Raw genomic sequence first — 116,243 nt, 5'->3', positions numbered from 1 at the left:
AAAGATGGAGTCCATCCTTAAAATCCATACCACACACCTATCTTGGACAAGGGTCTGGTATGGATTTTGGAGGGGCCACATTTTTTTTCGTATTTATGGTTTTAACATTTTAGACTGGGTGCCTCAAGATTTTGCATACTTTTAAAGGGTGCCGAGACTGAAAAGGTTGAGAAATGCTTGTATAAACAACAGAACTGTGTCAAAGAGATTTTTCCTTTTATAACATCCAAAAGATAACCAATATACAACAAAACGAACAAATACAAAAGATTTATTTACCATACATAAAACTATTCACATATATATCCTGTATACACACACACACACACACACACATGTTAAAGTGGTTGATGCAATCCTGTATATATCGCATGTTGTCTGTACAGATGCCTGTAATTTAAATCCATAAAAGTCACATGATGGTCAACATGTTTTGTAGATTCAGCCCTCTTCATCAGAACCAATTGTGAACAAAGGCTTAATGCTGTATAGGGGATTTTCCATCAGACATAACTTTTTAGTCTAATAGTTAAATATAAGGTATCATCCCACTAACAGTGCACAGTGGCCATGATTTAAAAACAAATATACACTTCTGGTGGTTACATATTATCCAACTGCTGTCAAAGCCTGTGCGAAGAACTTCCGGACTTCCAAGGAGATCCTAATAGTTGGTGGTATCCATAGGGTACACAGAGGTGCCTCGTGGCTTGGCCAGAATTTCCACTCCGTGTCGTGCATTCCCAAGGTGCAGGCGACTTGACCACCAGCACCATAGAAATGCATGATTCAAATCCTTCCCCCACCATTCATAAGAGGACATATGTCCTCCTCCATCCAGACCTGCACCACCTACTGCTGTTGCTGCTACATCCACACTGTGGTGATGATTATAAGGCTAGGTTCACACCTGCATTACACCGCATGACACCTGGGACACACGCCCCCGGGATCGCGCGGTCCTGCGTAATGCAGGCAGCGATTGCCACGCTGCCCCATTTATTTCAATGGGGTGACATCTGCACGGCATTCGCAGAAAAAGGGTACATGTTTTGCAATATACGTTGCGTGGCTGTTTTAGCCGCGATTGTGTTGTGGTTGGAAACTGCGCAATCTGCCCGGCACGACTGGGGTGCCATTAGAAAATATTGGCACCCACAGCGTGATCGGTTCACACCTTGGCGACTCCTGACCCCGTGGCAATGAGGGTGTGAACCTAGCCTCAGGTAGGTCTCTGATGTGAAGGAGGGACTCTGATATGAATATGACCTTTTTTTGTGGTCCCCCCTAAAATCTATACCAAACCCACATCTAGAATAAGGGTCTGGTATAAATTTTGAGGGAACCACATGTCATTATTTAAATTTTTTACATTTGTGACTGGGATGCCCCAAGATTTTGCATAATTTTTTAAGGGTATGAATGAAAAGTCCTCTCTGTTGTCCCTCTCCAGTCAAGTGTGGGGAAATCAAACATTTTATTTATTAGAATAGAAAAATTCTATAGCCTCTCTACAGTTTATAGCCCTGTCGATGGGACAGGAAGTAAGGGAAATCTTCCCGTGATTAAAGAAACCCTAATTATTTTCACCTGTTTCAAAAGTTAAAAAAAGTGTTTTAGTTGCAAATAAATGAAAATTCCCTGCTGCACAAGATTAATGTGAAGCTCTTGCCCAAAAAAAAAAAGAAAAGATTATGGTATCAATTTCACCTTTGTACTTACAATGTGTTACCTTCCATGCACTAAGCTGACCTGCCCTGCAGACAGCTGCCAAATTTCAAGGCAGGGTGCATTCTGTTCTGCTTTATCAGGTTGTATTGAAAGCTGAACTTCAGGTACAAACATGCCCATGTAAATATATTTCTTAATAGCCACAAAGGATATAAATCCACTTTGTGTACCAAAAACCTGTGCAAACCTATTATTACCATATAGAGCGAGCAGTGACATTATTATTGTGCTGCATATGACTTGACCAGCACAATGGGCGGGTCCCAGCAGGCCCCACCCATTAAATGCTGCCTGCAGAGGGAGAGGGTGCATACAAGACCAGTCACCCTGCACAAGGCGAGAGAGCAGCATTAACTGTTTTTTTATTACAGGAAGCTCCTGCACAGAGGAAACATTTCATTCTGGATTAGTGCTCAGATGTGAAAGAAATACACAAAGCTCACGTCTTTATTTAGATACTGTTTGATTTTTTTCAGGAATTCAGCTTTAGTGCCCATTTTGTAGCTCGAATGTCTAAGCGCTACTTCTTGTTTTTAATGGTCCCTGGTCACACCTGAGTGCTTTGACGCTTGTAGCAAAACATCTGTAGCTGAAAACAGTATATGAGCTTCTTTTGGAGCAGAGTCACGCATTTTTGCCCCAATACACCTGAATAGCAGCACCTGAGAAACGTGCAAAAAACACACAAATAAGTGTGTAATATGCATTTTTAAAGCTTTTTTGCTCAGTAACTATCTTTACTTTGGCTATATATATAAAAATAAAATGAAAAAAGGGCCTGAAAAAGCACCAAACGACATTTACCTCAAGTGTGACTGAGGCCTTAAAGATATGCTTTTCTTACTTTATTAATGAAAACGTTGTGAACTGATCCACGGTTGTCAAGAGGAACTTAAAAAATAAACTCTAAGCAACATTCTACAAATGTGCTCAAATTTTCAAACATATTTCATTCAATTTCTGATTCATATTTTTTAAAAAGGAGTATCTAAATGGGTATGACCAATATGGATCTGATTTCCAAAAATATTAGCATTATCTGGCACTGTTCATGATAGGGGAGAAAAGGGGAATCAGCAATTAAAGCATCAGCATTTTATTGTCAACATTTTGATGGAGCTAAGTCACCGAACCGTGCGACATGGGTTTCAACGGCCACAGCAGCCCTTTATTTAACCCTAGAGCAAATTAAATGTTACCGATCATAATAACCAAGAATAATGAACCAAGTAATAATAACAACCCAATGACTGTTGTTAAGCGAAAGGGGCCTTTCTCATAAGCTAGCCCAACTAACTAAATCCATCCCACATCCCCAGCTACACCCACCACCAGCTCGAGGACCATTTGGGTATAAAATTCATTTCAGTACAGCGCTGCATGACGGAATAAATGTCAGTTAAAGTACCGCAGCGCTGAATACTGAAAAATGGCCTGGATGGGAAGGGGGTTTAACACCGCGGATGTCAACTGGTTAACTATGCCTAACTTTCCCAAGGGATCGGGCCTTCATCCATGACTGACCTTACCAGGGAAGCACCATACCACCAGATGTAGTCCCTCCCTCCCATTTTTTGACTAGCTCAAAGACCCTGTAACTCGTCAAGCTGCCATGACAAACACATAGAAAATTCAAAACCACCTGTAATCTGAAATAAAGGAGGGTAGATGGCACAACTTGCTTCCTTCGTTAACTTTCCAGAAAGGACTCCCAGCAAGCCCTGCAGTTCCTTACTGCGAAGCTCCTCCCAGCCACTTAACTTTCTCCTCCAATCAGGTAAGACCTTCTAATTATTTGCAATCTTTTACCCTTTCACAGGGGAATTCCTCCCAACAGTCATGTAGCCCTTCTGCTTAATATCTCTGGGTCTGTCATTTTATACTTTGACATTCCAGGGTTTTGTGTTAACATGCATTGCGTTATGACAGCCCTTTCAAATGAACAGGCTAATAACACACCAGAACTGGTGAGAAAAAGGACATGTAGAATTTTTTTTTCAATGCATTGTACCACAAAGCACAGTCGATGGTGGTGCACTGCAATGCATGTACATCAGAAGTTCACTGGGTTAGTGCGTTGAGGCAAAAGTATAAATGGTCCCAAAACCAAAAATTTAATATATATCCGTTTACCAATCCTACCAGATGAGGTGGCTACATAGTTTTCTAGTTTTCTTTTTTTATGCTTCTTTTCCTTTATTTTCACATGCCCCATCTTGCCTGCAACACACTTCTTGTGCTAAGGTCACAACACTCACTCAAGGTACTGTATCAGTGGAGCAGTAGCATTAACACCCTAGGATAACAAGATGAAGTGGAAAAGAGCTGGCACTCGTAGGAATCCTCTTAACAGTGTCTCTTTATTGAAAAGGCAAAAAACCAGCTACAAAAATTGCAAACATGTTTCAGTCCACCAAGGGACCTAAATCATAGCAATAAAATCACAAAAATAAGAGCAAGAAATACAAATAGATAAGGGTACACCCACTGCCAAAACTCTTCTACATGTGTGTGCGTATACATGTGTTTGCAATAACAAATTAAGGCAATCCATCTGCCCTAGTTTAAAGCAAAGGGGCTTCAATCTCTCAAAGTTACGTCACCCTCTTTATAAGATTGCTTTAAACTGGTGCACAATGTATTGCGTTAATTTGTTATTTCTTGGTTTAGTGTTGAAGGGGTAACTCACCAGCTATATGCACACACATCTAGGAGGGTTTTGTCAGTGGTTATACCCTTTATGTATTTGTACTTATTTCTCTTATTTTTTTAATGCTATGATTAAGGTCCCTTGGTGGACTGAAACATGTAAGCAATTTGAGTGCTAGTGATTTGCTAGCAATTTAGCAAGAGTGCCAGCTCTTTTCCACTTCATTTTGTCGATTGAGTCCGGCAGAGACTTAAGGTGGCCATACACTCTACAACCATCGCAAGACCTTAGTCTTGCGATGGTTGTATAGGGATTAAAAAAACGTACGATCTGCCTATCTTGGACAGGCAGATCTCGCACTCTCGATCATCGCAAGCCCGCCCCCCTGAGGGGCGGGCTTCCGATGACCGCAATGCTGAACGGGCAGTGTGCGCGTGCGCACACCGGCCCGTTCGGCATTTGTCTTCCGAGCACCGTTCTAACCAGCCGAGAATCGTACGATTCCCGGCTGGTTTTCGAACATGCTGGTTCGACGGAAGACGTGCGACCGTACAGTAGAAACGGTCGCACGTCTCCGTTCACACTGCTCGATTCTCGTACGATCGCGGGATTTCCGGCTGTATTCGGCTGTATTCTTGCATTGCCTGCTAGGATAATAAGGATGTAAGGACTGCAGAACACTTTCCCCTTTCCTCTTTGGCACAGGATAGGAGGAAGGTGTTTTTAGATCACAGAGATAATGCTGAGAACAATGCTGATAACACAGTCAATGTCAAACAGATATAACAAAACTCTTTCAGTGGTATATTAAGCAGACCAATAGGGAGCAGATAAGAGAAGTTCACTGCTAAGTATTACATAAACTTTAAATACCCATAAATAGTTGACTGCTTCAGTCTATACTTTGACACCTATGCTGCTTAATCAACACTTTATTGTCACAGTTCAGGGCTTCAATCTGCAGGTTACATAGTTACATAGTATTTGAGGTTGAATAAAGACATTAGTCCATCAAGTCCAACCTATTAGGATCTCATTCTAGGAGTACCCGTACCCCTGTATATTACGGTCCCTTAAGAAATCGTCCAAAAGTTTCTTGAACAATTCCACATTATTTGCTGAAATCACCGCCTGTGGCAGTGAGTTCCAGACCCTAACTGATCTTACTGTGAAGAACCCCCTTCGCCCCTTGTGCTGGAATTTTTTTTCCACCAATTTTAGGTGATGGCCTCTAGTTTTTGTAACGGAGTTAATTTTAAACAGTTTATCGCTAATGTTGCTACCACCATTAAACATTTTGTACATGGAAATCATATCCCCCCTTAATCTCCTCACCTCTAATGTGAACATGTTTAAATTTAGTAGCCTCGTCTCGTAGCTCTGGTCCTCCATACCCCTAATTAGTTTGGTTGCCCTTCGCTGGACTTTTTCCAACTCAAGGACATCTTTTCTTAGTACTGGTGACCAGAACTGGACCGCGTACTCCAGATGAGGTCGAACCAATGATCTATAAAGTGGCAAAATTATAGACTTGTCCCTGCAATACATCCCCTTTTTAATACAGGACAAGACCCTGCTAGCTTTGTTTACAGCAGCCTGGCACTGCAAACTACCTTTCAGTTTGTGGTCTACAATGACCCCCAAATCCTTCTCCATTTCTGACTTCCCCAGCGGCATACCCATAATTGTATAACCCATTTGTTTATTTTTAATTCCAAAGTGCATTACTTTGCATTTATCGACATTAAACCTCATCTGCCACATTAATGCCCACTCCCCTATTTTATCCAGGTCCTCCTGTAATGTTATAGTGTCTAAGTCCGTGTCTATTACCCTCCCTATTTTGGTGTCATCCGCAAACACGGAAATATCGCTGTTAACACCCTCCCCGATGTCATTAATAAATAAGTTGAACAATATGGGACCCAGCACAGAACCCTGAGGCACACCGCTCATTACACTAGCCCAGTCTGAAAAGGTGCCATTTACAGATACCCTCTGGACACGTTCCCGTAGCCAGTTCTCTATCCACGTACACACCACCTCATCTATGCCCATAGCCCTCAGCTTGTGTAGCAAGCGTTTGTGTGGTACCGTATCAAAAGCCTTTGAGAAATCCAGATATACCACATCCACCGGCTTACCTCCGTCCATATCTCTACTTACCCCCTCATAAAAAGTTAGCAAGTTAGTTAGGCAGGAACGGTCTTTCCTGAACCCGTGCTGATTGTCATTAACTATCCCGTTTTCCTGAACAAATTCTACCAGATAATCCTTTATTATGCCCTCTAGCATTTTACAAACTACCGATGTTAGACAAACTACCGATGTTAGGTTGAGTCATTTCATGGACAGCAATCAAAACAACAGCTGATAATCTATTGTGACCAGAACAAATCTGTACACTGAGAACTTTACACCTGATAGGAAAGATCATTCCAGTTCAGGGGAACTGAGTTTAGATTAGCTGAGCATAAATAATAGAAGTGAACTGAGTTTTGGTGAGCTGGGTGTGAATGGTAGAAGAGAACTGAGTATAGGTTAGGAGAGTGTAAATGGTAGAAGTAAACTGAGTTTAGGTGAGCTGGGTGTAAATGGTAGAAGTGAACTGAGTATAGGTGAGCTGTAGGGTTGCCACCTGTCCAGGATTCACCCGGGCAGTTCGGGTTTTGAATGCTCGGGTTTCATGTGTGCGTAACGTCCAATAAAATGCAATTTATTATATAAAAAATGCGTACTCACAATGATGTAAACAGTACAGGCATTGGGTATTGCTGGATCATACCAGCAGGTATGATGGCAGCAAAGTGGCAGCAAAGTGATAAGAAAACTGTTCGTCCGGCTCAGCGTGGTGACATCAGGAGCTCTGCCCTACGTACGTTATGTCAAAACACGTGACTTTATTGTTTAGTTTTAGCTCTATGTTGTGTTGCTTGCGTTGATGAATGCAGGAATGTAAATGCATGAGCTAACCATTTTTGTCTAAACTGTGAAGCAGCATTATATATGCATCATGTGCATGATTTTTCCATATATGGCATTAGTGGAAATATGCTTTTAGAGACTTTTTGGTTGATAAATACGTTTTGCTGTGTAAAAATCACACGCACCTAGTGCGTGCGTGTGTTTAGGTTAGTAAATCACCCCCAAGATGTCAGACAGACAGGGGCAACCAAAATTAACATAGGGGCTACTGGCCCCCCACTGAAAATAGTCTCACCTGTAATATTTGCATATGAATGGGTGGCGCTATTTAGATATGAATAAGCCATTTTCCCCAAAAATTGTCTGCGCGTCTCTAAAGTGTTCGGGTTTCGCTTGAAGAAAAGGTGGCAACCCTAGTGAGCTGGGTGTAAATAGTGGAAGTGAACTGATTATAGGTTAGGAGAGAGTAAATGGTAGAGGTTAGGAGAGTGAACTGAGTTTAGGTGAGCTGGGTGTAAATGGTAGAAGTGAACTGAGTATAGGTGAGCTGGGTGTAAATAGTGGTATTTTATACAGGAAGGCTTAGAAGCAAAAACAGAATTTTTAGTCCTTTCTAATATTTTTTTTAGATATACATGTAAAAGAGATAAGCTTGACATAAACTATATTAAAACCTTGTATAGCCTTTCTTCTATGTATAGTTTGTAATAGTAAATGTACGTGAAGGCAGCTTCGGACCATGTCCTTCTGTGAAATATACCTACCTTAAAGTGTATCTAAACCCAAGAACAAAAATTTTATATATTACAGCTTACCAGTTCTTAGATGTGACGGCTGCATTTGTTTTCTTTTTTTACTGTAATTTTCACCTAGTGGTCCTGCCAATAGCACACTTCCTGTCCTAGGACAACAATGCTCAATCGAGCAGAAAAAAATTGCCGTCTGGAGACGGCAACCCGCAGATGCTGCAGTGCCGTCCGTCCGTTTTTCTACTACGGGCGGACGGCAAGAGGTTAAGGACCACTTATTAGAATTTGTTCGGGATAATGATATAGTAAACGACAACCAGCATGGATTTAGGAAAGACTGTTCCTGTCAGACTAACCTGCTAACCTTTTACGAAGAGGTAAGTAGAGATCTGGATGGAGGGAGGCCGGTCGATGTGGTATACTTGTACTTTGCTAAAGCATTTGATACAGTACCACATAAACATTTACTATACAAGCTGAGGTCTATGGGCATAGATGAATTAATGTGTACATGGATAGAGAACTGGCTACAGGAACAGGTACAAAGAATATCGATAAATGGCACCTTCTCGGATTGGGCTAGGGTCATAAGCGGTGGGCCGCAGGGGTCTGTGCTTGGCTCCATGCTGTTTAACCTATTCATTAACGATATTGGGGAGGGGGTAAACAGCCATGTTTCAGTGTTTGCTGGTGATAGCAAAATTAGGAGGGGAATAGTCACTGAATCAGACGCAATAACATTACAGGAGGACCTGGATAAAATAGGGGAGTGGGCAACTACATGGCAGATGAGGTTTAATGTAGATAAATGTAGAGTTGTGCACTTTGGGGTTAAAAACAAGAAAACAGATTACACACTAATGGGAGCACCCCTGGGGAAGTCTGAAAGGGAAACAGATCTGGGGGTCATTATAGACCACAAGCTGAATAATAGCTTGCAGTGTCAGGCTGCGGTAAACAAAGCAAGTAGGATCCTGTCCTGTATTAAGAGGGGAATGTTTTGTAGGGACAAGTCCGTAATTGTGCCACTTTATAGATCATTGGTTCAACCTCATCTAGAGTACGCGGTCCAGTTTTGGGCACCAGTGAACAGAGTGGATGTCCTTGAACTGGAAAGAGTCCAGAGGAGGGCAACCAAACTCATAAAGGGGATGGAGGACCTGAGCTATGTGAACAGGCTCCTAAAATTAAACATATTCTACTTGGAAGAACGGAGATAAAGGATGGACATGATTTTAATGTATAAAATGTTTACCGGGGATAGTAACATTAGCAACAAACTTTTTACAATTAACTCCATGACAAGGACGAGAGGCCAGAAAAAATTTCAGCACAAGGGGCGAAGGGGTTTCTTCTCAGTTAGATCAGTCAAGGTCTGGAACTCGCTGCCACATACTGTGATTTCGGCTGAGAGTGTGGAATCATTCAAGAGGCGATTGGACGATTTCCTCAGGGACCGTAATATACAGGGGTACAAGTACTCTTAAGATTGAGAACACACAGGGACCTAGACATACTACACACCATTAGGACCGTACACACATACACAAATAGGTTGGACTTGATGGACATATGTCTTTATTCACCCTAAGACAAGAAATGTGTCAGGACTACAGAAACTCTACCCCTTTCCTCTTATCCATTACATGAGGGGGAGGGGCATTTTGTAGTCAGGACTACTTTGCACCCTAGGCAAGACCAGCTACTTGCAACCCCCTACCTTAACATTTGTAAAAACAGATGGCACAAATTGCACTTTTTATTTTACTGTGTGCCATTCTAATAATAATATTATGACACCATTATATTAAAAAAACAGATGATTTCCAGTCCAAATACTGAATGATCTCTTATCATATAAGCAGTGGCGTAGCGTGGTTTGTCAGCGCCAGGGGCAAGGCAAGTATTGCACCCCCCTACCCCAACAATGTGTAACCGCCTCCCCTGCACCCTGACACTCTGCACTGCTAATATTTCCTGTACCCCAATAATATGTTATTATGTGTACCCCTCCCCTGCCCCCTGATACTCCGCACTTGTTACTTTGGTATAAATTATCATGGCAGATGCCTAAGATCCCTTGGCAGAATGTCTTTCCCTCAAGGGTTGTTTAAAAATGGTCAGTAAATAAGAACTGATAAGAGACTGATAGAGATTTTGTAAGTGGAAGGCCTCCACCAAAGGGTACACTTTTTAATATAATATTGGACGTGTTTTGAGGTTGATCTCCACCTCCTTCTCAGGAACATACAGTGGGGGAAATTTATCAAAACTGGAGCAGACAAATCCTGGAGCAGTTGTGCATGGCAACCAATCAGCTTCTCTCTTCAGTTTATTCAGTTATCCATCATAATATTGAATGTGATATGCTACAATGCTATGTATGAACTCACAATATCTACAACAATATAATACATTGACTGTGAGGTCACAATAATGTCTGACATCACATTACTTCCTGTGATATCAAAATAGTTTTTTTTAGCATAAAAAGTTTTTATGGGGGAGTCACTATAATACTACATTACTTTTTATGACAAAAAGATGAAATGGAAAAAAATCAAAACAACACACAATAAAATAACATTTTTGTTTGACCTGTTTGATTACTACCCTTTCAATCTGATTTCAGCAGAACTGATTTAAAGGAGAACTATGAGATGAGTGATTTCCACTCACCTCATAGTTCTAGCCGACCTGTGACAATGAGACTGTCACAGGTCGGCTCAGTAGATCGGGAGGTGAGCGAACACATACCGGGTTCGCTCACCTCTCGATCCTGTCACGGCTCTCTGCCGTGACAGGGGGAGGGGCTGGATTCCCCTCTCCCCGCTCCGATCTGCTAGTGCTGACTGGCGTGACTGGGGGAGGGGGCGGGTACAGCTGGCTATGCCTCTAGATAGGCAGAGCCAGCTGTCACTCACGCAGCTGGGCGGATCTCGACGTCCATGTCGGGATCCGCTCTGGCTGCGGCGTCTCAGTATACCGTGAGCTGTAGCTCGCGGTATACTGAGCTTAGGGTAACGGGAGGACGCTAGTTTGTGTCCTCCCGTTACCCTAAGGAGAACTATGGGGAAACACACTGACCCCATAGTTCTCCTTTAAAGTGAATACATTATACCAATTGCTCCAGTATTCAATGCTACATTTACACATGTGTGCACACCTTTACTTGAATATGGTTTCTTAAAAATAGAGTGATAGATAAAAAAAAATAGAGTGATGGTGGGGAGCGGCATGGGAACTGGAAATGGAGGCAAAGATGAAGAGGAATGGCTGGCAGGAATTAATGATGAAGCAGACAATGGTGGCTAAACATTGAAGGAAGGGAAGCCGATAAGGATCACGGAATGGAGACAAAGATGAAGAGGAATGAGGAGCAGGAACTGATGATGGAAGGGACAATGGGAGTTACTTGTTGGCTGGTTAGCAGGATGGAAACTGATGGGATAATGGCAAAATGTTGTACAGATATCATTCTCTGTACTTTGTAGAGTCTCAAACAGGACTCTGTTCTTGTACACATCCTTTCTATGTGATTATATACTGTAGGTGTAGTCAATGGGATACTGAGATGGCTTTGGGTGAAATGCAAAGGAGCTTCAGGTAGACATACATTTTGATAAAGATAAAATTGTTGTTTAAAGCGCATGAGAATAAAAATTAATTCTAAATACTTTTATTGATCTTTTCATCCCTTCCATGCTGGTCTATTCCTGAACAATACAACATGAAAGGTATTTCCTTCCCTGTACAGTTTATTGCATAGATATTGTTGTAACAAGATATTTAAAAACGTGCAGGGTAAGTAATGATTAGGACAGCTTTATCATCTGTTGTGCAATATGCCTGTAACTGGACTAAACTCCGATACACTCTACCTGTCCTCAGTGCTCATGCGATAGTTGGAATTATGCCAAGCTTCACTTGACACATAAATACAGCAGATCGTGGCTTGAAGACAGTACAGAAAGATTACTGTCGAGATGGCGGTGAATGTCGCAGCGACACTTCTCCTCGCTTCTGGGGTCACTCTCCTGATTTACCTCATTAAATGGTGGAGGAATGTAAAGAAGAAAGACTTGCCACCAGGGCCCACCCCTCTGCCACTTCTGGGGAATATAATGCAGATTAGTACCACTGAACTGCCACAGTCTCTGGTGAAGGTAAGAATAATTAAGCTGACTATTCTAAAACAATGTTTTGTATTAGAAGAAATCTTTGATAATGTCAGGAAATGGTACAAACTAGTCTGAAATATTTTCCAGCTTGTGAGTCACATTTATATAAAAATAATGGTGAAAACTCTAAGAATAAGCAAAAAACATTCCCATAGTTTAAGCAGGCCTCAAAAATGATGATCTTGGTGCTAGGCTGCTTCTCCAGGTTCCTGTGAAATCCCTTATCAGCACACCCCCTTAATGGCCAATGAGGACCCTAACTTATAAAATCAAGTTGCCAATAGGGAGACACAGAAAAGAAAGCAAGGGGGAAGGGGTGTGAGATGATACAACCTTGGTCTCAATTACCTGTGTATAATACACTTCCCTCGGTTTTGGGGTAAATTGGGTGACCAAAAAACAGTCTGCAATATAAGATTTATACTGCATGTTGCATACACATTAGGGGGATTTATTGGCCTCTTAATATACACACAATTCTAACTTATATTTAAAAACAATCTCTTTTTTTAAATAATTCTATATAACAAGAAAAAATTTTAATCACCTGATATATGAGATATCTTTTTGAAGTGTTTTCCTTAGCTCCCAATACAGGCAGTCCCTGGGTTACGAACAAGATAGGGACTGTAGGTTTGTTCTTAAGTTGATTTTGTATGTAAGTTGGAACAGGTACATTTTTTAAGTGTAACTCCAGCCAAAAATGTTTTGTTTTGTTTTGGATAGCATAGGGAAGGGTTTACCCACTGTAAAGTTTGTTTTGCTGTGTGTGGCCCTGTTCAGAAGATTTCACCTCACTTCCTGCCCCTGTGACAATTGGATTTTGAACATTTTGGGTTGTCCTGGAAACAAGGATTGGTGATTTTCCCATGATGACTATTACAGGAGTGAATTTCCCTTCCTAGGGGTAGATTTCCTTTCACTTTCTTTTGTCCCAAGGACAGGAAGTGAGATTAAATCTTTCTAATGAGGATACAGACAGCAGGAACAACCTTGCAGTGACCCGGATGAAGAGGCGGGCACCCCTCGGCTGCATGTCTAACAAGAGCCAACTTCCTGTAATGTACGTACAGTACAACAAACCAGACCCAAAAAAGCGGGCACTCCTCGTCGGCACGAGCGCGGTAGCATTACAACTACTGGAACGCTACGCGGTACAATTTGGCTGCAGTCTAGGACCCCCTGCCGTACAGTAATAGCCTCCGTTTGTAAGTAGTAGGAGCCTCCGGATGTATGTAACTCAGGGACTGCCTGTACATTAAATTAACCAGCAATGCATAATATTAGAAGTCACATATATCTAGATACATATTCCAACAATTTGAAAATAATTATGTATTGTGAATCCATATATATATTTGGCGGTATTCCAGTCAACAGTTCATGAATTTACTTGACCAATGTCCACTTCTTCAGAGGAATATTAAAGTGTTTGCAAAGGCAATTTTTTACGTTTTGGATGTAATGTGGAAGAGAAAGACCCTCTGTCAAGTTTCTATTATTGTCTTTGTCATCGCTGGGGAGCTTCACCTTCTCTATTTGTCCAGGTGACCATTGTCACTGTGAAAAAATCTAAATCTAGTGGAAATCTAAAAATGTTTGAGCTCACCAGCACAAGAGGTTGAGAAAAATCATTCAATGAGGAAACTCTTCAATATGGGAATTCCCTTTTCTTTGGAGAGATTTCCTCTAATTTTAAGTTAAGTTTACAGGACAGGGAGGTGGATCTCCCCAGTGGGATGCACAGAGCGAAAAATACTGTAACTTGATAAAGGATTTAACCTTTCCTTACTCTAAAAATAAAATAAAGTTTTGGCTTTACATACACTTTAAGGGATCTATTTATAAAAAAAAAAAAACCTTGTGAATGTTTTAATATTTGCAAAATGTTATTTTTACTTTTTAGGTTGTCTTTCGCAGGGCAAATCTAACATTCATTTTACCAATCCGTTTGTCAAAATTGAATGTAATTAGAATGTGATAACTATTATACATGTTATTGTATGTATTTCTCTGTTGAACATAAGCAGTACTGGGTGCAACATTAAATCATTAGATAAAATACACTAAGTCCATACAATCCTAAGAGAAATAGCAAAAGAACATTCAATCAGAAGAGAAAGTACATTAAGAACATTCAATTTTGCTCCATTCCCACAACAGTCACAGCTTTATATATCGGGCAAAAAATCCTAAAACTAATGAGTGAATACTGGTTAATTCACACAGAAAGGATGTATATGCAGTTTCATTGCTATGCATTTTTTTTTTTTATAAAGCGATCCATAGGAATGTAAATGCTGATCTCACTTGTGGTTACAGAGGAACTACCACATAATTATCTGTTTCCCAAAAGAAAGCTCAAGTTATGCTAGATATGTTCAATAAATGTTGTTAAATCCCTAATTAAACATGATAATGTTTTGTTCAGCAGTGTTTTCATTTACATTCTGCCTACTTGCCCATGTGCAGTGTATGCTACATTCAAGGCCTGACTCTGAAGATAACTGTAACAGTTTGCAGTGTTCTTATGTCAGCTCTGCACCAAACTCAAGCCCTCAAATGGATGATGTTATAGCTGGTCATGTGTGCAGAACCAGGGCAGCTGCATATCTAAATAGCACAGTGCTCCATAAACTTGTACACTCAGTTCGTTCCCTTCTAAACAGTAAAAGAGATGGAGCACACACAGCCAGTAATAAATCACAAAATTGGCTTCACAGGTGAAAAGGACTGAGATCCTGGCACATTATTGATGAAAGTGTAAGCAGGAAGATGTGTCGCCATGCCTTGCTCTTGGTGAAATGTCATCTTACCAATGGGCCAGTCTTGCCAATCAAGACATTTATTAGATATAAGAACATTAGGTCATATCCTTACAGTCCCAGCTCTTCTTGAACCTGTACGACTCTTTTTAAAAACACAAATCTCTATCAACAGCTAAGTGAAAAGTACGGACCTGTGTATACAGTATACCTGGCCAACAATCGAGCGGTCATGTTGACTGGCTACGATGCTGTGAAGGAGGCTCTGGTTGATCGCAGCGATGTGTTCAGTGAAAGAGGGGAAGCGGATCTAATAGAATTATTGTTTAAGAATTTCGGTAAGATACTAAAAACAAAATAATAATTCTCAATTATTTTCATATGTTTTCATTAGATACTAACTTGCTTTTTGTGTCTTGTAGATACACTTGTACCCTATGAACCAGCTACAATTATTTAGATGGATTTAAACTAGTACCAAGTTAAAACTAATAACTTTAATTACTAAAACTGTAATCATTGTAATGCCAAAGTCTTATTAAAGTCACACCCTAGTCAAACCTAAACATTTTAACATGGAAGCACTCATGTGAAACCAAATCTTCCTTTTTTGCTAGCAAGTTAATCATGATGCTGAACCACGTTTGCACCCATTCCACCTGATCGAATTGATTATTTATGTGTAGTAACACACTTACAGGAGAAGGAACACACTTACAGTGTTGTTAATGTGGGAGAAAGGGAGGTCATATGCACAGACACCAAGACACCACACATGCTGGTAAGACAGTAAAGAAGTAGCTAGCCAAGTGAGCATGTGTGAGTCAGTGTGAATCCAGCTTATCCAAAGTCTGATTATTATTGTTGGCATTGGCTGTATAGTACTTCCCTAACTAATAAATGCTTTAATAAATCACTCAATTGTATGGCTGTATGCAATAGGCGCACCTTACTACGCAAGCAGTATTTATCCATCTGATGAATGGCATTCTCATCAGTATCAGGAATGGGTCCCATATACCACATTTCCCATGAGGGTGTACCTCATACAAGGTAAATGACTTAGAAGCAATCTAGTCCTACCATCATCTGTCCAGTGCTACCACCACAACCTACTAAGTGAGATAGATTGGCTGGATTACTTAGAGATTTTTTAACAAGTTTAAAGAAGTCAAAACTTTCATTGATACAGGGATACGTTTAGTTTGTATATGGTGAGCCTATGGCATCTGGATCAATCTATACAGAAAGTAGAAAGTAAAGGTAGAAAACCTCTAACACATTAAATACACATGGGAGCATGTGCCCCAAAAGAGCAGTTATCTCTTTTACTTCCTGGAGCTGATAATTGAGGGAAGCTGATACATTTATACTCAATGGGCATGTACAGGAACCCCTGGGAGATGTGGGAAATTGAGTTAAAGGGGCCTGCGAGTGTATCTGAGCATAGTGAGTAAATGGGAACTTCACTAGGGAGCCAATTAATCCAAAACACTACATTTTGGAACTTGGATCAAAAAGAGGATCCAACCACAGGAGGTGAATCTGCTTGCTGTGTTTGTCGTTATGAACTCAGAACAGAGAATATGTTCACTTTACTGGGAGCTCTGCAATTAAATTATCCCACAGCAAACCCATGCAAAGACAGGGAGAACACACATGCTCCATGCTGATGCTTGTGGGATTCCTGATGAGGACAAGTATTTCTTACACTAGGTAATGCAATACAGAGGGAGTTATTGTTTAAAATGTTGAATGTTTAGTAGTCTTCAAGAGCAATATGTATAAACCCTTTCAACGTTTTTAGGGGTCATCATGAGCAATGGAGAAAGATGGAAGACAATGCGTCGCTTTTCCCTGATGACACTGAGAAATTTTGGGATGGGGAAGAGGAGCGTGGAGGAGAGAATCCAAGAGGAAGCTCGGTGTCTCCGAGAGAGATTTATGAAGAGCAAAGGCAGGTAGAGATAATGCTGAATTAGTACAAGAATGACCCTAAACACACTTTTTCATAGGAGTATCCATTCTTTTTATCTAAACTATTAATTTTCTTTAGGGCGGCAGTGAATATATCAGCTTTTTCTCAAAAACATAATCAAACATTATGGAAAGCCAAAGTACTTAACAATGTATATGACTAAAGCATTTCAAAAAGGAATTTCTTCTGTGCTAAAGTTCAGCTTTAAAGCTGAGCTCCAGCCTCAACTTCAAAATTGCACAATCGTACAGGGTCCTCTTCTTACCAAAATTGCTTACTCTGATTGCAATGCACACTAAGAGCTTCACACAATGAGCATTAGAAGCTTCAACAAGTTAGATAGTGTCCACCTAATTTCCTATCTGGAAGACATCCTGAATAATCAACAGTAGAAAGCAGGAATCACCGGCACTTCGAGCACCACCATTGTAATTTGGGCCGGGAACGCTGTAAGGAGTGCTGAGGGACCTACCATTTTCTATCCTGAATAATCAATTGTTTTTCTTCCCAAATATATTTTTCTTTGCCCGGCCCTTTTGTTCATTGGACGTCAGTTATTTCAATCATGGAGGCTTAGAGTCACATGTGGGTGAAGTCTGCATACAAATTCAGCTTCACTAAAAAAAATGGCCATCTTAGAAAAAGGATTTACCATGACAGAAGTGACCATGCAGCCTCTGAAGAGGGGGCAGGCCTAAAAAAAAAAAAAGTACACACACTCACACACACATAGAAAAAGCAGCAATAAAGTCTCTCAAAGCATGGTGTAACATCTCATTCATTAAACTAAGTCAAAATGCACTTTGCTAAGCTTAGCACATAAAACCCACTTAGTTTATGCCAGACTAATGTGTGATCACTTAGCATTTAGCCAAGATCCTCGCTCATCTAAAATGGTTTGTTGATTTCTGAATACTGATGTTTGGGATGAAAATTTTGATGGCTTCTGTTTGTGTAATCACAGATAAACCGATTAACCCCATTAATCTGCTAAGACTGGCTGTCTCCAATGTTATCTGCTCTATTGTATTTGGAGAAAGATTCGACTACGAAGATGAGAAATTCATGACCCTTATGACACTTCTGCAAGAATTTATTATCCTGGTGAACTCAGGATTAGGCCAGGTGAATACATTTATATGTATGTATGTATATATATATATTTATATATATATACATATACATACTGCATGATTGTATGTATGTGTGTGTGTGTGTGTATGTGTGTTTATTGTAATGCCATATTCTATAGATGCAGAAATAACATACAATCTTCATGCAGCTGGTGCATGTTTGTGTTGAAAATAAACTCAGTGCTGTGAAGTCTCAATGCTTTAGTGAACTCATGTAACCCTTTAACCTCCTTGGCGGTATTCCCGAGTGTAGCTCGGGGTTACTTCTCCATACCCTGAGCTACACTCGGGAATATCCCGTAGTATTTACTTACCTTGTCCCTCGAGCTGTGCGGTGTCCTCCGGCCGGCATCTGTCTTCCAGGTTCCATCCCTTGCGAGCGTACGCGTCGCACAGGGGCGGAACCGGCGGGAGATTAATAAAAAACTAAAAAAATTGCGCTGAAAAAATTACGAAAATCAAAAGAATCATACCGCCAGGGAGGTTAAAGCATAACAAAAAATTATTGCAGCTTACAAATCCTTAGATTTGGTGGCTGCATTCATTTTCTTTTTTCAGGATAAGAACATTTTCAGCAAGTACAGAAAATACTTGTTGATCTTGCAAGAAATTCAGTGTCATTGTCACTTCAAAAGAAAGCACAAACATCCCTTTCTTTTTTGTGTAAACTAATAATCCCACTAATGTAATGGAGATGAACAAAGGCAGGCATGTTCAGCCTGCATGACAACCATGGCTTCTAGCATAGATAGTTTTCAATAGAATAGGGAATAGTTAAGATCCTTTTTTTTGTTTCTCATTGGAAAGAGTCTCCTTCGCTTTCTATTCCAGGGACACAGCAGAAAGTAAGAGGATATTTCGCCAAAGTGAGGGAGTACCCCACTTAGACAGTTATCACTAGAAGAGTTGTCCCAATTGGAACATTCCCCCTCACTGCTGTGACAGTTCAAATATTTTACATTTCCCATAACTCTCTGTAGACAATGGTCATCAGGACCAGTACAGAGGGTTACTTTTTGGTTACTTTTAGTGAAAGGAAAACTGAATATGAGAGACTTGTTTTGGTGAAAATGAAATTGGTATGCAATGTTTACAACGAAAGGGAGATGAATTGCCCATGTTTTAACACCTTGATTTTTAAAAATATATTTCAGCTTTTTAATCTGTTCCCCACCATAATGAGCCATGTCCCTGGCCCCCACCAGAAAATGTTCCTGAATTTTGAAAAGATTAAAGAGTTTCAGAAAGATATGGTGAAAGCTCACAAGGAGACATTGGATGAGAACTGCCCACGTGACTTCATAGATTGCTTCCTCATGAAAATGGAAGAGGTGAGTTTGTTTTCAAAATTTGGCCTAGAATCTGATCTCTTTTCTAATGCATGGTTTGTAAGCAATGCAGAAGTGCCAAATGATACATAATGTAACATGGTTGTAAAAGGTATTCCTGGCCAGTACAGTAATTAATATGTGAGAGTTCTAGTAAAGGTGCATGATAAGTCCAGTGCTAAATGCCAGCTGTCCAAACTCCTGCGAGAAGTGGCGGTAGGGCTTTCTTTTAACTCTGATGGTGCACCAATATGCAGAAAACTGGCTATAAAAAAAAAGAACTAAAAAAAAATAAAAATAGATGTTTGCTGAATTTGTGTGAATTGTGATAGCTTTATGTCCCATTAGGCTGCTAAAATTATTCTGAATATTTTTCAGGAAAAGAATGACCCAAAAACAGAATTCCATTATGATAACTTATTAGGAACAATAAATGACCTTTTCTTTGCTGGGACGGAGACTACAAGTATAACACTGACATATGGCTTCCTGATACTACTCAAATACCCTGAGATACAAGGTAACTCCATCTCTATCTACCAGAACAATAAGCATGTTTGTCACTCTCTGATTAAGGGTATACTCCTGTCTAAATTGAAAATTAAACCTTGAGTTGCATACAGGGAGCATAACTGCCTACTGACTAAAGGTGGCCATAAACTTTACAACCATCGCAAGACCTTAGTCTTGCGATGGTTGTAAAGTGATTAAAAAAGCGTACGATCTGCCCATCTTGGACAGGCAGATCGTACTCTTGATCATCGAAAGCCCGGCCCCCCTGAGGGGCGGGTTTACGATGACTGCAATGAGGGGCGGGCTTAAGATGACTGCAAACGGGCTGTGTGCGCGTGCGCACACCGGCCCGTTCGGCAGTTGTCGAACCAGCAGGCCACTAACTCGCCGAGAATCGTACAATTCCCGGCGGGTTTTCTAGCCTGCTGGTTCGACGGAAGACTGCGACCGTACAGTAGAAACGGTCGCACGCCTTCCATACACTGCACGATTCTCGTACGTTCGCGGGATTTCCCGCGATTCTCGTACGAGAATCGTGCAGTGTATGGAAGGCGTGCAACCGTTTCTACTGTACGGTCGCAGTCTTCCGTCGAACCAGCAGCTTTAGGGCGTGTGTCAACAGGCTTTTGTGCACATGTGAGTGAATTCTGATTTCAAACTGATGCTAGCCCAAAGCCCGTAAAGACCCTAATCAGTTTTTTATCTATACATTGCTGCACTGCACCAGTCAACAACACTCCCTGCAATCTGGTGATACTGAAACACCTGATGATGTCGGAACACACTACTTGATAAAGCACATACAGAAAACCTGTGCAAAAAATTTTATTCCCATCACAGCCACCAAATAGTTTCAAACCTGTTTTGGAAATTTAAATGTGATTGACCGTCGGGTAACTATAGCAATAGCAGCTCATGTGTGGGATCCAATGGTGGGAAAGGGGCCCAACTAACGAAATTGTCAGATGTCTCCATTCCAGAAGAGCTGATGTCAGTTCCACAAGGTCATACTCTGGAATCATGCTGCTGCTGGTCACTGATCTCCTTTGTATCTCATTATCTGTGTATAGATATTTGCCTTCAGAGTTTCTGGTCATCCTGGCCAGCAGTTTGATTTTAACCCTCTATGCCTAATACAGTATTCCTGAGCCTTAAAAAAAGCTAAGCTAAAAGACATTCCAGGTCTGTGATGCAGCAAAGAAAAAAAATCACAGTTTAAAGAAGTTTGTTTAAGGCTTATAGAGTAATAGTGCATAGGAGCACTATCAATTATTCAATAATATAAAATTAAAAGAATATATTTTTTGTTTATTGACCACTAAACTACAATGTCCAGCACATGCTGACAGAGATTGTAAAAGGGATGAGAGTGCTAAGAGTTTACACCATAGCCCTTGGATTTTATACTCCGGCAAATATCAGTTGATGGTAAAAAATGTTGGTGAGCTACTGAGTAGACAGCTGAAGGATTAAGGTTAAAAGTTAATTCCCTACACAGCTGCTCTTTGGTAACCATTGCTGACAACAATTATCGCTAGAAGGGAAGAGCTCAGGTTCAGCCTGAACCTGGTCTAAACCTGAGATCCATCTAACATAAAAGCTACATGAGCCTCCCACCCAATCAGCTGCAGGTCAGGGCACAGCCACATGGCTATTTCAGGTAAATGCTATTTAACTAATATAGCCATTTAGCCATGTAAGGTCAGTTACGTTACTGCGTCCTGCCCCAATGTTTTACATGCAGCTGCAGGCAAGGAATCCCCAGAGCTCAGGTTTGGACCAGGTTCATTCCGAATCAGAGCTCATCCCTAATCCCTAGTAATGTATGGACTATATTCCTGCCACCTGTCCTTGATTTAGCCAGTTTATGGAAGGACACCATTGTCTAACTAATATTGCTAGGTGTCACCAAGAGAGGTCGCTAGCAAGGACCCATCAAAATCATTAATTCTAGTGCCCTCAGTGATTCGAGATGCTAGAAGCAAAGAGAGGACGTTACACAGAATAGACTCCTAGACGTATGCTCCAGCCCCTCCATGAAGCTGTGTGTGCTGGAGTGAATTGCAAAGAAGTCAGATTATGGTAAATTGAGGGAATTTTATGGCATTAGTAAAGTTCCTCTGTTTACTGGATAACATTAGTAGATCACTGAATGTTTTTCACCGAACCCTACTTGGCTGTCATTAAATTTTTTTATTTTTTTTAAACGTACTTTCCTTACAAACCACTGAAACCAACCACTCTGAATGAACTCCATCCTGCCACCCTTCCATCTAGAAAGATAACCTAGTCATCAAATAATGGAAGCCCCTGCACTGAGCAGTGGTGACAACGGGAGTCCTAACAAGGCAAGAGACTCAATATTTATCACTTTGGAAGGTTTAGACTCTTTTGAGCACATTACTCCCATCAAATCCTAAAGAAATGATCTTGGAAAGTATAGCCTTTCACTGAATGTCTTCACTTTTTACCTGGAACTGTTCCTTAATTAGAAAGCCCTCCTCTATCTTTCAGCATACACATAGTTGCAATAAAACTTTCTCAGAAAACACTGCCTGTAGAGTTGTCTAAAAAAAGCAATGCTCTACCCTATACTTGTGTGGTGGGGGAGCATAACCCCCATCGATACTGCTCTCAAATGTAGCAAAATTTGCTCAGTATGTAAAGAATATGCAGCCAGCAAGGACACCACGTTTAGAGGATATCACATTCCAAAGGTGCTCTTCTCAGAGTTTTAAGATGGTCCGAGGTGTCTCTGTGTTTTGTCTAGCTAGAGTATCTAGTATGTGATTTAATCAGGCCTAAGTCTCGTAGCAGATGGGGAGGAATCTTCCTGAGAAAGACAAGTCAGGAGGTACAATAGTTTCCAATCCTCATATGAGTTGATAATTGTAAATCTATTGTTGCAGTGCATACTATACATAGTTCATATACATATAGAGTGCACTGCAACAATAGATTTACAATTATACTCTGCTAACATGAATGGGTCAAATGATCCATAGTACAGGGCTACATATGGATCATTTAATCCATTCATGTTAGCAGAATATAATTGTAAATCTATAGTCTCCAGTGTATAAGCGGTGTGTACTCTATATATGTATTACATATAGGGTACTCACTGCTAATACAATGGAGACAATAGATGTGTAGATGTGCAATTTTCCCTGCTTAATAGTGAGTCCCCCCAGCCCCCCCTTACTGACTGTGCGGGAGAGCAGCGACGATGTCCTTCAGTGCCGGAGAGAAGCGGCGAGTCAGCGCTGGTCGGGTGGGAGGAGCTTCAGGTGGGGTCCTATAATTTAGCTGGCCCAGAGGTGCCTGCCAGCTAAATTAGGACCCTACCTGGAACTCCTCCCGCCGGACCAGAGCTGACTCGGCGGTGCTCTCCAGCACTGAAGGACATTGTCGGCGAAGAGGAGCATGGCGTCACTGCTGCTCCGGTGGGCGGAGCTCCAGGTGGAGTCCTTTGTGCAGTCGCCGGCCACCTACATTAGGACCCCACCTGGAGCTCTGCCCATAGCAGTGACGCAACGCTCCTCCGCTCAGCCTGCCCAGGGGACCCCCCCCACGGAAGGTAAAGTAGGACAAAAAAAACCAGCGCAAGCTTCGGCGCTAGGCATCGGGGGATTTTGACAAGTACAAGTACTTGTCAAAATGCCCTGTATCGGGCCCGATTCCGATGCTAGCATCGGTATCAGGACATCCCTAATAATTATTTTAAAAAATGGTCCAGTAAATGGGAATTCTGGGGGCGCTGCCTGATCCATACCACAGTTAATAGAGTACCAAGTTCGCACATCACTGAGCTCGGTCGCAGCATCGTCGCTGTTTTAGGTCAAAAGCGACTTTCAGGGTCTGATGACAAATTTCCCAACGAATCGCTATAGCTCAATTCTGCAAGTGATTCTAATTTACTATCGCTGTTCTCTACCTGGTCTAAAACCGCTTTTGACCTAAAGGGACGCTTTTTGGATGCCATGGACATTCACAAGTTTCCAGGCAGAAAGAACAGTAAAAGTGCAGGCAGGGCATTGGACAAAGCTCTAGGGACAAAATTGAAGTGAAATAGTTTGATACATAAGTGTAATCATAGTAGATTACATTGTATTCTGTGTAAATGCCATGTTTTCACTTTTGAATTTCCCGCTGGCTCCGCCCCCCGCTGTGACACCCGAAAAAGAAACTAAAACTCAGATGCCGGCATCGGCAGGCCGCATACAGCAGAGGACACCGCGTGCTCGCAGGGACGAGGTAAGTGACACTTTTCTGTGCAATCCCGAGTCTGGCTTGGGGTTACCGATCTTGGTACTGAAAATTAACCCCGAGCCAGACTCGGGAATACCGCCAGAGAGGTTAACTGAACTAACTAGAACTAGCTCCCGAGGAAGCCTATACCAGGAAGGCGAAAAACTATAAAACATGGTTCAATTTGCTCCAAAGGAGTAGAAACATGTTTTCCTGACCCATAAAGCAATTGGATATTTCTCGGATCAACAATCTCCGGTGTTTATTTCTCAGATCAACAATCTCCAGTGTTTATTTTACTTATAAAATGTTAATATCTAGTAATATTCTCCCATTTTAGGAATGAATGCAGATTTTTTTGAAACAGTTACCTGAACTAACTAGAACTACCGTAGCTCCTCAGGAAGCCCATTCCACATTTTCACAGCTCTAACTATGAAGAAGCCAATATGTATGCAAAATTTGAACTGCTTTTCCTCTAGACACAAAGAGTGCCCCTTTGTCCTTCGCAGTGACCTTAAAGTAAATAATTTGGCACCAAGGTCACTATATGGACCATTTATGTATTTATACATGGTGATGATATCCCCCGTTAATCACATCTTCTCAAGAGAGAACAAATTCAGTTCAGCTAATCTTTCCTCGTAGCTGATATCCTCCATGCCTCTGATCAGTTTAGTTGCCTTTCTCCAGCTTCACAACATCATTTTTGTGAACTGGTGCCCAAAACTGAACTGCATATTACAGAAGAGGTCTTACGAATGCTTTGTTAAGATACTTTGTTATGCAATAGTAAGTGCTTCTGCACACCTGAGACACTTGTTATTGTCTCCTCGCTGTTAATAAATGAATCAGTAACTGCAATAGCATTTACAGATACGTTTGTTGTAGTATTATTCCAAAGTAGGAAGTGTACTTCATCTTTATTCTATATTTGGACATCCACAGGGATGGGAATTCTTTCACCTTTACTAAAGTGTATCTGAAGTAATTTTTTTCAGTTAGGATGGAATATGCAAGGAAGACTCACCTTTATACCAGTGACCAATGTAACTAGGATTGAAAGTGGGGAAAAATCAAAAGGTTTCACTTGTCATTGAGTGTCTCAAGGCAGAATTTTAAGGGAAATCTTCAATTGATAGCGACCCTTCACAACCTACTATAAAGTGTACATGCCACCAGATTGTATTTCAAAAGTACAGAAACATATATATCTTGAAATAGAAAAATTGAAAACATAGCATGTAGAACTGTATGCAGAGATAATAACAGAATTATATTTTAAATGCAATGCTATGCAACAGACAACCAACTTAAAATGTAATAAAAGCAACTGAAGAATACCCCAGTAACATCTCAATCTACTGAAGTTTACATACACTTTAAAAGTGGGCATCACTTTGGATCCCACCTGATGACCCTAACCTGATTAGGAATAGCAGACATGCACAGTATAGCTCATAGATGCTTCTGAAAATAACCTGGAAAGTTTTGATCACTAAACCATGTCCACATAATTCCAGAATCACTGAAAACTGTAGATACAGGATAACCCAAACTAGATAACTTAAGCTAGCTTTAGGTTAAGGTAGCTTATTTTCTGACTTCACTTTTGCTTGCTTCTGTTTCCAGTTAACCAATTTAATTCTTCCACATTTTAGGGAACTTTGGTGTTTCCAATCCTAACTTCAGTCCTAAAGGACCCCACTTATTTCAAGAACCCTCATAAATTTGACCCTGGACATTTTCTTAATCAGAATGGCACCTTTAAGAAAAGTGATGCCTTCATGCCATTTTCAGCAGGTACTGTGCTGTAGTTAATTACATGTATAGCTAATCATTTTTAGATATACTGTACAGCAATGTTTATCTACCACGGTTGTGTTCCAGAATATAGGCTCAATTTACAAAGCTAACACATAAGAAAAAGGATTTTTATTTTTAACATTTTTTAATTATAAGGCACTGGGCAAACCTTAAAACTAGCCATGAAGGCCTTGTTATTTTCATACTCTACACACAATTAAGTTAACATACAAAGTTACCCTTTGAATAACACCTACGTCTATACAAATGATGTGCTTTGAGTAGCATTTCTTGATGTGTTTTTTTCTCTTCTTTCCCAGGAAAGCGTGTGTGTTTGGGGGAGGGTTTGGCTCGCATGGAACTCTTCCTCTTTTTTACAACAATACTGCAAAGGTTTACTCTGAAACCCACCGTGGACAGAAAGTACATAGACATCACACCGGAGCCCAAGAGCAATGCTTCCAGACCTCGGGATTATGAGATGTTGGCTGTGCCTCGCTGAGGGACCAATGTATATTCTGGTGCTATTGGATATCTTGTTCATGTTTCAGGAGCATTAATCACTGTACACTTTGTAAATAGTAATGTAATATCTTCTGGATTTATATTATTCTCTCTTTATCATTCTACAAACAAAAATCACCAGAGCTATAACACCTGTTGGGGTCCTCAGTTTAATTCCAACCAGCGAGATCATTTGACTGAAATTTGTCTGTTTACCCCATGTTTGTGTGAGATTCCCCCAGGACACATTATTGTAGGATCTGCTAGGCCTGTGAATGGTATGTAAATAATTCAGTGTTATATATAAAACAGAATATAACATATAGTACCTGTTAAAACAGACTAAACTCTTTTATTAGAAAAGTAATGTGGCACTTTAGCGTGGGCCATGGCAGCATTTGCCATAATGAATGATGACATTTCCTCACACCATTTTTTTTTTGCATACAGATATGGCAAAGAAGAAAACAATGTCTTCATGATGAAAGCCTTTTTAATAGGTTTTAGCTTTTATTTTATGCACATTCCCTTTACTGTGGATGAAACATTTAAAACTACAATAACAAACCCCTCCATCCACAAAAAGCAGTAATTAGCTATGCAACATGCAACACATCTGAAACTAATATCCTTATGGCCACTTTCATTTCAAATGGTGGACCTGCACCACTCTGTGATGTCACTTTGATCACCGTGCTAAGTATGCCCTGCCTTTTAGTCTAGAGGACAAGCAATTTACATTTGGCACGAGATCCAGCATTCAATATGGCTTGCAGTTTTGAAATTAGAGGGAGGTAATCCTGACAAAGAACTTCAATAAATGAAGCTTTTGCTATCCTAAAAGAACTGGTGTGCTGGTGACATTTCTGCAATGATCTGGTAATAAACTTGTGATGCATCCAGCTTGCTCTACAGTTCAGAAAACATGCTGTCACAGGTACACATTAAAGCAGTGGTTCTCAACTTGTGTAACCTCAGGACCCACATTTGTCCTTGGTCATTAAGTCGCGACCCAAGTTGCACTGCAATGGAATGTACGGCATTAGGGTACTGCACGTTCTGGAAGTGTAGGTGGGAGGTGCCTTTGGGGTTCCAGTTAAATGAATGGTAACGCAGCACGTCTCCCGCACTATAATGCGTAGTAGGTGCGATTGCGGGGTAGAGTTTAACCCACTGTAAATGGGCCCTCAAAAGCACTAACGTACATACACAATTTCCCACACTCACAGACATTCTCACACACACATACACACTCGACAATTTTTTTTAAGGTCCACCCAGACTCCCTACCTTATGAGAAGTGGAGTGGATCCCTAGCCTGGGGTCCAGTGTGGGCTGCTGTGCTGTGATGGAGCGCCATCCATATGTGCATTGCTTGTACAGCTCCCTTGTGTGCCCTGTAGAGGTTCCGGGAGCCAAAATGTGATGTCACTCTGGTCCAGGTACCTCTACAGGACACAGGAGGGAGCTGTAAGCAATGCACGTATGAATGGAGCTCCCTTGCAGCCATAGCTCCAGCCCACCCTACCTCAAGCTGACACTCGCCGCCAGGCAGCATATTTTGAATGGCTGCTCGGCGTGAGAACTGACAGTGCTGCGCTAGGGGGAGGCAGATGAGCCTCTCACCTAAAAAAGTGGAAGGCATGCGGCGACCCACTGAACATGGGGTCGCGACCCACTTTTGGGTCACGTCCACCAGTTGAGAACCAAGGCTTTAAAGTGTATTTCTACTTTTGCAGTCAAGAAACTCAATCTGTTCCCACAAATAGACTAGGGACACGATGAGCTTCCTCTCATTAACATACAATGCTCCTAGATCTCTAATCCTTTGTTAGGACAGACAGTGTTTAAAATTACTTTACAACTGATAGTGAGATCTGCCAGCATGTTGCAGACAGGGTTAATTATGGTAACCGTAACCTCCCAGCCCCCTTTTAATTACAGAGAAAACATAATTTTAAAGGAAACTAGTAACAAGAGAAAAACAACTAATATGCAGATTTTTAAGTCATGCTATCTGAAGGAGAACATGTAACAACTGTAAAATAGCTGTTATCCCAATTTGGCTGCAAAAGTGGAGCTACACTTTAAAATGGTTAGCCCCTAAAACCTTTGGGAATTAAAGCAGTGAGGTCTTTACGCCAAATATATCCCAGACATGTCTCCCCGCAACATGGGGTCTTATGCAAGGTCATCTCAGACACATAATAGGAGGAAAACATTCTATGTCCATGCTGAAGCTATGTTCACTCACACTTGGGGAAAGAAAATCTTTTTAAATTAACTGGGCAGCAGTGGGAAGCATCACATAGTTCAATGAATGCAGAAGTGTGTGCTGAGCTGATTGGTTCAAAACAGGTTGTAAGAGTTGACTGTTGGAGGGCCCTTGGCAGGAATCAGAAAAGCCAGCCAACCAGGGCTGCATTTTTGCATATCCATTAAAAACTATGGCTTAGGGCAGAAGGGCAGCCAAAGGCAGCACATGGCAAACGTAATGTTGTTGACTGTTCTTGTGTATATTAAAACGTTCCAAACTGCTTTAGTGCCTGTCACGGTACACGAAAATTAGGTTCTCATTGTTGCTGATCTGTTTGTTTTTGCTGGTGGGATAATGTGGGCTCAAACACCTACAGCTGAACTGCTAGCAGAGTAAGGGAACTGTTTGAGCTAGTCTTCTATTCATCAGCTCTAAGTGTTCTGACACAGAGTGGGTTAACTGTCATTTTTGTCTTCTTTAATAGCCTTGGGTATCTATGAGGTCAGGTATGATAAGTGCAATACCAGGGCCTCACTGACAGTGTCAATCCTGTTTTTAGAGCACATTTCTAAGCGCATATAAACGCATTCCTCCCAACTTTCTAAGACAAGAAAGAGGGATACCTTCAAGTCCAATGTATTCAAGCAATGGAACGTATTTGCCCAAAATGATCTGATAAACCCAGAACTGTTTTGTTCACCATTACTTTTCCTTTATACTGGCTTGAAATAGCAAGATAATTAAGGAATAAGATAACGGTTCCTGTACAGAATAACACTTTCGGTAGTTAAATAGAACCTTTTTATAGATATATGTACATCAGACCAAAAATAGGGACAACTGAGGAGGAAAGAGCGACAGAGTGATTAGGTTCCAAATGAGGGACAGTCCCTCCAAGTGAGGAACAGTTGAGAGCTATGAAAGTACATGTAATTGATTTTCAATGGTCTCATATAGACTTTGCTATTATCTGCATTCCATTTAGCTGTGTTTGGAGAAAATATAGTTCTCTGCATCCAGGAACCAATTAGAAAAGCTAATCTAGTTTGTTGACTGGCGACATTCCTAATGAGAGAGGAGACGGTGTAACTCCAGTCCAACAACCTCTTTCAATGTTTGTGAAGACCAAACCTTATTTGATCCAGCGGACTTTGCAGATGGCAGTGAGATCTCTCTTTTACAATAATTGCTGTGTCAGCTGGATGGACCTGGGAACTTAAACTAAAGTCTCTAAGAATTACACTGCACAACAATTTTTGTGAAAAGTTTTGCTTCCTGAAACGTTTTTGCTGATTGTGACAGGTACCTGGTGGGTATGCACAAATATAGTTTTGGTTTTGCTACATCACGTAGGAACTCTGAGAAATAGGCAGTTAACTGTTTACCGGCAATAATATATTTAATTGTGTTTATGTTTCTAATACCCTATTAAGTTCAACATAATTAAATGTCCGGTGCATCACGTAGCAGTGTCCAACAGTAGTCAGCAAGCATCGACGGATTCCAGTTGCCCCAATATTGTTTTTCCATTGGAGCAATGTCCTGGTGAAACCTTTCAGATCTCCACAGATATTCCAGTTGTACTTGCTGTACTGGATGTACTTAAGCAACATTTCTATGTTCTCGTAGGTTTCTTTCATGTGTGCTGCAAACCCAACAAGTATTGAAGGGTGAACGTTGCCATTGTGTAACAGAACAGCTTTGAGGCTTAACATTGACGAATCAATAAAGAGACGCCACTCTTGCGGGTCATGGTCACAACTAGGGATGTCCCGATACCGATGCTAGTATCGGTATCAGGGCCGATGCAGGGCATTTTCAGGAGTACTTGTACTCCTGAAAATGCCCCGATGCATAGAGCCGATCCCAGCGCTTGAAATTTTTTTTAACTAGCTTCGGCCATTGACCCCCATAGCTCCTCCCCCTCCCCCGGAATACCTCTCCGCCAAACGCAGGCTCCCTCTCTGCTCTGACCTCTCCGGACGGAAGTGTGACAGCATGGCGGGCGGTAAGTGTTCTATGTGGACAGTCTCTTCTCCCTGCTGGTGCTGGTTGCAGAGCTCTGTGTCCCTTTCACAGACCGCAGTAGCCAGCACGAGAAGGGAGAAGAGACTACGGCTGGGAAATCCTCGCTGCCCCCCTCCCCCTTAGCTCCTGTTGCTCCTCTGTCCTTCTGTGTCCCCTCCTTTTCAACTTGATGAAACTGTTTGCTTTTGGTGATATGTCCGTGCTACTTATGTGTAATGCATTCACCCGACGTACACAGCAGTTTTCACTCTCATTGAAAGAAGAGAATGTCCGTTCTGTATGTTTACGGGGGAGGAGAGGAGAGAAGCTGTAAATCTTGCCTTCACACATTATGGACCTTGCCTTCTTTCATTAAGAGTGAAAACTTCTGTGTACCTCTGGTGAGGGCATTATTAAACACATAAGCAGCACAGACAGCTGACACTGAGATATATCACCAAAAGCAAACAGTGTCATCAAGTGGAAAAGGAATGGACACTTGTAACAATAGCCAGCCTGCTATTGGATATTTTAAATTGCAATAGCCAATAGCATGCTGGCTATTGTACACGCCCATTGCCTGCTGGCAATAAGCAGAGAGGACCTGATGGAGAACTTTGTCTTCAGTTCCCTCCTTTGCTGATTGACAGCAGGCAGTGGGTGGGTACAATAGCCAGCATGCTATTGGCTATTGCAATTTAAAATATCCAATAGCAGGCTGGCTATTGCTCCCAGCCACTGCCTGCTGTATTTACATTCAGTGAATCCAGTGAAGTGGAAAGGTGACACTAGAGGTCTAAAAGACCCTTAATGTCACCTTAAAGACAATCTGTCACCTCCAATGGACGCAGCCCTGGTGAGAAACTGCCCTAAAATCATTAGTCTGTATTGTTTTAGAAAAAATGTCACATGTCCCTTTAAGAAAAAGTATCAGTAATTGGTATCAGCAAGTACATGAGGGACAGTATTTGTACTTGTACTTGGTCTTGAAAAAGTGGTATCGGGACATCCCTAGTCACAACCCAAAGCAGAGAACAATCCTTCGATGTCAACACAGAAGAACAGACTGTTAACTTGTGCAAAGAATTTGGTTATATTATCTTGGCAAAATTTGGTTATATTATCTTGGCGAAATTTTTATACCTAGTGACAGCAAACACCATTCCTGCATTCTCGAACCCAGCAATTCGGCTTTTGCTTTTGACAGACCCAAATATCTGACCAGATCGTTTAATGTTATGAGATGTGGGTCGCCTGAGGAGCACGGTTCAAAGTCCGGATCAATGCCACTGCCAGTTCCCTGCATTGCAGTTTCTTCATCTGGTTCGTCTAAGGTCCAATTGGTTTCGGAATTGGAAGACTGTCGTCATGTGCCACGGGTCTCATTGCTGAAGGCAGATTAGGGTATTCAATTGACTTCTTGTTTTTGGCAGATAAACCAGACACATAAGTCAAACAGAAGTAACAGTCCATCACATGGTCTTTCTGTTCTCGCCATATCATCAGGACAGCAAACGGCATTGTCTTTCGAGTGCCTCTGAGCCAAGCTCTCAGACAGACAGCACATGTCCCACAACAAGTGTGAGGTGCCCATTCCTTGTTTTGACCACCAAATTTACAGCCGAAGTACAGATAATATTCTTTCTTCAAAGAGCAGTCATTGAGCGTCTCTGATGAACAAGCGTATACTCGCCACAAATATAGAAGAATGTATTGTGGCTGTTACGACATTGACAAGACATATCAACCAACACCTATAGTCCTGTAAAACGTCTATAACATCTAACTTATTTGTTACAGTGCTACTGAGGCAACACTATATTCTGAAACAATATGTACACATAATAAGGTCTATATTAATCCAATGAGCAGCATCTGTGTATGCAAGCCACTTTTATAGCCTGCTGACACAGTGTCAACCTGGCACCGGCCGACTCAGGCATGCCCAGGCTGCATACTTCCACAGAACAGCTTCCATCCTTGCCTGATTTCATGCCTGGACATTCCCAGACTGCACAAAACATTGTTCATAGGTCTCTTGCAGAAACAAAAATGTTTGGACACAAATATGAGAAAAAACATGACAAAACTGAAGATTTAAATGAAACGGTATGTGGTGGGCAAATTTGGATGTTCATGATCAGCAGCCAAAAATCTACAAGGAACACCCAACAGTGTTCAAGAAGCAAAAACTTTGTTGTGCAGTGTTATAGAAGAAAAGATAGAACTTTATTAGGAGTCTCAAAAATACAAAGAACAAAGTACAGTGCAGTAGAAAAGGTAATAATTGAGATATCATATTGATTTCTGACCTAAGTTTAAAGGTCTCATGCATGGTCTTAGACACACTCCTTGTTAATGGCGTATGCAGATTTCATATATTATGTTTAGAATTTAAAAGAAAAATTATATTGGATTTTGTAGCAAAGGTGGAAGCTTTGGCAAAGTTATTAATAAAATTGCCACAAGTATAAAATGCAGACACCTAAAGATACCCGCACATACCTACAGTAGCCTCCATGTCCATTTGTGAAATATACCTACCTTAAAGTGCATCTCAACTCAAAAATGAAAATGTGTTTGTGGTGGCTCCAATATTTTTCTTTTTTCAGGCCATTTTTTTCTTTATTTTCACCTGGCGGTCCTGCTTTTAACATACTTATTGTACTAAGGTGACAACACTAACTAATTGAACTGTGTATATGGAGGAGTAGCGTCATCACCCTAGGACAGTAATACTCAACTTTTCTTTACTGGCGTACCCCATGGCAGTCCATTTCCATAAATTGTACACCCTCCTCCAAAAACCAGTCAGTACCGCACTGAACCGAATGGTGGGTGTTGGGCTTAAAAGAGTATGGTTAAATAAAATCTTCTCTGCTCTGGGTCAAAAGTGTGCAGCCCTTAGAGCCTACACAGTGCAAGGGTTAGTAGTAAGTAACACACAGAGTGCAAAGGTCAGGAGTAAACAATGCACAGGGGTCAGGCGTAAGTGATGTACAGAGTGCAGGGATCAGGAATAGGTAACACAGAGTGCAGGGGTCAGGAGTAAGGAACACACAGAGAACAGGGGTTAGGAGTAAGTAATGCAGAGTACAGGGGTCAGAAGTGATTGATTCACAGAATGCAGGGATCAGGAGTCAGTAACGCATATGTCAAAATTAGGTAAAGCACGGAGTGCCCCCTAAACGAAAAATCCCTGCTCCTCCCAATACAAACCCTCACTCCCTATTGGTGGGTATTTCATGTATGCTTCCCACAGAAGGCTTGCCCTGCCGCTGACTAGTGACCAAAAAACACTAAAACACTTTGCTTGTTATTTCACTGCCTGTTTACATGTACCCATAAACTAAGGTTACCATTAGTTACCATTTCCTAGGGACAGTTCCCATTTTGAGAGGTCTGTGCCCGGGAAACAAAAGTCTCCAGAGGTGTCCCCGGAGGCAGGGAACTGCAGCTATATACAGCCAGTTTTGTACATGCTGTGATGGCTACCCCTGGAACCCTGTGTCCCCTTCTGCAGATCCCTGAACTCTGTGTCACTTATTCTAACCACTGAACCCTGCGTTACTTACTACTGAGCTCTGAACCCTGTGTTAATTAAAGGAGAACTATGAGGTGAGTGATTTCCACTCATCCTCATAGTTAGAGCTGCCCTGTGACAAAGAAGCTGTCACAGGTCAGCTCTACTGATCAGGAAGTAAGCATAAAAATGCTGCCAATCCTCTCACTTCCCGATCATCTCCCTGCAGGGAACGGTGACTGCTAGTCACGGCTCCCTGCAGGGATTCCCCCCCCTCCCCTCTTCGATCCTCCAACGCTAAGTGGATACTTTTTCTTAAAGCGACATGTGAAATTTTTTCTAAAACAACACAGGCTGATGATTTTAGGGCAGTTTCTCACCAGAGCTAAATAAAGACCACAAATGAATACATGTCCCCAGAGCAGAATACAAACCCACACAGCAGAATGCAGAATACAAGCCCCCACAGCAGAATACAAGCCCCCACAACAGAATACATGTTCCCACAGCAGAATCCTTGCCCCCACAGCAGATGCCCCACAGCATAATACTGTAGATGCCCCCACAGCAGAATACAGTAGATGCCCCCACAGCAGAATACAGTACATGAACCCACAGCACAATACATGGCCCAACAGCAAAATACAGGCCCCCACAGCAGAATACAAGCACCCACAGCAAAATCCATGCCCCCACAGCATAATACTGTAGATGCCCCCACAGCAGAATACAGTATATGCCCCCAGAGCAGAATACATGCCCAGAACATAGTTAATCTCACAAGGCTGCGTGCCGTTCTCACCCGGGCGACATGTGGATCTCTGCAGGGCGTTCTTAAGCTATGGAGTGTGCCGGTGTCTGGGGCTGTACTGTGCTGTTTGGGGCTGTCCATGGCTGTGCCTGCGCCGGGAAGGAGGATGATATATACAACTGGACAGGCACTGCCACGAACAGCTAAATGCAGGTCCCCAGCAGATTGCCGAGGTCCCCACAAGAGCAGGAACTCAGACAGCGGCTGCGATTTGAAAATGTAAAAGGGCCGTTATTGTCCTTAAGAATCGGGGCATTTTCACGAGTACAAGTGCTCATGAAAATGCCTGGTATCAGTCCCGATACTAGTGTCAGTATCGGGACATCCCGAGTATCAATATTTACCAGCAAAATGATCCCACCATCTGTAGTAAAGCTCGCCTTATTATGGAGCTGGGTTGTGAATTTAACATTTGAGGTGTTTTGAGGTGTAGTTCCACTTCCTCCTCAGGAAAACATGTTTTACATTTATCTTTTTTCTGACATCACATACTGCTTATGACATCAGAGTACTTACTATACAATTGTATATTGACTGGGACATCCTAATAACCTTCGATTATGTCATAATATGAGTGTGATGTCACAATTCCTGAATTAGAACTCACAATATCTCCTAAGGTATAATATATTGAATGCAAGATCAAAATAATGGCTGACATTACAATACTCTCTGTAATAACACAATAGTTGTTTGTTTTTTTTTACCACAGAAATGTTGATAGGGGCAAAATAAAGTGACTACACTATCACAATACTCTTGATGACAAAAAAACTGAATGGAAAAAAATAAATCAAACTAATACTTGCTTAACATTTTTACAACCTGTATGTTCTGTTCCCTTTCAGTCTGATTTTAGGAGAACTGATTTAAAGTGAATACATTATGCCAATTCCTTTATTATTCATTACTGCAATTACACTGATATAAGTGTATACACCTTTACTTAAATATGGTTTCTCAAAAAGAGTAGTTTATTTCTATATCAGTGTTTACAGTGCTTTGAGAGGATGAAAAAGTGGATGGTGGGGCATGGAAGCTGGAAATGGAGACAAATATGAAGAACTACTGATGAGAGGATGATGGGGATTAATAGTTCGGGGATGGAAGCTGATGGAGAGCAGGGAATAGATACAAAGATGAAGAGGTGTGATGGGTCAGAGCTAATGATGTAGAGGATGATGGGGTCTAATTGTTAAGGAGGAAGCTGATGGTGAGCAGGGAATAGAGACACAAATTAAGAAGTTTGAGGAGTGGGAAGTAATAATGGAGCAGATGATAGGGGCAAATCATGAGGGGATGGAAGCTGATGGAGAGCAGGGAATAGAGACAAATATGAGAAAGTGTGAGGGTAGAAACTGAAGATGGAGGGGGCAACGGGGGTTAATCATTTGAGCAATGGAAGCTAATGAGGAGCAGAGAAAAGAGAAAAAGGTGAAGAGGGGTGGGGGAACGGAACTGATGGAGGCGACAATAAAAGTTCAATGTTGGGGGGGATTGTGGGAGTTAATGGGGGGGAATAAAAGTTATGATATGGGCAAATTAGTTTCTTTTAATTGCACTAGAATACAGTATTTACCTAATAAATACAGCATGTGTCGGTTGTGACCCACATTTTTTGCTGGAGGGGAAACTAAAACATCCCTTGGAGAAAAGGTAAAAAAACCCAAAAAAACTATTTGTAACTCTGTACTTAGACACGCCTTAGCTATCAAGAAGAGAAATAATTATGAGATGCCAAAATCTTGTATCAATATAAAATATAATATTTTGTAATCTCTCAAACAGGACTTTGTTCTTGTATACCTTCTTTTTGAGTAACATTATCTAGGTTTAGTCAATTAACTATTAAGTAGGATATGGTTGAAAAAAATCTGAATATTCTTTATTTTCCTGAACTCTTCCAAGCTGGTCTACTCCTGAATAATACAACATGAAAGGTATGTTTTTCCCTACTTAGAGTATTGCATACATATTGCCCTAATATGGGATTTAAAAACCAGCAGGGTAAGTAATGATTAGGACAGCTTTATAATCTGTTATGCAATATTCCTGTAACTGGACTAAACTCCAATACACTCTATCTTTCCTCACTTATGCTCACGTGATAGTTGGAATGATGTCAAGCTTCACCTGACAAATAAATACAGCAGTTCGTAGCTTTGAGACATTACAGAAAGATTGTTGTCAGGATGGCGGTGAATGTTGCAGCAACACTTCTCCTCGCTTCTGGGGTCACTCTCCTGATTTACCTCATTAAATGGTGGAGGAATGTAAAGAAGAAAGACTTGCCACCAGGGCCCACCCCTCTGCCACTTCTGGGGAATATAATGCAGATTAGTACAACTGAAATGCCACAGTCTCTGGTCAAGGTAAGAATAATTAAGCTGAATATTTAAAAACAATACACTCTCATGTGTGACATCGCAGGGATCACTTGTACAAAACAAGTGGCAGCTTCCCCGCTGTACATTTAGCTCTGCTTGCTTAAAGTAGGGCTAAATGTAGAAAACAACTAGCTGTCCGGCGCCCCGAAATGTGTGTCCCAGGCATCGGGGATAGGAATTCCACACCCCTGCTGCCCCTCTAGTCCTTGCTGCCCCAAGGCCGGGCCTTGGTTTGCCTTGTGTGAAATCTGGCCCTGTGTGTAGATCTCTCTGTTGAATATAAGCAGTACTGGAGGCCACATATCCTAAAAACATTTAATGCTAAGAGAAAATATTCTAAAAACATTAAATCCTAACTGAAAATATCCTATGAACATTTGTTCTCATAACAGGCACAGCTTTATACATTGTGCAAGAAATCCCTAAAATGATTGACCGAATGCTGCTTAATTCACACCTAATGATTGAATTGATAAAAAGACCCATAATAATTGAAAACCTGACATTGCCTGTAGTTAAAGCTGAACTAATCCAATTGATTTAACTGACTTAACTTTACTCCAAGAAGAGCTCAAGTTAGAAATATTCAATAAATGTTCTGAAATCCTTAATCAAACATACCGATGTTGTTTTTTATATACATCCTGCTTACTAGAGCGTATGCTGAATTGAAGACACGCTTCTGGTTATAATAACTGTCACAGTTGCCAGTGTTCAACCTGTTTACAGCCACAAATCTCTATCAACAGCTAAGTGAAAAGTACGGACCTGTGTATACAGTCTACCTGGCAAACCATCGAGCAGTCATGCTGATTGGCTATGATACTGTGAAGGAGGCTCTGATTGATCGCAGTGATGTTTTCAGTGACAGAGGGGATATGGATCTAACAGAAATATTCTTCAAGGATTTTGGTAAGAAGCTAAAAACAAAATAAGAATTCTGAATTAGTGTCATACCGTATGTTTTCATTGGAGACTAAGGCCCCGTTCACATTGAGCGATTTATCGAGCGATTTTTGTAGCGATATCGCTCATATTTCCGCACTATATCGCTCTATGTAGCTTCACCAATACATTTCAATGTAGCTGTTCACATCTCGTCGCTCAATGTCGCTCAATATCGCTTGTAGCTCGTCGCTGGTAGCTTGTCGCTTCTACATGACCCTTTTTTAGAGCGATTTTGAGCAATATTGCTCCTGATTGCATACAGCCCAATAGGAAGAAGTCGCGCGATGTCGCGCGATGTCGCGCGACACGTCGCTCAACGTCGCTCAATGTCGCTCGTCGCTCAATGTCGCTCAAAGTCGCGCGATTTCCATGTCGCTCAGTGTGAATGGGGTCTAACCTGTTTTTGTGTGTCTGGTTGATACACTTGTACCATATTAACCATCTCTAATCATTTATACAGATTTAAACTAAAGACACTCACCAACTGTAATAATTGTAGTGTCAAGGCACACTATAGTCAAACTTAACCATTTAACATGGAAGTGCACATGGCAAACTCAACTCTCAAGGAATCATGCCCACGGCTCCTTAACTGGGCTGAGATCCTTGCTTGTTGGAGTAGGAATGAGGCAAGAGCTTCCTTTGGGGAGGTAAACTAGGGCTTTAAAACAGTTATCCCAGCCTGCAATACCACTGGCCACAACTGACAGGAGACTCACCCAAATCTAGCGGGCTGGACAAACCGGCTTTTATATACATGATGTTTATTAATTTTAATTATTTTTGGGATGACTATGTATTTATATGTAATCATTTATATATTATGAACTTTTTGAAATATCAAAGGATTATATGTAATTCATAATTTACTAATTTTAGCTCAGTGTACTGTTGTTATAGTGTTTATTTAGCAAGAGTTATTCAGTGTTTTTGCAGAGCAGCTTTAATAGGATATATTTGTTAGGGGGATATATTTGCTATGGGGTAGCACGGATCTATTTTAGATTATAATGAATTCATAGCTGAGCACGCAGAAGGCCACTTATTCATTTTTTATATTTAATAACCCTAGGCGGGCAATGCATAGACATATGTAAAAAAAACACAAATTGCAAAAAGACAAGAAACAAAATGACATACAGAAATGTGGCTATTGACTATCAAAACAGGTCAACTTTATTGGGCATTGTAGTTTATCTTGTTGATGGGGAGATTACAGAGAACATTTTATGGCAACTTTGTTTCAAACACTTCCCAGGCTATGTTCATTTTCAGGCAATTTAATTTACAGAGGTATGATGTGGGTTAGACTCTAACCTCTTCCCAATAACCTTCAAAGGTGTTATCTCACCGTAGGTTACATGGACCAGCTAGTTCTGATGGCTGGGTCGAGGATGGCATTTTTGACACCAGTGCATCATCCCAATTGCAGCAAATCCAAGCACCATATTTAAACATTGTGTAGGTCTCTCAGTGCTTCTATTAGGCAGGAACATACCATTTTGCATCTGCATGTAATGCGTATTATCAGAAAGAATATTGTAAACTTCCTGAGACAATTTTTTTTGTAATTCATTAGAGATTAAACCTATTCCCTCTGATACTTGGAAAATTACATTGCAGACAGTATGGGGCCTCAGTGTGTAAAGACCCCTTCCTCCCTTCTATTTTGTCAGTTACAAGGTCTGTAGAACTATTTTGTTGGCTTGTAAGGTGACAGTGTGATTAGCTTTATTGACAGCAGCAAGCCTAGAGCAGCAAATCTGTCAGCGATACAGCGACAAGGCTAGTTCTTGTTTGTCTAGCTTAGAGCATTTGGATTAATCTATAGGGAAGGTAGAAATCAATGGTAGAAGACCTATAACTCATCAAATTTTAAATACACATGTAGGCATGTGCCCAATGAGCAGCCAATTATCATATGCTGCGGAATTTTTGAAGGGTGTTTTCTTTGGAATCTTTAGGGTCACTGGTTATTCCATTAGGTGTACAAGCTCCTCAATGCTTATAAAAGCAAAAGTAACAGTGAGGTGCACAACATTTTCTTATATCAAGCATTTATATAGCACAGGCATATTACTAGGCACCTTATAGAGTACATAGAGACAGTCACATACAACCTTGTCTCCAAAAGAACTCACAGTCTAATGTGTGAGCTACAGTCAAAAACACAAACCAGATTGTGAGTGAGCCAATTAACGCAAAGCATTACATTCTGAATCTTGGCTTGTTCAGAGTGGACTCAGAATAGAGAATATGTGCATGCTCTGCAATTAATTTATTACCGAACAGTATGTGTTCAGATTAAAGGAGGGCACCCATGCAAAGACAATGAGAATACACAAACTCCATGCTGATATTGTCCTTGGTGGGATACATGCTGAGAACAGCAAGGGGAGCGCCCTGAAAACTGTGCCTCGTGTAGCAGATAAGTTATCACACTATGTAATCAAATACAGAGGGTGTTAATAAGTCATTATTTAAAATGTTTGATTTTTTTTGCAGTCTACAAGAGCAATATTTATAAACCCTAAACCCTTTCGACTTTTTTAGGGGTCATCATGAGCAATGGAGAGAGATGGAAGACGTTGCGTCGCTTTTCCCTGATGACACTGAGAAATTTTGGGATGGGGAAAAGAAGTGTGGAGGAGAGAATTCAGGAGGAAGCTCAGTGCCTCCGAGACAGATTTATGAAGAGCAAAGGCAGGTGGAGACACTGCTGTATTAGTACAACGGTGACCCTAAACCCACCTTTACATGGAATTATCTAACCTATTAATCTGTGTGATCTGCGGGAGCTTCAGCTCAGCTGATCCAGATGTTCTGCACTTCGGCTGACCGAAGTGCAGCTGAAGGCAGCCGATGTATGGCTGAAAACAGCATTACTGAGCTGGAGTGAATAGCCAATTGTAGTATGGCTCACTTCACTTCAGCTGGGTTATTCACTTGGCTGCCTTTGGGAGCTTTGTGAATAACCCCCTAAATATTGGAGACCTGTTTTGTTAAAATTAAATTGGTCTTCTCTCTGTATTGGACCGTTCTGGGGCTTTGTCCGATTTAAGGGTCAATCCACACAAATCTAAGGCTCTCAACGTGAGTCTACCGGCCCATTTGTTATACACCCTCCAAGTTTATTTTCCTTTTCCATGCGAACCCCATACTCTTCGTTACCTTGGCATCCACCTTACTCCCCCTTTTAGCTCCTTGTATGAGGCGAATTACCCAGCCATTTTTTCCCAGCTATCTCAATTACTTTGTACATGGGCGCAGTATTCCATATCTTGGTTGGGGAGTATCTCGGCCATTAAAATGACGTATCTGCCCATGTTACTACATTTTTTAGGAGTACTCCCTGTTCTGATTTCACATTAAAGATTTAAAATTATCCAAAGTCAGGTTTTTCAATTCATTTGGCAGAAAAGCCATCCCATCTTATGGGAAAATTCTTCAACTATTATAATGCGGCTCAACTAGCTTAATTGCCAAAATATCATTCTGTTACAGACCCTCCACTATAGGTCTCTATAGAGGCTGTCGATTGCAACCCGCTTGCTATTGACAACCTCCTTTGATTACTCCCCAAGGATAGAGCTCAACTGCTTAACCCTATTACTGCTCACTCCCTGCGCTTAAGGGATGCGCATAAATATTAAAGTCACTTGATGTCCCCTCATCATCCCTTTCTATCGTTTCTATGCAACCCTTTGTTTTCTCCTGGCTGTGATTCACTATCTGCATTTAATCAATGGATTTTTTGAGATGCAACATGTCTGTTTTAACTATATACAGCTGACGGTCAAAAATCATTCCCACAATTACGAGACTCGTATAAATTACCATCGTTATAAATTACCATTTGTTACCTCCAGGTCAAGAACTTTCCAAGTCCCTAGCTTCCCTACTGGCCCAACATTCACCCCTTTTGAGAGGGTGTGCACCAAAGATCCCTATATCCCTATATATATGATCAACTGTTGTCTGGCCTAACCTCTAGCTCCCATAACTATATGCCAGCATGGGAGGGGGATCTTGGATGCTCCATAGATGAGGAAAGTTGGAAATCTATTTGAGAGATGATTAAATCCAGTTCTCAGAGCTCGCAGGCGTTGGAAACCAACTACAAACTATTTTATAGGTGGTACTTAGCACCCAGTCAACTTCGGGCTTTTGTACCAGGTCATGCTGGATTGTGCTTCTGAGATTGTGTAGAAGTGGGCTCCTATATGCACGTATGGTGGCTATGTTCGAAAGCGCAGTCTTTTTGGACTCAAGTTTTTGATTTTCTCTCCAATATACTAGGTACAACGCTGAAACTAGACCTGAAGGTGGTTTTGCTTAACCTTCCCCCTGATGAGCTATCCTGTAAACAACATGAATTCTTATTGCATGATCTCAATGCTGCCAAGCAACCAGTGGCAAAATCGTGGAAATCTCCATTGCTTCCCTTTGCAGAAGTAAAATGCAGAATCCATTGGACCTTTATCAATGAACAAATCTTGGCAAGACTGGCGGATAAGGTTCCGCACTTCGAACAAATTTGGAATCCGTGGATCTAATATTTACATTCAAACTCCTTTGACAGATGCTTAGTAATGCTCTAAGTACTTGTAGGAGGCTTTTTCACTCTTTGACTCATTGCCAGGAGTGTAGTGACTTTTATCTGCTTAGTTCTTCCACTTTCTATCTTTTCCTGACCTTTCTCTCTATTTCCCCAGTTTCTTTTTTCTCCATTCTACTCTGTTTTTCTATCGTGAAGATTTTTCGCTTGTTCACTTATTTGCATAGCCCAAACTAGGTTCACGAAATGTACCTATGTTTCACTGTCTTCTGCACAGAATTGGTACATTAATGCACCCCTGGTACCCTGCTCCTATCTTCTTATAAATTAGATTGTTCCTGCTTAGTGGGGTACCCCTTCTACATCTTATTTCTTTTATTGTACACCCATTTTGTGTAACGAGTTTGGTTCTGTGCTATATTTTATAGTTGTTTGTAATCACCTCATATGATTGTTATGCTATATTTAAAAATGTTATAAACATTATTGAAAGAAAGATGTATTGCTCATTATTTAACATTTCAATTTTTAAAATCTTATTTCAGCTTTTGAATTTGTTCCCAACCATATTGACCCGTGTCCCAGGCCCCCACCAGAAGCTTTTCAAGTATTTTAAAAACCTTAAGGAGTTTCTGATGGATTTGGTGAAAGCTCACAAGGAGACATTGGATGAGAACTGCCCACGTGACTTCACAGATTGCTTCCTCATAAAAATGGAAGAGGTGAGTTTGTTTTCAATTTTTGACCTCAAATCTGATCTCTTTTCTAATGCAAAAAATGTTTTAAAGGGATATTTAATCTTTTACTGCATGGTTTGCATACAAAACAATAGTGTAAAATGATACCATATTGTAACGTGTACATGGAGGGGCTCTTTTGTAAATGTTAAATTAGTTTGTTAATATAAAGGGTATTCCTGGTCAGCACATTGGCTGATTGTTATCTGAGAGCTCTAGTAAAAGGTACATGATGAGTTCAGTGCCTCGGCCAACTGCTAGTTCTCCAAACTCCCAAGAAAAGCTTGCTTAAATTAATCTGAAATATTTTTCAGGAAAAAAACAACCCAAAAACAGAATTCCATTTTGATAACTTACTAGGAACAATAAATGACCTGTTCTTTGCCGGGACTGAGACTACAAGTCTAACACTGAGATATGGCTTCCTGATTCTACTCAAATACCCCGAGATACAAGGTAACACAATTTCTTCCTATCAGAAAAACAACGGCAATGGCCACTCTGTGATCATTTTAAAGGAACACTCCGGTTTAAATTGAAAATGAAAAATTAAGATGCATATAGGGAGCATAACCTGAGTACTTGGTAAGACAACGCGAAGACAGGCATTTTGTGCATTGGTCAAATGTACTGGTCAATGATTTCTGATTTCAAACTGATGCCATCCACATAAGCCCATAGCCCAGTGACATAGACCCTAATTCAGTTTTTCACCCATACATTGCTTCACTGCACCAGTCCACACCACGCCCTCAATCTGGTGATCTTGGAACACATCTACTGGTAATGTCAGTACACACTAATTGCTGTATCACACAAAAAAAACTGAAATGCAAAAAAATCCGATCATAGCCACAAAACAGAATGTTTTGGAAGTTTAAATGTGATTGGCAGTGGCATCCACATAAGCCCATAGCCCAGTGACATAGAGCCTAATTCAGTTTTTCACCCATACATTGCTTCACTGCAGCAGTCCACACCACTCCCTGCAATCTGTTGATCTTGGAACATAGCTGCTGGTGATGTCAGAACACACTAATTGCTGTATCACACACACACACACACAAAAACCTGATATGCAAAAACAATCCCATCATAGCCACCAAACAAAATGTTTTTTTTTAAATGTGATTGGCAGTGGCATAACTGTAGTCATAGCAGCCCATGCAGCTGCTAAGGGTCCCAAGGATGGCAAAGTCCATTAAGGTGATTGTCTGATGTTTCTGTTCAAGAAGAGCTAATGTCAAATGCACAGGATCATGCTGTTGCTGGTAACCAATCTCCTTTGCATTCCCTTATCTGTGTGTAGATGTGCTGCCTTCAGAGCTTCTGGTCATTCTATCCTGAAGTTTGATATTAACCTGTATGTATAATCCTGTATGCCTAATATAGTATTCATGTGACTGACAAAAAAGTTAAAAAGTGGTGAGGCATTTGAGGTCTGTAATCCTGCTAAAAAAGAGTTTGTTTTAGGTTTATAGAGTAATTGTACATAGGAGCAATAGCAAGTATTTAATAATATACAATTAAAAAAATACATATTTTTTTGTTTACTAACTACTAAACTACAATGTTTAGCACTTGCTGGTTGGGGTGGTAAAGGAGGCGAGAGTGCTTAGAGTTTACACCATAGCCCTTAGATTTTATACTGCAACATAGATCAGTTGATGTTATAAAATGTTGGTGAGCTACTGAGTAGCTACATCAAGAATTAAGGTCAAAAGTGAATATTGACACTTGACACTATTAACACTTCTATTCACAGCACCAATCCCTAGTAGTGTACTGACTATGTTAACGGCGTTCATTTAAACATATTTTTTGGGTCAATTACACAATTGTCACCACTGCTATTGCCAAAGAGAGGTTATTGGGGAGGTTCCATTAAAATTTTGATATAGGACCCCCATGAATTCCAGTAATGCCCCTGATGAATGATGATGCTGGAAGCAAAGAGAGAAAGTTGCACAGCACTGGCACCTATAAATATGCACCTGACTGCCCTTATATAGAACTGTGTGTGCATGTGCTGCAGAGGATTAGATAGAAGTCAAATTAGGATAAATTGAGGGAATTCTTTAGACTTTAGCAAACCAATCAGCCACTGAATGAGCTTCTTTCTGCCATCTTTCCATTCAGAAAGATGACCTAGTAATCAAATGGTGGCAGTGCGTGCATGTAGGAGTGCTGCCAATAGGAGTTCTAACAAGAGGAGACACCTACAATTCATAATTGTGGAGAGTGAGTTTGGACACTTTTTAGCATGTTTCTCCCATCAATTCCTGCAGAAATAAAAGTATAGCCTTTAACTGAATGTTTTCACTTTTTATGGAAACCCCTTATTCTTTCAACAAACAAATAGCTGCAATTAACTTTTTTCAAAAAACACTGCCCGTAGAGTTGCCTAAAACAACAATGCCTTCACCTATACTAGTGTGGCGGGAGCATGACCCCCGTTTATTTTCCTCTGAAATGCAGCAGCAATAGCTCAGCATGGGAGGAACACACTACAATGTAAAGTATGGTAATTTAATGTGCGACATCAGTTTTAGGGGTACAGTCCTGTTAGCAGGTATTGCTCCATGTATCAGTGTGTGGAAAAACACACAAATCCTTTCCAATGTATAAATATCACTGATCTCACATAAATGATTACTCTTCTTTTTCTCTGTGCTCCAGAGAGGATCCATAGAGAGATCGACAATGTAATAGGCAGTAATCACTGTCCATCAGTGGAGGACAGGAGTAAGATGCCGTATACAGATGCCGTCATTCATGAGATCCAGAGATTTGCTGATATTGTACCAGCAGGGCTACTACATGCCGCCAGCAAGGACACCACATTTAGAGGATATCACATTCCAAAGGTGCTCTTCTCAGCTTTCCAGGATGGTCTGAGATTACTCCTTGTTTTATCTATCTATCTATCTATCTATCTATCTATCTATCTATCTATCTATCTATCTATCTATCTATCTATCTATCTTGTGATTTTATACTGGCCTAACCCTGTTAGTAAATGGGCAGGTAACTTACAGAGAATGACAGGTCAGGAGGTATCATATCTTCCTATCCTTATATGAGTCATATCAGTGCCAGCCCCATCCGTGACACTCATCCAGCACTAACATACCGCACCATCATCTTTTTCATTGTTCCATACCAAAGTTAAAAATCTGCTACATTTAAAGGAATATTTTTTTTTTAAGTTTTAAAACTTCCCAACATCAGAGACACTTGGTATCACCCCCTCGCTGTTAATAAATTAACCAATAACTGCAAGCTATTTTTTAAATTGGCATCCTAAACTGAAAAAATATTCAGCTACCTATAGCCAGCCAAGGCTGTCATCGCCATCAGAGGGAACTGGATGTACTTAGAAAGTAATGTACACAGGCATCATTGACCTGCAGGGTCAGCTCCTGGAACCAAGCAGGATTCTGTAGTGAAAGAGAGGACATGGAGGAGATAAGCAGACCTACAAGATATTGCTTTTCTTGGGGGGGACAATAGCATTTACAAATACGTTTGTCGTTGTTAAAATGTATTTAATCTTTATTAGTAAAATGATGTCACAGGGCACAGGAGCATTCACCACTTTGCAATGTTAAAGTATATTTTAAATCTTTTTTTTTTTTCATTTTGAATTTAGTATGCAAGGGTTTGAACTTCGGTCAGGCTTTTTATTGTTGTCCCCACCAGGAAAATTCACCTCCTCAATTTATACTGCTTACCATTGTAACTAGAACTGAAAGTGAGCAAATATCTAAAGTTTTTAGTTGTCTCTAGGAGTAGAGGGCAACTCTTCCAATGGGATCACTTGTTATCACGACAACTCTATAAGAGAGACTTTTCCTGATCTCTACACACTTGTCATTGTGCCTCAAAGCAGAATTTACAGTAAACCTTCCATTGAGAGCAGGGCAGCATTAAAAAAAAACAAACATGTGGTTGTTTTAGCTTTATATATATGTAAACAGTAGGATCCTTGTTGGATCACACCAGATGACCCTAACCTGATTAGGAATGCCAGACATGCACAGTAAAGGTGCCCATACATTGTACGATTATCGTACGATAATCGCGGAAAATCCCACAATCGTATGATAATCGCAAAGTGTATGGAAGGCGTGTGACCGTTTCTACTGTACGGTCGCACGTCTTCCGTCAAACAAGCAGGCTTGAAAAACCCGTCGAAAATCGTACGATTCTCTGCGGGTTAGTGGCCTGCTTGTTCGACAACTCCCGAACGGGCCGGTGTGCGCACGCGCACACTACCCGTTTCCAGTCATCGGAAGCCCGCCCCTCATTGCAGTCATCGCAAGCCCACCCCTCAGAGGGGCGGGCTTGCGATGATTGCAAGTACGATCTGCCTGTCCAAGATGGGCAGATCGTACAAGCTTTTAATTAGCTTACAACCATCGCAAGACAAAAGTATTGCGATGGTTGTAAGGTGTATGGGCACCTTAAAGCTCACAATGGTCTCTGGAAAGAAGCAAATAAGTTTTTATTGGGTAAACCATGTCCACATACTCAGTGGCGGACCTAAGGAACAAAGGGCCCTGGTGCAAGATTTTTTTTTGCCCCCCCACCTAAAAAAAAAAACACAAACTCCCCAATCCAATCCACGTCCCCTGAAGCAACCACAAAAAAATTAAGTTGAAAAAATAGAAAGAATAGATCGAAAAAATATTTGAGCATATTTATTTATTACAGGGAAAGGACAGAGTATGTTTACTCTATCCAACTTTGTATTGCACTCGCAAAGTCAGATAGAAGCGAGATTTCAGGACCGATCAGTTGTTCCCAGAAGATCGGTTCTCCTGCACATACCATCTACGATGCCGATCTGCCCAGGAACAGTGGAGAAAGCTTTGAATTCTACACGTTTTGCTGGTCACACATTGTTACCCCGGAAAAAAATGGGTGTGGCTACGTTAGAATGTGTGACCATGTGACTGGTCACACATTCTAGATCCATGAACCCATCGCACTCCTGACCGCTTGTTTCCCATGAAAGAATCTGGGTGCTGCGGTGGTCGACGGATGGCAACCGTCATGTAACAGCAGGAAACAGGGACACCGGCACTCCAATGTTAGTTCAAATGTTGTAGAGAAAACTACATGTGACAAAGTTGTGACGACCGTTTCGGGGGTAGTTTTTTCTACAATAAAAATACTTTATATTTGAACTAACATTGGAGTGCCGGTGTCCCTGTTTCCTGGTCACACATTCTACCGCCGAAAAAATGGGCGTGATTACATTAGAAAGTGTGATGACGTCAGCGGTCACACATTATAACGCAGTCACAATCTGCGATAGAACTCCGGACTGTGATAGGAGGCTGAGCGGTGTGGGATGAGAGACGCTGGCTGCTCACAGCGCTCTCCTCCCACAGCGCTCGGCCGTCTGTGACACTTTCTCTCCTCCCCGCTGGGACACAGAGCAGCGCCCAGCCGGGAGGAAAGAAAGCAGGGATGCACCGCTGTATCGGTAAAAAAATGGCACTTAAGGCATTTAGTCAAAAGTGCCATTTTCGGCTGATGTTTTGGCGGCCGATATATCGGTGCGTCCCTAATATTTGCAGCAATGTAGAATGGCACAGGCTATAGAGGACTACACATCCCAGCAATACTTTATACAACTATAGCATTTCTGTATAAAGTACTGCTGAGATTTGTAGTCCTCTATAGAGGGTCCCATTCTGCATTGCTGCAATGCAGAATTGCACCTGCTATAGAGCACTACAAATACCAGCAGTAATTTACAGCAGGCTACAAATAATAATTGTTCTAATTAATTATTTACCCTTACCTTCTCTTGCTGGTCTTCTGCTGTTTCCTGGTTTTTCAGGCTGCAGAAAAACCCAGTGTCTGTTTCCTGCTTGCTGGGTACTCACTCCTGCTTGCTGGGTAGCCATCCAATGTGCCTGCAGTCCTCAGTCCTCACATGTCCTCGGCTCGCGGCTCCTTCCTCACAGGGTATCCAGCAAGCGGGCGTGCGCGTAGCGTGCGCCTAGCCTGTGCCCCCCTCCCTCAATTCTGCACGTCGGACTCGGAGTGTGGGGACATCAGTATCCGGCGGGCGTGCGCGTGGCCCCCGCCCCCCTCCCCCAATTCAGCGCGTCAGAGTGTGGGGACATCAGTATCCAGCAGCCGGCGGGCCCCCCATATCTGCGCCGGGAGTGTCAGATGAACGGATGATCCGACACTCCCGGCGCAGGGACTGGGGTGCCTGCCGGCCGCAGGATACCATCTATGCACAGGCCAGGACTGTGCTGGGCCCCCCTGAGGCTGAGGCCCTGGTGCACCGGCACAGGCTGCACCGGCGGTAGTTCCACCACTGCACATACTGCCATCATCACTGAAAACTGTAGATACAGAATTATATAGGAAAAAAAGGTGTAAGTGCCGGGCTAGGTTAAGGTAGCTTATTTTTCTATGCAATTAAAAAATTTCATATCCTAGACTGCAGTCTATTTAAACCTTATACCACTCCCTTCTTTGTACTTCTTACTTTATTTTTGCCTGTATCCGTTTCCAGTTAATCAATTGAATTCTTTACATTTTAGGGGACTTTGGTGTTTCCAGTTCTAACTTCAGTACTAAAGGACCCCACTCAGTTCAAGAACCCTGATACATTTGACCCTGGACATTTCCTTAATGAGAATGGCACCTTTAAGAAAAGTGATGCATTCATGCCATTTTCAACAGGTACCATGTTGTAGTTAATTACAAGCATAGCTAATCAATTTTACATATAGAACGTTGTTTATCTACCACAGTTGTGTTCCAGAACATAGGCTCAATTCACAAAGCTAACACATCAGAATAAGGATCTTTATTTTCAAAAAATTATAATTATTTTCATGGTACATTTTCATGGGATTTCAACATTACAATCACTTGGCTAAAATAAAGATCCTTATCTTTGAAACTTTGTGAAAGCCTCATGTGCATAGACCCACACAGCCTGCAGCAAGCCATGCCTTTGCTCCCTCCACTCTGCATATGTCTCTGTCATCAGTACTCTCCCCTACAAGCAGGAAGTTAAGGGAATGGCAATATCTTCCTCGACCCAGTGGATGTAACAAGTGTCTGGAGGTTTTTTACCTTAATGCAGAGAATGCATTAGGTGGAAAAAATGCCTAGCCTTTAGTACTACTGTAATATGAACACTATAATAACAACAATAATAATAATAATATGTGCTCATTGAAACTGCATATAATCTTGGTTAAAAGTGAAACTGCCTACTTAAAATACTTATATATTAACTGCTTTACTTGACAAAATGTTTACTATTGTCTACAATCACCCTTGTATATTACACACCCCTGCCACGCTATTTAGCTAGAGAATGATGTGACTATTCAGAGCAACGCTGCATCTCCCTGTCAGCTCCCTGCCCCCAGCCTGCTCATTTGACTGTTCATAAATGTCACCACACTGTTGAGGTTGTGAGTGTGCTCTTACCCTTCTATATATTTTCCTAAACAATTTCTCCTTCAACCCCCAATGAAACCTGTTAGGATGATTGGCTTATTTTGTAGGCATTGTCAGCATCTAAAGCTGAAAACATAGATGAAGCACATAGGGGTCTATTCACAAAGCAGCCGAAGGATCTAGGCGTAGCTTCGGCCGATCCTTTGGCTAGCTTCGGCCCCAGGACCCCTTCTGTTCAGTAGAACCAAAGGGCTGCTGTACGGGCTATTCACAATAGCCCGTACAGCTCCCGAACTTAGCCGAGCGGCTCAGTCGAGCCGAAGGCAAATGCCTCGGCTGCGTTTTCTTTTTTTTGCTTTTTTCTGACACGTAGCTCTGTCAGAATAGAAAAAAACATTTTTGCCTATAGGAATGCATTGCTAGATTCCTATTGGCTATTTCAATCTGCAATAGCCAATAGTAAACTAGCATTGCACCCGCCCTCTGCTTCAGTTCTCCATCAGGTCCATCAGCAGAGGGCGGGTGTAAATCCTTGCGTAAACAAAATTTCTTGCAAAAGTATGCCATTTCTCTTACTCCAGAGACCCTCAACTGAGCTACTCCCTGGAACAAGGACAGGTGATTGTAATGGAATCTAATCAGTTAGGAAGCATATAGCCTTTAGCTGGCCATACACCTTACAATTTATCTGCAGATTTTCTGTCCATACACCTTACAATTTGCAGATTTTCTGCCCATACACCTTACAATTATCTGCAGATTTTCTGTGGTCAGATGGAAAAAGTTCAACAGATTGGCTCAGGTGAAGATTACTCCATCCACACAGTTAAGTGTAGATGGAGGAATCTGTTGCACCTTTTCCATCTGACTACAGAAAATCTGCAGATAAATTGTAAGGTGTATGGCCAGCTTTAGCATGGCACTTAGCTTTGTGCTTCCGTTCCACTCACTGTCCAGTTTCAACCTCCAGTCTTTGCACTTTCATGCCCCATCTAACTGCAAGATATTGAGGCTCCATCATTCACCATTCTATATATTCCTACAGTCAATGGGTAACACCAAGAAAGAGGAAGGCATTTGAGAATGCGTCCTGGAAATACATTGAGACTGGAAAAAAAGTTAAACTAGCCACGAAGGCATTGTTTTTTACATACTCTTCACACATAACATTAAAACTTACCCTTTGAAAAAGGCCTAATTCTTTACTAAATTACAGCTTTTAGTAGCATTTCTTGATGTGTGTTTTTCTCTTCTTAACAGGAAAGCGTGTGTGTATGGGGGAGAGTTTGGCTCGCATGGAACTCTTCCTCTTTTTGACAACCATTCTGCAAAGGTTTACTCTGAAACCCACCATGGACAGAAAGTACATAGACATTAAACCAGAACCCAAGAGCAATGCTTCTAGACCTTGCGATTATGAGATGCTGGCTGTGCCTCGCTAAGGGACCAATGTATATTCTGGTGTTACTGGATATTGTGTTTATGTTTAAAGAGCACATATCACTTTACAATTTACAAATAATAATGCGATATTTTCTGGACTTATATTCTTCTCTTTTTAATGTTCTACAAACACAAGTGCCTCAGTGATAGCACCTGCTGGGGTCCTGACTTTACTTCAAACAAGGGTGATCATTTGACTGAAATTTGTCTGTTTACCCCATGTTTGTTTGAGATTCCCCAAGGCCATATTACTAAAGGCTCTGCTAGGCCTGTGAATGGTATGTAAATAATTCAGTGTTATACATATGAGTTACAATAAGAAGTGTATGAGTTAATATTAAAATTACACTACATTTACAATAGGGATAGATTCAGTCTTTTCTATGCTATACTAAAAGGCATAGGAAAGCCACTGAGGAGGTGACGATGAGATTTTCATTCTTCCCTATGTGCTTTATGTTTCAATTAGGTACGAGGCACAATCTCTCAGCTGGATGTCATAGCAGAATAGTTCATGTTCCTCAACACTGTAAATTCAAAATGTCTGTCATCTGTTCCCTGCTGACCTTGCAAATGTGTCTTTCTCTGGTTTGTTTAATGCAGCATGTAGACATTGCACTAACGTGGAATTTAATAACCTGTGGACTGGATAATTATACGAATAGTTCTACAATCTCTTATACAAAATGGCTGAAATCTCACCGATCACAAACACTATGCCTGTGTCTATGCATATCTAGGGCATCATTTAGAGATAGTAGAGTAGTCAGGATAGTAGAGTGAATGTTGTGATGACACTTCCTATTACTTCTGGATTTACACTCCTCATTTACCTCCTTAACCTCCCTGGCGGTATGATTATGTCAGGAATTTTGTACCAAAAGCGGTACAATTTTTTGCATGGAAATTTGTTGTTTATATTGTAGGCCTGTAATTCTTAGTAAATCTTAGGAATAACTCACCTAAATCTGCCCTAACATTTGGACAAAGCTCTAGGGACAAAATTGAAGTGAAATAGTTTGATACATAAGTGTAATCATAGCAGATTACATTGTATTGTGTGTATTCTGTGTACATTGCAACTTTTCACTTTTGAATTTCCCGCCAGCTGTGACGCCCGAAAATGAAACTAAAAGTCAGATGCCGGCTTTTAGTTTTATTTTCGGGCCGCGTACAGCAGAGGACGCCGCGGGCTCGCAGGGACAAGGTAAGTGTCACTTTTCTCTGCAACCCCGAGTCTGGCTCGGGGTTACCGCTCCTGGCATTGAAAATTAACCCCGAGCCAGACTCGGGATACCGCCAGGGAGGTTAATTGATGGATGAAGGTAAAAAAAGAAAGACTTGCCACCTGGGCCCACCCCTCTGCAAATATTGGGAAATATTCTGCAGATCAGTACCACTTAAAATCCAGTCTCTAGTGAATGAATGCCTTAATATTGCAACTATTACTTTTCTAAAGTAATATAACTCTTTAGTGTTGGTGGAAGATACCAACAAAGAAAGGTATAACCTTGTCTTCACTCTTTTTCAGTTTGAGTCATATGTATATAGAAATATTGGTGTGAAACAGTATGAATTAGCAACAAGCACTAATAGAGCAGTTTTAGCAGACCTGTGGAGTCTTGAAAAATGATAAACTGGCTTGTGGGATGTATAGCAGCCACTGACAGGTACCTGGGTACATCATCAGTTAATTTCCAGAATGCTGTTCGGCTGCCCTCGGCAGCTTTGTGAATAGACCCCTAAAACTCAGATGCCGGCCGTGTACAGCAGAGGACGCCGCGGGCTTGCAGGGACAAGGTAAGTGACACTTTTCTGTGCATTCCCGAGTCTGGCTCTGGGTTACCGCTCCTGTTACTGAAAGTTAACCCCGAGCCAGACTCGGGAATACCGCCAGGGAGGTTAAACTCCAAAATCCCAGGCACTCCATTGCCCAAAGTGAACCATAGTATTTATGGCATTCATGTCACTATTTGATAGTGACATGAAACACTGTTGTCCCCATATAAAGACTAGGGATACAATGAGCTCCCTGTCATTAACATGCATTGCTTTTCGGTCTCTAATCCTTTGTTAGGACAGTCTGTGTTCAAATTTAGTTTACAACTGATAATGAGATCTGCCAGCATGTTTCAGACAGGGCAAATTATGGTAACCTTCCCAGTCCCGTGTTGCATTCCAGAGGAAAATTCAGTGCAAAGGAAATTAGTAATATAAGAAAACAACTAATATGCACTTTTTTAGGTCATACTATCTGAATGAGACCATGTAACAACTATAAAATTGGTGTTATCCCAATTCATATCGCCGCGAACGTCGCAGTGAGAGCAATCCTTTTAGGGGTATCAATCACTGATAACACTAAATTGAAGAGTGGTAACAGCTTTTAAAGCGTCGCCTATGGCCAATTTTGGGTATTATCGTTTTTTGAGGTTTTGCGCGTGCACGCAATTTTAAGGCTTGACATGTTTGGTGTCTTTTTACCCGACGTGACCCCGTCTTTTATATTTTACCAAAAATGTGGGTAATAATACATGTTTTATCATTTAATATAGGGGGAACTGTTTTTTTAAAAAAAAATTCGGTAATTTTTCCTTAATATTAGTAAAAAAATAAAAACCCCAGTGGTGAATAAATACCACCAAAAGAAAGCTCTATCTGTCCCCAAAAAAGGGTAAAAAATTCATTTCAGTACAGCGCTGCATGACGGAATAAATGTCAGTCAAAGTACCGCAGCGCTGAATACTGAAAAATGGCCTGGATGGGAAGGGGGTTTAACACCGCGGATGTCAACTGGTTAAATGGTTGGTCCCTAAAACCTTTGGGAATTAAAGCACTGAGGTCTTTATGCTAAATATCCCAGACATGTCTCCCCACAGCATGGGGTCTTATGCTAGCTACATACTAGGAGGTATGCATCCTATGCCCATACTCAAGCTATTCTCACTCACACTTGGGGAAAGAAAATCTTTTAAAATTAATTAGGTGGCAGTGGAAAGCATCACAAAGTTCAGTGAATGCAGAAGTGTGTACTGAGCTGTTTAGTTCAAAACAGGTTGTAAGAGCCAGCTGTTGGGGCACCCTTGGCAGGAATCAGAAAAGTCAGCCAACAAGGGTTGCATTTTGCATGTTCGTTATAGATCATGTTTTAGGGCAGCAATAGGCAGGAGACAACAAACATATTGTTGTTGACCATCATCAACTTGTTCATGTGTATATTAAAAGGTTCCAAACTGCTTCAGTGCCTTTCAGGGTACACAAAAATTAGGGTATGATTGTTGATCATCCTGTAGTTTGTGTATTTTTGTTGGTGGGATTATGTCCTGTGATTTTCTCCATTCTGGGCCCAGACACCTAGAACTGATCTGCTAGCAGAGTAAGGGAACAGTATGATATCTATACATCAGACTAAAAAAGGGACAACTGAGGGGGAAAGAGGGACAGGGGGATTTGGTTCCAAATGAGATACAGTCCATCCAAATGAGGAACAATTGGGAGGTATAGAAATGCATGTAATTGATCTTTATTGTTCATTTAGACTTGGCATTTACCTGCGTTCAGTTTACCTGCTTTAGAGCAAATAGAATTTGTGCATCCAGGATCCGATTAAAAACTCTAAACTAGCTTGCTGATTGCGGAATTAGTGGGGTGACACAAGACAGTTTGATTAAGATTGGAGAAAGTATAAATCCAGTCCAACAACCTCTTTTGAGGTTATAGAACTTTATTAAGAGTCTCAATAAAACAAAGAACAAAGTACGTTGAAGCAGTTAAAGCAACAACTGAAATAACATATTGATTTCTGGCCAAAGTTTAAAGGTCCCATGCATGAACTTAGACACAGTTCTGGTTTGTGGTGTATGCAAATGTAAAAAAAAATTAGAATTGAAAAGAAAAAAAAAAATAGTAGGGATGCACCAATACCATTTATTCCAGACCGAGCACGAGTACTGATTCTTTTTCTCAAGTACTCACCTATTACCAATACTTTTCTTTTGTGTCATGTAAAAGTTTTTTTCTGAAACAATACAGACTAATGATTTTAGAACAGTGGTGGAATGCCAGGGCCTGGTCGCAGCTGCACCCGTTGCGACCCTGGTAGTTCTGCCACTGGCTTCAAGCTGAAGAGGGACTACAAATCTCAACAATACATTATACAACTATGCAGAATACCATTAGCAACAGAGGGCTACAAATCCCAACAATACATTATACAGCAATGCAGAATAATACCAGCAGCTAGAAACAACTACAAATCCCAGCAATACATTATACAGCAATGCCACATGACAACCGGCTATACAGGACTACAAATCCCAGCAATGCATTATACATCAATGCATAATAATATTAAATTGCTCTGTGCTGCTCCAGGGTGCTGGCCTGATGTCTCCAGTGGAGGATCCCAGGTGGCTGTGTGGGGTCTCAGGAGGCTGTGCAGAGTCTATAGTGGGCTATGCGGGGCATCAGGGGAGGCAAGTGAGGCAGAGCTCCACCTAGTATTATGGAAGAAAAAGCTGTCAGCTTCAAGTTTGAAGTTGACATCTTTTTCTCCATTCAGACTGGTTTCTAACAGGTTACATAGTGGGGAAATCCCACACGCTGAGTAACCTTTGACAGCTATGTTAGGTTACACAGCAGCGGGCTTCCCCACTGCTCTGTGTAACCTAACATAGTAAGGCCGGAGCTACAACAGTCTCTACTTGGTGTTAGAGACTTGAGCTCTGTGGATGGTTTGGACCAATGGCAAACCGCCTGAGGTCCAGGCTCCTCCCTCCCTTCTCCCTCCCTCCCTCCACACATACAGTAGCTTGGTGCCTGGGGGGCAGTCACGGGGATGCCTCACCTAGCACGGACATTACTGCACGTCCCTGCATAGAAGCTGTGTTATGGGCAGATGAGTTACTTTTAAATGTAACACAATATTTATTGATAAAACATGTATAAGTTGTGACCCATTTTTTTCCTGGAGGGAAAAATAAAAAATCCATAGGACAAGCATCAAACATTCTTATTTATACCTCTGTAATTTTACAGTCACCAGGGCATGTCATAGCTAATACCAAGTGCAAGTCCTATGAGATGTCAAAATGTTGTATCTACATTAATCTCTGTATTTTGTAGATTCTCAAAGAGGACTTTGTTCTTGTATACCTCCAATTTTTGTAATATTAGCTAGATGTAGTCAATAACCATTGAGAAGGCTTTGGTTGAAATGCAACACCTGGGATTTAACCACTTGCTGCTCGGAGCAATTTCTTAATATTTGCACACATGATAAAATCAGAATTTTGGGCTAGAAAACAGCTTCAAACCCCAGAACAATTATATATTTTCTGAAAGCAGAGGCCCTGTAACATAAAGAAACGCCAGTTGCAATTTTTTATGCTGCATGGTATTTGCGCAAATATTTATCAAACCAGTATTGTTAGGATAAAATACACTAAAATGATATTTAGTGCACAGAAACAGATTATAATACCCAATTATTTGCTAAATATAAAAGATGGGGTAACGTTGGCTAAATAGATACCAAACATGTCAAGCCTTAAAATTGCATGCGCCTGTGAAACTGAAAAAAAAATACAATTTTCCCATAGGTAACAATTTAAAAGCTTTCACTGCTCATCAGTTTAGTGTTAACAGTGATTGATGCATGTGCGTGCATGTGGAAGACAGGGGCCTTTAAAACAATTTTTTTTTGCATTTTTATTTTTTTCTAAATGTTACTTTCTTTTTTTTGTATATTCAACTTTATTGCTTTCACATAGGGAGCTAACAAGCCCCCTATGTAATATCAAATAGGATATGATAGGTCCTCTTTATGGAGACATCAGGGGTCTCTAAAACCCCTGTCACCGTGGGACCCCCAAAGAAGCTGATGAAGCAGAGATCTTCACCGTACAAACGATCCGGCACCTGTACGACCGCTGGATCACTTGCACAAACAGCTAACGCCTGCTGTTTAAAACAATACCAAGAACACAGCTACTGTACCGGCTGCGGTATAACCACTTCAAACAGATGATGTGTATTTACGAGAACCTGCATGAAGTGGTTAAAATAAATTCTGAATTTTTTAAATTGTGTTTATCAACTCTTAAATGTTGGTCTACTCCTGAGAAATACAACATGAAAAACATTTCCTTCCTTGCTCAGGGTATTGCATAGATATTGTACTAACATGGTATTCTAAAAACCTGCAGAGTAAGTAATGATTAGGATATTGTCTTATGCAATATGCCTCGAACTGGACTAAACTTCAACACACCCTAGCATTCCTCACTTGTGCTCATACAATAGTTGGAATGATGCCAAACATCCGAACAAATATATACAGCACTTCTTGGTTTGCAGGTAGTACAGAAAGATCATTGTCAGGATGGCGGTGAATGTCGCAGCGACACTTCTCCTCGCTTCTGGGGTCACTCTCCTGATTTACCTCATTAAATGGTGGAGGAATGTAAAGAAGAAAGACTTGCCACCAGGGCCCACCCCTCTGCCACTTCTGGGGAATATAATGCAGATTAGTACCACTGAACTGCCACAGTCTCTGGTCAAGGTAAGAATAATTAAGCTGATTATCTAAAACAATGAACTCTTCTTGTATTCGCTCATAATGTCATGAAAAGGTATACACTAGTGTGCAATATTTTCCATCTTGTCAATCACATTTATATCAAAATGATGCTAAAAGCTCTATGAATAGGCAAAAAGCATTCCCGTATTTAAGTAAGTAGACCTGTGGAGTCTTGAAAAATAATAAACTGGGCTCTAGGCTGCTTCTCCAAGTTCTTGTTCAACCCCCTTAATGGCCAATGAGGACCTCTCAGTTATAACATTAAAGTGACACAAAACTCAAACTTTTTTTCACTTTGCAGTTCTCTCTTTATATCATTTAAAGGGTTAATAAACCCTCAGCGGGTTTTCCATATATCTACTGCTAGCAAGCAGTAGATATATGCAAACATTTTTTTTAAACCATTTAAAAAGAGTTGAAACTTACCTGTGTCTTTGCTGCGCGCTCCCGTCCGAACATCTGAAGAGTCCCGGGCGGCCGCAAAGGATCTTGGGTAGGTGCATGCGCACTTCAGATGTTCGGCCGGGAGATGAGAGACACAAGGTAAGTCTATGGAGCAGCGTGCACCCGCACAGACACCATGGGACATCAGGGAAGAGGAGGACAGAGGAGTCAGCGCTGGATCGGAGACCCGCACCAGCGCTGGAGGGACATCTGAAAACAACAGTAAAGAAGAAGATGATCGAATCAAGAGGCATGATTTAAGGTAAGGTAAGCAAAGGAGAATGTAGATGGAAGGGATGGAAGGGAGGAAACAGGAGGAGTCAGCAGAGGAGACATATGGGCGCTTGAAGTATCCTCAAGTTTAGTTTTAGTTCACAGTGTGAGCGAGCACAGAGGGTGGCTACTTTTCAGCTCCCATAGGGACCATGGAGAAGAAAAGTAGCCACACTCTGGCAGGAAGTTATGCAAATGGATAAGTAAAACAGCAGCGATTAAAGGCAAATAATAAAAAAAAACTGAGTTATTTCATTATTAAATGACTATTTTGTAGAGATGCACTGATACCCATACTAGTATCAGTGCCAATACTGAGTACTTGGGTGAGTGTGCTCCAATACCGGAAAGTTTCGGTCTGAGGGAGATTTCCTCTGACCGGCAGAGCCGAGAGGGATCATGGAGCTGGCTTCCCAACCAAACAGGAAGCCGGACGCTGGGTATTCTGACTCCGATCGTTGTGATAGCTAAATATATCCCTTGCTGAGACCTCTATGCCTGGCCTGTATAAGCAGATATACTCACTGCGGACAATCCTCGTCAGATAGCTGAACTCGTCAATACCGATTCATTCAAAAGAGGTGTTTATTCTTTACATCAGGTTACAGCAGATGATAGGAACAGCAGTTGAACGGTTATAGTATTGTGCGGTCAGAAAATGATGCCTTTCCTCCGTACTGTGCAGATTACCTGTGTGTCCTTGTTACATGTGGCTTTCAACTGTGGCCATGACACAAGAAGTACTGCACACAGGAAGAAGGGTGGGATATTATGCTTTAGCACGTATTCACTGGTGCGTTCAATTGGATCTTCCAGTTCTGCTGGAATAACACAGTCTGAGTCAGTACTTTGTCCCATTGCTTGTTCAAGGACTCTCAGCCTTGCTAGAGCACCTGCTTCCTCTTTCTCCATTCGCAGAATCTTGTATTTTGCAGACAGTGCTGGTAACGTTCATACGCAGCAGTTAGCCGATCTATAGAGTCTCTCAATTCAGCTGGTTGATCATTAAAGTGTGACAACACTGACATGCAGTATGAAGTTCTGTCCCAGAGGTCTGACAGATTGCTGGAGAACTCATCTCTAGTGTACTCATAGTTTTCTCTGAGTTTCTGTGTTGGTTTTATGGTACGTTTGGGTCTCACACTCTGTTCGGCAATGTCTGCAGAATCTGCTCCCTGTACGTCTGTGGGTTCAGAGGCATGATGTATCTGCGTTGGTTCGGCCATAAAAGAGTGTTCAGAGCCTTGTCTAGACATTTTTCACGTTTTTGCAAAAAATGGTACTGTCTCTTTAAGAAGACGAACAGCAGCTTAGACAGGTGGGGTAACACAGTTCAATGTAGAGAAACAGTTTTCAACATTCACATGAAGTGCAGTAAGCTTGTGCGACCATGTGCTTTCACAAGATGGCGGCTGGCACTGATCTTGATTGCAGATTAGGCACACACATATACACAGCAGGCTGTAAGAATTCTATGCATTTTCTGACTATTCTGACTCCGATCGTTGTGATAGCGAAATATATCCCTTGCTGAGACCTCTATGCCTGGCCTGTATAAGCAGATATACTCACTGCGGACAATCCTCGTCAGATAGCTGAACTCGTCAATACCGATTCATTCAAAAGAGGTGTTTATTCTTTAACATCAGGGTTACAGCAGATGATAGGAACAGCAGTTGAACGGTTATAGTATTGTGCGGTCAGAAAATGATGCCTTTCCTACGTACTGTGCAGATTACATGTGTGTCTTTGTTACATGTGTCTTCTAACTGTGGCCATGACACAGGAAGTACTGCACACAGGAAGAAGGAAGGGGCGTACACTAGGGGGAAATACATCGTCACATGAGGAATAATTACAGAAAACATGTTTGTTACAACAAAAGGCCACTAGATGGCAGCATAGAATACCACATGGATTTAGCTATGAGAAAATAGTTAGGCAAATCACACTATATAAATTCTAACCTATATAACAATGCTAATATTAACTGAGGCTATGCATCTCATATTCTATGCCCCTATTGGGGCGGCACAATATTGTATGATTCTATGTGTGCACACACTACACTTTTTTTTATAGGGACAACATATTTTATAAATGCAGGAACACAGACTTCATGCACTTTGTATGGGAAATTAAAACTAGGAGTAGGAAACCTGTTGTATGACTTTGATAGGTCATGTGACATGCCTCTCCTCCAAGTGAGTGTTCTCTATATCATTATGCAGGGAACAATTTGTACACTGCAGACTTCACATCAAAAAAACATTTACATTAACCAACTCACAGTTGCCACCTTGGAAGAAAATGTGTGGGCGTGAATAGAATACATCAGCTATTTTAGAATAACATAGACAAATAGCACGGAAAGCCATATTAGTTAATAATGTATACAGGGCCACCATTAGGGGGAGTACGGCTGATATCTATTTATCAGCCCCCAGGCTGCCCGGGCCCCTACCAGCGGTGGACTACTGACCTGACCAAGGCTGGGGGGGAGGGCCCACTGACAGGGGAAGAGGCCGGGGCCCAGCAGCACCTCTGCGGCAGAGGAGGCCGGGTCATTTACCATTTGCCGGTTAACATTTTAAAGAATTTCTTCTTTGCTAAAGTTCAGCTTTGAAGCTGAACTCCAGTTGCACCCTCAGTCTTGCACAGTTGTACTGGCTCATCTCCTGTACTGAAATTGCTTACTCTGTTTTTACTGCACACTGTGAGATCTCACAATGTGCATTAGAAGCTGCAGCAAGTTAAATAGAATCCATCTCATTTTCAGGCTGGAGAATGTCCAATGTCTTCTAACTCTTTCCTCCCCAGCCGTACTGCCCCTGGACCCTTTTATTAATTTTAGTTATTTTAATTATGGAGGTGCAAAATCACATGTGTGTCTTTTCTATGGCAATCTGCATGAAAGTGCATCCAGCCTCGAAATGCCCACTTCCCCAGACTGACATCCACCTATCAAGGCATTTTGATTTTGATTTTCAAGATCCAGCCAACTGCTTGCATCAGGGCTGGGGGCTTCTAAGAAGAGCACTGAGGTAGGGTGCTGTGATGTTTTCAGGAGACTATGTACAGCACACTGGCAGCCCCTCCCACTAGCCATGATCTGCCTGTATTGCATAGAAAACACATTGATGACATCACCAGTCATAAGGTATGTAATGAAAAGGGAGGATTTTAATAAAAAATGTAATTAGTGGAGGGATGAACCAGGGAACAAAAAATTTAGGGAAATGTAACTTCAGTTTTAAATGAAATGGTGGAACCGCAAAATATAAAATCACAAAGAAAAAAATGAATGTAAAAATCTGGAGCAAACGATTTTCCACCTTCATTAACAGTCCATATAGCCATACTGAGTAGGCAATTTTTTAAAATCCAGACATTTTCATAAAAATGGCATCTACATCAATAAAGAGAACTAAATTGGCTTTCCTCATAGATCTGTAAAAAATATAGATTTCCCCAACATAAATTTTGACTTACAGCAAATGTGCTGTATGCAAACACTGATGTAAGTCAAAAATTATGTAGGGGAATGAGTGGACATGGACATAAACCATTCACGAGCATCAGTGATAGGCTCCACATGTCATAGGTACAACTACAAACTGAGAGTGGACTCTCTTTGCCGTTGGCATGTTGGAGACGGTGTGAGCCCTAATATGTTCCATGATGCAGAGTCCAAGTACAGGCCACCAGATCTTTACCAGAGTACCCCACAAGAAATTATGGACTTTACTGGAGGGTGCATCAGGTTGAGGCCCTCGGGCACACCTCTGCAGATGGCAGCTGACCTAAGGTTAGAACCAAATCATTGTACAAAGTTGACAGATACATGACCAAGCTCCGGGCAGGCAGTAAACAAGCATAGTCAATTCAAGTTGAAGTCTTTAACCAAAGGAGCAGGAATACAGGGGCACAGGAGCTAACACAGACTGTAGTCTTGGGCTAGAAATTGAACCAACTGCTCACACACCAGCTGTTGGCCTGAGCACAACTAAGTAATGCGATTTTCTGATAGGCTTGTCAGGGGCAGGCCGGTTAGCTGCTATGACAATTAGCAAGTGGAATCTGGCCATGCCTATATCTCCTGTGGATCAGAGCAGGCTGCAGTACCAGGTGAGAGAAGGATTACAAAGAGCTAGAACTACACCAAGTTGCAGATAATTTATGCTGCTAATCTGTGACAACAAATAGTAACAGCTTTGCATTTTAATAACAATATGAAAAAGAAAAACGATGAGCTGGATTTACTAAAAGGAGCAAAGGCTGTTCACTTAGCAAAAGCGTATTTACTTCTAACTTCACCTCATTCAGATAGCCAAGTGAACTTGCACTTTGCAAGCTGAACATGCTCTACTCCTTTAGTAAATGAAACACACTTTGTTTATGCCATACTAATGTGTAATCACTAACAGGGTTATTCACTCGAAGGGTGAAGAGTTTGGAGAAGTCAGGAGAAGTGAACACTCTAAGAAAACATAGCTGATTTGGAAAAATGCACTAATTCAGCTCACTTTCCAGTTCAGCTATTTTGGCATAGAGTGTTCACTTCTCCTGCCTTCTCCAAACTCTTCTCTTGAGTATTTATTCAAGATCTTCACATATCTGAAATTGTTTCTTAAATACTGGATGCTGATGTTTTGGATGAAAAAGGTTGACTGGTTTGGTTTTGTAATAACAGATAAACCAATTAACCCGGGTAATCTGCTAAGACTGGCTGTCTCCAATGTCATCTGTTCCATTGTATGCACAATACACCTATTTTTTTTTTATAGGGATGACATATTTTATAAATGCAGAAACATACAGACTTCATGTACTTTGTATGGAAAATTAAACCCATTGGCCGGAGGGGAAGGAAACCTGTCATATGACACTCCTCCAAGTGAGTGTTCTCTATTGTAACAGATCCCGTATACTTACCCCTCCGGCGTCTCAGACACGAAGGGTGGCTCCGCCCACGTCAAGCCGATCCACCTCCCTCTTTGGCTTAAGCCACAGCCTCTCACTTGTCCGGCGTTCCTGCAATGAATGCGGACGCCGGAAAAGCTCTCCATCCTGAACTACAGCTACTCCTTAGCTCCCTGATCTGAGCCCTCTGCCACTCATGCCTCTAAAGGGCTGCTGAGACTCATAGTGCACCGCAATCCAGAGACATTACACAGAACTTCTCATCCCCAGTCTCTACAGCCACTATTCAGCCTCACTGCATGGATGGATTCCTAAAACAGTAGTACAGTTAAACAGCAACTATTTTCACCACTGCTGCTTATGTTATCAAAACCATTGACTTTCAGTCAATGGTTTTGTGAAGTTAACATTTCAACCTTGCTACTGCTGCTACGGTTTCATTCAAACTAATGACTTTAGCTGTGATGTGAAGTTAACATTGCAACTTGTTACTGCTGGTTATGTTTATTCAGAACTATTGACTTACGCACGGATTTCCGCAGCTGAGCTCCATCCCTGGCCATAAGAGATATTACATCTATATTGGCATGCATGGAACAATTTGTACACTGCAGATTTTAAACCATGCTTTCCATTTTTTAAATGTAACGTAAAATACAGAGTGGAATAATCACTGTGATATCCTACTGGAAGAAATATTCTTGCTTTGTTTACAAATAGGACCCGATATGGCTTTTTAAATGTCAGAGTCCTAGACCAGCGCTGGTTGGAGAACTTTTTTAGAGGATAGCAGTAGGTTAGTAAAGGACAAAAAAACTATCAGAGGCCTGTTTTGTTGAAGTTCAGTATTTTGATACAAAATGTTTACAATATAAGGTAATTGTATTGCACATTACATAACATCTCAATCAAAATCTTGTTTCAGCTCCTTAATCTGTTCCCATACATAATGAGATATGTCCCTGGCCCCCACCAAAAACTTTTCACGTGTTTTGAAAAGCTTAAACAGTTTTTGAGAGATTTTGTGAAACATCACAAGGAGACAGTGGATGAGAACTGCCCACGTGACTTCATAGACTGCTTCCTCATAAAAATGGAAGAGGTGAGTTTGTTTTCAATCTTTGTCTAGAATCTGATCTCTTTTCTAATGCAAGGAACATTTTAAAGGGACATTTCAGCTTTTACTGCATGGTTTGTAAGCAATACAGAAGTGCCAAATGATACCATAATGTAACGTATTACATACAGTGACTCTGTACTCAATCTGTGTAGATTGTGGTAGACCTATATGGCTGCTAAAATTATTCTGAAAATATTTTCAGGAAAAGAACAATCCAAAATCAGAATTCCATAATGATAACTTACTAGGAACAGTATTTGACCTGTTTTTTGCCGGGACTGAGACTTCAAGTGCAACACTGAGATATGGCTTCCTGATTCTACTCAAATACCCTGAGATACAAGGTAACACCATCTATTTCTACCAGAAGAATAAGTAAATCATTTTAAATGTGCACTCCTGTCTAAATAGAAAATTAAGGGCAGTAAGTTAGGGCATGGAGCAGGGGCGTCCCGGGGCTGGGTGACACCCGGAGCGGTTACCGAGTGTCACCCCGTCGACGCGCGGCACTCTTTTGATACTTGCCGGCGGAGGGGACAGTCACCCTGTGGGATAAGGTATGCCGGCGGGTCCCCTCCTCTCTCTCCTGATACTGTTGGTGTTCGGTCCATGACCGAGTACCTGATTTTTCAGAGGGGGGTGACACCAAAATGATTTTGGTGTCACCCCTCCAATGGTGTCACCCGGTTGCGGGCCGCACCCCCGTTGTGACGCTACTAGCATGGAGGGAGTAAGGGCAGGTGTTGACTGGCTTTTTTCACTTCAAATGGGGTTCACATTTCTATACAAGTGTTTGGGAATGCAAAACCCACTGGAAGTAGGTCAAGTACAGGTGAGGAAGTTACATAGTATTTGATGTTGAATAAAGACACAGGTCCATCGAGTTCAACCTTTATGTGCAAGTGTGTGTGTGTAGTGCATGCATGTGTGTATGTGAGTCCCTGTGTGGTCCTAGGTTTTTAAGAGTACCTTTACCCCTGTATGTTACGGTCTCTGAGGAAGGTTTTTAATTGGTTTTTGAATGATTCAATACTCTCTGCTGATACCACTGCTTGTGGCAGAGAGTTTCAAAATTTAACCGCTCTGACTGAGAAGAAGCCCCTACGCCCTTTGTGGTTAAATCTTTTCTCAACCAATTTTAGGTGGTGGCCTCTAGTCCTAGTTAGGGAGTTTACTGTAAAAAGTTTACTGCTGATGTTGTCATCACCACCAAACATTTTGTACATCAAAATCATGTCCCCTCTTAATCGCCTCACTTCAAGCGTGAACAAGTCCAAACTTGGAAACCTTGTTTCATAGCTTTGATCCTCCAGCCCCTTAATTAGTTTTGTTGCCCTTCACTGAACTCTCTCCAGCTCCAGGACATCCTTTCTGTGGATTGGGGACCAAAACTGAACCGCATACTCCGGATGAGGCCGAACCAGCAATCTATAAAGTGGTAAAATTATTGCTTTGTCTCTACAGTACATTCCCTTTTTAATACAAGACAGTTCTCTGCTCGCTTTGTTTGCCGTGGCCTGGCATGACACCCAAATCTTTTTCTATTTCTTCCTTACCTAGACGAGCATCCATTAATGTGTATTCCGCTTGCCTGTTTTTAACCCCAAGATGCATTACTTTACATTTTTCAACATTAAACCTCATCTACCAAATAGTCGCCCACTCCCCTATTTTATCCAGGTCCTTCTGTAATGTTATACTGTCTACACACGTGTCTATTACCCTCCCAAGTTTAGAATCATCAGCAAACACAGAAGCATGGCTATTAACACCTTCCCCAATATCATTAATAAACAGGTTAAACAGTATGGGGCCTAGCACAGAACCCTGAGGCATGCCACTAATTACTGTAGCCCATTATGAAAATGACCAATTTATCAATATTCTCTGGATCCATTCCTGTAGCCAGTTCTCTATCCGTGTACACACCATTTCATCTATGCCCATAGATTTCAGCTTGTGTAATAAGGGTTTATGTGGTACTGTGTCAAATGCTTTTGCAATATTCAGGTACACCCACATCCACTGGTTTTCCTCAATCCAGATCTCTACTCAACTCTTCATAGAATGTTAGCAGGTTGGTCTGACAAGAACGGTCCTTCATAAATCCATGCTGATTTTCACTTATTATACCTTTGTCACAAACAAAATCCACTAAACAGTCCTTTATCATTCCTCAAACAGTTTGCATACTATTGATGTTAGACTGACTGGTCTATAGTTCCCAGGATGGCATCTTGAGCCTTTTTTGAATATCGGTACTACCATTGCTTTACTCCAGTCACTTGGTACCCTTCCAGTCATTAATGAGTCATTGAAAATTAGGAATAATGGTTTTGCTATAGCCCGGCCGAGTTTTTAAGTACCCTGAGGTGCAGGTTATCTGGTCTTATTGATTTATTTGCATTAAGTTTATCAAGTCTTTATTAAACACTGACTACTGCAGTCTGCTCCATCTTATATATTTTTTTTAATGCTTTTGTCTTTACTTTGATGTGTTGTTTTACTTAACTATGCAGGCTTAGCTCTCGATCTTTTATGTTTGTATTGTTACCCAATGGTATGCACTTGGTAGTAGCATTGTGCAATGTATTATTAAAACAATCCCATTTCTCGTCAGTGTTTCTTATTAGAAATTAGTTGTCCCATTTGTTGTCATACACTAGGTGAAGTAGCTTATCGAAGTTTGCTTTTTTGAAATTTAGCGTTCTTGTCAAACCAGCACACTTTTCTTTTCTGTACCCAACATTAAAATGTAATCATCCTGTGATCAGTATTAACCAATGTATCTCTAGTAACTATGTCTGCAACCAGGTCTGCATTATTAGAGATTAATAGAGCCAGAATTGCATTCTTCCTGGTCGGAAACTCAACCATCTGATCCATGAAATTGTCCCGCAACAGGCCAGCCTTTATAGAATGAGAGGTACCATGTGACCAATCAATGTCCGGATAATTGAAGTCACCCATTATAAAAAAATGCCCCTGCTTCCCAGCTATTTCTATTTGGGAGTGTAAGCGAGCCTCCTCCTCTTCCCTTATGTTCAGGGGTTTGTAACGTACACCTATAATAAGTTTTCAACTGGAATTAGTCTTATCTAGTTCTACCCACAAAGACTCAATACCATCACAATTTTCTATCTAGCATCTCTTAAGTGCGCAGTAAGATGGCGTTTCACATACATGCATACCCCTTCCACCTTCTACCAACCCTGTCCCTCCTGAACAGGTTGTACCCTTGTATATTAGCTGCCAGTCATGTGAGCTGTATAGCCAAGTTTCAGTTATTCCCACTATATCATAGTCATCTTCGAGTACCATAAGTTCGAGCTCCTCTAGTTTGTTTGCTAGACTTCTAGCATTCTGGAAACATACATTTTAGATTTGTGCTAGTTATTGCACGTTCCTGAATCCCAACCTAGTGTTTTATCTGACCAAGCTATGGTAGATACATTATTAATAGGTTTGACTGGAGTGAGCCCTCTGCCCCCCATTGTATTACTCCCCTCTATATTAACTGCCCCTGTAGTTACATACTTTTTATTTATTTTCTCTATTTTTATTCCCTCCCCCCATAATCTAGATTAAAAGCTCCTCCAGTCTTTAACCAGTAAGTGCTGCACCTTCCCCATTTAGATGCAGCCCATCTCTGCTGTAGCGCCGGTAACCGACTGAGAAGTCAACCCAGTTGTCCATGAACCCAAAGCCCTCTTTCTGACACCAGTTTTGCAGCCACTTGTTCAGTTCCCTCAATTCCCTCTGCCTATCTGGAGTGGCTTGTGGCACCAGCAGTATTTCAGAAAATACTACCGTGGAGGTCCTTTTCTTCAACTTAGCACCTAAGTCTTTGAACTGTTTTTTTATAACACTCCATCTGCCTCCAATTTTGTCATTGGTGCCAATGTGTACTATGACAGCTGGGTCATGCCCAGCCCTATTCAGTAACCTGTCCATCCGTGCCACGATGTGTCCAACACAAGCCCCCGGAAAGCAACAGACTGTTCGACAATCACGGTCCTGATGAAAGGTTACCCTGTCTGTCCTTCTCATAATAGAATCCCCCACCACCAAGATCTGTCTTTCCTGTCCCTTCATCCTGCTCCCATCCTTACTGGAGCAGTTACTCCCTCTGCAGATAGGGGAAGTGTTTTGCTTCAACAATGCCACCCCTGAACTAATATCCCCAACATCCTGCAACCTGGCATATTTATTGGGGTGTATCAGTTCAGGGCTGGCCTCTCTTGCACTCTTCTCTCTACCCCGCCTTCTAACCGTAACCCAGCTACACACCCTGGGATCCAGCTCCTCCATACCCCTCTCCTCCTATGTATCGACCTCCACCAGAACCTGATGTGTCAGATCTAGACTCCTTTCTATGTTGTTTATGCTCCGTAGTGTTGCCAGTTTATTGTTTAGATCCAGAATCTGAGCTTCCAAACAAACAACTAGCTCACACTGGCGCAACAGTATTCGTCATCGAATGCATGTTCAAGAAATGCATGCATTGAGCAAGATGTGCACTGGGTTGCATACCCACTCATGGAAGACATTTTGGTCAAATTAACCTGTCAATGAATGATGATGTGAAAATGATGCCATTGACACAAACTCAAAGCCTGTCAACACAGACCTTAATTCATTTTTTTTCCATCCCGACATTGTTGCACTGCACTACTCCCTGCAATCTAGTGATCCTGGAACATACCTGATAAACACAGACCCAGAGATATTAGGCAGAGGGTCTACATAACTGTGGGAAGGAAGTGTCCCTAAGGGAGGTGTTAAAGGTGAGAAAGGAATAGCAGATCCCAACTGATTGGAGGCAAGATCCGGTGGTAGGGAGGAGTCACTAGTGATGGGCTCAGGCGTGTTCGCAGCTCCACGTGCCAAGCCCGCCAGGAAGCTGACAGCGCGCAGCGCCAATCGCAGGTACTGAGACATGTTCCTGGTCCACAGCTGCAGAGATCGGGAAATGTCTCAGTGCCTGTGATTGGCGCTGTCAGCTTTCTGGCGGGCTCGGCACGTGGAGCTGTGAACACGCCGAGCCCATCACTAGAAGTCACATGGGAAGGAGCTGCAGAGGCTGTTGGGACTTTCTAGAAAGTTGATTGAGGAAGCAGGTTGTTCCACCTGCTCTCCTGTATGTAAGGATGCTGTTGGTTTGTTATTTATATATGTGTTTGTCATGGCAGCTTGGTCGGTTAGGAGGTCTTTGGGGGTCTGGGAAAGGTGAGAGGATCACAAAATGGGTGGGAGGCATCTGGTGGTATGGTGCTTCCTCCATCAGTGTTACTCTGTTGATGAGGCTTGGCCCCTATGGAAACTCTGGAATAGTTAATTATGTAACTGTCCTTAAGCAGGTTTGGGGCTTGGCTGGGGACATGGGGTGGATTTAATAAAACCTTATTTTGGCTAGTGGACATATAGATTGTTTTTTGTTTAGTGACTATTAAACCACAATCTTCAGCCTTTGCTGGCTGGGGTAGTAAAAGAGGTGAGATGGCTTAGAATGTGCACCAAAGCCCTTAGATTTCATACTCCCACATAGGTCAGTTGATGCTGAAAAATACTGGTGAGTTACTGAGTAGCGAGCTGTGAAATTAAGGTTAAACATGAATTCTCTGCACTGCTGCTCTTGTCTGGCAGGTCTGATCCCTAGTAGTGTCCAGAATATGATAACAGTTCTCCTTCTGCCTGATGTTGCTTAGCATATACTTTGTTAGGGCCAGTGGCGTAACCATAGTTATTTTACACCATTGTCCCAATTGACATTGCCAGGGGTCACAGAGAGAGGTTGCTGAGGGATTCCATCAACATTTTCATGTGGGAACCCATGAATTGTAGCTACACCCCTGATGTTTGGTGAACCTAAAAGCACTGAGAGGAAGTTACACGGCACAGGTTCCTAGAAACATGCTCCCAATTGTCCCACTATGGAGCTGTGTCCGTATGTACTGCAGAGGATTGCATAGAAGTCAGAATAGAGTTAACTATGGGAATTATCTGGCTTTAGCAAAGTTATTCTGTTTACTAAATAGCATTAGTAGCTATTGATCCTGCTCCGAAATGTGGCAGTATTAGCTCAGCATGAGAAAAACATCCTACAAGGTAGCATGGAAATCTTTAATCAATATTAGTTCATCAATGTTAGTAGGCTTTGATGCCTTTTTCAGCATGCAACAAAATGCACATACATTATTTCCAGTGTATAAATATTACTCTTCTTTTCCTCTGTGCTCCAGAAAGGATCCATAAAGAGATCGACAATGTAATAGGTAGTGATCGTTGTCCATCAGTGGAGGGCAGGAGTAAGATGCCATATACAGATGCCGTCATTCACGAGATCCAGAGATTTGCCGATATTGTACCATTAGGAATACAACATGGAGCCAGCAAGGACACCACGTTTAGAGGATATCACATTCCAAAGGTGCTCTTCTCAAAGATTCAAAATGGTCTGATATGTCTCTGTGTTTTCCCTATCTATCTAGTTATACTATTATTATTATTACTTTACATAACAGCAACAGTTTGTACAGTGCTTTACAAAATAAAGGGAAATAACACAATTACAATACAGTTCAATACAAGAGGGTTAGGTGGGCCCCGCTCATGAGAGCTTACAATCTAAAAGGGGGGGGGGGGGGGGAGTGATACAACTGTGGTGGATGTGATGATGGAGAAAGTGTACTGTTTTTAAGTGGTGGCAGGAGAGGGTTTCCTGAAGAGACGAGGGATCATCTAAAGGCAAATGGAGTAGGAGATATTTGGGCAGATTGGGATAGGGAGTTCAAGAGAATGGGAGAGTCTCTGGTGAAATCCAGAAGGTGAGTTTGGGAGGAGATGACAAGGCAGCTAGAAAGCAGGAAGTAGGAGGGAAGGTAGAAGCAAGATTTGGGTGATATTTTGAGATGCGGTTGGTGATGTAGCTTGGAGCAGAGTTGTGAATTGTTTTACATGTTGTTGTTAGTATTTTTTAATTTTATTCATTGGGTGAACAGAAGCCATTGGAGAGATTGGCAGAGAGAGGCGGCTGCCACCAAGCGGTTGGTAAGGTGAATAAATCTGGCAGCAGCATTCATGATAGAGTAAAGGGGGCATAGTCTGTAAAGGGTAGGCAAATGAGAAGGAAGTTGCAAAAGTCAAAGCAAGAGAAGACAAGGAATTGAATTACTAGCTTTGTGGTGTAATTTGCTAAGAATGGCCATCATTTTCAAATGTTAAGGTGGCAAGATTTGGACAGTGATTGGATGTTGATTTTAAAGGAGAGGTAATGGTTCAAGATTACACCTAGTACCCTGACCTGAGGGGAGGGCAGATAGTTGGTGCTATTGATCTTGATAGAAAAAGTAAGTGGAGGGGGCTGAGGATAATTTATGTGCCCAGTTTTAAAAATATTGAGTTTGAGGAAGTGGTGTGACATTCGTACTTCTATATCAGTCAGTAAGTTAGTGATGCCTAAGGAGACAGTAGAGGCAAGCTGTGGAGTATAAAGACACACTCCCCCCAGCTGCATACAAGCCATTGGACGGCTCAATAGCTACCCGAACCGTTGTGTGTGACAGTTATCTCCAGCTGTAAAAACAGTATCAAGATCATGTCTGCTCCAGCAGGCGTGATCTTGGTATAACCATTTCAGGACTGTGCCATTCAAATACATATTGCGGTCCTAGAGTGGTAACAAGTGGAATAATTGGAGCTAACAGAAGCCTCTAAAAAGATTCAGGGACATTTTGTATGTTAAATCATGACAACTCAAGGCCAGAATCTCTGAAAACTGTAGATGCAGAATATAAGAGATTACGGGCATGCATAATGAGCTTCAGGTTAAGATAATTTATTTTCTAATGCTTTAATAAATGTAATATCCTAAACTGAAGTTTTCTACATTCTTTCCCTCATTTTTGGCTGCATTTATTTCTAGATAACCAGGTGAATTCTTTACATTTTAGGGAACTTTGGTGTTTCCAATCCTAACTTCAGTCCTAAAGGACCCCAGTCAGTTCAAAAACCCTAAAAAATTTGACCTGGGACATTTTCTTAATGAGAATGGCACTTTTAAGAAGAATGAAGCCTTCATGCCATTTTCAGCAGGTATGTTGCAGTTATTTACAAGCATAGCTAATCATATTTGTATATTCAACAGGTTCCAAAAGCTAAACTACAGCCTTCCCTTCAGGACATCTCTCCCTGACTGAAATTGCTTACGCTAATTTCACAGCAGACCATGAGCTTTTCACAGGTTTTGATACAAATAATCTAATTAGTGTGAATGTTTAAAAACCGAATTTCTATCTACAGTTTGTAATTATAAAGCTAAATGAGGGAAGCCATATTTGCACATTACATAGACAGGTTAGTGTTAGAGTGCTTAGTAAGATGAAGAGGTCCCTGTTGTGGTAAACCTACAAATCTTTTTATTTACCATATTCTAAAAAAGGAACAGACATTACATCATAAAATGTGAATGTCCCATGTAAAATGACTGTAGCACCCTCATACCCCTTGGAGGCATCTTGTGGTACTAGCATTTCACCACAGAGTTCTTGCCTTTGTAGGGTGGAACTTAATGGGATCCAGTACCTTTTTAGGTAGTCCAACAGAGTTTTTTTAAGAACCTTAAACTTGGGGAAGAGTGGAGTTACGTCACAGGATATGCAAAAAAAGTGACAATATGCAGACTCCTGCTCAGTTGAAAGGGTTTTTAAGCCAAAACAGGCATTCTGCACTCTTCAGACTTTAAAGCTGTGTTTAAATAACACATGTACCTCCTAGATTAGCCACCAGAACTTGATGCAATGTCCTCCACTAGTAGTATGTACCCAGCCCTACAGGACACTTTTCAGTAGAGAAGTTATCACTCCTGGTGCTGTAGCCAGAAGTCACAGGTTCTTTCAAGCCTCATGCACCGGTCCCTCTTCTGGTCAGGCCCCTCGCAGGTATAAGGCAGTGCAGAACCTCCTATGCTGCCAACAGCCCAGGAGCCAAGGACCCTTCTGTAAGATCATCCCATATATTTATATGCTCCTCTAGCATGTGGCACTGCCAATAAACCCCTTCGTGGTTGGCCATGGAGATATAACATCTTCTATAAAACATGTTAGGCTGATTGGCCACGGTTGAATTATATAGATTAAAGTTCAATTTTAACCTATTACTACTTCCTAAATCCAGGTGCTTATTGGCACCAAAAGTGCCCTGTGCCTAATCCCTGGATCCTGCAACTAGATCTCGCCACTATCAACTAGTACCAATATCCTATAGCTGAAACCAAATTTCTTGCATAATTATGACGTTTCTTCTAATTCAGAGACTCTCAGTTGAGGTGCTTACATTTGTAAGTCTTGTGCTCATGTTTTGTTGACTTTCAGTTTCAGTCTTTGCACTTTCATGTCCCATGAAACTGCATGATAGGCAGGCTCCATCAATTACCATACTATATATGTTTACAGTCAATGGGTAAATCTCAGACAGAGGGAGGCATTGGCTAATGGGTCCTGGAGGTGCACCAAAACTTGGCAAAATGCAAACTGAAGGTCATTATTTTTTCCATACTTTACATACAAAACACAAACTGAAGTGACATAAAACGTTTCCCTATGAAAAATGCCTAAGCCTATACCAAATTATGTGCTTTTAGTAGTAGTACTTGATGTGCTTTCCATCTTCTTTCCCAGGAAAGCGTATGTGTATGGGGGAGGGTCTGGCTCGCATGGAACTCTTCCTCTTTTTGACAACCATTCTGCAAAGATATACTCTGAAACCCACAGTGGACAGAAAGTACATGGAGATTACACCAGAGCCCAACACCAATGCTATCAGACCTCGTGATTATGAGATGCTGTCTGTGCCTCGCTGAGTGACCATTGTATATTCCGGTGCTATTGGATATCTTCTTCATGTTTCAAGAACACTTATTACTTGACAATTTCTTAATAATAATGCAATATCTACTGGAATGTAATTGTTCTCACTTTAATGACCTACAAACAGTGGCCCAGCGATAGCACCGGCTGGGGTCCTGAATTTAATTTAAACCAGAGAAATAATTTGACTGAATGTTGTCTGTTTACCCCATGTTTGTGTGCGATTCCTCCCAGGACAAGGCTAAGCCCAAGTATGGTATATGAATTATTCAGTGTTCTATATGAAGTACTTCAGATAATAAAATAAAATACCTGTTAACACAGGCCAGTCCTTTTTATTAGAAAAGTCTTGGTACAGTGGAAGTCATGTAGGATTTTTAAATTTGGATATGAACCAATGGGTGGGCAAGGCTCCTTTCACATGAGTGATCTGCCGGTCAGTTTTTCAGCCGGACCAGATCAGGTGCTCTATGCAAGTCTATGGGCAGCCATGTGTAAATGGACGAGCGTCTGTTTACACTCTGTTTAGCCCCGGCCCTGGTTAGGTCTGGAAAAACAAATGGATCAGAGATCCGTTTTGACGGACCGGATTGTGTCTGATTAGGGGTAATCTGATGTAAATGAACACATGTCCATTTACTTCTGATTCCCCATAGACATTTTCATTTTTTTCCTCTATCGCAAGATGGAGGAAAAAACTATACGGACACGGATGTCACAGTGGTGCCACCCGATCCGTACTGCTGTGATAAAGGAGAGGATCTGTTGACTGATTCTCTCCTGATTAGCTGTGTGAAAGAGGCCTAAAAATTGTGTGTTAAGATGGGACAGGACTTTTATAAGGGGAAAATCGGCTTTCTAAGGTAAAAAACCAGCACTGGCTCATAACACTTGTTTACATGTATGCACTTTGCTAATCCCAAGGTAGTATTATAATACAGTGTTACAAATAAAGTAAACGCAACCTCCATTGGCTGAAAATTTATTTACTAGATTGTATTCCAGTGACTGAATAACAGCAACATGCTGTTGACTTGCAGGGCATGGCATTATTTTCCGTACTGACTAAATAAAGAATTTTTTGCATACTGATAACTTGTGAATTGAATAATTACAAGCTGAGTTTTACAATCTTTTATCCAAGATGGCTGTATCTTCACACATTGCAAACACTGTCTACCTAGTCTCAATGGTCACGTGATACTTGGAACATTGCCAAACCTCACATTACATATAAATACAGCAGAACATCATTTAGAGACAACTCTTGTCAGGATGGCAGAGTTAATAGATTCACTCACCTGATTTTTCTCCTTAAATTTATGGATGAATGTAAAGAAGAAAGACTTACCACCTGGGCCCACTCCTTGGCCAAAAACTGAGAATGTTCTACAGATCAGTACCACTGAATGTCCACAATCTCTGGTAAAGGTACACGCGAATACTGCAATTATTACTATTCTAAAATGATATACATCTTCAGTTTTGTAGAAAGATATTTATCATACCAACAAGGGAATTGTGTAACCTAGTGTTCAATCTTTTTGACCTTGATTTTACATTCCATAGAAATATTTGCTGTGAAAAATAAAAAAAAAGCTGCAAGCGCAAAGATAACAGTGTTAGCAGAAATGTGAAGCCTTAAAAAATGATAAACTGGCTTGTGGAATGTTTAGCAGCCACTGACAGGTACATGGTTACATCATCAGTTTATTTCCAGAATGCTGCTCAAACTCCAAAATCTCAGGCACTCCATTGCCCAAACTGAACCATATTATTTATGGCTGCATTGTTGTCTGTTACCTCCTATATTGACCGGTTAGGATGTCTATTACATGTGGTCATCAATAGGGAGACAACAGTGGTTAGGGGGAAAACCATGATCATACAACTTTGGTCAAAATTTGTTCACACAAACACAACACCATAGGGTATGGTGTTCCTGTGGCAATCTGACAATAAACTCGCAATGCATCCAGTTTGCTCTACAGTTCAGAAAACATACTTTTCTTTTCTTTTCAAGATGTATCAAGTACACTATAAGTGTATTAGCACTTTTACAGTCTTAGAAAGAAAATGAATACAATAAGTTTCCTCTCATTATATAGTGTGTCACAATCACGGAACCGGGGCACTAGGAACTGTGAGTATCGGGTTTTCGGGGGGAGTCCAGAATTGGGAATAGGCTAGGCATACAGGTCTTGGGGAGTCCGAAGATACAGTGCGTCAAATGCAAGGGAACAGGGACAGAGTGACTGCACAGAAAACATGGGTGTGCTAGAGGTGCAGAGTCTAAGGAGAGCCTGGTCTTCTCCAGAGCCTCCAATGATGAGGATGATTGTGCGACAGGGCAGCTCCCAGGTTGCAGCCCTCTAACTGAACACCGGGACCCTGCACTGCTCCATATTGCAGGACCGGACCGCACTGAGACTGTGCGGCCCGGTACCATTTGATCCGCGGACCGGTACCGGTCAGCGGAACGGGGGTTGGGGACCACTTCTCTAACACACCAGAGCAGACACAGCTAACCAAAGTGCAATGGAACGCAGGGGTCCCAGAGGCAGTGAACTAGTGAAAGCAGGACAAGACAGTGCAAGAAGGATGCAGCAGGTGCACAAGGAAACAGGGCCTAGTGGCAAGTACACACAGGGAGTGTGCGATGCAGGTTACAGTGGCAGAAACACACAGGGAGTGTGCATAGCTTCGTCCCCGCCGCTACTGTAGCCTCCGGTTCTCTTCCCTTGAATACATTTATCAAGGGGAGAGAACCAGTGGCAGGAATGCTCAGGGGAACACGCACAAGAAACTTTCATACACAGGGATACAGAGCACAAGGAATGAACGCAATGCAAGGGACATGCGTTATACAAATGTGTAGGACAGCACAGAAGTGAGCTATAAGAAAACACACAGGGAGGCCAGAAAGAGGACAGGAGATGACTTCCAAAGAGTGAGGATGGGCATTAAGGGAGATGCCCACAAGAAAGAAAAAGTGCAAGACACAGGGAAAGGAACTATCCAAGATAATGTGCAAACAGGTACACTGGGAATATAGCACAGGAAACTCAGAGCGAGAGCAGGGCAGAAAGGGGAAGCAGACACACTGGAGTGAAGCAAACAGCAGACAGACTAGTATGGCCACTCACTCCTCACAGGTTAATGCACAGCAATACCACAGGAAATCACGAGGGTCACAGAGTAAGCAGGGACACAGGGAGCAACAAGGAAGGAAACAGCCAAGCAGGGAATCCACGTGGACACACATGGAATCCAGGAAGCACAGGGACCCAAGAAAGCACAAAGAAACTAGGAATTACAGAGGGTCCAGCAGGAGGGAACAAACTTGTTGCTCAAACATTGGACATCAAGTGGGCTGAACCAAAATAGGAAAGGAACTCGAAGATTGGCTGCAGCCCTGTGAATCTCCATAAGCTGACAGCCAAGCACCTGGGACAGAGGGGAAAATCAGACACGGAAACTGGACACAAGGGAAAATCCATCATGGGGGCGGGGACTTTAATAACTTTGTAAAATTATTTTTACATTTATTTATTTATTTTTCAAAACTTTTTTTACTTTACTTTAATTGCTAACACATAAGGGGGCTTACAATATCCTCATGTGATAGCATATTGGTGGTGACAGGTCCTCTTTAAGGTAATGCTGGGGGGTTAAAAAGACTCCTAGTATCACCTCTCCACTATAAATAAGCTATTGAAGTGCAAATTGCACTTTAATATCTTATTGCTCGACTTCAGGAGCCGAGCAATGACAGCTCAGGGACTGTAAGTGATGTAATCTGCATCGCTCCCGGTTCCATAGAGAGAGGATCGGTGAACTGACGTTCGCTGTTATCTTCCCCAGCTTCCTGCTGGCACCTGACATTCCACTCCAGGGCCCGCAAGCAGGGCAGCGGAGCCCGGAAAATATATCACTACATTCCTAATATTACAGCAATGCAGAATGGCACAAGCTATAGAGAACTACACATCCCAGCAATACTTTATATAACAATAGCATTTCTGTATAAAGTACTGCTGAGATTTGTAATCCTCTATAGAGGGTCCCATGCTGCATCAGGCTACAAATAATAATTGTTTTAATTAATTATTTACACTTACCTCTTCTGGCTGGTCTTCTGCTGTTTCCTGGTGGGGGACTCAGAAAAACCACGTGTCTGTTCCTGCTTGCTGGGTCCTCACAGCAAGTCGTCCGATGTGCCTGGCTGCTTGCCCTGCACCCTGCAGAGCCGTCTTAAATTTTTCATGTGTCCTTGGCTTGCGGCTCTCTTCTCGCAGGGGTCGGCGGGCGCCATAATACCTGCGTATCCGGAAGCGGCCGTGCTACTAAACCCCACCCCCCCCCTCACCCAATTCAGTGCTTTGGAGTGTGGGGAATGGATATTAAGATCAGTATCCTGTGGCCAGCGGGCCCCCCATCTCTGCGCCAGGAGTGTCGGATCATCCGTTCATCTGACACTCCCGGCGCAGAGACGGTGTGCCTCCCGGCCTCTGGATACCATCTATGCACAGGCCAGGACTGTGCTGCCCCCCCCAGGCTGAGGCCCTGGTGCGCCCGCACCGGCGGTAGTTCCGCCACTGCCTTTGGGAGTTAATGTGCAGCACCCTGTATGCCGGAGTGCTTAGTAAATTTAGTCATTGTCAGATTGTAATCAGCCTGATGCTGATTTCCAGTCTAAGCTCATTTGGTTCCCCTAACAAATCTGTATCTTTTGCATCTGCCTGCTATTAGGTGTATCCCTGCCACAGAACAGGGCAACCAATAAGAGATTGTTATGAGTATCTATGTCTCCCTGGCCAATTACTAGGAGGTTCATGGCCAGTGGTACATGCTGGGAGAACACATACATTTTTGGGGCAGACCATGTGATGTCTGTGATGGCAGCAGATGCTTTGTTCTATCACTTAAAGGAGTCTACACCAGCCTGGATGTTCCTAGCCCTAAACCTCTCTTCCTGAAGTTCTACAGTAAAGTTCCCTCAGCATCATAGCTACAGTCTGGATCTCCATTTGCCGGTCGCCACAGAGAGTGGTAAGTGCTGTTGGGGCAGCCAGGTTGCTAAAATCCCTAGACAGGCTGAGGAAGACCCGTTTTTCCAAGGGCTTCATTGGGGGTGAGCACTACAAAAGCACTGAGGTCTTTACACCAAATATCCCAGACATGTCCCGTCACAACATGGGGTCATCTCAGACACATTATAGGAGATATGCATCCTATGCCCATAGTTAAGCTATGCTCACTCACACTTGGGCAAAGAAAATATTTTTAAATTAATTGGGTGGCAGTGGGAAGCATCACAAAGTTCACTGAATGTAGAAGGGTGTACTGAGCTGTTTGGTTCAAAACAGGTTGTAAGAGCCGGCTGTTGGAGGGCCCTTGGCAGGAATCAGAAAAGTCAGCCAACCAGGGCTGCATTTTTTCATGTCCATTATAGACCATGGCTTAGGACAAAAGGGCAACCAAAGGCTGTACACAGCATAAAAATTTGTTTCAGGTGAAATTATTAAAATGGGAAAAACCTTTCACATTCATTTTGTTTGATGAAACTAATTATTTAGCTGTTTTGGATTCAGAGGCAACAAACCTCTTAATCCAAAAGTGCACATTTTAAAAACAGAACATTGGCCAGGGCGCGTTCTACACATGCCATCTTGGAGGTTGGTCAAATGACGCGGGCGTCGACTGACGTCATATGCATGTATGTGCGTCACCATCTTGAACACAGCAAGATGGCAGTGCCCATACAAAGCAAATTACTATATGCATGAATATAGTTTTTCATATATCCAGGCATATAATAATTTGTTATTTCAGATTTGGACAAGCTGCCGGTTCAATGGAATTTTGTGATTCAGAAAGTTCGTCTGAATGCACATCTCTAACAAACATAAAGTTGTTGACTGTGAGCAACTTGTTTTTTTATATTTTAAAAGGTTACAAACTGCTTTATTGCCTTCCAGGGTACACACAATTTAGGTTATGATTGTTACTTATTCTGTAGTTTGTGTGGCTTTGTTGGTGGGATAATGTACTGTGATTTTCTCCATTCTGGGCCCATACACCTAGAATTGATCTGCTAGCAGAGTAAGGGATTTATATCTATAACGTAGACCAAAAAAAAGGAAAACTGAGGAGGAAAAGGTACAGGGGGATTTGGTTCCAAATGAGAGAGAGTCCATCCAAATGAGGAACAGTTTGGAGGTATAGAAATACTGTACATGCAATTGATTTTCAATGTCTCATTTAGACTTTGCATTTACCTGCATTCAGTTTAGCTGCGTTAAAGAAGATATGATTTGTGCATCCAGGATGTGATAACAACTCTAAACTAGCTTGTTGACTGGTGTATTAGTGGGGTGGCACAAGACAGTTGGACTAAGAAGGAAGACAGTATAAATCCAGTCCAAAAACCTCTTTCGATGTTTGTGAAGACCTAACCTTATTCAGCGCAGCAGTCTTTGCAGATGGCTATGAAACCTTCCTCTTACAGTATTAACTGTGTCAGCTGGATGGACCTGGGAACTTAAACTAAAGTTTCAGTTAAAAAAAAGAAGCAGATATAGAACTATATTTAGAGTCTCAATAAAACAAAGAACAAAGTACGGTACAGCAGTTGAAGCAATAACAGAGATAACATATTGATTTCTGGCCAAAGTGTAAAGGTCCCATGCATGATCTTACACATGGTCCTTTCTATTAGTGTATGCAGATTTAAAAAAATGTTTACAGTTCAAAAGCCAAAATACAAACTAAATCAAAACTGCTGTCAAGTCTTTTTTTGTTTGTTTTGCATACATTGGATTTTGCAGCAAAATTGAAAGCTTTGGCAAGGTTATTAACAGTCACTTATGAGACTTTTATTGTAAAGACTTGTTGCTTTACTGGATGTTTAAGGATGTTTAAAGAGCCAAGAACTAATGATGAAGATGATGGGGCTAATTGTTCAAGGATGGAAGCTGATGTATAGCAGGGAATGGAAACAAAGATGAAGAGGAATGAGGGGTAGGAACTGATGATGGAGGGGACAATGTGAGTTAAACATGGGGGAGGAGGGATTGTGGGAGCTGATGGGCACCATAGGGTAGAAGCTGTGTTATGGGCAGATGAGTTACCTTTAATTGTACCAGAATATTTATTGGTAAATACAACATGTATCAGTTGTGACCCATTTTTTTTGCTGGAGGGAAAAATAAAAAATCCATAGGACAAGCATTACAAATTCTTATTTATACCTCTGTAATTTTACAGTCACCAAGACATGCCATAGCTGACACCAAGTGCAAGAATTATGACACGTCAAAATGTTGTAGGCATATAATTCTCTGTATTTTGTAGATTCTCAAACAGGACTTTGTTATTGTATACCTCCTTTTTGTGTAATATTATCTAAATGTAGTCAATTAACTATTGAGGAGGCTGTGAGTGAAATGCAACACCTGGGATTTTTTTTTATTGTCTTCGTCAATTCTTCCATGCCGGTCTATTCCTAAATAATACAACATGAAATATATTTCCTTCCTTGCTCAGGGTATTGCAAATATATTGCTCTAACATGTTATTTAAAAAAACTTGCAGTGTAAGTAATGATTAGGACAGCTGTACAATCTGTTATGCAATTTGCCTCGAACTGGACTAAACTCCAACACACCTTACCTTTCCTCACTTGTGCTCACGTGATAGTTGGAATGATGCCAAGCTTCACCTGACAAATAAATAGAGCAGTTCGTGGCTTTGAGAAAGAAAGATTATTGTCAGGATGGCGGTGAATGTCGCAGCGACACTTCTCCTCGCTTCTGGGGTCACTCTCCTGATTTACCTCATTAAATGGTGGAGGAATGTAAAGAAGAAAGACTTGCCACCAGGGCCCACCCCTCTGCCACTTCTGGGGAATATAATGCAGATTAGTACCACTGAACTGCCACAGTCTCTGGTGAAGGTAAGAATAATTAAGCTAAATATCTAAAACAATGCACTCTTCTTGTATTTTCTCATAATGTCATGAAAAGGTGCAAATTAGTCTGCAATCTTTATCATCTTGTCAGTCACATTTATACATTATTATTATATTATTTATAAAATACTGGTGAAACCTTTGTGAATAGGCAAAAAAGAAAGACTCCCATATTTAAAGGAGAACTATGGGGTAAGTGTTTTTCCCCATAGTTCTCCTAAGGGTCAAGGGAGGACATAACCTAGCGTCCTCCCATCACCCAAATCTTAGTGCATCGCGAGCTGCAGCTCACGGTATACTGAGAGCGCCACAGCCGGGACAGATCCCGACATTACTGTCGAGATCCAGCCAGCTGCGTGAGTGACAGTTGGCTCTGCCCATCTAGAGGCAGAGCCAGCTGTATCCGCCTCCCCCCCGTCCATTCCGCCAGTTAGCGTTGGAGGATTGGAGAGGGGAGGGGGGGAATCCCTGCAGGGAGCCGTAAGTGACTGTCACGGCTCTCTGCAGGGACATGATAGAGAAGTGAGCAAGCAACAGTATGTGTTCGCTCGCTTTCCGATCTATTGAGCCGACGTGTGACAGTTTCATTGGTCGGCTCGAACTATGAGGTTGAGTGAAAATCACTCACCTCATAGTTCTCCTTTAAGTAAGTAGACCTTCGGAGTCTTAAAAAATAATAAACTGAGCTCTAGGCTTCCTCTCCAGGTTCTTGTTCAACCCCCTTAATGGCCAATAAGAACCTCTCACTTATAACATTAACTGGCCATTGCGATGCATGGAAAGGAAAGAGGGAGGGGGCCATACACCCACCTATATTTAAAATAAATCTTTGTTATTTAAAAAAAACTATAAAACAAGATAAAATGATATTCCCCTAATATATGACATATCCTTTTATAAAAAGAAAAAAGTCCACTTCTTCAATGAATAATAAAGTCATGTAAAGAAAATGTTGCTTTAAAGTTTTGGCTAGACTGTGGAAAAGGTAGACTCTCTGTCAAGTTTGTATTGTTGTCTTTGTCTGTGCTTGGGAGATGCAGCTTCTCTATTGGTCCTAGTGACCATTGTCACTGAGATAAAAACTGAGTGGAAATCTAAAAATTGCCACGAGTGCAAAAGGAAAAGAAAAATCACCATGGGGGGAGTGCTGCTGGGGCATCTCTCCACTCACTTTGGAGAGATTCCTGTAATTTTCTTTTGTGTCTCCAGGACGAGGAAGTAACTTTTCCCCCATGCAACATAAGCAGCAAATAATAGCTTGATAGGAGTTTTGACCTTTCCCTATTCTATCTAAAAAAAATTAAAAAATTAGGGCTCTACATTAATTTTTAATATTAATATGTACAAAATGTTTTAATATGTACAAAATGTTATTTTCTGATATTCAGGCTGAAAATCAAATGTATTGTAATTAAAATGTGCTAACTATTATACGTGTTATTGTGTGGATTTCTCTGCTAAAAATAAGCAGTACTGGATGCAGCATATCCTAAGAACATTCAATCCTAAGAGAAAACATTCTAACAACATTTAATCAAAAGAGAAAATACCTTGAGAACATTAACAGGTTTATTGGGATGGCAGCCGAGTGAATAACTGAGCCAAGTGAACAGAGCCGAACATCGTTTGGCTATTCACTTCAGCTCAGTTCATCGGCTAAAATCAGCCCTACATCAGCTGCCTTCGGCTGACCCTGGAAAAGCACCTGGTCCACTTGCCGATGGGGACTAGGGCCTCTTCCCTACAAGCTCTGCAGCGTTGGTTATGGGGGTGCAGGGAGGGGGGCTTATTCCCATCGGGGTACCCCTTTAATAAAGAGGCACCCAGATGAGGCCCCCCTTGTGAATGAAATAGGGGTACTTGAACCCCTACCCATTCACTACCCCTACCCATTCACTACCCCTACCCATTCAAAACAAATGATTTTTGACAAGTCCTTTAATAACCCCCCCCCCCAAAAAATGGATCCATCAACGTAATCCTAAGGTCAATCACAACATCCAGCATTGTTCATGACAACGATGACTAAATAAAATAGAAATAGAAATAATAACTTTTAGGAAAACCCTGATGCCCGCCGACCCGCAGAATTACATTTTGACAGATGGCGGCAAAATATAAACAATTGGGCGGAGCTGGCGATGACATCACAGCCCAGTGTCCTCCACGACAACAACTGGGCGGACATTATGGCTGGCTCCGCCCAGCTGTTGGCTTACGCGGGGAGATCGGACCGCTTCGGCCGAACTTTCTCTCCGCTTCGGGTGTCACTACGGCTCAGACAAAGCATATGCGTTCGGCTCGGCTGAGCCACTCGGCTGTCTTCTGCTGCTGTAGGGCTATTGTGAAAAGCCCGTACAGCAGCCCTTCAGTTCTACTGAAAAAATAGTGCCACACCCCCTCCTGCCCCAGAATGCAGGGAGACTTGCTGTATGTGATCCAGTGCATTCCGGCCACTAACCGCACTGGAACTCACTGGACTAGGTGTGAACAAGCCCTTATGGCCACTAGATGGAGTTTAGGAGCTTATGGAATAAATGCTGATTTCTTTTGTTCCTCAGTTCCATCTAGTGGCCATGATTTCATATTTCCGTGATTTTACATTTATATCACAGATAGTGGTGCCCCAGCAGCTGTTTCAGGGCTTTTGGATATTTACACAAGGGAGGCTTTACAGGTAAATTACATGCCTAAAATATATTTAAATGCACATAACATATGGGGAGATTTTTGTTATAATTAAGTTTGATGACAGGGTCTCTTTATCAAGTGTTGCTTAACTGAATGCATGAGCTAGGAGTTAAAGTCAAAACATACTATGTTCTCTCCATTCTTAACTTGTTACTATACTGTCAGAGGCTGGCCATAGACTTTAGATGTGCAGGAACAGTATAACAACCCTCAGGCTAAAGGATTATCAATGTGCTGCACAGTGCTTTGTAAACTTGTATGATTAGCTCTGCCACTCTGAACTTCAGTGTTATGAGTGTGAGCAGGCAAATATCATCTTGCCTATGGTCAGCCTAAGACATCAAGACATTTGTTAGACAGAAGAACATTAGATCAAATTCTTTCACTCCCAGCTCCTCTTGAACCTATTCAACTTGTTTAAAGCCACAAATCTCTATCAACAGCTAAGTAAAAAGTATGGACCTGTGTATACAGTCTACCTGGCAAACCATCGAGTGTTAATGCTGATTGGCTATGATGCTGTGAAGGAGGCTCTGGTTGATCGCAGTGATGTGTTCAGTGACAGAGGGGATATAGACCTACCAGAATTATTCTTTCAGGATTTTGGTAAGATGCTAAATACAAAATAATAATTTTGTCATATGCTTTCATTAGAGACTAACTTGTTTATGTGTGCCTTGTACCATAAAAAGGAGGAAAAACAAGTAAACTTTAACATTCAGGCATTGTTGGTGGGAAGATTACTGAGATAATTTCATAACCACCATGTTCCAAACACTTCCCAGGCTATGTTCATTTTCAGGCTACTTAGTCCATGGAGGTATGATGCAGGTTGGACTCTAACCCCTTGCCAATTACCTTTGAAGGTGTTGCCTCACCTGGTATGAAGTGAGTTCTTGCTTTCTAAAGTGGTCGTAGATTATACAAACCAGCTAATTCTGATGGCTGGGCCGGAGTTGGGATTTCCGACAACAGCGCATCATTGTATCTACCCTGTATGTTCTCATTCTTAAGGGTACTTAAGAATTATGGTCCCTGATGAAATCGTCCAATCGCCTCTTGAACGATTCCGCACTCTCAGCCAAAATCACAGCATGTGACAGCGAGTTTCAGACCCTGACCGATTTAACTGAGAAGAAACCCCTTCGCCCCTTGTGCTGAATTTTTTTCTCCACCAATTTTAGGTGGTGGCCTCTCGTCCTCGTCATATAGTTAATTGTAAGAAGTTTGTTGCTAATGTTGCTATCCCTGGTAAACATTTTGTACATGAAAATCATGCCCCCCCTCAATCTCCGTACTTCCAATGAGAACATGTTTAAATTTAGTAGCCTGGTCTCATAGCTCAGGTCCTCCATCCCCTTTATGAGTTTGGTTGCCCTCTTCTGGACTCTTTCCAGTTCAAGGACATCCTTTCTGTTCACTGGTGCCCAAAACTGGACCGCATACTCCAGATGAGGCCGAACCAGTGATCTATAAAGTGGCACAATTATGGACTTGTCCCTGCAAAACATTCCACTCTTAAAACAGGACAGGACCCTACTTGCTTTGTTTACCGCAGCCTGACACTGCGAGCTGTTATTCAGCCTGTGGTCTACAATGACCCCCAAATCGTTTTCCCTTTCGGACTTCCCTAGTGGAGTTCCCGTTAGTGTGTAATCCGCTTTCTTATTTTTAACCCCAAAGTGCATAGCTTTATGGTCGCTAAAGCGACCATCAGCTTATAGTAGAACTATAAATGCCAGGTCCGTACGACGTACTGAACTGGCCATCTGGAAGCACTTTTGTAGCTCCGTACGTCGTACGTCCTTGGCAGCGAAAGGGTTAAACCTCATCTGCCATGTAGTTGCCCACTCCCCTTGATTGCAGAATATCCAGAAAATCTGCATGTAGCTTATAATGTATTCTCATAAAGATGCCTTCATTGATTTTGGCTTCACTAACTTTTCATAGAGATATCGGAAATCTGGTTTTGTTTTGTCCAAAGCATTTACAAAGTTCTTCATCAGCTCCCTGCTTTATATCCAATGGTGGTAACAAAATTTTCTAAGAGTCAACAAGAGCTGGAGTTTAAACATTTTCATTTCCTGGCTCTCAGGACGTGATGGTCAGTCTTTCTTGACATAATGAGAATCATTGACTCGACTGTCCCATTCACAGGAAACAGCAGTACTTTGTGTATCCACCCTGCAGGCCAAGCTACAGGGCAACAATGTTCAAATCACCACAGAGCTGACACGGATGTTCCTCATACTTTATACACCTCAGCAGATGTTTCATGTTTTCTTATGTTTCTTTCATGTGGACTGCATGCCCAACAGGAACGGATGGCAAAACATTGCCATTGTGCAATAAAAAGGCTTTTAGACTAATTTTAGATGAATCCATGAACAATCTCCATTCATTTGGATTGTGGGTAATGTTAAGGGCTGTCATTAAGCCATCGATATCATTGCAATAAAGCAAATCACCTTCCACTAAGAACTACCGAACCAGATCTTTTTGTCGATCACGGAAAATGTAAAGCCTGACATCACTCTGCAAGAGGTTCCACTGTTGTAATCTGGAGCCCAGTAGCTCTGTCTTACTCTTAGGCAATTCCAAATCCCTGACCAGGTAATTTAGTTCTCTCTGTGAAATTAGATGTGGTTCAGGAGGGGCATACGGTGGGTTAAGTGTGGGTCCGCTGTCAGTGACGACCCCGAATCAGCTGCATCCTGCTCATCGTCTGTATCATTGTCTGAATCTAGAGAGTAGGATTCTAGTGGATATGTAATAGGCAAGTCCTCACCATGGGGTACAGGACGCAGTGCGGATGGAATGTTTGGATATTCCACGGTCCACTGCTTCTTTCTTGAGATCCCTTTGCAATTGGGGGAACCATGCAAAAATAGCTGTCACTACTATGATTGGTGGGTTCCCTCCACCACATTGGGACTGTTAAAGGCATGAACGTTTTCTTCTTGTTTAGCTAATGACGCAGATAAGTTGCACATGTAATACAACAATAATGAGGGGCCCAACTCTTGTCTTGATCCCCTATTTTGCATCCAAAATATAGGTGGTATGCCTTTTTTACCACTGCCATCATACTGCACTTTTGAGATGCAAATGTAACCTCGCCACAAATGTAGCAGAAGTTATCTGCGTTGTTTACACAGTTTCGAGGTATCTTGGCTTCTGAGGGAACATATCACGCAACTGTTCCCTGGAAATGTTAGGTAATTACACTTTCACAAGCCACCAGATGTAACTGTATGATGCATAGACCTGACCAAGACAACTATCCTTGCAATAAAACAACAATACATTACAGTAAGGTAATAATCTTTAGTCTCAAAGTGAAGGTAAATGTATACACGTCTGTGTGGTTACATTTTCATTGTTCTACCGTACTTTGTCCAGACATTACGATGCATCATGATCATCAGACACCTTCCTCCATTGTAGGCAAATATGCCCTCAGCTTGTGTAGCAAGCGTTTGTGTGGTACCGTATCAAAAGCGTATAATCGCCTGTGTATAAATTTTTATTGGGAAATATCTTGAAAACTTTAGCCAACCAGCACCTTTATCACCTGTTTTGTAATTCATCTAATCAAAATATGTAAGAATTAACACATTTTATCTTGTAGGTCGATAATTTCCCAAAATGTGTAGACCAGTGTTATCATATGCTTCCTGAATTTCTGAAGGGTGTTCTTCGGAATATTTACGATCACTGATTATTCCATTAGATGTACAGGTGCCACAATGCATACAAAAGTACAAATTGCAATGCGGAGCACAAACTTTTCTTATTTCCTTGTCTCCAAAGGATTTCACAGTCTAATGTCTACGTTACACTCAAACACATAAACCAGATTGTGATGGAGCCAATTAACCCAAAGCATTACATTCTGGATCTTGGCCATTTGAAATTTTCACAAACAGGATTCCATCACAGGAGATCCATTTGCTTGCTGTGTTTGTAGTGTGGATTCAGAATAGAGAATATGTGCCCTAATCTGTTTTCAGATTAATGGAGGGAACCCGTGCAAAGACAGTGAGAACACAACCTCCATGCTAATAGTGTTCGTGGTTGGATTCCTGCTGAGAACAGCAAGGGGATAGCCCCGAGCACTGTGCTGCATGTCACATTTAAGTATTTATCACACTACATAATGAAATACAGAGGTAGTCAACAAGTCATTGTTTGAATATTTAGCAGTCTAAAAGAACAATATGTATAAACTCTTTCAACTTTTTTAGGGGTTATCTTAAGCAATGGAGAGAGATGGAAGACGATGCGTCGCTTTTCCCTGATGACACTGAGAAATTTTGGGATGGGGAAGAGGAGTGTGGAGGAGAGAATCCAGGAGGAAGCTCGGTGTCTCGGGGACAGATTTATGAAGAGCAAAGGCAGGTAGAGATAATGCTGAAATAGCGCAATTACTTCTCTAAACCCACCTTCACATGGAATTATCTATGTTGTAATTTAATAATCTTAACTATTCCTTTTATAACACCATCTCCAAAGATCCCTGCTGCTAGATTGGTATGACAGTATGATCTGATATGTTAATGACTTCCAGGATTATTATTCTGTTACAACCATGTCTTTGCACATACTTTCATGAAATTCATCTGTACGGATGTATGCCAACCTACTGTCTTGGTGATATTCACAGATAGTGTCCAACTCAATAAGAAGACTCAGACTAGAATCCAATGTAGTTTATTCAGCCTTCACAATATAATGGATGTGATTCCTTGTCATTCTTAGAGGTGGAAGAGACATTCCTATCTTTGCCTCTAACATGTTAGACAGAGACCCTCTTACCTCAGTGAGGGTGAAGCCAGAAAAGGAGGTTGGCAGGAGGGGCAGGAAGAATTAGATTAGGCTGTAACAATACTAATCTACCACTAGTAGCTAGGAATACAGCATAACACAATGAAATGCAATAAAATATACAGTATATGCAGTGTATGCAGTGTAACTGAAACAGCAGATATAATGAAAGATAACATTGGCTGTGGCAGCACAATTATATCTCTTAGCATCGGATGTGTTCTAAAAAAACTTAGCATTTATGGGAACTTTAATATGGGCATCCTTGTAAATTCTTTACTCATAGCGATTGACAACTGTAAGTAATTCACAATAAGAAGTAAATCATAATAAGCAGACCTCAGTTATGCTCCTTGGTGATGTGATGAATGCAGTGCATTTCTTGATGAATGAGAAGTCGGGGAAGTGACCAGGATGCTTCTAATATATCAGAGGTTGAGGAAGTGACCAGATTTCATAGTAAGCTAGCCGAAGGATCGGCCAAAGCTACGGCCAGATCCTTCGGCAGCTTTGTGAATAGACCCCTTAGTCTTTTTGTAAAAAAAAAAAACCCTTACATTCACCAACTCACAGTTACCAACTTGGAAGAAAATTTCTGGGCGACATTGAATATGTCAGCTATTTTAGAATAAGATAGACAAATAGCACGGAAAGCCATATTAGTTAATAATATGTACAGGGCCACTATCAGGGGGGTATAGCCGATACCCATGTACGGGGCTTGGGCGGGATGGGAGGCCCGGGCCCCTACCAGGGGAGGACTGACTGACCTGACCAAGGCTGGGGAGGGGCCCACTGACAGGGGAGGAGATGGAGGTGGAGGAGCCTGGGGACCAACAGAGCCGGTCCGGAGGCGTAGGAGGCCAGGCCCCAGCAGCATCGGTCATTTACCATTTCCGGTCAACATTTTAAAGAGTTTCTTCTTTGCTAAAGTTCAGCTTTGAAGCTGAACTCCAACCATACCTTCAGTGTTGCACAGTTGTATGTGTTCCTCTACTATACTGAAATTGCTTACACTGTTTTTACTGCACACTGTAAGCTCTCACAATGTGCATTAGAAGCTGCAGCAAGTTAAATAGGACCCATCTTATTTTCAGGCTGGAGAATGTCCAGTGTCTTCTAGCTCTTTCTTCCCCAGCCATACTGCCCCTGGACCCTTTTATTTATTGCATTTCAGTTCTTTTATTCATGGAGGCACAAAATCATATGTGGGCCTTTCCTATGGCAATCTGCATGCAAGTGCATCCAGCCTAGAAATGCCCACTTCTCCAGACTGACATCCACCTATCAAGGCATTTTGATTTTGCATAACTATTTTCAAGATCCAGCCAACTGCTTGCATCAGGGCTGGGGGCTTCTAAGAAGAGCACTGAGGTAGGGTGCTGTGATGTTTTCAGGAGACTATGTACAGCACACTGGCAGCCCCTCCCACTAGCCATGATCTGCCTGTATTGCATAGAAAACACATTGCTGACATCACCCGACATAAGGTATGTAATGAAAAGGGAGGTTTTTAATAAAACATTTAATTAGTGGAGGGATGAACCAGGGAACAAAAAATGTAGGCAAATTAATCTTCAGTTTTAAATGAAATTATAGAACAGCAAAATATAAAATCACAAAAAAAACAATAAATGTAAAAATTTAGAGCAAACGGTTTTCCACCTTCATTAACAGTCCATATAGCCATACTGTGGAGGAAATTTTATAAAAATCCAGACATTTTCATAGGAATGGCATCTACATCAATAAAGAGAACTAAATTGGCTTTCCTCATAGATCTGTAAAAAATATAAATTTCCCTACATAAATTTTGACTTACAGCAGATCTGCTATATAAACTCTACTGTAAGTCAAAAATTATGTAGGGGAATGGGTGGACATGGACATAAACCATGTGATAGGCTACACATGTGATAGGTAAAAAACTGAGAGTAGACCCTCTTTGCTGTTAGCATGCTGGAAACGATGTGAGCCCTAATATGTTCCAAGAAGCAGAGTTTAAGTACAGGCCACCAGATCTTTACCAGAGTACCCCACAAGAAATGATGGACTTTACTGGAGAGTCAGGTTGAGGCCTTCGGGCACACCTCTACAGATGGCAGCTGACCTAAGGTTAGAACCAAAACATGGTACAAAGTTGGCATAGTCAATTCAAGTTGATGTCTTTAACCAGAGGAGCAGTAATACAGGGGCACTGGAGCTAACACAGACTGTAGTCTTGGGCTAGAAATTGAACCGACTGCTCACACACCAGCTGTTGGTCTGAACACAACTAAGTAGTGACATTTTCTGATAGGCTGGTCAGGGGCAGGCTGGTTAGCTGCGATGACAATTAACAAGTGGAATCTGGCCATGTCTATATCTCTTGTGGATCAGAGCAGGTTCCAGTACCAGGTGAGAGAAGGATTACATAGAGATAGAACTACACCAAGTTGCAGAACATTTATGCTGCTAATCTGTGACAACAAATAGTAACAGCTTTGCATTTTAATAACAATATGACAAAGAAAAACAATGAGCTGTATTTACTAAAAGGAGCAAAGGCTGTTCACTTAGCAAAGCAAATTTACATCTAACTTCACCTCATTCACTTAGCCAAGTGAACATGCACTTTGCAAGGTGAACATGCTCTACTTCTTTAGTAAATCAAACCCACCTTGTTTATGCCAGACTAATGTGTAATCACTAACAGGGTTATTCACTCGAAGGGTGAAGAGTTTGGAGAAGTCAGGAGAAGTGAACACTCTAAGAAAACATAGCTGATTTGGAAAAATGCACTAATTCAGCTCACTTTCCAGTTCAGCTATTTTGGCATAGAGTGTTCACTTCTCCTGCCTTCTCCAAACTCTTCTCCCTTTTGTGAATAACCCTGTAAGTGTTTATTCACACATCTGAAATTGTTTCTTAAATACTGGATGCTGATGTTTGGGACGAAAAAGGTTGACTGGTTCGGTTTTGTGACAACAGATAAACCAATTAACCCGGCTATTCTGCTGAGACTGGCTGTCTCCAATGTCATCTGTTCCATTGTATTTGGAGAATCCTGTTGTATGACTTTGATAGGACATGTGACATGCCTCTCCTCCAAGTGAGTGTTCTCCATATAATTATGCGGGGAACAATTTGTACACTGCAGACTTTACACCGTGCTTTCCATTTATAAATGAAATGTAAAATACAGACATATAGTGGAATAATCACTGTGATGTCCTGTGGAAAGTAATGTCCGTGCTCTGTTTATAAATAGGACCCAGTAATGCTTTTTAAAACTTTCCCAAAGAGTCCCAGACCAGTACTGGTTGAAGAACTTTTTTAGAGCATAGCAGTAGGTTAGTAAAGGACAGAAAAACTCTGACTATCAGAGGCCTGTTTTGTTAAAGTTGAGTATTTTAATACAAAATGTTTACAGTGTAAGGTAATTGTATTGCACATTACTTAACATCTCAATTAAAATCTTGTTTCAGCTTCTTAGTCTGTTCCCATACATAATGAGATATGTCCCTGGCCCCCACCATAAACTCTTTGCGTATTTTGGAAAGCTTAAACAGTTTGTGAGAGATTTTGTGAAACAGCACAAGGAGACATTGGATGAGAACTGCCCACGTGACTTCATGGACTGCTTCCTCATAAAAATGGAAGAGGTGAGTTTGTTTTCAATCTTTGTCTAGAATCTGATCTCTTTTCTAATGCAAGGAACATTTTAAAGGGACATTTCAGCTTTTACTGCATGGTTTGTAAGCAATACAGAAGTCCCAAATAATAGCATAATGTAATGTATTACATACAGTGACTCTACTGAATATGTGCAGATTGTGGTAGACCTTCTATATGGCTGCTTAAATTATTCTGAAAATATTTTTCAGGAAAAGAACAATCCAAAATCAGAATTCCATACTGATAACTTACTAGGAACAGTATTTGACCTGTTCTTTGCTGGTACTGAGACTACAAGTGTAACACTGAGATATAGCTTTGTGATTCTACTCAAATACCCTGAGATACAAGGTAACACCATCTATTTCTATCAGAATAATAAGGGTGATTGTCACTTTGTGATCATTTTAAAGGTACACTCCTGTCTAACATAGCCTGACATTTCTGCTGAGTAAGGGCATGCTTCGACTGGCTTTTTTTTCACTTCAAATAGGTTATGCATTCCTATACAAGTCTTTGGGAATACAAACCCCACTGGAAGTAGGTCAAGTGTAAGTCAGAAGGTGGTTAACTGGAGGTCAAATGCACCTGTCAATGAATTAATGAAAAACTGAATTAAGGTCTGTGTTGCTAGGCTTTGGGTTTGTGTCAACTGCATTATTTTCACATCATCAAACATTGTTGCACTACATCAGTGCACGCCACTCCCTGCAATATAGTGATCCTAAAACATACCTGTGGATAAAGACAAATCCAGAGATATTAGGCAGAGGGTCTACATGACTGCGGGGAGGAAATGTCCCTGGGGAAAAGGTTAAAGGTGGCAAAGGAATACCAGATCTTACCTTATTGAAGGCAAGGAGGAAGAGTTGCTTGGCAAGGAGCTGCAGAGGCTGTTGGTAGTAGAATTTCTGGAATGTCAACGGAGTAAGCAGGAATGTCAATGGAGGAATTTGTTATTTATGGCTATTATATGTTATAGGAAATTTCTTACATGGGTAAATAAAGGGCTGATGTGCCCATTTAATCCATGTTGCGCAGTCTATGAGGGTTATTCACAAAGCTGCCGAAGGCTATTCAGCTATTCACTTCAGCCTTGTACGGCTGATTTCAGCCTTACATTGGCTAAAATCAGCCATACATCGGCTACCTTCGGTCAGCTGAACATGCTCTGCGTGTTCCGCTGAGGCGTAGTTCAGAAGGACTGCTGGATTGGCTGACTTCTGGATTCAGAAGGACTTCTGGATTTCTGGATTGGCTGAGCCGGCAGCTCACTTGCTGCTGTTCGCCCCTATTCTCATAGGGGCTGAACGGCAGTGAGTGAATAGCCAAATGCCGCTGAGCAGCATTCGGCTCGGTCATTCTGTTTGGTACCTCCGTGTTACTGAGCAGAATAGAAAAGAAAGAAAAAAAATAGTTGAAAGAATATTTAAAAAATGTAAACCAATATGCAAAAAAAAAAAGATATTTGAAAGAAAACAAAATCAAAACAATTGAGCGAAGCTAGCGGTGCCAGCTAGCTCTGCCCAACTGTTTCCTATTGGCCGACACCTGATAGAGTCTTCTAGCAGGTCCCGGCCAATGAATAAGAACAGGGCAGAGTCGGCTGTGATGTCATGGCCTGCTCCGCCCAGTTGTTATTGTTTAATGACAGATCAGCATCCCCAGGTCATTTGGGGACGCTGATCTGTCATTACAACTGGGCGGAGCGAGCCATGAGATCACGGCTGGCTCTGCCCAGCTGTCATTTGCGGGACAAACTGCACACCCTTCAGCAGGCCATTCTCCCTGCTTCAACTGTCACTACGGCTCCATCGAGCTTCAGAAAATGCCTTCGGTTCAGCTCGGCTGCCTTTGGCTGCTGTACGGGCTATTGTGAATACGACTGAATTGTTTTCTCCTGTGTGATAGCAATAAAGTTAGGTGGAGAAAAAAAAATTCAATTGATAAAAAGACAAATTAAATAAATAATAATACAAAATTATAATATGAAATAATTAAATAAAAAAATTAAAAGCTGATATTGGGCACGGGGGGGGGCGTATTGCGGAACCTGGCCTTGGGGCGGCAGGGAGAGTAAATCTGGCACTGGTTGGAACACATTACTTTCTGCAACCCACCACAGACAGAAAACCTGATATGCAGTATTATGAAGTTTTTCCACGGCTATCAATCAGTTTCAAACCTGTTTTGAAAGTTTAAATGTGATTGGCAGTGGAGTAACTATAGCCAAAGCAGCACATCTTCTATGGGGACCGAGGGTGGGAAGAGGGCCACACTAAGGAGGTTGTATGATGTCTCCATTCCAGGAGAGCTGAGGTCAGATGTACAAGCGATGTTTTGGGATCATGCTGTTGCTGGTTACAGATCTCTTTTGCATCTCCATATCTGTGTGTGGATCTGTTGCCTTTATAGCTTCTGGTCATCCTGGTCAGCACTTTGATGTTAACCCTGTATGTCTAACAAAGCATTCCTGAGGCAGATAAATCCCAGAGAGTGTTCTTAGCTAGAGACATTTGAAGATTGTAATTTTGCAAAAATAAATGTAATATTTGTATTATTTTTATAGAATAATTGTTGATAGCAGCACTAACAATTATTCAGCATCTATTTTTTTGTTTACTGATTCCTAAACCACAATGTTCAGCACTTTCCGGCTGGGGTGGTCAAAGAAATGAGAGGGCTTAAAATGTACACCAAAGCCCTTAGGTTTTATACTTCCACACACATCAGTTGATGCTGAAAAATGCTGGTAAATTAGAGTAGCGAGCTGTAAAAATTATTGTTAAACGTGAATTCTCTGCACTGTGTCCTCAATATGATAACAGCTCTCCTGCTGCCTGCTATTGATTAAGACATACTTTATTTTATGACCAATTACACTATTGTTCACATTGACATTGCCAGGGGTCACAGAGAGAGGTTGCTGGGGGATTCCATCAAAATTTTGCTGTGGGACCCCATGAATTGTAGCTACACCACTAATGTTTGGTGGTGCTAGAAGCACTGAGAGGACGTTACATAGCACAGGCTCCTAGAAACATTCTCATGAATGCCGCACTGTGGAGCTGTGTGTGCATAAGCTGCAGAGGATTACAAAAAAGTCAGATTAGGGAAAACTGAGGGCATTATTTGGCTTTAGCACATTTGTTCTGTTTACTGAATAGCATTAGTAACTCACTGATATTTTTCACTTTTTACTTGGAACTGTTCTTTTCTGTCCTGTTCTAAAAGTCATCATTTATCTTTTAACAAATGCATGGTTGAATTTAATCTTTCTCAGAAAACACAATTGTATAAAATACAGTGCCTGTACTTGTGTGGGAGTGGAGTATTAGCTCAGCATGAGAAAAACATCCTACAAGGTAGCATGAAAATCTACTGTGTGACATGATCCTTGGGAGTTCATCCATGTTAGCAGGCTTTGCTGCATTTTTCAGCATGCAACACAACACAGATACATTATTTCCAGTGTATAAATGTCACTCTTCTTTTTCTCTGTGCCCCAGAGAGGATCCATAAAGAGATCGACAATATAATAGGCAGTGAACGCTGTCCATCAGTGGAGGACAGGAGTAAGATGCCATATACAGATGCCTTCATTCATGAGCTCCAGAGATTTGCTGATATTGTACCGTTAGGACTACAACATGCAGCCAGCAAGGACACCACCTTTAGAGGATATCACATTCCAAAGGTGCTCTTCTCAAAGATTCAAAATGGTCTGAGATGTTCCTATGTTTTCCCTATCGATCTAGTTATACTATTATTATTCAGGATTTACATAGCAGCAACAGTTTGCACAGTGCTTTACAAAATAAAGGGAGATAACACAATTACAATACAGTTCAATACAAGAGGGTCAGGTGGGCTCCGCTCATAAGTATTTACAAACTAAATAGGGGGGGGTGATAAAACTGTGGTGGATGTGATGATGGAGAAAGTGTACTGTTTTTAAGTGGTGGCAGGAGAAGCTTTCCTGAAGAGACGAGGGATCATTTAAAGGCAAACCTAGTAGGAGAAATTCGGACAGATTGGGATAGGGAGTTCAAGAGAATGGGAGAGTCTCTGGTGAAATCCTGAAGGCGAATTTGGTAGGAGATGACAAGGCAGCTAGAAAGCAGGAAGGAGGAGGGAAGGGAGGAGCAAGATTTGGGTGATATTTTGAGATGTGGTTGGTGATGTAGCTTGGAGCAGAATCTTGAATTGTTTTACATGTTGTTGTTAGTATTTTTCATTTTATTCATTGGGTGAACAGAAGCCATTGTAGAGATTGGCAGAGAGGGGCGGCTGCCACCAAGCGGTTGGTAAGGTGAATACATCTGGCAGCAGAATTCATGATAGAGTAATGGTGGGATAGCCTGTAAAGCAGGGGCACCCACAATTTTTCATCTGCAGATCTACTTTTCAAATGAGGAGCTCAATGAGATCTACCAACGAAAAAACACCTGCATTCAGGGGCGGGAGGGGGCGTGGCAGTGCATTGAAGTCAAGGGCACTGCAGGCAGGCCCCTCGCCCACAGTCCGATCACCTGCACCCGGAACCCAGGCACATTAGTGCCTGCGTTCCAATCCAGTGCGATCCGCAAAAATGCCGCAAGCACTATTTTTGAAGATCGCACTGGACCGCAATGCAGGCACTAATATGCCTGTGTTCCGGGTGCAGCCGATCGCACTGTGGGCAGGGGGGCATGCCTGCGGTGCCATTGACTTCAATACAAACCCACACACCCTCCCGCCCCAACGCAGGTAGTTGGCAAGCTTACATTCCAGTGCGTCCTAGAGGCCCCGGCGTCTTATCCTCCCGTGGTGCTCGTGTGGCCGATGTTGCACATGGGGAGAGGTGTCCTGCCTCTTTCCATCTGCGGTGTCTAACACATTCAGCCGGCAGCAGCACGAGCACCGTGGGAGCATAGCCGTATAGTCCTCAATCCCTTTTTCTGCAGCCTCTGTTCTAAATGAATGGAAAGCACAGTGGCTTCCCATTCATTAAGAAAATATTTTACTATCAAGCAGTTTCTGAATGGGGAGGAGCCTCTGTAGTGAGTGCTTCTCCCCATTGAGAAACTCATGAATGAACAGGAAGTGATGTAAATCACATCCTGTTAATTTATAATTGGGGACACATAGCACTATGTGTCCCCAGTGTTATTTACAAACACTGGAGTGATCAGCTGATCACTCCAGTGTTTGTCCTGCACAGAGGACCGGTACATATCACTGATATGTACCGATCCCCTGCCGCTCAGCCACGCACACGGGGACTCAGCTTCTTCCGTGGATCCCCCCTGCTCTCCCGGGCAGAGGCAGCGGGGGATCCGACACAAAGCAATTCAGCCGTGGGGGGGAAGGGGGCGGAGCCGCTGTCACAGAACTAAGGCCGAGCGGTGAGGGGAGAGAGAGGCGCCGGCTGTCAGATCTAGACTGAGCGTCTTTCTCTCTCTCCTCACCGTTCGGCATTAGTTCTGTGACAGCGGCTCCGTCCTCCGCCCTCCCTCGCCACCGGTTCCTTCACTTCTTCTCGGATCCCCGCTGCATACAGATGGGGAGAGCAGTGGGGATCCAGAGAAGCCCCACCGGCGGGGGGAGAGGACATTGCGATCTACCATTGATCGCTACGCGATCGACTGGTGGATCGCGATCGACCTTATGGGCACCCCTGCTGTAAAGGGTAGGCAAATGAGAAGGACGTTGCAAAAGTTAAAGCAAGAGAAAACAAGGAAGTGAATTAGTAGTTTTGTACTGTAATTTGCTAAGAAGGGCCATCCTTTTCAAATGTTAAGGTGGCAAGATTTGGACAGTGATTAGAGAGGTCACGTTTCAAGATTATACCTAGCACCCTGACCTGAGGGGAGGACAGATAGTTGGTGCTATTGGTCTCAATGGAAAAGTCAGAGGAAGGGGGCTAAGGATATTTTATTTGCCCAGTTTTAAAAATATTGAGTTTGAGGAAGTGATGTGACTTCTATACTGATATATCAGTTAGTAAGTTAGTGATGCCTAAGGAGACAGTAGAGGTAAGCTGTGGAGTATAGAGACATACTCCCCCCAGTTGCATGCAAGCCATTGGGTGCTCTATAGTCACCCAAACCTTTGAATGTAACAGCCAGCTGTAAAAAAACAGTACCAAGATCAAGGCTGCTTCAACAGCCGCGATCTTGGTATAACCATTTCAGGACTGCAATATTTATATATATATATATATATATATATATATATATATTGCGGTCCTAAAGTGGTTAAAAGTGGAATCAATGGAACTAACAGAAGCCTCTGAAAAGAATCAGGTACATTTTTGTAACTTAAATCATGCCAACTCAAGGCCAGAATCTCTGAAAACAGTAGATATAGAATATTGTAAGGGCATAAATATTGAGCTTTAGGTTAAGGTAACTTATTTTCTTATGCTATTAAAAATTGTAAAATCCTAAACTGCAGTCTTCTGCATTCCTTGCTTCATTTTTGCCTGTATCTATTTCCAGTTAACCAATTTACATTCTTTACATTTTAGGGAACTTTGGTGTTTCCAATACTAACTTCCGTCCTAAAGGACCCCACTTATTTCAAAAACCCTGATCAATTTGACCCTGGACATTTCCTTAATGAGAATGGAACCTTTAAGAAGAGTGATGCCTTCATGCCGTTTTCAGCAGGTACCATTTTGCAGTTAATTACAAGCCTAGCTAATCATTTTTGTATATAGAACAAGTTCCTAAAGCTGAGCTGCTGCCTCCCCTCTAGTCTTTCACAGTTGTACAGACTCCTCTCCTGTACTGAAATTGCTTACTCTAATTTTAATGCACACTGTGAGCTTTTCACAGTGTATGATACAAATAATCTAATCAGTGTGTATGAATGTTTACAAACCTTATTTCTATCTACAGTTTGTAATTATAAATGTGAATGATGGAAGCCATATTTGCACACAACATAGACAGGTTGTGCTTCCTGCATAGCTGTGCAACAAAATTGTTGTGCTTGACAGTTGCTCACAACGCAAGTGTGAGTCAGCGAATTTATGAAAAACAATTATTTCTCTATGTGGCTGACAAAGTATCTCAGCATCTGTTAGGCTAGAAGAATTGAGTGCCTAGTAAGATGTGTAGGTACCAGTTGTGGTAAACTTACAAATATATTTATTTACTATATTATAAAAAAAAGGAACAGACAACATATCATAAAATGTGAAAGTCACATGAAAAAATTACTGTAGCACCCTCAATACGAGAAAGGGCCTTTAATCCAGAACTGGCATTCTGCACTCTTCAGACTGTGAAGCTGTGTTAGATGACACATGTACCGACTAGATTAGCCACCAGAACTCCCTGCAATGTCCCCCGCCAGTACCTTGTACCCAGTCCTACACTCTTTGCTAGTGAAGTTATTACCCCTGGTGCTCCAGCCAGACGTCACAGGTTCTTTCACGCCTCATGCCCAGGTCCCTCTTCTGGTCAGGGCCCTTGCAGGCAGAACGCAGTGCAGTGCCTTCTCTGCTTCCAACAGCCCAGGAGATCAAAGATCCTTCTAGAAGGGCATCCCACATATTTATATTCTCCTCTAGCATGCACCACTGGCAATAAACCCCTTAGTGGTTGGCCAGGGAGACATAACACTTCCTTCTCGAGCCTCCTATAAAATATGTTAGGCTGATAAGCCACAGTAGAATTACATAGATTAAAGTTCAATTTTAACTTCTCAACACTTCCTAAATCTGAGTGCTTATTGGCACAAAAAGTGCCCTGTTCCAAATCCCTGGACCCTGCAACTAGATCTTACCACTATCAACTAGTACCAATATCCTATAGCTGAAACCAAATTTCTTGCATAATTATGACTTTTGTTCTACTTCAGACATTCTCCGCTGAGGTGCTTACATTTGTCTTGTGCTCATGTTTTGTTGACTTTCAGTTTCAAGTTTCAATCCTTGCACTCTCATGTCCCATCAAACTGCATGATAAGCAGAATTCATCAGTTACCAGTTATATGTCTACAGTAAAGGGGTAAAGCCTAGGCAGAGGAAAGCATTGGACAAAGGGACCTGGAGGTGCACCAACACTTGACAAAACAAACTGAAGGTCATTATTTTTTAGAAAACATACACTAAAATTAACATAAACAGTTTCCATTTGAAAATACCTAAACCTATACCAAATGATTTGCTTTTAGTAGTGGGTATTCATGTGTTTTCCCTTTTCTTCCCCAGGAAAACGTATGTGTATGGGTGAGGGTCTGGCTCGCATGGAACTCTTCCTCTTTTTGACAACCATTCTGCAAAGATATACTCTGAAACCCACCGTGGACAGAAAGTACATAGACATTAGACCAGAGCCCAACACCAATGCTTCCAGACCTTGCGATTATGAGATGCTGGCTGTGCCTCGCTGAGGGACCATTGTATATTCTGGTGCTATTTGATATCTTCTTCATGTTTCAAAAACACTTATTACTTGACAATTTGTAAATAATAATGCAATATCTACTGGAGTGTAATTGTTCTCACTTTAATGACATACAAACAGTGCTCCAGCGATAGCACCTGCTGGGGCCCTGAATCTAATTTAAACCAGGGAAATCATTTGACTGTATTTTGTCTGTTCACCTCATGTTTGTGTGAGATTCCTCCTGGGACAAGGCTAAGCCCAAGTATGGTATAACACTGAATTATTCAGTGTTATATGTAAAGTAAAATAAAATAACATACCGATTAACACAGACCAGTTCTTCTTTTTTTTAGAACAATCTTGGTGTAGTGGAAGTGGTGTAGGATTTCTTAATTAGGACATGAACCCGTGCTTGGGTGAGGATGGTGTGTTAAGATGTGGCAGTGCTTTTATAAAGGGGGAACTCAGCTTTCTAGGGTACAAAATCAAGCACTGACTTATAAAACACTAATTTGCATTTGCTTATCCCAAGGTTGCATGATAATACAGTGTTAAAAATAAACTAAACACAAACACAACCTCCATTGGCTTGAAAATGTCTTTACTAGATTGTATTAGATTGACAGAACCCTAGGAGCAACAGATTCTGTTGTGCTGCAAGTAATGTGGTATGTTAGTGCAGGGCGTGGCAGAATTTGCCATATTAAACAAATAAAGATATTTTTTTTTTGCATACAGAATAATGCATTCTAATAACTTGTGAATTAAATAATTACAAGCCGAGTTTTACAATCTCTTATCCATGATGGCTGTATCTTCACAAGTGTCTTTGTTGTTATTTTGAAGATATGGGTAAAGTTCCTCTTTAATAATGTGTGTATGCATCTCCACTACTACATCATCTCATTTTGTTGCTTAACCCCTTCACGACCCATGACAGGATAATTCCGCCATGAGCCCTTAAGGGGTTAAACAGAAAAGCCGTCGGGACTCTGTTCATATTTGTAGAGCCGGTAGCCGGCTTTACAGCAGGAGCGATTCTGGCGACTCAGCTGTCCTTGGCCCTTAAGGAATTAATAATAAAAGTTCTGTTACAGATATGAGATTCTGTTCTGAGAACTTGGCTTGTAAAAGCATGTAAAACTGATGGGAAAACATTTAAATTGTCTGCTTTAAAAGCAGCAAGACAAAGCTTCTCTGTATGTTCTAAACACTGAAAAGACCAATCAGGCCTAGAGACTAATAGCTTTAGAAATATGAGGCCATGGGAAAAATTCCCCCTTCATCTCAATTTACTAGACTCCTCTGTGTCCCAGTGTTATTCAGGACTCCTATTCAGCACAGCTCAAGGATCACACATCTAAAAATGCAAGAATTCTATTACAGGCAGTTCCCGGGTTACACACAAGATATGGACTGTAGATTTGTTCTTAAGTTGAATTTGTATGTAAGTTGGAACAGGTACATTTTTTAATTGTAACTCCATCCCCCAAAAACATTTTTTGTTTTGTTTTGGATAGCATAGGGAGTTTGCTTTGCTGTGTGTGCCCCCTGTTCAGATTTCTGTCCCTGTGGATTTAGAAAATGTTGGGTTGTCGTGGAAACAAGGATTGGTGATAAAGCTTCAGTGGAGACACCTTTTTCCCATGATAACTCTTACAGGAGTGAATTTCCCTTCCTAGGGGTAGATTTCCTCTCACTTCTTGTTGTCTCAAGGACAATGAGGATACAGGCAGCAGTAAAAACCTCACAGTGACCCGGAAGAAGAGGGTGGCACCCCTCGCCTGCACTTCTAAGAACCAACTACCTGTAATGTACGTACAGTACTACGAACCAGACCCAAGAAGGGGGGGGCACTCCTCATTGGCACGAACGCGGTCGCATTACAACTACTGGAACGCTGCGAGGTACAGTTTGGCTGCAGCTTGGGACAAAGGCTGTACAGTAATAGCCCCCGTTTGTAAGTAGGGGTCGTATGTAAGTCGGATGTTTGTAATTCAGGGACTGTCTGTACTCTGATATTCAACAAGGCTTTACATTTAAATGAATTAATTTTTTGGGTAGACTGACCCTTTAAAGGGCTTATCAAAGATGGTGTACAAGGTGCCATAAATGCCCAGAATCCAGATTTCAGGTTAATGGTCCCTAACACTGCTCAGCTTCATGACAGATGTTCATGACAGATATATATATATATAAATCGGAGCTGTATTACCAGCCAAAGTGTTTTATTACATTTCATGCAGTTCAAAAATGTACACAGCGCAGCCATGTCTGGCAAGGCAGGAGACCTTATTTTTTTTATGTACAAGTCATGTGCAGGTCATGTCCCTCGCCCAGCCTTTGACTGGACATTGAAAGTAGAAGCAGCAGACTGGTGAGCTCATCTCATTATCATTCTGCTCTCTCCTCCTATCAGCATATTCATTGTTAGCATATAAGCACTGCAGTACTACTGACTGGCTCCGTGTGCTGCTTATCCCTCTCCCAGTCTGATCACTGCTGTACAGGGTATTGCAAGAGGCTGATACCAAGTAAACGATGGGTACTTAGCCTACTTGCATTTTAAAAAAAAATAATAATAATTATGTATTAATGAGTACAGAGCTTCATTATTGTATGCATTTAAATGTGTTCAGAGTTGTTGAAGATCTATTCAAATGAGAGGGATGATCAATATCTTCAGCAATATTTATTTCTGTAGGCAGCACACAGAAAGTCAAGTGTTCCAGGAAAAGGCAGAGAGCAAGTCTGAGTTTTGTATGGACCCTTTCTATACATTTGCTAATAGACAACATCCAATTAACAAATATCTTACATCATATAAATTAAAATAAGAAGTAAATATTGTGAGATTTGGCTTCAAATGGTAGTGCATTAAGGATGTAGTCCACCCACAAACAACTTATTTTTAGGGCTTCCTGCCCAGTTTTATTTAAAAGTTCACAGACGTTTTCCCTCACAGGTGTTTCTCCAACATAACACAACTGCACAGTTGTCAAAGTCTCACCGACTCCAGGTTGTCACTTTAACAAACATCTGCCACTTTGGTTGTATCCAACACACTTGCCACACGGGCTGGTTCTCCTCAACTTGCCACACAGGCTGGTTCCAGGATGAAGCCCTCCTGACTCCTGGACAGACACCTCCTCTGTCTCCCAGCTGGAACCCTGAACATTAGCCAGCAGCCTTTTCATAAGGGTTGCGCACAGGTAAACAATCATTGGGTGCTGGTCACTACTAAAGCATGGACCCAGGAATGGAGATTTCACCCCTCGCAATTTTCTTCGAAATCTCCAGGATCCCAACTATAATCCAGAAAACTTGGAAAGAACTGAAAAGCCAACTCTTTCCTGGTAAAAGTAATTGCTTCCTGGAACCGATCAGATCATCTGGCTGGGAGGACTGGGTGACTATGATGCCACATAATACCATGGTATTGCCATGCAATAAGGGTGCAAAGACATGAAAAGTCTTATCAACATCTTGATATACATGTTCAGCCATAATGAGTACAACTCCCTTAAACTAGTATATTATTGCATTCCTGGCAATCAAAATACAAAACACATTTGTGTTGGCACATGAATGATGTTCTAGACCCTTTATTTATGAGAAATTCAGATATATGGCGTCCTATGACACCAGTAAGGGAGACATGTGTAGGCATCCTAATCAGTGGCGGACCTAAGGAACAAAGGGCGCTGGTGCAAGATTTTTGTATGCATCCCCCCCCCAAAAAAACAAACCACAAACACAGCGCTCTCCTCTCGCAACGCTCGGCCGGCTGTCACAGTTTCTCTCCACCCTGCTGGGACACAGACAGCGCCCAGCGGGGAGGAAAGAAAGCAGGGATGTGCCGCTGTATCGGCAGAAAAATTACACTTTCGCCATTTAGACTAAAGTGCCATTTTCGGCCGATATGTTTTGGCGGCCGATATATTGGTGCATCCCTAATATTTACAGCAATGCAGAATGGCAAAGGCTATAGAGAACTACACATCCCAGCAATACTTTATATAACAATAGCATTTCTGTATAAAGTACTGCTGAGATTTGTTGTCCTCTATAGAGGGTGCCATTCTGCATTGCTGCAACAGTACCTTATACAACATTAGGCAACAAATAATAATTATTTTAATTATTGATTTACCCTTACCTCTTCTGTCTTCAGTTGTTTCCTGTGTGTGTTCTGTTTGCTGGGTCCTCACTGCCAGAGGCGGCTCTAGACTTTGTGAGGCCTTAGGCGAAACTTAAAGGGACATTAAACCCTCAGATTTTTTAACATAAAACAATACTGTAATGTGTGCCTTACTTTAATCCATGGTTGTTTCCCTTCTCTTTGATGCTCTTCCTTTTAAATCTGTATCTTTTCTCATGCTTGGTGAGAACTTCCCTTTTCAGCTCAGGGCCTCTTCCTGTAGTGCTGGCTCAGGTTACAGCCTATAGAAACGTATACACAGACACCGTTTGAGACAAGGCAGTCCTTATCAGATAGCTGAACTTACCAAATACCTTTTCATCCACAAAGTGAATTATTTGAATGCAGCAGGGTTATAACAAACACCAGAATACAGCAGATGAATGAACAGGCAGTATTTGAAGGTCAGATATGGTAATGTTTCCAAGCATGCAATGCAGATTAACATGTTAGTCATGTTACAGTCAGACATCTTGATGCCATTAAAACAGCTACCCAAGAAGAAATGGGAAATACATAATAGATGGGAGGGAACACAGGACAACACGGTGCAATAACCCAAAATGACCACAAGATGTCAGTATAATAATTAGCTATATTATACCTATAAACTAATGGCTTAAGAAAAATAAACTATATACATTCTCATTACTCATTTGTATGAATATTAACCATGACTATGAATTGTCATATTTTATACAACTATTGTGACAGCACATAAAATCCAGAAAAAAAGTTTTCTTACACACAGCACTAGGTGTGTAACACAAGGCGTTCTGTGATTCCACTCCCCTTTTATTCCAATCACAGAACATCTTGTATTCTGCAAGAAAAATACAAGGCTTTTTGTGAATGGGCAAGGAGTGAGGAGGGGGCGAGGAAGTGGCCTTTCACTACTCAGTGAAAGGCCCAGTGTTTCTCAATCTTTTTATAGTCACAACGCCCTTTAAAAGGCAACCTAGTCTGAAATGTAAAAAATGTACATGTAAAAAATGATGTGTGGCACCTTCAGAATCCAATTTTAGGGAGTCATCTGCACTCCATATAGCGTACCGACCTTCAATTACCTAATTGTTGGTGCTAGAAGTGACAACACGGATGGTGCTGTGTCACTATACAACTGATAATGGAAGTCACCAGCACTCGCTTTTGTGCGTGAAGCATAAGCTTCAGAATCCAGACCATGATCTGTGATAGCAGTCTGCAATGGATTTTAAGGGGATCACCATGGAAAAAATTTTTGGGGTTTTCCCCTTCAAATCAGGAGATCCTGTGTAAAACACAAATACTATGTGAATCTTGGCCTGTTGCCATCAAGGGAATATTCCAAGCTTAAACAGATCCAGTAGAGAGTCTGTATGCCATGGGGGTGTAATTAGATAAATTGCCTTGCCCAGAAAAGGCTTCACAGCATTCCCAACTCTCTCCACAATGTAAGACGGGTAGCATTAGCTTAGGAGTAGCTGTTAGTTTCCAGTTGGTGGAGTGGATTTTGACACTGCAGATAATGAGACATAATATTGTAGAAGGTAACGTCAGGTGTTGTGGAGTAAGATGTTAGAATCATAGGTTGTGGTTGAATGATTTTCCAAGTCTTTAGGATTCTGTGGGCAAAGGGGCATTAATAGCACTCAACCAGTGTTTCCAGCCTCTCTTGATTACCCTCCTCAACTGTCTGGAGTGCCTTAGAAAGTCCATTGCCAGCCAGTATAATGTCCCTAAAGAGGCTATGGGAATGGAGGAACAGGGTGAGGTAGCCTGGCAAAGAACTCCAGCCATGCTGCCAATTCCCTTGGTCTGTCCCACCACTGTATTGTGGCCCTGTGTCTGCTTGTCTCCCTGTGTATTTTTTGGAAAGCAAGGCCAGTACCATAATTAAGTGTCCTATTCCAAAAGCACAGTTTGTGCTCTCAAATGCAAGTAAATGCACATAACTCTAGTCTAGTCTAGTCTTGGAGCTGGAAAAGTATCTGTACTTGTACTTGTACCGAGTACGGTACTTGGTATCTGAACATCTCTAGATACAGCTGCAGCAAAATTGGGACAGTTAAAAGGTAACTGGGATAGTCTCACATTTCATGAACAAATACTCACAGCTCATTCTATATTTACCTTAACCTAGTTAGTTATGTGCTGCTCTCGGAGTATGTCAAGATGTTTGGGGGATCTTTCAACTAAGTAAAACCATTATAAATTTCAGCAAATACTACATCTTACTGTATATGGACCTTACTGCAGTAGACTTCTTATTTTATGTAAAAAGGAAAGGAGAGGTTGATGGAAATAAATGCACATAATTCTGGAGAAGCTTAAAGTATACCCATCGCTAAAATGAATGCTTCATATGCATTAGCATGAACAATTCCTGACATTATTTGCAAAAAGTATATCTTTCTTGGCCAAAATAAAGCCAAGGCGGAGATCCTTGAGCTAGCCACCTCTCTCTCTCTCTCTCTCTCTCTCTCTCTCTCTTTCTCTCTCTTTCTATATTTCTTTCTCTTTCACACATGCCATGAGTTTTTCTCTGTGCTCAGAACACTCCTCTCCAGCAGGTCTCAGCGAATCACATTCTTGATTGTAGAGTCCAGAAATACTTGTCTTGTCCAAGAAGTCACCAAGGTTACCATTGTTCCTGATGGTGAGCTAGGTTAGTGCAGATAATCACACAGGAAGAAGGTTCTATCATATGTCCCATGCCCCCATCCCAGCATGTATGCATCCTTGCTGACACAGGTGTGGGCAGTAAATACCAGCAGGGGGTCGGGCTTGCCCCAGGAGATGCCAGTCCGGCAGATCTTCCTTCCTCAGTGTCCAGCCCCAAGAAACCTTTGAAGGTGCTCATTTGCGTATAACACAGTCACGTGCTGATTCAGTTCAGGAGTTCAGGATATCAAGGAACACCTTTGCATCAAAGCTGTATCATAGATGTCAATTTTATTGGTTCCAACACCCATCACTAAAATGACTGCTTCATATGCATTAGCATTAACAATTCCTAAAATTATTTGCAAAAAAAGTATGTCTTTCTTGGCCAAAATAAAGCCAAGGCGAAGATCACATGGTCACTGACAATCAGGACCATTGTGAATCTTGCACACCAGTGGAGACTGCAGCAATTGTTTTATATCAGACAAATCCCGTTGGCCAGAGTAGTGTAGAGATAAGGGGGTGATTTACTAACCTAAACACACGCACGCACCTGGTGCGTGTGCATTTTTACACAGCAAAACGTATTTATCAACCAAACACGAGCAACGTGTCACATTTTCAAGCCGTTATGGTGCGTTTTTATTTATTTACGTACATGCGCGTCATGTAGCATGCGCCATAGGCTACACGCCGCTCTAATAGCAAGTCTCTAAAACCATATTTCCACTAATGCCATATATGGAAAAATCATGCACATGATGCATATATAATGCTGCTTCACAGTTTAGACAAAAATGGTTAGCTCATGCATTTACATTCCTGCATTCATCAACGCAAGCAACACAACGTAGAGCTAATTTACACAACATCACCTTGCAATTCATGCAGGGCTTTGCAGAACATACCTGCTGGGTGTGTACACACTACAATGAATTCATACATATGCCCCCATTTACACCTATGTAATTACAAACTATACACAGACAAAGGAATAGAACAGGAATTCAGCTTAAGATTTTATTGGGCTGGATTGTGAGCCAGACCTAATATTTGACTCCAAATGTGTAGTTTGTACAACAGTTTTAATACTGCTCATTCCCGCACACAAAGCTCTCATCATGGTGTTGGCCTTTTTATAATGACTGTTCTTGAAGAAACAAAAATGTGTTTTATTTTAACAGCTACTCAATATCTTCCCAAAAACTATGTACTACCTTCCTGGGCCTCACCAGAAAGTCTTCAAAATCACAAATTGAAGGAATTCATTCTTGAGTCTGTGGAAAATCACAAGAACACAATTGATATGAACTGTCCAAGAGACTTTATTGACAGCTTCCTGATAAAAACGGAGGAGGTGAGATATCTACTGCAATTGTTTTTTTTCTTTTTCATCTCATGCACAAAAAAGGGGAAAGAGCAACCAATAACATTCAACCATGTGATCTAAAAGTATATGAAATATACATCTCATGAAAGAGATGATTGCTATGGGCAGCAAAAACACTTTTTCTTTTAAATGTTTCTAGTCATGACACACATTGGCCCAATTGGAGTCACAGAAATAGATATGAAGTGGGATAAACATTGTACTAACAACCTCCATTTTCCCAGTCTGACTTCAATTTTCCTGTTCTAGCAGTTGTGCAGGATTTCTAAATATGACTGTGCAGTGCAATAGGCATCAGAGTTTAAACCCAGCGCATTCAGTAATCAGTACTCAGGACTTGTCTTCCTCTGCAATAAAAGGGAAGGATACTTGTACTGAGTGATGTGGCTGTTTCTCAGCTATGCCAGCACAGAGCACTGCAGAGTGAGAGTAGGAGGCAACATTTCACAAAAAGAAAGCACAATTCAAACCTGTGCATAAATAAAAAGAGATAAATGGGTATAAGACTTCAATTGGACTTTAATATTTCTCAAGTAAGAGCTGTGTCCATTGCACTGGAACTACCAATCAGTTTCATATTTATTTATAAAAATAAGTAGCTGGATTTTGAACATTTAGATTTGAGGTAGGAATGTACTGACACTTTTGCTGCTGATGCACATGACTATTGACCTCCTTAGGTGAGCAAATGTCACACAATTCACTCCATTGGTAGCTTGTTTAGTCCTGAAATTCAGTTTGACGAGTTTAGATAATGTTGGTGAAAAAAAATTCACACTAACAAACATGAAGGGACCCATAAAAATATGGCCCCCTAAAACTGAGGGTGGGATGGGCCTAGTGAGTTTGCTTCCCAGGGTACTTCCCCAGTGAACTGGGGTATAGAGATCCGCTAACTTGGTCACTTGGATGACAAAATAAAACTGAAAAAACCCAGAGATAAAGATAAAAAAAAACTTACTACAAATAGTAAAATTCATATCATCTCTTCATACTGTTATAAATATTTCTTAACAATAAATGAATCGGAATAATATAATACACATACTTTCAAAATACGTACTGAATCTCAAAGATGAGTATTTATTCTGTTGACGGATGCCACAGGGCAAAGATATTGTATGTGTGAGCCCTTCTCCAATTTTACCCAATTGTATTAAAGTAACAAACCATATTAAGATTTCCACATTCCAACTATTTATTTTTATATTATTTTAAATCTCATTGGTGGCTATGGGCCCCATGAGCTGAGGCGAGTCCAACCCAGCACAGAGAAATAAGACCACTTTACATATTGACCTTTTTATTTCATGACGCTATTTAAAAAAAAAAAAAAAATTACATTATGTTAGCAAACAATTATTATTACCCAATTTTTTGGTAAAATATAAAAGACGGGTCACGTCGGGTAAATAGACACGAAACATGTCAAACTTTAAAATTGATCGCACCCGCAAAATCGCAGAAAAACACCCAAAATTGGTTGTAGGCGACACTTTAAAAGCTTTTCCCGCTCATCAATTTAGTGTTATCAGTTATTGATGGCCCTAGAATTATTGCTCTCACTGCAAAGTTCGCAACGATATGTAACATGTGTGGCGTAATGGGCGCAATCATCGATTTTGCACATATGCGCACCTGATGCATGTTTGCATGCGTGTATGTATGGGTGGGGACTTTTAAAAAAAACGTTTTATTCTTTTTTATGTGTGACTTTAAAAAAAAAATTTGGAAACTTTTAATTTTTATTTCCTATATTTTTTCCCACTTAACTTTATTGCTATCACGTAGGGGGCTAATAAAACCCCCCTATGTGATAGCAAAGATATGTGACAGGTTCTCTTAATGGAGACATCAGGGGTCTCCCAGACCCCTAATGTCACCTAGGACCCCCCTGAAGAAGCTGATGAAGCAGAGATCTGCTTCATCAGCTTCTCAAGCTGGAGAGAGACACAAGAATGCGGAAGTGATCCCCTGTGACAGAGGCACTATGCTGGTCTCGTGCTCACACCAGGCACAGCAGAGCCTAGGACCAGCAGGAGGGGGGCAACGCAAATCGGCACCTCATACAAGCGATCCGCCAGCTCTATAGCCGGCGGATCACTTGTATGTTAACAGGCATCGCTGCCTGTTTTTACATATTGGGCTTTTCCCGCTAGTGCCCGCGGCTGAGCGGACGTCTATAGACGCCCGCTCAGATCTAGAGAGCTCCCAGCTGGCCGTTTTTTACAACGGCCGGCTGGGAGGTGGTTAAGAATAGATTTAAAAGTCCACCGTTTTTGTCCCTTTAGGTAACGCTGTAAGCGTTTAAAAAAAAAAAGGAAAACACCCACGCTGGTGAACACTACATTGTTGATGATGAATCCTCCTTCGAAGTCTTCTGGGAAACCAATACTTCCTACAGTGTCGATCTCCCTTCTCCCCATTGCTCTCAGTGATTTCTTCTGCCAACCTCCACAACACTAAAGGACACAGTAGTGACGTGCAGGCCTGCAGTAGGAACCAGTGTGTGCTGCCTTCCTCTTTTTCACAGATAGTTTTGTTGGTATTGCATAATTCCAAGAAAAATGTATCTATTGACTTAACAATTATCCCAGATCTTTTGATACACCGACGATCATGCATTTATTAAAAAAAATACATTTTACTAGTAATTATAGAACTTCATAAACATCACTTCCCTCACTTAATATCGCATTCTCAGTTTTTATCATGAACACAGCCGCTCCACAGTCCAAGAAACATCATCCATATAGAACAACCAATAATCATATGGCTTCCAAAATAACCAGAATTTTAATGTCCTGGACTGGTATCAATACCTGAAAAAAAATCTTATATTAGTTTTTCAACTACAATTGTCTTCTTACACATATGCAGATGATAGGAGATTAGCATGAAGACAGATCCAGGTGCTAATGCTAACAAATGCAAATTGTGTACAACAATACCAATAAATAAAAATGCAAATTACCAGCATCATGTTTGGAGATCATACTGGAGATCACACTGCCCTAAGTATTACATTCCCAGGATCATGTATGGAGATCATTCTGCCCTAAGTATTACATTCCCAATATCATGTATGGAGATCATACTGCCCCTGGGTGTACAAATGTTACTTATAAGGTTTCATTTATGAGGAAACCTGGATGTGCTATTGGATTCAACTTACTAAATTTTCAACTCATTGCTCTCACAGGATTTCATAGTACATAGGGTATGAGTCTGCAAAGAAATACATTAGTGCTGTGTTATCTAAGCAGGAGAGAGTCTTGTTGATTCCCTCTGCCATCCCATACTCACCAAATGCAGACATTGTTGTTATTCCTCAGATCTGATAATACATTGGATCTTGTGACCAATAGTAGCCAAAGTATAGGTAAAAAGGTTTGTATAGTCTCAGCTGTACTGACCTGTATCTTGTGGTTAAGTAGAACCAGACTGTCCATTATTACAAGGCAAAGTTTAATGATGATGTGCAATCACTGTGTGTTCACAGGGAAGATTCAGGAGGAAATAGACAAGGTTGTTGGGCAGAGCCGATGTCCATCAGTTGATGATCGTAGCAAGATGCCATACACTGATGCTGTGATTCATGAGATTCAGCGATTTGCTAACATCGCGCCTTTGGGACCGCCACATGCCACTAGCAAAGACACAGAATTCCGGGGATACAAAATTCCAAAGGTGAGGATTCATTAGAAATCCATAAGATAATTATCTATACTGCTATTAAACCTGATATGAAGGTTCTTATTTTCTACTTGACTAAACTGATTAATGCATTACATTTTAAAAGTAATATTTTGATTGGTCAGTCCACCAACTTTTACAACAGCTTTGTAAAATCAAGCCCATTGGATTACCTAAACTGAATGCTTAAGAGTGCCCCTACCCAACACACAAAAGGCTAAAACAATATTACAAGCCAACCTTTCTTATTTAAACATAGAAAACATATCTATCTGCCTGCTGATTTATCTACAAGCCGTATCTGTTTATAGTGAGTATATTATTATGTGTAAGAAGACAGTCTTGCCAAAATAAATTTTTACTGTTAAAATGTATGTATAGCTAAAACATTTTTACGCACTCTTTTACACTCATACTGGGATAATTATTTTGGAGCGTAGCAAGTCTATTTAATGATGGCGCCAGGCCCTCTTGGGAGTGACTCAAATGCATCAACATCAGGAAACAACCAGAAGTCAACTTATAATTTCCAAAAATCACTTTCAATGTACAAAGATGAGAATGATGTAAGAGGAAATCTAACTGGTTACTCATGATTATGCCATCCGCCATGTGCAAGCAAAACCAACAAGCACTGCTTACAATGATCAGCACTTGGAAGCATCAGAAGTACTAGTGTTGCCCTTACCACCTTAAGTGGAGTGGATACTAAAATCTAGTGTTGCAAGCACTGTAATCAGTCTAGCTGATTTGTAGTCTGGTATCATTTGGTTAACTCTAGATGTTCTGCTATTGATTACACCTACCTGTGCGTGGGGTGTGACCCTGCCACAGAGTGGGCAGTGAAGGAGAGCATCAGGAGTGTCTATGCCTCACCAGCCAATCACTAGGAGTTTTATGGCCAGTGGTGTATGCTGGGGGAGTACATAAATACTCAGGGATTGC

The 116,243-nt window shown here is 41.5% G+C and overlaps 2 protein-coding genes, 1 long non-coding RNA gene and 2 pseudogenes across 3 annotated transcripts; 4 read left to right on the top strand and 1 right to left on the bottom strand.

Moving 5' to 3' along the window:
- Positions 1-12,041: 12,041 nt before the first annotated feature.
- LOC108795846 (cytochrome P450 2H2-like) lies at positions 12,042-26,674 on the top strand. The gene is made up of 10 exons (XM_018567163.1): positions 12,042-12,221; positions 15,177-15,339; positions 16,809-16,958; positions 17,944-18,104; positions 19,267-19,443; positions 19,819-20,017; positions 20,409-20,442; positions 22,571-22,670; positions 25,866-26,007; positions 26,331-26,674. Exons 1-10 carry the CDS (start codon positions 12,042-12,044, stop codon positions 26,510-26,512), a joined length of 1,488 nt encoding a protein of 495 aa, XP_018422665.1. The 3' UTR covers positions 26,513-26,674.
- LOC108795850 lies at positions 12,096-38,319 on the bottom strand. Its single transcript, XR_001941770.1, has 3 exons — positions 38,247-38,319; positions 13,789-13,796; positions 12,096-12,210 (listed from the first exon to the last, which is right to left on the bottom strand). It is a non-coding gene; the product is annotated as an uncharacterized LOC108795850 (long non-coding RNA).
- On the top strand, positions 37,281-52,645 carry LOC108795845 (annotated as a pseudogene).
- Positions 52,646-59,013: 6,368 nt separating this feature from the next.
- Positions 59,014-75,830, top strand: LOC108795833 (cytochrome P450 2C31-like). Its single transcript, XM_018567148.1, has 6 exons — positions 59,014-59,193; positions 65,777-65,953; positions 66,174-66,315; positions 72,214-72,401; positions 73,924-74,065; positions 75,649-75,830. The coding sequence occupies exons 1-6, from the start codon at positions 59,014-59,016 to the stop codon at positions 75,828-75,830; spliced, it is 1,011 nt and encodes a 336-aa protein (XP_018422650.1).
- Positions 75,831-83,607: 7,777 nt separating this feature from the next.
- Positions 83,608-103,513, top strand: LOC108795842 (annotated as a pseudogene).
- The last annotated feature ends 12,730 nt before the right edge of the window (positions 103,514-116,243 follow it).

The sequence above is a fragment of the Nanorana parkeri genome, unplaced genomic scaffold, assembly GCF_000935625.1.
Source record: "Nanorana parkeri isolate BGI_ZX_2015 unplaced genomic scaffold, ASM93562v1 scaffold1015, whole genome shotgun sequence".
NCBI classification, from domain to species: Eukaryota; Metazoa; Chordata; class Amphibia; order Anura; family Dicroglossidae; genus Nanorana; species Nanorana parkeri.
This window is presented reverse-complemented; position numbering and strand designations above follow the sequence as displayed.

Excerpts from the sequence above, each read along its gene's own strand:
- LOC108795833 (XM_018567148.1), top strand. The coding sequence starts at position 59,014 with ATGGCGGTGAATGTCGCAGCGACACTTCTCCTCGCTTCTGGGGTCACT. Across the intron at positions 65,954-66,173 it reads TCCTCATAAAAATGGAAGAG|GAAAAGAACAATCCAAAATC; the intron begins GTGAGTTTGTTT and ends AAATATTTTCAG. Across the intron at positions 72,402-73,923 it reads GAGGATATCACATTCCAAAG|GGAACTTTGGTGTTTCCAAT; the intron begins GTGCTCTTCTCA and ends TTTACATTTTAG.
- LOC108795846 (XM_018567163.1), top strand. The coding sequence starts at position 12,042 with ATGGCGGTGAATGTCGCAGCGACACTTCTCCTCGCTTCTGGGGTCACT. Across the intron at positions 16,959-17,943 it reads GAGATTTATGAAGAGCAAAG|ATAAACCGATTAACCCCATT; the intron begins GCAGGTAGAGAT and ends GTGTAATCACAG. Across the intron at positions 18,105-19,266 it reads TGAACTCAGGATTAGGCCAG|CTTTTTAATCTGTTCCCCAC; the intron begins GTGAATACATTT and ends AATATATTTCAG.